General features: G+C 42.4%; 3 protein-coding genes and 3 pseudogenes across 4 annotated transcripts; 4 read left to right on the top strand and 2 right to left on the bottom strand.

The window, feature by feature from the left end:
- The first annotated feature begins 14,041 nt into the window (after positions 1 to 14,041).
- Positions 14,042 to 15,217, top strand: LOC119520039 (annotated as a pseudogene).
- Positions 15,218 to 18,833: 3,616 nt separating this feature from the next.
- LOC119520032 (T-cell-specific guanine nucleotide triphosphate-binding protein 2-like) lies at positions 18,834 to 37,580 on the top strand. The gene is made up of 2 exons (XM_037817786.1): positions 18,834 to 18,882; positions 36,237 to 37,580. The coding sequence occupies exons 1-2, from the start codon at positions 18,849 to 18,851 to the stop codon at positions 37,511 to 37,513; spliced, it is 1,311 nt and encodes a 436-aa protein (XP_037673714.1). The 5' UTR covers positions 18,834 to 18,848; the 3' UTR covers positions 37,514 to 37,580.
- LOC119519692 lies at positions 27,554 to 28,332 on the bottom strand (annotated as a pseudogene).
- Positions 37,581 to 53,836: 16,256 nt separating the features above from the next.
- Positions 53,837 to 77,000, bottom strand: LOC119520098 (T-cell-specific guanine nucleotide triphosphate-binding protein 2-like). The gene is made up of 2 exons (XM_037817854.1): positions 76,722 to 77,000; positions 53,837 to 56,977 (listed from the first exon to the last, which is right to left on the bottom strand). The coding sequence occupies exon 2, from the start codon at positions 56,954 to 56,956 to the stop codon at positions 55,634 to 55,636; it is 1,323 nt and encodes a 440-aa protein (XP_037673782.1). The 5' UTR covers positions 56,957 to 56,977; positions 76,722 to 77,000; the 3' UTR covers positions 53,837 to 55,633.
- A 14,974-nt stretch (positions 77,001 to 91,974) lies between these two features.
- On the top strand, positions 91,975 to 105,502 carry LOC119520012 (immunity-related GTPase family M protein 1-like). Of its 2 annotated transcripts, none has more exons than XM_037817755.1 (2): positions 91,975 to 97,428; positions 104,826 to 105,502. In XM_037817755.1, the coding sequence occupies exon 1, from the start codon at positions 95,995 to 95,997 to the stop codon at positions 96,616 to 96,618; it is 624 nt and encodes a 207-aa protein (XP_037673683.1). In that variant the 5' UTR covers positions 91,975 to 95,994; the 3' UTR covers positions 96,619 to 97,428; positions 104,826 to 105,502. The 2 variants fall into 2 exon arrangements, with proteins under 2 accessions (XP_037673683.1, XP_037673684.1); XM_037817756.1 differs by lacking the exon at positions 104,826 to 105,502 and adding an exon at positions 104,726 to 104,742.
- Positions 102,696 to 103,971, top strand: LOC119520011 (annotated as a pseudogene).
- Positions 105,503 to 120,947: the final 15,445 nt, after the last annotated feature.

The raw sequence follows: 120,947 nt of genomic DNA, 5'->3' as shown, positions 1-120,947 counted from the left end.
TAAATTGCAAGCACTGGAGGCGGGGCAAGATGGCAGACTGGTGAGCTGTATGTTTTAGTTACTCCTCCAGGAAAGTAGGTAGAAAGCCAGGAACTGCGTGGACTGGACACCACAGAGCAATCTGTCTTTGGGCATACTTCATACAACACTCATGAAAACGTGGAACTGCTGAGATCAGCGAAATCTGTAAGTTTTTGTGGCCAGGGGACCCGCACCCCTCCCTGCCAGGCTCAGTCCCGTGGGAGGAGGGGCTGTCAGCTCCGGGAAGGGGAAGGGAGAACTGCAGTGGCAGCCCTTATCAGAAACTCATTCTACTGATCCAAACTTCAACCATAGATAGACTGAGACCAGACACCAGAGAATCTGAGAGCGGCCAGCCCAGCAGAGAGGAGACAGCCATAGAAAAAAAACAACACGAAAAACTCCAAAATAAAAGCGGAGGATTTTTGGAGTTCTGGTGAACATAGAAAGGGGAAGGGAAGAGCTCAGACCCTGAGGCTCATATGCAAATCCCTAAGAAAAGCTGATCTCTCTGCCCTGTGGACCTTTCCTTAATGGCCCTAATTGCTTTGTCTCTTAGCATTTCAATAACCCATTAGATCTCTGAGGAGGGCCCTTTTTTTAATCCTTTTTTCTTTTCTAAAACAATTACTCTAAGAAGCCCAATACAGAAAGCTTCAAAGACTTTCAATTTGGGCATGTCAAGTCAAGAGCAGAACTAAGAGAGCTCTGAGACAAAAGGCAATAATCCAGTGGCTGAGAAAATTCACTAAACACCACAACTTCCCAAGAAAAGGGGGGTGTCCGCTCACAGCCACCATCCTGGTGGACAGGAAACACTCCTGCCCATCGCCAGCCCCATAGCCCAGAGCTGCCCCAGACAACCCAGTGTGACGGAAGTGCTTCAAATAACAGGCACACACCACAAAACTGGTCGTGGACATTAGCCTTCCCTGCAACCTCAGCTGATTGTCCCAGAGTTGGGAAGGTGGAGCAGTGTGAATTACCAAAGCCCCACTCAGCCATCATTTGAGCAGACTGGGAGCCTCCCTACACAGCCCAGGAGCCCAGAACTGCCCTGGAGGGACAGCACTCACCTGTGACATAGCACAGTCATCCCTCAACAGAGGACCCGGGGTGCACAGCCTGGAAGAGGGGCCCACTTGCAAGTCTCAGGAGCCATACGCCAATAACAAGGACTTGTGGGTCAGTGGCAGAGACAAACTGTGGCAGGACTGAACTGAAGGATTAGACTATTGCAGCAGCTTTAAAACTCTAGGATCACCAGGGAGATTTGATTGTTAGGGCCACCTGCCCTCCCCGACTGCCCAGAAACACGCCCCATATACAGGGCAGGCAACACCAACTACACACGGAAGCTTGGTACACCAATTGGACCCCACAAGACTCACTCACCCACTCACCAAAAAGGCTAAGCAGGGGAGAACTGGCTTGTGGAGAACAGGTGGCTCGTGGATGCCACCTGCTGGTTAGTTAGAGAAAGTGTACTCCACGAAGCTGTCGATCTGATAAATTAGAGATAAGGACTTCAATACGTCTACAAACCCTAAAAGAACCCTATCAAGTTCAGCAAATGCCACGAGGCCAAAAACAACAGAAAATTATAAAGCATATGAAAAAAGCAGACGATATGGATAACCCAAGCCCAAGCACCCAAATCAAAAGACCAGAAGAGACACAGCACCTAGAGCAGCTACTCAAAGAACTAAAGATGAACAATGAGACCATAGTACGGGATATAAAGGAAATCAAGAAGACTCTAGAAGAGCATAAAGAAGACATTGCAAGACTAAATAAAAAAATGGATGATCTTATGGAAATTAAAGAAACTGTTGACCAAATTAAAAAGACTCTGGACACTCATAGTACAAGACTAGAGGAAGTTGAACAATGAATCAGTGACCTGGAAGATGACAGAATGGAAAATGAAAGCATAAAAGAAAGAATGGGGAAAAAAATTGAAAATATCGAAATGGACCTCAGGGATATGATAGATAATATGAAACGTCCAAATGTAAGACTCATTGGTGTCCCAGCCGGGGAAGAAAAGGGTAAAGGTCTAGGAAGAGTATTCAAAGAAATTGTTGGGGAAAACTTCCCAAATCTTCTAAACAACATAAATACACAAATCATAAATGCTCAGCGAACTCCAAATAGAATAAATCCAAATAAACCCACTCCGAGACATATACTGATCACACTGTCAAACACACAAGAGAAGGAGCAAGTTCTGAAAGCAGTAAGAGAAAAGCAATTCACCACATACAAAGGAAACAGCATAAGACTAAGTAGTGACTACTCAACAGCCACCATGGAGGCAAGAAGGCAGTGGCACGATATATTTAAAATTCTGAGTGAGAAAAATTTTCCAACCAAGAATACTTTATCCAGCAAAGCTCTCCTTCAAATTTGAGGGAGAGCTTAAATTTTTCACAGACAAAGAAATGCTGAGAGAATTTGCTAACAAGAGACCTGCCCTACTGGAGATACTAAAGGGAGCCCTACAGACAGAGAAACAAAGACAGGACAGAGAGACTTGGAGAAAGGTTCAGTACTAAAGAGATTCGGTATGGGTACAATAAAGGATATTAATAGAGAGAGGGAAAAATATGGCAAACATAAACCAAAGGATAAGATGGCCGATTCAAGAAATGCCTTCACGGTTATAACGTTGAATGTAAATGGATTAAACGCCCCAATTAAAAGATATAGATTCGCAGAATGGATCAAAAAAAATGAACCATCAATATGTTGCATACAAGAGACTCATCTTAGACACAGGGACACAAAGAAACTGAAAGTGAAAGGATGGAAAAAAATATTTCATGCAAGCTACAGCCAAAAGAAAGCAGGTGTAGCAATATTAATCTCAGATAAAATAGACTTCAAATGCAGGGATGTTTTGAGAGACAAAGAAGGCCACTACATACTAATAAAAGGGGCAATTCGGCAAGAAGAAATAACAATCGTAAATGTCTATGCACCCAATCAAGGTGCCACAAAATACATGAGAGAAACACTGGCAAAACTAAAGGAAGCAATTGATGTTTCGACAATAATTGTGGGAGACTTCAACACATCACTCTCTCCTATAGATAGACCAACCAGACAGAAGACCAATAAGGAAATTGAAAACCTAAACAATCTGATAAATGAATTAGATTTAACAGACATATACAGGACATTACATCCCAAATCACCACGATACACATACTTTTCTAGTGCTCACAGAACTTTCTCCAGAATAGATCATATGCTGGGACATAAAACAAGCCTCAATAAATTTAAAAAGATTGAAATGATTCAAAGCACATTCTCTGACTGCGGTCGCATTTGACTCGTCTGGGGGGGGGTGGCGGCCGGTTGCTAAATCCTAGGCTCTTAGGATTGCTCGGAGGGTACCGGCGGCGGGGGCTCTTTCCCGGAGGCGAGGGCGAGGCGGGGGACTGGGCCCGGTCCCCGGCGGAGGCGTGCAAAGTTTGGAGGGCGGCGAAAAAGGAACAGGCGGGACACGGTTCTTTTTGGGTGAAGAAAACAAGAGAGAGAGCGCTTTATTGGGGGAGAGTACAAGCTTATATCGGGCAGTTTAGAGGGCGGGGTAGCTGTAAGGGTTAAAGGCTTGGATTGGTTCTGAGAGGGCGCGGAGGTTGATTGAAAAGGGGCAAGAGTTGCTCCGGTAACGGTGTCTGGCAACAATGTATGCACACTGGTGGTGATGGGAGTTGCACTGGCAACGGGGAGTGTCCGGGCAAGATAAGGGGGTGGGGAAAAGGCGGTTCCCTTCGGCAAGCCTCCCCTAACAGTGGTATTTTGGGTGAGGAAATGGGGCCTGCCTCCGGCCTCACTTTCCCAGGCCCGGGGGGCTGTAGAGGGCGCTGTCGCCCGTGCCCACCACCCTCCCCAGGGGCTGATCAGGTCCCCCAGCCCAGGCCCGCCAAGTTGAAGCACGTAATCAGTGTCCCGCATTTCCCCCTTCTTTTCTAATTAAAGGAAGAAGCTTACCGGAGAGGTCCGCTAAGGGATGAGGGAAAGGGGAGGTCGGGGAGGGGAAAAAGGGGTTGACGGTGGCTCAGCGAGGCTGGAGCTCGGCGTTGGTGTGGCGCCCGGGCGCTCGACAGGGGCCTTGCTGCTTGCGGGATGGACGAGGGTGGGGGGTTTAAAGTTGGAGGTTCAGAGAAGCTGGAGCTCGAGGTCGGTGCAATGTTCAGGCGATCGAGAAGGGCCTCGCGGTCGGCGGGTTGACCGGTGGCGGTGAGGTCGCGGAGGGTTGGTTGTCATCTCGGAGTAGGGAGCGTCAGAGGTGGCGAGTCGCTGGTACTGGACTTGCACGAACGAGGAAAAAATAGCATCCGTTTGTTTCCTTACAAGCTGGACAATTCTGCGGATAATGCAGGGTCCTAAGGTGAGAGCTAGAATAATCATTAGTAGGGGGCCGAGGAGAGGGAGGAGGTAAGGGAGGAGGGGGGTAAAGATGTGGGACCAATAGCTGGTGGCTTCACTGTCTTTTTTGCATTGTTCCAGTCCCTCTCGGACCTTCTTTAGGCTGTCCTCGGCGAGACCTGTGGAATTGGCATATACACAGCATTCTTCTTCTAGGGCAGCGCAAAGGCCTCCTTCTTTGAGGAGGAGAAGGTCGAGACCTCGGCGGTTTTGAAGTACTACCTCAGAGAGGGAATTGACAGAATTTTTAAGATGGGAAATAGCGTCTTGTAGGTGACGAATGTCCTCGTCAACAGCCGCCCGGAGGTGAGTTAGGGCGGAGCCTTGACTGGCTAATGCAGCGATTCCGGTGCCAGCGCCTGCAAGACCTAGGAGGGAGGCAATCGTGAGGACGGTGATGGGCTCTCGCTTTTGCAGTGGGGCAGAAGCTGCAGTTGTTTCCAGGCGGAGGAAGAAGTCTTCTTCGCTGTGGTATAGGACCCTAGGGATGAGGACAATTAGGAGGCAAGTTTCATTAGTTGTATTGAGGGTTTGTACGTTAAGGCAGGGGGTAAGTCCTGTAGAGGAGCAGAGCCATTGGGAGGAGTTATGAGGAATGAGAAATTTTGCAGAGCTGCTGGGAGATGAGTAGCTGGCACAGGCAGTGAGGCTGGGAGAGTTACTTGAGCGAGGGCGGATGCACTTTCCTGTAAAGGAGACTGAATGAAAGGTTAGGGGGACGGCAGAGGTATTCCAATTGCATTCCGAGGGGCTGTCCTCTGTATTTTCTGAAAAGGAGAGGTTGGAGGCTACTGGCTCATACAGGGGGGAGGAAGTGGAGAGGCAAAGCCAACAAGAGGAGGTAAGATTGGGGTTGGAAGAATTCACTGAGGTGAAGGCCGCTTGGATAAGGCTGAGGAGGGGAGAGGAGTAACGGGCGGGGGGCGGACGAGGTTGGGGTGGTGGTGTTGGCAACGTGCCGTTTGCAGCTGAGGTGCGGCTGGTTGGAGCTGAGGTGCGGCTGGAGAGCTGTGGAAAAAGGGGGTTAATGACTTGGTTGGGACCTATGGCAGAGGGGTTTTTTTATGAATAACAAACACTGGCGAATTATAGGGACTAGTAGAAGGCTCTATGTGGCCAGCGTCCAATTGTTCTTGGACAAGGGCTTGGAGTGCTACTAATTTATGCGTGGGAAGGGGCCACTGCTCCACCCATATAGGTTCCTCAGTATCCCACTGCAGAGGAACGGGCGCTGGAGGTGTTAAACGAGCAGTGGCGCACATTATTGGGGGGGCTGCGTGGTAAGCACTGCCCCAGAGGCGGCGAGGATGTCACGGCCCCATAAAATTTGGTCTATGGTGTGTAGAAATAACGGGCGGAAGGTGCCTGAGTGGCCCTCTTCATCCTCCCACTTAATGAGCCCTATGGCCTGAAGAGAGGTGGAGGTACCAGTGGCTCCCACTACCGAGGGACCATCGAGAACCATGCACATGGTGGCATACTGAGCGGGCATGCAAGAGACCTCTGCCCCTGAATCGAGCATGCCCGTGTACCATTGCCCCTCTATTCTTAACTTACGAGTAGGCTTTTCTGGAGTGATAGGGACTGTCCAGAGAAGCGTTTTACTGCCGGTGAAGTGATTAGTTTTATTAGAACCGGCCGGCACACTGCCTCTTAGGGGCGGGGCTGAGGCTTGCCCCGCTTGGAGTTTAAAGCTTGCTCAGTGCCTTGGCGCTGACTGCCGTCAGGGCACCAGGGATAGCAGAGGTTTTTTAAGCTATCCTTGCTAAGATCTCTGGGGCTGCTCTTGCAATCGCGCGCCCAGTGATAGCCACGCTGGCAGCGTGGGCAAGGAGTGGGAGGGGGGCGCCCATTACGCTGCATGAAAGGCGGGCGGTTGACTTCTGCATTGGGGCACTCCCGGGCAAAATGACCGCTCTGCCCGCACTTAAAACAACCGGTGGTGGCGGCTAAGGCGGCAGTGACAGCGCCAGAGACAGCCTGGGCTAGGGACGCGGCAGCTGGGTCAAAGGCGCTGCAGGCGAGTACCCAATCTTTTAGGCTTTTCTCCCACAAGGGAAGAATAGCCTGCTTGCAAGGGGGATTGGCTCCCTCGAGAATGAGTTCTCGAGCGAGAGCCAGTTGGGCCTGGGGATCATTAACCTTTCGAGCGCAGGTTTCTTCAACCCTAGAGACAAAGGTGGCAAAAGGCTCATTTGGCTCCTGGAGGAGCTTGGTGAATTTAGTAGGCCGACAGGCGGAACAGTTGGCAAAAGCTCGCAAGGCGATTCCCCGAAGGATAGGCCAAAAGGTGGCAGGCGCATTAATATAGGCGGATGCATTTATAAACGCTCCCGTGCCCAAGTAGGCTTCGGGGTGATGATAGACTCCAGTGGCTGCGTCTTGCTCGCTTTGCTTAGCTGCTTCCGCCTGGAAGTGAGCACGCCAATCAACAAACTGGCCGGGGTTAAGAATGGTACGGGCAAGCGAGGCCCAGTCTTGGGGGAGGCAAAAGTTCATGGCGATATCCTGTAGTAATTGGGAAGCATATGGGCTACCTAACCCGTCTTCCTTGACGGCCCTGCGAAGCTGCTTGATAGTATCAGAGTCAATGGGATACCAGTCATACGGTTTCTGTGGTGTGGGGGTAAGGTTAAGAGGAAAGCAGCGAAAAGCACGAGAGAAAGGAGGACGCGCTTGCAGAGGGCTTGGCGCGGGAGTGGGGGTAGGGGGAGCGTTGCCCCAAGGGTTGCCTTGAGGTGTAGAAGGCAGCCAGGGGTTGTTAGTCGGCAGGGTGGGAGGAGCGGCGGCAGCTGCCGGTAGCGGCTCCGAGGGGGAGCTCGCCGGAGGGGGAGGCGGAAGTGGGAGGCCCCAAGCGTCGCAAGACGGCGGTGCGGTGGGAGTGGCTAAGGCATAAGATGGTGGACTAGCTCCGTCCTGTGAAAGGGCGGGGTCTAAGGCATAAGATGGCGGACTAACTCTGCCCTGTGAAAGGGCGGGGTAAAGCGCATGCGGTTTCCGGCCCAGCTTAGGGCTGACGTCATCGCCGGAGCACTTCCTCCCCTCGATGGAAGAAGAAGGAGGAAGTTCGCCATCTTGTCGAGGCTTAGTATTGCTTTGTTTTTGGGGGGCGACTTCGAGCTCGTTGTTAATTTGCTCGACTAAGGATTCTGTGTCCGAATCGTGGTCTACATTAGTATCGCTGTCTGAATCTGTTGACTGGGTTGATAGGGCCTCCTTGGATTTAATGGGGCCTCGATCAGGGGGGAGGGAGCCTTGAAGGCAGGAGCGGACGGTTATTAAGGTGGGGAGCAAGCCGGGAGGGAAGCGCTTGCTCTCATGTTCCATGGCGTTGGTGACCCGATCAATAAGGCGATCATAAGTAACAGGGTCCCAAAGATGGCAAGTGGTGAGCCATGGGTTAAAGGGCAGCAGGAGGTCCCAGTATACTTGCAGCTGCCGGACAGACACCTTGCAGCAATGTGTGTCTAGGAGACCCGCTAGAGCGCGAACTTGGGGTGCTTGGCGTGCAGATAGACGATTACCCATAGCGGAGGGAGAAAAGAAAAAGGGGGGTTGATTATTGAGTAAAGAAAATGAGGTAAATCGTGTCCGCGAGGCTGAAAGAGATGGTGAGAATAGAAGGCAGGACCCTCTAGTAGCGAGAGCAGTTTGGGGTTGCAAAGAGGCACACCGCGCTAAACAAAGAAACAAAGACACAGAGGACCACAGCAAAGTAATGGAGGGGAAGAGGGAAAGCTACTGGAGGAAGAGTGTTAGGAGGAATGGGGGGGATATAGGAAGAGAAGACGAAAGGTAGTCGGGGGCAAGAGTTAGGTTAATGCGGGAAAGGAAGAGCGGCCTGGGCGCGGAGCAGCGTGGAGCGGCGAGGGAGAGGCGGCCCTTACTTTGCAGGCGAGGAGAAGGGGAGCTGGAGAGGCGTCCGGGCGAGCGGGTGGTTTTACTGGACCGCTGCGTGGAGAGGACTTTTAATTCCAGGTGCCCCACGTTGGGCGCCAGTTGCGGTCGCATTTGACTCGTCTAGGGGGGGGGGTGGCGGCCGGTTGCTAAATCCTAGGCTCTTAGGATTGCTCGGAGGGTACCGGCGGCGGGGGCTCTTTCCCGGAGGCGAGGGCAAGGCGGGGGACTGGGCCCGGTCCCCGGTGGAGGCGTGCAAAGTTTGGAGGGCGGTGAAAAAGGAACAGGCGGGACACGGTTCTTTTTGGGTGAAGAAAACAAGAGAGAGAGCGCTTTATTGGGGGAGAGTACAAGCTTATATCGGGCGGTTTAGAGGGCGGGGTAGCTGTAAGGGTTAAAGGCTTGGATTGGTTCTGAGAGGGCGCGGAGGTTGATTGAAAAGGGGCTAGAGTTGCTCCGGTAACGGTGTCTGGCAACAATGTATGCGCACTGGTGGTGATGGGAGTTGCACTGGCAACGGGGAGTGTCCGGGCAAGATAAGGGGGTGGGGAAAAGGCGGTTCCCTCCGGCAAGCCTCCCCTAACAGTGGTATTTTGGGTGAGGAAATGGGGCCTGCCTCCGGCCTCACTTTCCCAGGCCCGGGGGGCTGTAGAGGGCACTGTCGCCCGTGCCCACCACCCTCCCCAGGGGCTGATCAGGTCCCCCAGCCCAGGCCCGCCAAGTTGAAGCACGTAATCAGTGTCCCGCACTCTGACCACAATGGAATACAATTAGAAGTCAATAACCATCAGAGACTTAGAAAATTCACAAATACCTGGAGGTTAAACAACACACTCCTAAAAAATCAGTGGGTTAAAGAAGAAATAGCAAGAGAAATTGCTAAATATATAGAGATGAATGAAAATGAGAACACAACATACCAAAACCTATTGGATGGAGCAAAAGCAGTGCTAAGGGGGAAATTTATAGCACTAAACGCATATATTAAAAAGGAAGAAAGAGCCAAAATTAAAGAATTAATGGATCAACTGAAGAAGGTAGAAAATGAACAGCAAACCAATCCTAAACCAAGTACAAGAAAAGAAATAACAAGGATTAAAGCAGAAATAAATGACATAGAGAACAAAAAAACAATAGAGAGGATAAATATCACCAAAAGTTGGTTCTTTGAGAAGATCAACAAGATTGACAAGCCCCTAGCTAGACTGACAAAATCAAAAAGAGAGAAGACCCATATAAACAAAATAATGAATGAAAAAGGTGACATAACTGCAGATCCTGAAGAAATTAAAAAAATTATAAGAGGATATTATGAACAACTGTATGGCAACAAACTGGACAATGTAGAAGAAATGGACAATTTCCTGGAAACATATGAACAACCTAGACTGACCAGAGAAGACATAGAAGACCTCAACCAACCCATCACAAGCAAAGAGATCCAATCAGTCATCAAAAATCTTCCCACAAATAAATGCCCAGGGCCAGATGGCTTCACAGGGGAATTCTACCAAACTTTCCAGAAAGAACTGACACCAATCTTACTCAAACTCTTTCAAAACATTGAAGAAAAGGGAACACTACCTAACTCATTTTATGAAGCTAACATCAATCTAATACCAAAACCAGGCAAAGATGCTACAAAAAAGGAAAACTACCGGCCAATCTCCCTAATGAATATAGATGCAAAAATCCTCAACAAAATACTTGCAAATCGAATCCAAAGACACATTAAAAAAATCATACACCATGACCAAGTGGGGTTCATTCCAGGCATGCAAGGATGGTTCAACATAAGAAAAACAATCAATGTATTACAACACATTAAAAACTCGAAAGGGAAAAATCAATTGATCATCTCAATAGATGCTGAAAAAGCATTTGACAAAATCCAACATCCCTTTTTGATAAAAACACTTCAAAAGGTAGAAATTGAAGGAAACTTCCTCAACATGATAAAGAGCATATATGAAAAACCCACAGCCAGCATAGTACTCAATGGTGAGAGACTGAAAGCCTTCCCTCTAAGATCAGGAACAAGACAAGGATGCCCGCTGTCACCACTGTTATTCAACATTGTGCTGGAAGTGCTAGCCAGGGCAATCCGGCAAGACAAAGAAATAAAAGGCCTCCAAATTGGAAAAGAAGAAGTAAAACTGTCATTGTTTGCAGATGATATGATCTTATATCTAGAAAACCCTGAGAAATCGACAATACAGCTACTAGAGCTAATAAACAAATTTAGCAAAGTAGCGGGATACAAGATTAATGCACATAAGTCAGTAATGTTTCTATATGCTAGAAATGAACAAACTGAAGAGACACTCAAGAAAAAGATACCATTTTCAATAGCAACTAAAAAAATCAAGTACCTAGGAATAAACTTAACCAAAGATGTAAAAGACCTATACAAAGAAAACTACATAACTCTACTAAAAGAAATAGAAGGGGACCTTAAAAGATGGAAAAATATTCCATGTTCATGGATAGGAAGGCTAAATGTCATTAAGATGTCAATTCTACCCAAACTCATCTACAGATTCAATGCAATCCCAATCAAAATTCCAACAACCTACTTTGCAGACTTGGAAAAGCTAGTTATCAAATTTATTTGGAAACGGAAGATGCCTCGAATTGCCAAAGACACTCTAAAAAAGAAAAACGAAGTGGGAGGACTTACACTCCCTGACTTTGAAGCTTATTATAAAGCCACAGTTGCCAAAACAGCATGGTACTGGCACCAAGAGAGACATATAGATCAATGGAATCGAATTGAGAATTCAGAGTTAGACCCTCAGATCTATGGCCGACTGATCTTTGATAAGGCCCCCAAAGTCACTGAACTGAGCCATAATGGTCTTTTCAACAAATGGGGCTGGGAGAGTTGGATATCCATATCCAAAAGAATGAAAGAGGACCCCTACCTCACCCCCTACACAAAAATTAACTCAAAATGGACCAAAGATCTCAATATAAAAGAAAGTACCATAAAACTCCTAGAAGATAATGTAGGAAAACATCTTCAAGACCTTGTATTAGGCGGACACTTCCTAGACTTTACACCCAAAGCACAAGCAACAAAAGAGAAAATAGATAAATGGGAACTCCTCAAGCTTAGAAGTTTCTGCACCTCAAAGGAATTTCTCAAAAGGTAAAGAGGCAGCCAACTCAATGGGAAAAAATTTTTGGAAACCATGTATCTGACAAAAGACTGATATCTTGCATATACAAAGAAATCCTACAACTCAATGACAATAGTACAGACAGCCCAATTGTAAAATGGGCAAAAGATATGAAAAGACAGTTCTCTGAAGAGGAAATACAAATGGCCAAGAAACACATGAAAAAATGTTCAGCTTCACTAGCTATTAGAGAGATGCAAATTAAGACCACAATGAGATACCATCTAACACCGGTTAGAATGGCTGCCATTAAACAAACAGGAAACTACAAATGCTGGAGGGGATGTGGAGAAATTGGAACTCTTATTCACTGTTGGTGGGACTGTATAATGGTTCAGCCACTCTGGAAGTCAGTCTGGCAGTTCCTTAGAAAACTAGGTATAGAGCTACCATTCGATCCAGCGATTGCACTTCTCGGTATATACCCGGAAGATCGGAAAGCAGTGACACGAACAGATATCTGCACGCCAATGTTCATAGCAGCATTATTCACAATTGCCAAGAGATGGAAACAACCCAAATGTCCTTCAACAGATGAGTGGATAAATAAAATGTGGTATATACACATGATGGAATACTACGCGGCAGTAAGAAGGAACGATCTCGTGAAACATATGACAACATGGATGAACCTTGAAGACATAATGCTGAGCGAAATAAGCCAAGCACAAAAAGAGAAATATTATATGCTACCACTAATGTGAACTTTGAAAAATGTAAAACAAATGGTTTATAATGTAGAATGTAGGGGAACTAGCAGTTGAGAGCAATTAAGGAAGGTGGAACAATAATCCAAGAAGAACAGATAAGCTATTTAACATTCTGGGGATGCCCAGAAATGACTATGGTCTGTTAAATTCTGATGGACATAGTAGGAACAAGTTCACAGAAATGTTGCTATATTAGGTAACTTTCTTGGGGTAAAGTAGGAACATGTTGGAAGTAAAGCAGTTATCTTAGGTTAGTTGTCTTTTTCTTACTCCCTTGTTATGGTCTCTTTGAAATGTTCTTTTATTGTATGTTTGTTTTCTTTTTAACTTTTTTTTTCATACAGTTGATTTAAAAAAGAAGGGAAAGTTAAAAAAAAAAAAAAAGAAAGAAAGAAAAACAAGGAAAAAAAAAAGATGTAGTCCCCCCTTGAGGAGCCTGTGGAGAGTGCAGGGGTATTTGCCTACCCCACCTCCATGATTGCTAACATGACCACAGACATAGGGGACTGGTGGTTTGATGGGTTGAGCCCTCTACCATAAGTTTTACCCTTGGGAAGACGGTTGCTGCAAAGGAGAGGCTAGGCCTCCCTATAATTGTGCCTAAGAGCCTCCTCCTGAATGCCTCTTTGTTGCTCAGATGTGGCCCTCTCTCTCTGGCTAAGCCAACTTGAAAGGTGAAATCACTGCCCTCCCCCCTATGTGGGATCAGACACCCAGGGGAGTGAATCTCCCTGGCAACGTGGAATATGACTCCTGGGGAGGAATGTAGACCCGGCATCGTGGGACGGAGAACATCTTCTTGACCAAAAGGGGGATGTGAAAGGAAATGAAATAAGCTTCAGTGGCAGAGAGATTCCAAAAGGAGCCGAGAGGTCACTCTGGTGGGCACTCTTACGCACACTTTAGACAACCCTTTTTAGGTTCTAAAGAATTGGGGTAGCTGGTGGTGGATACCTGAAACTATCAAACTACAACCCAGAACCCATGAATCTCGAAGACAGTTGTATAAAAATGTAGCTTATGAGGGGTGACAATGGGATTGGGAAAGCCATAAGGACCACACTCCACTTTGTCTAGTTTATGGATGGATGAGTAGAAAAATAGGGGAAGGAAACAAACAGACAAAGGTACCCAGTGTTCTTTTTTACTTCAATTGCTCTTTTTCACTCTAATTATTATTCTTGTTATTTTTGTGTGTGTGCTAATGAAGGTGTCAGGGATTGATTTAGGTGATGAATGTACAACTATGTAATGGTACTGTAAACAATCGAAAGTACGATTTGTTTTGTATGACTGCGTGGTATGTGAATATATCTCAATAAAATGATTAAAAAAAAAATAAGTAGGAGATTATATGAAAAGCTTGTTAAGCGGAAATAGAAAGCCCTTCACCTGCTGAAGGAGATGAGGGTCAGGCACATATAAGGTATGGCAAACACTGGTGAAATTTATCTAAAATTTTCATGGGAATGTATTGAGGAATGAGAAAAAAACACTTTACAGTGATAAAAAATAAAAAATTCGTGACTGAGAAAGTAAAATGCAGTGAGAAATTTTAGTGCTTAGAAATGAATCATTCCATATGAAAAGCCCCCCATAAGCACCCGCTCCCTCTGCCCATTGGGGCATTTCAAATGGTCATCCCCTCACCCAGTGAGGTTAGACAGGGGACGGGTGCTCACCCATCGTGGATGACTTGCTGCTCCAGTCCACTTGCACCCACTGTCCCACCTTGGGGCTGACCCTTGGCCCAGCAGCTGCAGAATATTCCTCATGGGTCCTCCCCACAAGCCGGAGGGCTGTGCACATCACCAAATAGCACGTTTGCTTGCTTTGTTTGTAATCTTTGCTGCCAGCTTGGTTTTGGATCTAAAACCCTGGGCTTAAGCTGTCAGATTTCCTTGCTTTCCTGTGTGCTCGGCCATCTTTACCCTGCACTTCCTACTTCTGCAGAACACTCTGCTGCTCACAGACATGGAAGAGTCCCCAGTGCCCCCTCACACTCCATTGTCTGCATCCTTCCCCTGTGTTGTGAAACACCATTTGGGCAGCTGCATTCCAGCTGAGGCAGAGGCCTCGAGAATTGAGAAAACCTGTACAGATGGGAAGTTACCACAGATAGTTTCTCTGGTCAGGCAGACTGTGAGGACAGTGTCCTGCACACCTGTGGACATCGCAGCGACAGGGGACTCTGGCAATGGCATGTCCTCCTTCATCAATGCACTGCGGGGCATCGGGCATGAGGAGGAGGCCTGAGCTCCCACTGGGGTGGTGAGAACCACCCTCACTCGTGCCTCATACTCATCCTTGCATTTTCCAAATGTGCTGCTGTGGGACCTGCCCGGCACAGGGTCTACCACCCAAAGCCTGGAGAACTATCAGCAGGAAATGCAGTTCAGCCTGTATGATCTCTTCATCATCATCACATCTGAGCAGTTCAGCATGAATCACATGAGGCTTGCCAGGACCATCGAGCACATGGGAAAGTTCTATGTGGTGTGGACCAAGCCAGACACGGACCTCAGCATGAGTGCCTTCAGGGAGGGAGAGCTCCAGCAGAATATCCGAGGAAATATCCTAGAAAATCTCCAGTAGGAATGGGTGTGTGAACCCCCATATTCCTGGTCTTCAGTCTTGACCGTTCTTTGCATGACTTCCCAAAGCTTAGGGACACATTGCAGAAGGATGTCACCAACCTCAGGTGCCACGGTCCGTTCTTAAATGCATCCCCTTCTTAGGTAAATTTGTCATTCATTATTTTAGATAGCTGAAACAAAAACACTTCCTCATGATAGTTGTCGAGGACAGCAAGACCATCCTGAGTAAAGTCCTGAAGGTCTCCTTTATTGCAGGTGAAGGCCAACTTGGGAAGAGTCCAACAGGCTCATTCACTGGGATTCTTTTCTCAGCAGGATACTTTTTTCTCCACTGGAAGAGATAGACATTTGACTTAACATTCTCTGCTTATTTCTAATGCTTGTAGATTGCTTGAAAGCAGTTATGAATACTTTTTATCATTCAGCTGCCAAATACAGTATGCAAGTGTTTGTTGAAATCATTAAATATGTTTCCTTGGATTGCAATATAGAAATTTTCTTTCAGTTAAAAATATCAAGTTATGTCCTGCTCAGTCTCTCTTTTTTTTCCTAATACATTAATGTTAACATCATTTCTCCTCATTAATGTCTTTTCATTCACTCTTTTCTGTTCCTTTTCTCTTTCCTTTCCCTGAACCTGCTGAGAAATAGTCAGTGATACAGTGGGTTACTTTACAACTTTAAGGACAGCTGGACAGTGTGGTTGAAACTGTTCTTTAGAATCTGTGGGGTGATGGGGCTGGGATTCCCAGGCAGTCAGCAAAGCTGCCTCAGAGATGCTTATCCTTCCCTCCATTCTCTTTCAGGTGCCTAAAATCCATCAATATATTCAAAGGTAAAGCAGGCTTTGCATTAGGGTCGTGACAAGCAATACATGGCATCAACCAATTGAGGAATAAGAGGGGAATTTAATAAGGAGGGTATTTGCAAAGACGTGGGCAGGTGTAGGAGACCACCAAGAGAAAGTGTTTACCCCAGAGTGAACAACAGTGGGGAGTGACCTCTGCAGGCCTGAAAGGTCAGGGAGAGGAGCAGGTTGTTGGAAACTGGAGATGGCAGCGGTAGACAGGAGCTGTCACCTCAGTAGACTGAGGTCCCCTAAACCTGCCCCTTAGCAAGGGAAATGGGGATAATCAAATGCCTGACCTTGAGGTCTCCAGCCAGTGCTGCCCCTGGGCCAAATCCAAACATAATCCAGAGAGAGAGAGACCGCATTTATATAGCCTATGTGTGCCAGCCTTTTTGGATACTAAAAGGGTGGAGAAGGTGGATTTGGAGTATAAAGTAAATTAAGCACGAGAAAATATTGAAAATAATTGCAAAGCGATTGCAATGACACTAGTACCAAAAGGACAATGACCAATTAAAAGAACAAACATGGACAATTGTCACACAAAGTGGAAAGCATAGCTGATCTCTTAGGCTCTTTGAGAGCATTTTTCCATTCAGTAATACACCTTTACAGTCATAGCCCTGAATGAAATGTCGGCAACCCCTTGCCGCTCCTGCCTTAAGTCTATAGCAAAACTACTCATCCCCGTTCACACGCAGCCCCTGCAACGGCTCCTTCTTCACAGGTGTGTGTCCCAGGTCATTCATTGATCAAGGGAGCAAGACAAAGAGCTAGTTTTCTTCACCTCTGTCATCCTGACCTCACCCCAAAATACATGATCCCATCAATGTCACAGATATATCCCCCCCTGCTCACCACTTCTCAGCTTGGCAGTTGCAATAGTTTGCCCCTTTGTATCCCTCCAAATGTTCCCCACAACACCCTGGATGTGTTTATCTAAACTTTATGTATGAACAGTGACCAGACATCCAGAGAGGCCTTGGAAAGTCCCAGGTTTCAATTATTTTCAATGTTTCCTAATTTGGGAGATATATTTTATGGACCCCTTATAAGTTTCACTACCCTGTTTAGTGCCCTGACATGGCAGTGTCCTATATGCTTAATGAATTAATAAAGAACCTCCTTGTGTGATTGCAGTTGTAAGAGGAAGGCAAGGGACATGCATGACACCAGAAGGAAAGATAGAGGGTAAAGTCTGGGATTGTATAACACAGCAAACCCTAGAGTGGCCAATGATGGTGATCAGGTGTACAGATACAAGAATGTTTGCACATGAGGGAAAACAAGTGAATGTCAACATACCAAGGGCTTGAAAATGGGACGGTTTAGGGGGGGAAAATATATTCAGTGCAAACTAGACTCCACAATAAACAGCAACATTGTAATATGCTTCCATTAATTTTAATGAAGGCAATATACAAAAACTAAATGTCAATAAGTGGAGGACGTAAGGGAAGGTATGGGATTCTTGGTGGTGGTGTTTTTGTCTGACATTTTCACTATTTTATTTTACATTTTTCTCATTTCTTTTTAAATTTTTTTTATCTTCCATTTACTTTTTCTTGTCTTCTTTCTTTGTGGAAGAAATGGCGGTGTCCTCATATAGATTGTGGTGGTGAATGCATGACTATGGGATTATACCTAGAACCATTGATTGTTTAATTAGGATGGATTGTCTGGTGTGTGACTTAAACTGTTTAAAATATCAGAGGGATACAAGTGGGGGGAAATGTGGAGAGAGGTGTGTTCCTACTCACTGTTGGTGGGAAGTAGGATGGTGTAGCCCATCTGGAGGGCAGTGTGGTGGTTCCAGAGGAAGCTAAGATGGGGATGCCAAATGATCCTGCAACACAATTATTAGGTATATACAGCCACATGATTTTGCATCCCCATTGGTGTGAATATACTTGGTCGTAATGAGAACAGGGACATGAATGGACATTTGCACACTGGTGTTTATGGTGGCAGTATCCACAATTTGCAATGGATGGGAGTGACATAAGGGTACACTGACTGATAAATAGAATTGTGAACTATGGTGTATAAATAAAATGGGATATTGAGTGACTGCAAGAAGGAATGACATTATGAGGCATGCAACTAGGTGAATGGACTTTGAAGACAATATGTTGAGTGAAATAAGCCAGAAATGGAAAATACAAAGATTATAATGCCACATTAATATGGATTAATTATAACATGCAAGCCCTGACATTTGAATTTGAAAGCATAGTTGATCAGGGGAAGGCTTGTTGTAAAGGTTCTTAGATTGTAAGCTCTTACAGCAGTTAGATCTATTCCTGAGTTGCAATGGTTATTTCTAAATTCTGAGATGATGAGCTGTTTGTGTATAACCTGGTTGGACACTGGAACTTTGGGAATCTGTGTGACACCTGAGACTTAGAGACAGACTTTGGCAGCTATGAATGTCAGTAGTACCCCATAGAGCAACTGTTAAAGAAACTCTAAAAGACATCAGACTTCAGTTAGTGACATGAATGAAATGAAGTTGGTTAGGACTAAGGTAAATCAGACTAATGGGTAAAGGATGATGTTGATTTTGTCTTAAAACTTCAACTTCTATGTGAGACCAAAGGAGGAGAGGTTTCCTTCATATAGAATCTCTATTTTCTGTAGCACACTAGACAATTTAACTTGTATGGTTAGTTTATTCAAAAACCATAGTTACATGGAATCTTGAATAGGGAATGAGAACTGTTTGGTTTCTACAGCATAGTGTGAAGTCCTGATACAACCCAGAGTAATCTGTCCAGAGAATAAAAAAGTATCTGCAAACACCCCTTGTGGGACTGGGGAAAATGTGGATGTATTAAACTTACCCATCTGAGGAATTCCTGATATTCTCACAAGCATTGGGGACTACCAATTTAGATGGAGGAATGCTTGATCTTGGGGCTGCCCTTATGAAGCTTGTTTCTGCAAAGGAGAGGCTTAGTCAACTTACAATTGTCCCTAAGCATCTATGCCTCAGAACCCCTTTTGTTGCTCAGATGTGGCCTCTCTCTCTAAGCCAACTCTGCAGGAGGACTTGCTGCCCTCCCCCTTATGTGGGGCATGACTCCCAGTCATGTAAATCTCCCTGGCATTGTGGGACATGACTCCTGGGGATGAGCCTGGACCCAGAATCATGGAATTGAGAAAGCCTTCTTGGACCAAAAGGGGGAGGAGAAATGAAACAAAATTAAGTTTCAGTCACTGAGAGTTTCAAATGGGGTTAAAAGGTCATGCTGAAGGTTATTCTTATGCATTACATAGATGTCCCTTTTTAGTATTTACTGTATTAGAATAGGTAGAAGGAAATACCTGAAATTGTTGAACTGTAACCCAGTAGCCTTGATTCCTGAAGAGAATTGGATAACTATATAACTTATATGGTGTGAGCATGTGACTGTGAAAAATTTGTGTCTCACACTCCCTTTATCCAGTGTATTGACAGATGGGTAGAAAAATGGGAACAAAATGTACATGAATAATAGGGTGTGTGGGGGGTATGGGATATTTTTGGTGTTCTTTATTACCTTTATTTTAATTTTTATTCTTATTTTTTTGTGTAATGAAAATATTCAAAAGTTAATTGTGGTGATGAATGCAAACTATATTTATGATATTGTGAACAATTCATTGTACAATTCAGATGATTGTAAGGTATGTAAATATATCTCAATAAAAATGCATTTAAAACTAAAAGGAAAGCAAGAACCTCCCTGCCTGTCTCTCCCCTCATTTCCCACCACTTTTCAGCTTGTGCTCTTTGTTCCAACAGCAGCAGTCTACCTGTGGCTCCCCAGAGGTACCAAGCATTTTGTCACTCTGTGTCTTTTTCTTCTCCTTACATGTAAGTCTCTTCCCTCTGCCATTTGCCCAGTTCACGCTAACCCATCCTTCAAAATGTAGGTTAGCTATCATTTCATCCATGGAAGCCTTCTCTGATAACTCAGACTGGGTCAAAACCTTTGACTATTTCTCCAGCTCTCAGCACAACAGTCTGTAGAACATGATAGTAACTAAGTGGGCAATCTGCGCATTTGAGGCTCTGAAGCATCTCTGAGACCATATACACTGGTGTCCCTGATCCAAGTCCAGGTTGAGTTGGAGAATAAGATCCCCACCTGGGTTTGGTAATTGGAAAGTATGCAATTATGTGACAATAAGAAGCAGAACAATACGGCTGAATGTTGAAGATGGTCCCAGTTTCCAAGTTCCTTGAGTAACTTGGGATTTCAGACCAATTGCCCATGTGCCTTCCATGAGAGTGTAGAAGTAGCTGAGGTAGGGGCTTGGTTCTGGGGTGAGGAATGAGGGGCTCTAATCAATACAGTCCAAGCCTGAGATAGTGACACAACCATGCACATCCCAGCAGATACAGGCATGGTTAGAAAACCACACCTGTGGGTCAGACATGCCAACAACACGGCACCACACAATCACTCAACTTAGGTGCAACCCAGGGGAAAGGGAAATGGGAAACCCTGAGTGTGGTAAATTTTCCCAGAATTCCTTCATGGGATGTGGATTCAAAATAGAAATTAAATTCCAGAATAGGAAGAAAATTGAGAAGCAGGCTCAGATTTCTTACTTCTGTTATTCATATCTACATCCCCATCACCCAATCACCATGTGTAACCACATGTTTCTTGAACTGCACTCCTCATATTCTACAAAAGGGCACCTCCACCCTGAAAGCAAGCATGGTTCAGGGGGAGAAAAGAAGGGTGGGGAAAACATTCTACTGCCATCCACTAGAATGGGGGAAGGAGATGGAATTTCAAGTGAAGGGGGTAAGGAAAACTGCACGTGTGTTGTCCGGGGATGTGTAGGATGCAGAGCCGATGGACTTCTGGAGTCATGTTGGAAAGACTGTATAAGTCTTATGTGATATTAGGTGGGAAAAAATGTTTAAACACAGACAGGGTTTCTGTAATCAAAAGAAATAAGTGCTAACATTTAATGGAATTAACAATTCATAACCTTAAAAACACTTTAGTCCAATCATAGATTTTTGGTTTGCTCAAACTTCCAGAATGGAATATACCAGAAATGTGTTGACTTTTCAATGAGGATTTATTAGTTAATAAATTTAAAGTTACAAGGCTGTGTAAATGCCCAAATTGAGGCATAAACAGGAAGATGCCTTCTCTGAAGAAATGCTGCTGGCATTCAGGACACCTCTGCCACGTGAGAGCACGTGTGGCCGACATCTGCTGCTCCTTCTCTCCAGGTTTCATGGTTTCCAGCTTCTAGACTCAGTGGTTTCCTCTCTCGGCTTCTATGCCTGTGTTCTTCTCTCTCTGCTTCTCCAGGGCTTTTCTCTGTGCTCCATGTGTTTCATCTCTCTACATCGTTGTGTGTTTTATCCTCTCATAAAGGACTCCAGTAACAGGGTGAAGACCCACCTTGACTGGGCTGGGTCACATCTCAATTGAAATAACCTAACATAAAATCTCACCTCCAATAGGCCTGGACCCAAAGGAATGGATTAAAAGAAACTGGCCTTCTCTGGAGTGCATAACAGCTCCAAACCACCATGCATAGCTGAACACAGAATGAAAGAACAGAGCTAAACTGTACTTTAGAGACACAAGGTCTTTGATTATTCAAAGAGCAGTCCTAAATTATCATTTCATGATGTAAGATAAATTGAGTTGAAGAGTGCTTACATTCAATTGTCATATAGGCACTGTAACAAAGTCATTTATCCAAATGGGACCAAGTTCCTAATTGAAAAGTTTGCATCTTCCAATTTCTTCAATAAAGTAAATGGAGTTTCTCTGTTTTTTGTGGTTATGCATCACTTATGGTATGAAGATTCTAATGTCAAAATTTTTCACAATATAGTGATGACTTTAGTTAACTCCAAAAGTTGAAACTGGGTTAATAGTAAAGATTTGATCTTAAAATAAAGTATTTTTGTGTTTCTTCTGCCAAAAAATTCTCAAATCAAAAAAGAAATCTCATATGTCAAAAAATTCTCAAATCCTCCCTTGAAATAGTAGAATAACATTTTAAGCTAATATTTTATTAGAGATGTTGTAGGTTTACAGAAATATACAGAAAATAATGAGTTTTCATATACCCCACTTATATACCCAGTTTTCTTTATCATCAACATGTTGGATTAGTGTTGACTTTGCTACAATTGGTGAAAGGATATTATAATTGTATTAAAACCTTTAGTGAATATTTTGCATTATGGTACACTTTTTGTGTTGCAGAATCATACAAAGAAGCTCTGTACCAATTAAGCATTAATTCCCCATTCCCAACCCCACTCTACACCTGCTAACCTATATTCCAGTTTTTGATTCTATGAACTAGCCTATCCTCATCATTTCATATCACTGAGATGATAAAACATGCATATTTTTGTGCCTGGTTTACTTCATCCAGCATAATGGCTTCAGGGTTCCTCCATGTTGCATGACTCAGAACTTTATTCTTTCTGTGGCTGAATAATATTCCTTTGTATTTATATCCCACTAATTGTTTAGTCATTCATCTCTTGATGGACACGTGGGTTGCTCCCATCTTTTGGTAATTGTGAAACACTGCTGCTAAGAACATCAGTTTACATATGTCTGTTTGAACCTCAGCTTTCAATTATTTAGGGTATGTACCTAAAAGTGGGATTGTCAGGTTATGTGACTATTCTCTACTGAGGAATCACCATATTGTTTCCATAGCAGCTACAGAATTTATATTCCCATCAACAATGAATGGTTGGTTTTAATTCTCCACATACTCTGCAACACTTATTTTCTATTTACTTCAAGTAGCCATTCCAAAGGGTAAGGAATGGAATCTCATTGTGGTTTTGATTTGCAGTTCCCTAATAGCTAATTATTTTGAGTCTCTTCTGTTGTTCTTTTTAAGAAAGTTATGGGATTACAGAACAATCATGCATAAATTAAAGGGTTCCCATTACCGCCCCAAAATCAACACCTTGCATTCGTGTGGATCACTTGTTACAAGTGAAAATGACAGATTTTTTAAGTATATTATTAATTAAAGTCCATGGTTTAAATTTGGGTTCACTGTGTAGTGGAGTTTCATGGATATATTTCAAAATTTTTATTCTGTTACCGTATATACAACCTAACATTTCCCCCTTTAATCGTATTTAGATAGATATATTTCAGTGCTGTTCACTGTATTCAAAATGTTGTGCTCCTGCAGAGTAATATCTCTTACGTATATAGCTGCAAAAATGTTCAAAAAATACAAGCAAACCGAATCCAACAGCATATTAAAAGAATAATACACCATGATCAAGTGGTATTTATTCCTGCTATCCAAGGTTGGTTCAACATAAGAAAATCAATTAATGTAATGCAACACATTGACAGAATGAAGGAAAAAATACTTGTGATCTCAATTGATCGCAAAAGTGCATTTGTCAGAATACAGCATCTTTTCTTGATAAAACTACATAGAGCACTAGAACAGAAGGAAATTTGCACAACATGACAAAGGGTATATATGAAAAGCCCGCATCTAATATCCTTCTTAACGGTGAAGACTGAAAATTTCCCCACCAAGATCAGAAACAAAACAAGGATGTCCACTCCCACCACTGTTATTCAATGTTTTACTGGAAGTTCTTGCCAGGGAAATTAGGCAAGAAAAAGATAAAAATCTTCCAAAAAGGCAGGGAAGAAGTAATACTTTCTCTATTTGCAGATGATATGATTGTATGTAGAGAAAATCCTGAAAAATTCACAACAAAGCTCACAGAGCTAAACCATAAATCAGAACATTTGAGAAACTTTTCATGTGATTTTTAGCCATTTGTATATATTCTTTGTAGAAATGTCTATCCATGTCTTTTGCCCATTTGTTCTTGGACTGTTTGTCTTTTTCTTGTTGAATTGTATGAATTATTATATTTTCTAGACATTAAACTCTTATTGGATATGTGGTTTCAAATATTTTCTCCAATTATATAGGTCATGTTTCACTTTCATAATGAATTTCTCTAGTGCACAAAATTTTAAATTTTGATAAAGTCAATTTATCCATTTTCCCTTTTGTTTTCATTCTTTTCATGTAAATTCTAAGAAACCATTGCCTATCACAAAATCTTCAATATACTTCCCTATGATTTCTCTGAGAAGTGTATGGTTTTTGTTGTTTACTTTGGTTCTTGAACCATTTTGAGTTTTTTTTTTTTTTTAATATGGTGAGAGGTAGGGTTCCACTTTCTTTCTTTTGCATATGGAGGTCCAGTTTTCCCAGAACCATTAGGTAAAACTGTTAGTTTTTCCTAACTGAGTGCACAAGGCATCTTAGTTGAAAATCAGTTTGCCAGAAGTTTAAAATGAACTTTGTCACAGATTTTATTTTTATTCATTAATGCAGGGTCGTGGTAATGCTAGAGTCATTTGAGGGAAAAAATCCTGGAGACAAGACAGTAAGGTTGAGTACAAAACTGCTTTCTGTCCTATCAGCAATGAACCATGATCTTTGTCCTTATCTTTTCTATTGCATGGAAGGTAAATCATAGTTCCTTATCAGTTTACAAATAAACTGCCTGGTCCCTAATTTACTCTGTAAACAGGGTTATGTTATCTGCCCCCACATCCAGAGGTCAGATGGACTTAGGCAGGCACATTAGACAGTGATCTAGCATGGCATAAGAGCATGTAATCATCACATTTGCATTTTTTCATGTTTTGGATAAATGCTTAGTAGTTTATTTAAAATAAAAAACAATAAATGGTGGAAAATTTAATTTTCTCATCAACTTTGTGATAACCCCACTAAGTGACCTCATGAGCTTACCATAATCAGTATCACAACAGTATATAAACTGTGCAAATTATCTTGCACATCAGGAAAATTCCTGAAATCTGTCTTCTTTTTCCTCATTTCTAGCTGTATAACTAAAAGCAACAGCTGTATTTATAGCATGCTTGCTTTAAAACGAACAATGTACAACCCCGTTTATCTGTAATTGGATCATCTTGCTATATGAATTTCAAGATTGTGGGATCTAATTTAATTTAACATAAGCCTTAATCTGCATCAGATCTCATCTCCTCTGATGGGCTCTCTGAGGAGAAGTAAAATCACCACCACAAATTGTGATCCACTAGCAAATAAATCAATTGAGAACCAAAATTTCACCTTTATTACTTCTAAGAATTAAATATAGCAGCAGTTTCTTTCCTTCTTCTGCTCTTGACTCTGATTTTACCTGATTGAATTGTGGTGTAGATGATATTCTGGGAAATCTGAGGTTGGATTGTTAGATGACTTGCAGCCTCCTACTGGGTCTCTTACATCAGTGTCTCTAGGAGCCCTGAAGTGTAGGTAAGTGTTTGGGAAAGGCCAGAGGTAGGTGCTCCGGTGGACAGTAGAAGCTGGGTCTAGTCTTTCCACTGTTCCCACCAAAGCCTGTGAGTGAAGATACCTATGCCCTCTAGATTAGACCTTTGCCAGCTGGATCTCTGGGAAACCCATATGATGCTGCCTTGAACAGAATTCCTGACCCAAGAAATGATGAGAAACAGTGAAATGGTTGTTGTTTTAAGCCATCAAGCTTTGTGGTAGTTTGTTTTGCAGAAGTAGACAAATTGAAATGGTTGTCAACATGTGCTGGGTTATAGGATGTAAGCTCATGTGAGAACCAAAAACAATTTGCTAACCTGATGACGCTTTCCCTAATTGGAGGATTCCGCTTAAGGTAAGCTGTGTCCTGACAGGCAGGCATGTTCACCCAGATCACTGCCTTTCATTGGTCTGAGTGAAGTAGGAATAAGAAAGAAAAAGAATGAGTCCTCCAAATGCAAGTTCTTTGATTGATCAGCTTCTCCCAGTAGAAAAATATGAACTGGTGGCCATCACCTACCATATACCTCCGTGGAGGGAGAAAGGAGTGGGGTGGGAGCCTTGGGGCAGGTGCATGATGGAAAGTAGCACTTCATGGAGCTAGAAGCTTCGGAGAAAGTCCTCACACTCTCAGATGACCCGTCACTGCTACCCTGTTTATTCAGGACGCGTCTGGCATTGATGGTCCAACCCAAACCTGGTGGCCTGGGGAGTGCCATGTTTTTACTACCTTCTGAAAGTTTCCTTTTAGTCCAAGCCCTTTACTCTTTTATTTTAATAATCACACTTTACATTTCCAATAGCTTTATCTTTCCCTCCTAATGAGCCTTTATTTACAGCCTCCAGCTCTTTGATGTGTGCAGTAGTCAATCAAGTAATATTTACTGAGTGGCTGCTGTCTGTCAGGCATTTATATAGGTCTCAGGATGTAGTAGGAATTTCGTTTCTCTCTGAAGATGCAAAACATAATGGGATATTTTCTACTCTCCCATTTCCTTCTATTTTCTCTGTTATCTCTGAGTAGTACTGTAGAAGTCTGTGTCACTGCCACAGTAAATATTAGGTTTGTAATCACTGTGATCCTTGACTGTGTTTTCATATATGAGTGCATGTGTTGTGTCTGTACATATACATCTGTTTATGTATATATGTGTATTTGTATACATATACATGCACAGATATATGTGTGTTCTTATATATACATAAATAGCTGTTTTAAAGTCTAAAAAAATACAAATTAGTAGCAGTAGTCCTAGTATGACTTTAGAGTTTAAATAGTAAATGGTGTGGGAGTGTCAGAGGAGCCCAGTACCCACCCGTGAAGTCCATTCAGACAAAGGTATAAATCCAAGGGCCTTAGACAGCAGCTCACAGAGAACTTAAAAGACATGACTGAAGAGGCTTCTTTGAATGCAAATGTGTTCAAATATCATATTATCCACCTCAGAAAGGGCAGTCACAGGTACCAAACACATTGTACTCCACATATGAAGTACTCGTGACAGGCAGGTCCTGTCCAGTTCTTAAATAATAACAGAAATATTAAGAGCAAGGATCCAAAATATCTGAACAATAAGAGATTTTAAGCTTGTTTGGAGAACAATGCATTCCCTTCCTTTGCTGCAATATCTAAAATAGAACAAATCAAAACAAAAATGTGCTCAGCTCAACAAATCCACTCCTAGTTCTGAACCCTTGAGGAAGTTGTATACAGATGCAGCAGAAGATATTTTCAAGGATGTTTATAACAGCAATTCTTGGAAGAGAGAGAGATAAAAGAAAGCACTATAAAGAACTCAAATCCAGATATCCATTGGTAACAAATGGACAAATAAAATGTATTATATTCACAAAATAGAAGGAACCGTAGCTCTATGTAAAACACACTTGAAATTTAGAAACAATTTGCACACTAAAAGCAACTTACCAGATGATGGCACTGAAAATAATTCCATTTTTCTAAAATACTGAAGTAAGCAAAATTAAAGGAAACTAAATAAGAAAGGAAGGGAAATGAGAAAAAATTATCTAGCTGTACTTTTAGAGGAAGTTGTTGAGGGATGGGACATGGAGCACAGCATATGGGTTGATTCAGTGACACAGAAAACACTTGAATTCCTAATTTGGGAGGTGAGTTCACAGATATTTATTTTAGTGTTCTGTTTTAGTGCACACATGCACACACACACATATACACACACACCACACATCCTATTGTAGGTGTTGAATATATGTTACACTTAGAAAAAATAACAGAGGAAAATCTCCAAAACTGAACAAAGATGTAAGTGGTTATTTTAAAGAGCCTTGTGCGTGCTGAGTAGGTAAATGGAAGTGAGTCTGGGGGATGAGAGATGAGAAGAAAAAAATTAGGAGAAAACCCAAAAGACTCAAATACAGAGGAAAGATGTTAGCTTTAAATAATAAAGGAATGGGAGAACTAGGAAAATAACTTTTATCCCATACTCCAGTCCAAGCTAATTTGGTCAATGAAATTGAGCAAAGCTAGGGAATGGAATGTATTATGGTGCTGGCACGCAGAGAAGGGTCAAGGCTGGAGAAATATGGGGGATCACAAACCTGCTCCTTCTGGAGATTGTCCAGCATATTTTCTTTGGTTTCGTATTGGAGCTGACCCACCCTGAGGGCACTCATGCTGAGGTCCTGGAAAGTCTTGGTCCAAACGACAGAGAACTTCTTTCCCCTGCTCTCCATGGTGTTGGCAAGCCTCACAGTGTTCACGCTGGAGTGTTCAGATGAACAGATCATACTGACTGAACTGCATTTCCAGCAGGTAGTTCTCCAGGCTTTGGGTGGTAGACCCTGTGCCGGGCAGGTCCCACAACCATATTTGGAAAATGGGAGGATGAGTAGGAGGCACGAGTGAGGGTGGTTCTCACCACCCCAGTGGGAGCCGCGGCCTCCTCCTCGTGCCCGATGCCCCGCAGTACGTTGATGAAGGAGGACATGCCATTGCCAGAGTCCCCCGTCACTGCGATGTTCACAGGTGTGCAGGACGCTGTCCTCAGTGTCTCCCTGACCACAGAGATCACCTCTGGCCACTTCCCAGCTGCCCAGGCCTTCTCAATGCTCAATGCCTCTGCCTCAGCTGGAATGTTCAAGCCCAAATTGTGTGGGCCACAGAGGGGAAGGACGCAGATAATGCAGTGTGAGGGGACACTGGGGACTCTGCCATAACTGTGGGCAGTTGGGTGACCGGCAGAGAACAGCAGGGGGTGAGGATGGCCAAGCACACAGGGGGCCAAGAGAATCTTACTGGGCATCCCAAGCCCAGGGTTTTAGATCCATGACCAAGCTGACAGCAAAGACATTTGCTTGAGAAACAAAGTGAGCCTTTTGAAAACAATGTGAAAGCTCTTTAAGCATTTAAATAGAGTCCTATATGATCCAGCAATTCCATTTCTATATATTTTCCCAGGAAAAGTGCAAACAAATATCCACAAAAAAACTTGTACTTTAAGGTTCATGGCAACATTATTCATAATAGCCCAAACTGGAAAAAAACCCATGTCCGTCAACTGATGAATGGATAAATGAAATGAAGTATAATCAAATGGTGGTATGTTACTTGGTAGTAGGAACAAAGGAAGTACTGAAACACATTAAAACATGGATGAACCTTGAAAACATGAGGCTAAGTGAAATAAGTGAGTCATGAAGGACCACAAGTTGTAATGTCCCATTTATATGAACAATCAAGAACAGGCAAATCCATAGAGACAGAAAGAGGATTGGTGGTTGCTTTGGGCAGTGGGTGGGAGGGTGTTAGGGGAATGGTAGGTGACAGCAGGTTATTAAAGATTTCTCTTGAGGTAACAAAAATGTTCTAGTTTTGATTGTGGTGCTGGTAGAACAACTTTCCACATATACTAAATGATATTGAATTATACACTTCAGACAGGTGAATTGTAGAGTGTGTAGATTACATCTCAGTAAAGCAGTTTTAAAAACGTAGCTAAAGCAGTCTATCAGGCCAGGTTCACATTCTTGTAGGATGAGGTCAGGGACCCTAAGCATGCTCCGCAGTTCTTGTGCCAACAGTCAGCCCCACAGAGGAGAGTGGACTCCAGTGGACTCGAGCAGCAGAATGTCACGTCTGCTCAGCCCCAATCCAACTGGACTGGATAAGCAGGAGACTCTCTGAAATGCTCTGCAGGGCAGAGGGACACTGGTGTTAGCTTTCCACAGGAATAATTCATTTCTGACTCCATGAAAGACCTCATTGTTTGTTTTTTTTGCCAAGTCACATAAATTTGTATTGCTTGAGGATTTTAATTTCCTCAATAAAATTTTTTCATGAAAATTTTAAATAATTATCACCAATTACTACCATACCTAATAAATTCTGTCCCTCATCTCCTTCAACATCTGTATCACAACAAGCTTTACAAAGAATCACCTATGGATTTTTAGTTTCATATTTATATTGGTACGTTACTGTTTATTATTATTAACTACTACTAATATTAATCTCAAATCACGTTTTTAAAAGTAGGTTTCTCTTGTTGGATAAATCCTTTCCATTAGGGTTAAATCCCTTTGGGGGTTGAGACTGGAAATGCAGATTGGTTGGGATCACCTAGTGGATTCTAATCCAGTTGCTACCTGCCTGACAGGCCTTCACAAACATAAACTACAAATGACTGCTGTGATATATTTTCATAAAAATTTCTGACTGTCTCCCCTGTGGATGAATGCAATTAAAATTTATTTTTAAATTCAGGACCACCTCTGAGTGAGGAGTTACCCTGTGAGCCCTCACTCAGCAATATGTGTTCTGGGAAGGGTTAAGAGACAGACCCACTGTTGTCTTCTCAGGAAGCTGCTCAAGACACTGGCTGTACACCAAATTTTCCCAGGTTTCTGCCCCAGAAGATGCCATGTCCCATCCATGGAACAATTTTCTTGGCCACCTTTGGTCCTGCAGAGCAGCTCTTTTGCCCCCAACCACCTCCCTTTCACTCTCCAATGTGTGGGTCCTGCTTGCACCCCTTTCACCATGCCCCAGACTCCTCAGGATGCTGCTTCTCCAAGCAGGGAATGGGCCTTGGAGCCCCACGGAGCTTGAAGACCAGCTTGGCCCTGTGAACCATGAGCAATTGCTGAGGACGCTGTTTCATGCTCCTTGCGGAGGGGAGAGGAACGTTACCCACCTCACAGGGCTCTGGCGAGGATTTCATGACATAATCCATGCAAATCTCTCTGCTGGGTTCACTGCAATCTCTCCATGAATGCTCTCTGGTTTTATTAAGACCTCTGAAGAAGACTTTCTTCTTTCTCTTCCTCTACCCTCTGACCTCTTACCACAGTGTGTCAAGGTCTCACTTCTGTGAGTCTGTCTGTGCTGGGTCCCTTGCGTGCATTATCTCATTTAACCTTCCCCCAAAACCAAATGAACAAGTAAATTATTATTTCTGGTTAATGATGATGAAAAGAGTCTTACAGATAATTTAGCCCCAAATTACCTAACTGATGTTGAGGGATCCAATTTGAACCCATCAGAGTGGTTCTGTGTTTTTGTCTAGGCGGAAGAAACAGACAAGTCTATTTAATACAGATTCTCCAACTCCTTGTACTGATTCTCACTGTATATGAAGGTGTTCCCTTTGGAGACATCTCTGTTCTGTTATTGACACAATCTTCCATATCTCCTGCTTGGATGATGATTCTATAATTTTGGGAGAGAATGGAAACCCCTGGCTTCTTTCTCTCACCACCCTCACACTAACACATTAAAAAAAAATACACTGAATTGCAATTATAAAGCACAAATTGCCCCCCCGCCACTATCCAAAACCTGTTTATGGGATTTAACAGTCATTAAGAGATGGAAATGCCTTAGAAAATTATCAGATTATCAGAAAAAATATGTCAAGGGTCCAGAATGAGAGATCAGGGAAACACCGCCATCATTCATCCCCTCTGCATTGAGAACATAAGTCTTTCAGCCTGTGCCCACAGGAAGCCTTCAGGTTCCTGTGAAAAATTGTGGTGCCACAGGACAGCAAGGACAGTGCCTTACATCTGAAGGGAAGTGCAGGTTGCACTGAGCGAGGTGAGGGGCCAGCATGGTAGGGGGTGAGGCATGTAGGGCCAATGAGGGTTGGATGTGAGAGAATGAGTCCTGGGCTATTTCCAGGCTGGGGAACATTCTGGAATGGGCAGTGACCAACTGAAAGGGAGCTCTGTTGTGCCAGGGTCACCTTCTGGTCCTTCAGCCCAACTTTGTTTATCTTGGCCTCTTATCACTCAAGTTCAAATTCTGTGTTTGCAGCATTTGTGTCTCCACGCAGGATGGTTTCCCTTTCCTCCCAGGCAGAAATCTTGATTCTTGGACCCATTTGCTCAGGAAGGGGGACTCGGTTGTGGAGGAGGACTTGTCAAAGGAAGACCAGAGAGAGAGCAAGAGTTAGTAAAGGACAGTCCAATTACCTGGATTTCTGTCTCACTCCTGCCCACCTCTCACCCTCTCTAGATAAAAGTCCTTTTCTAGAGCGGATGTCACACTTGGTGTGACTTAAAAAAAATCAGGGTTCAGTTTCTCTTCCTGGAAATGACTGTGTTGTTGAGAAAGGAGGAAATGTGAGCTGCCTTCACTTATCTATTCTCGTTAATACTTGGAGCTTTTCAGCAGGAGCCAGAGTCCCTCATTCCTCCTTGGCCTCTCACCCTGAGTGGTCAGCCCATCTGTAAAAGTCTGGATGGAGCTAGGATAGTGTTAACATCTGGCAGATTTTAGTCACAGCCCGAGTGAGACAGACTTCAGCAGTTTCTGCTTCCTGCTCTCCCTGTTGTGACTATGTGAGCAAAGACAGCACTGGTAAAAGGGCAGGGACAAAACAACCAGGAGGGAGAGTTGCAGAACTCTGGACCTGAGTGAACACAGCATTTAGTCTTAGTGTTTGAGCAGATTCTTAATTGACCTAAGACTCCAGCACTCCTCTTCCTTGCAGAAATAGGTGAGAGACAAGGACGTTGGAGGAGATCCACCTTTGGGGACTCCTCTGGGGACAGTGGGGCTGGATGTGGGGTAGTGTGGGTGGGCAGGTGACACAGCCTTTAGAGCATGAGGGGATTGTTGACTGGATGTCTTAAGCAGAGGCAGGAGGTTTTCAGACCACACAGAGCCTGTGTTTGAAGGTGCCATTTGTGAGGAAGCTTCACTGGGGCAGCCTAGCATTAGACAGCCCTCCTTGGAGTCAGGTCTGTGTGTTACCTGCTGATGTTTACCTGTTCCAAAGTTGTATGGAGTCATTTCTTCATGTGGGAATCACTTGCCCCAAAGTTCAATGTGCTCCCCCTTTTTAATAGCAACTCAGCACTTCCTGCTCCCCACACACAGCCTGGTGAGAGCAGGTCAGGTGTGAATCTCAGGCTTCTACCTACTGAGAGATTTGGGGCCCATGAGCCCCAGCTTGGGTCCCAGGATCTTTGGAAATAAAGCAGCAATGACTCTTCTGACAACTGTGGTAGCCACACTGAGAAAACCTCCTAGGTGCCCTGTCTCCTAGAGCCCCATGCAGGTCTTGCTTGCAAGGATCCCCACATCTCACCATCACTTCCAGCACCTCTTGGGGCCCAGAAGACAGTTTCCAATGCTGTGGGCAGCCTCTCTGCTCTCCTTGATGTAGTGGCAACAAGGAACATTTGTCAAAATAGAAGAAAGCATATGTTTATTAGATTTGAATTTTTGGAAACTGTGGTAGGGCAGAGTGGTGAGATAAGAGCCAGATGCAGTGAATTGGAGAGGGGTGGGAAAGAAGAGACTTTGATGAGGATCTGGGGATGGAGAAGTGACAGGAGGGGCTTCCCCGGTGGGGAGGGTATGGCAGGGGAAGAACACAGAAAGTGGAGGGTGCAGTGGGCATCTGGTAGGTGAGAAAGGGCCCTGGACCTGGGCTGAGGTCCTGGATCCCCCTGATGCCATCTGGTGTCCAGAGCTGTTCTTTGATTTGTTTCTAATCCCCACTATCGTAAAACATCATACTGATGATTGATGGTGCATTACATGAAGGAACCTTAGAAATTCTGAAGAATTTATTTATGCAAACTCCTAACATTATTCTGTTCCTCTAATGGGCTTATTTAAAGACACAAGGTAAAGGAGTCTCATCTAGGTCAAAGAGAAGATGAGGAGTGGTGGGAGGTCCAGGGCAGTGTGCTGTGCATCTGGGCCTCCCCCAGAAGGGAAATGCAGGAAAGAGTGACCACAAAGGATCCAAATTTATCTCTTAGTTGGATCTCTTCCAACCTAGCTTCTATCAGTTAGGGCCTCCTTTCTACTCCTTATATGCACATGTTGTTTACTTTGCCTTGTATCCGTGGGTGGTTTACAAAATAATTTTTAACTTGAGTGGTCTGAACATAGACCCACAGAACCACATTCCCACCAGAGAAATCAGATGCTTGTTGATCTTCTGTACAGTACAGGGGATACTCAGTGAAGATGCACTGCAATCAGTGGGCGCTGGAGCAGCACAGATGCCCAGACCTGCCCCTATAGAAATTTTGATTCAGCCTCCCAAATTCTTGAGAGATTGAGAAAGAGAGAGACAGAGAAAGTAATGTTGATTCCTGGCCATCCAATTCTACTGCCTTGAGTTGAGTGTTCTCCAGAATTTCCATCTGCTTTATTAAAGAAGACAAAGGTTAGGAGAAAGGGGCTATTCCCTAACAGAGACTTTAGGACAGGAGCAATGAAAGTCCTGTCAACTGCATGGCTTCCTTTATTGCATGAACCAAAGCACAGGCTTATGCTTTCTCCTCAGTTTCTTGAAAAAATATAAGAACGGTCCTCTATGTTTCAAGCACTAATCTAGTCCCTGGGGAAATGGCTATTAAAAAACAAACGTGGAAATATGGTCTTGCGCCTTAGGAAGCTTATGCTATAAATATGTAGTGTTTCTTTAATGAGTTTTAAAAAATAATTGATAAAACTCCAGGATTTATCAACCTCAGTGGATTCAGGTTTTCCCAGGGCTAATTATGATATATTTGAATTATTTTTCATATATGGAGGCAAAATAGGATAATATTTTTCCCCAAACAGATGACAAAAACTAGATTGGAACCACCTAATGCTAAAAAGGGTATGGGAGACAGACAATTCCATGTCATGCTGGGAAGTGCAAACTATTAAAAATTTTGGAAAGCAACTCTATGTTTACTTTAAAAATTAAGTTGACAGGATTTATTAAATTTGATTCCACTAAATTCCACACATCTTTCTTTAAGATATCCATCTCTGAGTCTCCAAATTTCTTAATTATCATTTGTTGTTTACATGCAAATTTCAGAAGCACATTTCAGCTTTCCTAAGTGTGTGATACCGATTGCTTTCAACAGAAAGATCAAGAGTTGGGATGGCTACAAAGTGAAGGTTGTGTCCATGTGTGTGTGTGTGTGTGTGTGTGTGTGTGTCACACAGAGGATCCTTTCATTTCTGAGCTCAGTGATGGGTAGAGTTATGTAAACTTCAATAGAAGCTTTTCCGAGTGTACAATAAGTGGGGTGATGGTCATACTCTGCGTGCCTGTGTCTGGTGGGAAGTCTTGGGGAGACATCGAGTCTTACTTCCTGCCTGCAAAAAGGACAGAGAGGAACTCCTCATGGGAGAGGGGAATGCTGGGCTTTGGAGAACAGTGAACCCTTATGACTGAAGATGACTTTTGCTATTATGAGAAAGTTGTGAGAAAACTTGAAGTGAGCTAAAAGATGACTGGGTGTCCTGAAGGGAAAATTATGCCTTGCTTGACACATACTCTTCCGAGTTTTCTGAATCTAATCTTCCATTCCTTTGGAGCTGTTTTACAGCTATATGCATTTTTGATAACCGATAGCCATGCAAAATAATTCATCACCATAAGCATGGAAATAAATATGCCTCTGGAGGTTCCATTGACATTCCTCCTTCCCCATATAAGAATACAATTTTGCCTCTGTTAGCACATTCATGTAAATACTACTAAGCTATAATTATGCCTGATCTTTGGGATTCTCCTTTCAACCAATTGTAGCATCTGCCTGATGTCTTCATTAGTAACGAGTTATATCCATTCCTTAGTAGGAGTTCATTTTGTATTTATATATTTGTCATTTTTTTCTTCATTTAAAAATTTTCCTTAAAGTCAGTGGAGGATGTGGGGGATTACTGAACAGTCACCTGACTAGAAAAAATCTTCTGGTGGACCCTGAGACACAATTCCCGGCATATAAATATATTTTGAGTCTACAGTTTCCTAATATAACCTTTCTTACCAATACTGAATGGATTTGAGTCTTCATCAATATAATCATTTCCTGGAATTGATTCAGTTTCATAATACACCCATATTTGAAAGTGTCCTGTATTTAATAAATAAAATTTTCTATTGACTTCCTGGAACACTAAATATCATATATTTTAAATTCCACCCAAAACACATTCTTGAAATGAGGATAACAGATATTAAGCTACCACGTCACAATTGTATGTCACATCATTTCTATATTTGTTTATCTCTATTTTAAACCCATATCTTAGAGTACAAGACATTGGTGATCTTGTCTTTGCGTCCCAGCCCTCCATCAGGGTGTCTGAAGGGCATGGAAAATGAGCTGTCTGGAAGTCACTTTTGTTCACTAACATTCTGGCCGATCCATTCTTCCTGCAGACTGGAAAGGTCCTGGCTCTGTGCTGAGCTGTCAAGAAAACACAGCGACAGTCTCTAGCAGTTTCCTGTTGCTACTATAGCATATTACCAAATGATTAATAGTTTAACACAATTATTTTTCTTATTCTTGCTTCCTTGTACATTTTTTTGAGGTTAGAGGTCCAAGACAGATCTTAAGGAGCTTAAATCAAACTGATATCAGGGCTGGTACTTTCTGGAGTCTCCAGCAGACAATCCATTTCCTTCAGATTTAGTGGGGTGTGCATTTTTCTGTTTACCATACTGCCTTAGGGCTAAGTCCTGGAATATAGAAATCATTAGCAGGGAGAATGGATAGTCTCTTCTAGAGCACTGGAATCTAAAGTACTTGGAGAAATGAACTCATCATAAAAACAATGATAAGTCTGATATAATAGGGTGGCACTTTGGGACCTGTGCATTTCCCCAGTCAACCCTGTGTTTCCATTGTGCTGTGCCATTCACCTTACCTTCTTCTTCTCTTTCCTATTCCCCAGACCTGCTACAGTCAACGTCCATGGATCCGTTCATATCAAACTTGTCAGGAAAGAATATTCAGCAGATGGCTTCCAATTTTCTTCCTTACTATTCCACATTAATCAGTAAAGCAGGAAGCATCCTTTCTGAGGAAACTCTCACCAGCATTCAAAAAGCCCTTCAGGGGGGAAAGATGGAAGATTTAGTTGGCATAATTCAGAAATCACTCGAATTAGCAGAGAATGCTTCCCTGGATGTGGCTGTGATTGGGGAGTCTGGGACTGGGAAGTCCAGTTTCATCAATGCCCTGCGAGGACTTAGTCCTGAAGAGGAGGGTTCCGCTAGTGTGGGTGCTGTGGAGACCACTCTGAAGAAAACTCCCTATAAGCATCCAAAATATTCAAACGTGACCTTCTGGGACCTTCCTGGAACTGGGACCCCTAATTTTTTTCCAGAAACATATTTAGAAAAGGTAGAATTTGCTAACTATGACTTCTTCATCATCATTTCTTCCTCACGGTTCAAGTTAAATGAAGCTGTGCTGGCCCAGAAAATCAAGGAGAAAGGGAAGAATTTCTACCTTGTTAGGAGCAAAGTAGACAGTGATTTATACAATGAAGAGAAAAGCAGACCGAGGTCCTTCAAAAAGGACAGAGTCCTCCACCATATTCGAGACAACTGCCTGGAAAACCTCAGTGACATCGGAGTGTCTGAGCCCCACATCTTCTTGATCTCCAACTTTGACCGAACTGACTTTGATTTTCCAAGCCTGGAGGAGACTCTGCTAAAGGAGCTCCCTGCACACAAGCGTCACACCTTTGCCCTCCTGCTGCCCGGTCTGTCTGAAGCTGCCATTGAGCTGAAGAGAGATTTCATTAAGGAGAAGATCTGGCTGGAAGCCCTGAAGTCTGCAGCTTTGGCCTTATTCTCCTTCATGCCCATGATCAGTGGCTTTGATTTACCAGAGCAGGAGAAGTGCTTGCGCCTTTACCAAAGCTATTTTGGTCTGGATGATAAATCACTCAATGAGATTGCTGAGAACCTGGGCATATCTGTGCAGGACATCAAGAGCTCCATGAAGTCCTTGAATTTTTGGTTACTTGTGAAGGATGACAGCATAGCAGCAAATGCCCTGCAATGTGTTGAATCCTACTGCTCCAAGAGTGGAGGCATCCCATCTACTGTCTTCCAGTTGTTTAAAACCTACTTTATACAATTGAAATTCCTCAATGCAGTGGCTGATGATGCTAAACTTCTCTTGCAGAAAACTTTGGAGTGCTGCAGTGGGAGAGAATGAGGTGAATGTGGTGTCACATCCAAGTGAAGAACAAATAGATCTCCAGGTCCTGTGTTTTCTGTGGGTGGGTGGGTGCGTGGGTGCGTTTCTTCTTCCTCCCAAGTCCCAGATCAGATCTTCCCTAAGGCAAAAAGGTTCTGTCTAGTGGAGAAAATCCATTGTTCTTCACTGATTACCTCACTCTTGTTGCACAGGGAATTTTACTGCGCCTGTATTCTGCAATCCCTGTCCCATTTTCTTTGAATGATGACTGTAATGCACAACACAGTTTTCATTTATCTTCACATGCTATGCAGTAGTCTGAATTTGCATTATTTACTCATATAATAAACATTTTGGTACTAATCAAGATGGCTGCTATCTATTGACTGTTTAGCAGTTATTGTTTGTGTTTACCAAAGCTGCTGGAATACAATATACCATAAATGGAATATTTATTTTAAAATGAGGATATAGTAAGTTACAAATTATAGTTCTTAGGCCATGAGAATGTCCAAATTAAGGCAACAAGAGGAGGATACCTTCTCCGAAGAAAGTCAGCCGGCATCTGGGACACCTTCAAATGGGAAAGCATATGGCCTGCATCTACTGATCCTTCTCTCTGGGTTCTGCTGCCTTTAGCTTTTGGTTTCATTTGCTCTCTTGGCTCCTCCAGTTTTTGTGGGCCCTTGCTTCTTTCACTGGGACTTTTCCCCCTGAGCTCTTTCCAAATGTCTATGCATTTTTCCCTCTCATACAGGACTCCTGAAAAGGATTAAGACCCACCTTGAGGGGCCTGGGTCACATCTCAATTGAAATAACCTAATCAAAAGTTCCCACCCACAATAGGTCTGCACCCAGAAGAAGGGATTAAAAGAACATGGCCTTTTTGGAGTACAAAACAGCACCAAACCAGCAGTTAGTTTTCCATTTTATCATCTCAATAGCATCCTCACCAAAATAAAGAGAAAATCCACATTGGGAACATGGCTTAGTGAAAAATAAAAAATGTATTGTGTAGAAATGCAGCAGGTCCAGGAGAGAGAAAGTTGACAAGAAGGAGAGAACTGATATTTTGTGACATATTTCCAAATTCATTTGAAGAAACAGAGGGATATAAACTAAGTCACAGTTTATATTTCTGGGAATTTCTCAACACTGGTTTGGATGAAGGAACTGGGTTCCACAAGGGTCAGAAGATATGAGAGAGGGAAAGAGAATTAGGAAAGAAGTTTGAAAGCAAAGATGGAATGAAACTGGTAAATGAGGAAAATTAGAATGTTTTTTTGCTCCCACTCAACTTCTTTAGTTCAAATCCCTGAAAGAGGACCCAGATGACTCTTTGAGTCTGATGTGGGTAAATGAGGATAGATAATGACACAGTGTCACAATAGCAAGAACATACCTTCACTGATGGAAGGTACATGGCAACAGAAACACCTCTGTCAGCTAGGAAGGCACATGGCTGGCATATGCTGGTCCTTTGCTCCTGGTTTGTGTTTCAAAATGGCTTTCTCCAAAATGTCTCTGGGATTCTCTCTCTCTTAGCTTCTCTAAGCTCTCTGCTTGGTTCTCCTGGGTCTTTCTCTCTTAGCATCTGGGAGTCTTGTCTTAGCTTCTCTAGGGCAAACTCTGGGCTTCATCTGTTGGCTTAGCATCTCCAAACATCCTTCTGTCTGCATCTCCAAGCATCTCCAAGCATCTGGGTCTATGTTGGCTCTTCTCCCAAGGGCATACTCTGGATTACATATCTTAGCTTCTCTCCAAAATGTCTCTCTCAGCTTCTCTGAGCTCCTCCTTTCTGTGAGCTCTCTTAAAGGATTCCAGAGATCTAATTAAGACCCACCCAGAATGGGTGGTGTCACATGTCCATGGAAATAATTTAATCCCATGTCTCAACCACTGTGGGTTAAGTCACATCTCCCTGGAAACAATCAAAATTTCTACCAAACAATATTGGATTAGTAGGGCATGGTTCCTCGGGGGTCCATACCAGTTTCAAACTGGCACACCTGGTGTGGGAGAACAAACTCCAATTAGCAAAGATGCCCCTAAAAGTGTGAAGAGAAATGGAGGGTCTGGAGGGAGGGGACAGAGCTGTGGGGTAGCCATTAACCAAGACTTGTGAATTCAGCTCACCCATGTGCATAAGCAACCTCAGGCCCCAGAACCAGGAAAGTCAGTACCCCAGAACCTCTGTCCTCTCTGAAGGGACTTTTGAAGCTCCTCCAGGAGGTGCAGGAAGAGTCATCCACCACTTCAGACTTCAGGGGTCGTCTCTTCTCCTTTAGCAATCCTCACCCCATTGTCTGAGGCCCTTCTAATGGTAATATCATCTCATCGTGCCTTAAACTTTCTTTTCACCAAGTAACATCTCCTGTGAACACACCTCCTTCAGGACATTAGTTTTGGGGCCAGCGTTGTAAGACCACCAGAGAGTTGATGTTGATAAGAAAGGAAAGGATGCCTCACACTTACCCTTTGATGCTTCATTCTAAAGGCATATTGCAATTTTCCTCCACCTGTGACAGTGGTCAAAACAGGCTCTGTTCTGTCTTCTGGCCAATTTTGGGGCCATAAAATGACAACTTGTGACCTCTGCACTAGGACATTGCTATAGCAGATGATGTGACAGTAAATGTCCAGCCCACAGTTCACCTGGGCATCTCCATCTCCTTCCCATTTCTTCAGTCTTCCATCAACATGGCAACAGACAAATGATATCACATAATAGGAGCCATTCTCAAGAAAGGGGGCATTGGTTTTCTTGGGGGTGTAGCTCATCCTGGATAATTGCAATGACAGGTAAATTTTACTGAATGCTAATTGTATGCCAAGCTAATGTTACCTCATTTGACTCTCATAATTTGCCAAGCAGTGGGCACTTTTATGGTCCCTTATACACAAATTGAGCCCAAATTGTGAAGTCATGTGCCCAAAGCCACAGAGCTGGGAAATGGGCAAAATGGGATTGGACTCTAAACCTACTCTCCTTAATCTCTTGCACTTTCTGGCTTCTTCTCTTGGGGCCCCTCCCAAACATTATCCAGAAGGCACTAGAAGGCCCTAGTCTGGAACATCTTGACCTCAAAGGCATGCACAACTCAGATGCTTCCCTAGAGCAATGAGAATTCCTAAGTCAAATACGAAAGACTTCAAAGATGTACTAAAATGAGAATGAAATAATATGATGAATTGCTACTCTACCAAATGATGAATAAAATGCTTACCAAGGAATTTTATTTTGAGGGTCTTATGACCACGATCTTTGGTCTTTGGCCCAGAATTTTCATTCATTCATTCATTCATTCACCAATAGTCATTCAACATTAATCCACAACATGTTAAAATCTTGGGGTCCTTCAGCCACATTCAGCCCATCACCTTAGCATCTTCCGATCGAGTACAATGAATATAGCAGGGAAGAAAGAAACCCAGTGTCTGTCTGCAATGAGCTCTCATAAATGGGGGGTGGGGGGTTTAAAAGGTGGTATAGTGTCATTTAGTGCTCAGCATTATGAAGAAAAATATTGTAGTGGAAATTAGGGTATGTCAGATTGGTGAAGAGGGAACATTCCCTGAAGAATGGCCAGTTACAGATGTTGTGAGTGTGGGACCCTGTGCATAAATGTGGGAAAATCATCCAAGGTAGAGAGAACAGCACAAGACCCTAAAATGGAAAGGAGCTGGTGTGTCCAGTGACCAGCTCCTGGGACCCAGGGCATGAGTAGAGCAAGCAATGGGAGAGGAATAAAAAGTCCTTGAACCTGAAGGCATTCCTAGGAAGAGTATAGCCTGAGCAAGGGTGAACTTTACAATCAGGCTCTTAGTCCCAGCCAATGCCTGTGAACAGAAAGTGAAAACTCTCCAGGCTATAACGTGAGATGGGGGCTGAGGTTCTACCCTCCTATAACAGCAAACTCTGATGCACTATCCTCTTTGACCTCTTTGACCTTTCCTCTTCTCTATCCTTAGTGCCCTAAACACTCACATCCATGGGTCAGTTATCTTCGCCCACACCCTCTCTCATGGTTTGGCCTCCAGCATTTTTTACATTATTTTTTAACTTTATTATTATTTTTAGTACAAAAGTAATGCATGGATAGATTCTTTTTGTTGTTTAAAGGATTCTTATTTGTCAAAAGCAAAATGTGACCACCTACCTCATAATGACCTCCAATTCCATTCCTCTAGAGGTAACTACTGTTGACATTTATGTAAGAACTCTTTTTAAAAAGTTTTTCCTTCTTTTGTTCTTTTTCTTTACAATCACTCCCACTCATCCCCCAGCACTGAGTGGAGCTGCACATTGCCCTGTGCGGTGGCTCTGACAACCCAGGATAGGGTGCACCAGTTATAATGGTTATTATTTGCTCTGCCCTGCAGTACATTCTCAAAATTAATGACTGAATACATAACTGCAGAGTCATCATTTGGCATTCCTGATATTTCCTTGGGAATGCCACATTTTGTTCTTTTTACACTAGTATTGCTTGATGGACATCTTTCTTAATCTGTATCTGTCAAGTCTCTGAAACGTTTAGATACAAGAGCAGTTCACTGAGTCCAAGAAGAAAAAGAGAAATAGAGATCTGAGGGAAATTTTTGGTTCTCCTACTTTGCAATATAGTTGAGTTCCATGGCAGGAATGTATTGCAAGAGTCACCATCACCCAATACTTCAGAATATCTGGAGCTTAAATGTGAAAGGGTGGGAAACATGAGAAAGGGATATAAGAACAAAAGAAGAAGAAACCATAGACAAAGATCAAGGGGGAGAATACAATAATAGGTAAAAGTTAAAAAAAGGAAGTGATAATTAAGGACTAGTAGAAGAGGACAACAAGGGGCAGCTGGGCCTTCAGGTGAAGGGCGTTCCGCTTGCATGGTGCGACTTCTTGTTCTGTAATGCTTAGTTGTGTTGGGTCTTGGACACATTATTACTCTGTCGTCTGATGGTTAGCTGTTAAGTAGTGATGATAATTCATCATAGATCTCATGGGATGTTTAAAGTATATAACTAATAAGCACATTTTAAAAGATCACTAAATATTTTCCATTATTATTCCTCATCTTGGTTTTTTTATTCCATTCTATGGTGAGCAATAGTTTCCAAGAAGATGGAGTCCAAGTGGAAAATGCATGCAATGGAGAAAGAGTGAATGCCTTTTTATGACTGAATTCATATTTAAGGGTTTTGTGAATTCTGATGAACACCCTGATGGTCAATTAAAGTAATTAATATATGGGGCAGTTTCTGGGGCTACTTTGAGAGAAGCTATGGGCAGGATGAGTTTACCAGTTCTAGATCCACTCTTCCTGCTGCTTTGAGTTGCCATTCCTAGGAACACAGGAAGACTGATGTAGATCACAAAACTTTAGATTTTATTGTTGTCATGTTCCTAATGGGCACCACGGGAGCCTGAGAATGAGTATGTGATTCGGGACAATATGAAGACACTGTGAACAGTCTTACATGGGGATGAGAATAAAAATATATTCTCCCCTTACAAAGATCACAATCATTCCCTGGTCAAATTTCCCTATTATCATCAGAAACAGAGATGTTATTGTGGAGGCACAGTCTGCATCATTCATTTAACCATTGTTTGCTGAGTGTTCTTTTAAAAAAATATTTACTATCTGATACACACACACACACACACACACACACACACACACACACACACACACACACACACACACACAGAGAGAGGCTTCTCCAGGTCTTCAGAAAAGAGTGGAGAACAAGACAGACAAAGCCCCAGCCCTCCTCATGGTGGACATTGAAATCTGATTTAATAAAAATCAGGCCTGTAGACTGCATTGACTGACCTTGGCCTTCCTCTGATGAATGAATCAAAGTAGCCAAATTGAGAGATGCTACTTCTCCATAGATGCCAGTTGAACTAAGAAATAAAATCTTAATGCCAACCAATCAAAAAAAAAAAAAAAAAAAAAAGACAACTTTAAAAGGGGTTTCCTACAGGAAAACAGACCAAATAAGACAATGCAGCCTTGACAGTCAATAAGAACAGTTCCTTGTTTGTTTCTGCATTTGCCCAATGTAAGCTTCCCCTTTCCACTCCCTCAGTGGAGATCCTTACCATTTTGATTTGGCTCTGCCTGATTTGAGAATCCTTTGTTACCCAAATAAACTGATAAAAGTTTTAATTGCCTCAGTTTGCCTTCTACAGAATAAACCAGAGGATAATGGTGATAAATTAGTAGTTACATCATAATATGTCTTGATGTGGTATGACCTCATAAAGTCTCTCTCCTTCTTGGAGAAGCACTAGTGTCTGGGGGTCTGGAGTCTGCTTGGGAAACACTTTCTGACTTAAGTCTGGCCCTGCTACATATGAGGGGGGATGTGAAAATTAGACAAGTTACTCATCTGCTTAAGTTGCAATTTTATCAAACCTCATAAATTCTTGGTATATGAGGTTTAAATTAAAATGGAATATTAAGTAGAAAGCATGTTAGTTGTTATTACTTAAAAAATACTGTTGCTTAAATGACAGGAGTTTGAAATAATCATTTTTGTTTTCAGCTACCCCATTTATGGGAGAGATCAACCCACATGATCTGGGAATGAAATCTGAAAGGAGTTAGGGGAGGTGGGGGAACCTGTTCTTTACATGCAGACCCATCTTTGTGCCTTGAATTGATACACCTGTGTCCACTCTGAGGTGGGGAAATGTCCTCTGCTAACATCTGACTGATTGGAGAGAGACAGAATCAGTGACAGACTAAAATAAGAGGTAGAATTGAAGCTGTAATCTTTCTTGGTCCTCAGCTTGGACCTCTTCATTTCATAATTCACCCAAGAATGACTGGTTTCTCTGGAAAAAAATGAGAAAACACTATACAAATTACAAGGAATTTTCTGTGATGTTGCATGAGAACATCATACATTAAATTCATCTTAAGGTAAAGAGCTAGTCATCTTATTATCCTTATTGCCCAGAACCATGCCTTCCCCACTCCCCTGAATTGTATGTTCACATTCTTGTATCAACTCTTTAACATTATTAGCTTTGCTCTTGAAGTTTTCTTTTCTATGATGAACTATTTAACTGTCTTTAGGCTTTATAGTTTTGAAAATACAGCAGGCACTTGACAAAGGACAAACCTCATGAAGAGATGTTAAAAATAATTGGTAACAGGGAAACACTAATCAAGACAACAATGAGATAACGGTTCACACCCAATAAATTGGCAAAAATTTTCAAAGTTTAATAGGAGCAAGTATTGGAGGAAATGTGAACTGACTGAAACACTCATATATTGCTGTTGGAAGTACAAATTTGTGCAACCACTTTGGAAAACAGTTGGGGCTCATCTCATAAAGTGACCATTCACACTCCCTATGATGTCACTTTTCCTCCTGTTTTGCAAATGTACAGGTAAAAGAATGTTCCAAGCAGCACTGCTCGCAAAAGAAGAAATATCTGGAAACAAAGCAAATGTCCATCAACAGGAATATAGATGAAATGCTGCAGTACGTGGAGGCAGTGGGATATAAAAAGTAGTTACATGAATAAAAAGCAGTGTTATGCTGACATATGGAGGGGAATCTTCAAAATATTAGATGAAAAAATACCCAAACATTACATAACACATTTTGTAAAACAGGAAAAACTGCAATTGGAAGAATAATACAGAGTGCCCTCTGATTATTTCATTTTTAAAATAACTAATTAAATATATATTTGAATAAATAAAGCCATGCATGGAGTAATGATGAGACTCAGTCGTGCATCAAGGATTGCAATTGACTAATACTATCATGTTGTTTTCACTTAATTTCCAATCACAGGGGAATAAATAAAAGAAAATGTCTGATACGAACTACTGCCTGGGACGAGAAAAATATGTAGAACCACATACAGCATCCTAATTAGGAAGCGGAACTCAGGCATGGTAACTTGAAGATCTGTGTTTCAATATCCAGCACTGTGAAGTAAGACTTTTGAACTGACAATAGGGTCCCTGACTCTCAGGATGTGGAGGCTAAATGGAGACAATCTCAGCACCTCTAGACAGGCGTGTGTGTGTCTACACGTTTGAGGGCATGGATTTGCAGGATTGCAGGGAGAGATCACCTGCTTTCTCACAAAATAAGCCTGCAACTCTATTCCTAAACACATGAATAAACCCTACCCTTAGATGATGGACTTATTCCAGATGAAATGAAATTCATTATAGTCTTAAATGACCTTAAGATATGCATACTCAAGGCCCTCAGAGGTAAACAAAGTAAAAAAATGCAAAAAGACTAATACAGAGGGAGACAAAATAAAGGACACATAAATATTAAAGTAAAACTAATTGGAAATTTTGGAATTCATATATATAATTGCTTAAAATGAAGACCAATAAATCTATATAGGATACATTGTAGTCTGGAAATAGTAGAAAACCTTTTAGTAAACTAGAAGATTATTCTGAGGTATTAATTCTGAATGTAGCACAGAAGGACAAGGAGATAGCATATAGTTGAGTCACAGAGAACAGATTTGGAGACTCCAAACTATGTTTAACAAAAATTCCAGAAGGATGGAATCAACATTTCAATCTGTGATGGCTGAGAATCTTTCAGAAGAGAAAAATACTCAGATGAAAAGTGCACTATAAATACTGAAAAGGATAAGTAAAATAAGCCCATATCTGGGGACTTCGTAGTGAAAATAGAGAGTGTCAATGATTTGTTCTATATCTTCAAAACCATTAGAGCGAAGAGACAGATTACGTGTAGTACATGGTTAGACTGGAAGCAGTTTCCTTCATCATGATAAAGCCAGCAAAGGATAGCCTCAGAGCTGTCAGTGAACATAACTGTAAATCTAGGGTTTTACACCCACCCATCAATTTTGTAAAAGTGATAGCACGGTGACTAAATTTTCAGGCATTCAAAGTATTGGCAAGTTTACAACCTCTAGACCCTGATTGCTGAAATATTATTAAATAATTTAATTCAGCAAAAGAAAAATTATTCCAGTGTGAAGATGTGGGATTTGAAGAGCACAAATGTGAGCAGAAATTGAAAAGCATGGTCAGAAATTAAACTATTGTCTGAAAAAAATAGCTTTATCACATAAAAGTGAATCCAAATCTCCAGTCATCAATACATTCCTGGTCCACCAGATGACTGAGACAGGAGGAGCTAAGCTGTGGGAGAGCCATGCTCCTGTGGGAGCCTTGAGGGAATGTGGGACCATAAGGAGAGGATCTGGGTCTGGATCAGGGAACAGAACTGGTGACAGATCTGGGCAGCGAGAGCAGCGATGGTCTGGTGATTTTGAAGAGGAGCCTCAACTGTAAAGATAAAAATATCTGCATTCCTTTATGTGAGGTGTGACAATAATGGAGTTCCCTTATGCATGAAGTCTTGAACCCCTCAAAGTCATCCAGGAGGTTTTAAGTCAACTTCATCTAAATTTCTGTTCATATGGATATTTTCACCTCCCATGAATCCTGAGTGTTCTTAATGACATCTAGAATTGTGAATACTTTCCAGAAAGTTTCAGTTGACTTCTCCCATATCCTTCAGGGAATCACTATCTATGCAGCTATAGTCTTACAAAATGTGTTTCTTAAATAATAAGACTTGAAATTAGAAATAAGTCTTTGATCCATGGATTTAGACTGGATGTTGCACAAGCACTGATGAAAAGAACATTCATTTTATTGTGTACCTCCATCAGAAATCTTGGGTGACAAGGTGCATTGTTGATAAGCCATAGTATTTTAAAATGAATTTTTTATTCTGAGCAGTATTCACAACAGTGGGCTTAAAATATTTAATATGCTGCTGTCAACAGATTTGCTGTCAGGCAGGCTTTGTTGTTATACTTATAGGCAAATGAGATCTAGCATATTTGTTAAGGAATCTAGGATTTTCAGAATGGTAAATGAGCATTAGCTTCAAATTAATGCCATGACCTGAATTAGCTCTGAACAAGATTGTCAACCTCTCTTTTAAGCTTTAAGCCAGGTATTGACTTCTCCTCTCTATACATGAAAATCCTAGATGGAATCTTTTTCCAGTAGAAGGCTCTTTCATCTACATTGAAAATCTGTTGTTTAGTGTAGCCACCTATATCAATTTTCTTAGGCTGATCATCTGGATATCTTCCTGCAGCCTGTACATCAGCACTTGCTGCTTCAACTTGAACTTTTAAGTTATGGAGACATTTTTTCCTTAAACCTCACGAGCCAAGCTTTCCTAACTTCAAATTTTTCTTCTGCAGCTTCTGGAATTCTGTTATCCTTCACAAAATTGAAGATGGTTAAAACATTTCTCTAGATTAAACTATGGTTTGAATAAATGTGGCTCATTTGATCTATCCAGACCACTAAAAGTTTCTCCATATCAGTAACAAAACTGTTTCAATTTAAGAGTCATGTGCAACTCTTCATTTTACTTGAACACTTACTTAAAGCCTGTTTATATCTAGGAAAATAATTAAACAAGAATGTAAAGACTTGAACATGAAAAAAATTTTTGTTTTAAAAAATTGAAGAAAAACTAAGTAAAGGGAAGGATATTCTATGTTCATGGATTGGAAGGCTAAATATTGTTACAATGTCAATTCTGCTCAAAGTGATTTATAGATTCAATGCAATGCCAATCAAAATACCAACAGCTTTCTTTGCAGAGATTAAAAAGCCAATTATGAAATTCATATGGATGGGTAAGGGGCCTTGAATTGTCAAAATCATCTTAAAAAAGAACCAGTTGGTGAGTTCAATCTTACTGATTTTCAAACTTATTACAAACATACAGTAATCAAAACAGCCTGGTACTGTCACAGGGAGAGACATATAGACCAGTGGAATTGGGTTTAGAGTTCAAACAGCAGCCTTTATGTGTACGCCAAAATGAATTTTGAAAGGATTGCCAAACCCAGTCAATGGGAAGCAACTGGTCTCTTCATCATGTAGTGCAGGGAAAACTGGATATACACAAGCACAGGAATAAATGTGTACCCAATGAATCAAAGAACTAAATATAAGAAACAAAATTATCTGGACCTGGAAGAAAATATGGAAAAAACATCTGTAGAACCTTCTCTTAGGCAATGGAATGTTTGACTTTATACAAAAAAGCAAGAGAAAGAAAAGAAAAAAAAAAAGGATAGATGCTCTTCATCACTATTAAAGCATTCATGCATGAACAATTCTATCAAGAAAGTAGAAAAGTAACCTATAGAATGGGTAAAAATATGTGAAAACCATATATCTCCTAAAGTTTTAATGCAGAATATATAAACAACTCTTACAAAACAACAAGGAAAAGGAAAACAGTCCATTCTTTTTCAGTGGACAACATACTTGAATAAACATTTCTCCAAAGAAGATATACAAATGTCAGGTAAGTTTGGATATATTATGTGCCCCAAAACACGACTATTTTTGATGCAGTCTTGTGTGGGCAGGAAACATATTGGTGTTGATTGGTTTGGAGACTTTTGATTGGATGTTTCTGTGGAGATGTGATCCCTCAACAGTGGGTGAGGTCTTTCATTGGATAGTTTCCATGGAGGTGTGGCTGTGCCCATTCAGAATGGGCCTTGATTAGTTTGCTGGAGCACTATCTAATCTCAGACAGAAGGAGCAAGCTTGCTACAGCCAAGGCGGACACTTTGAAGAATGCACAGGAGCTGAGAGAGGAGCTGCAGATGAGAGACATTTAGGAGATAGCTGTTGAAAGCAGACTCTTGCTCCTGAGAAGATAAGAGAGGACAAACACCCCAAGAGTAACTGAGAGTGACATTTTGGAGGAGCTGCAACCTAGAGAGGAACATCCTGGGAGAAAGCCATTTTGAAACCAGAACTTTGGAGCAGATGCCAGCCACATGCCTTCCCAGCTAACAGAGGTTTTCCAGACACCATTGGCCATCCTCCAGTGAAGGTACCCAATTGTTGATGACTTACCTTGGACACTTTATGGCCTTAAGACTGTAACTGTGTAACCAAATAAACCCCCTTTGTAAAAGCCAATCCATCTCTGGTGTTTTGCATAATGGCAGCATTAGCAAACTAGAACAGTAAGGATGGTGATAATGGTAGCCCCACATTGTGATTGTAATTGACACCATTATTTGCATATTTCAAAGTGGTTATAAAGGGATATTACAGGTCATATAAATGTTACCAAAATATTTTTTAAAGCTTAGAATATCCATCCAAAACATAAAGTAAACTATATAATTAATAGTATAATAATTATAATATTGTTTCATCAATTTAGCAAAGGTACAAAAATAATGTGAAGTGTTATATACAGGGAAAATTGTGCATGTGTATGGTGGCTTATAAGGGAACTATGTCCTTTTTGCTGTGATCTCAGCCACTCCACCCTTTCCACATTAGTGTATGATGTGTGGCTTGTCACAGAAAGCCCTGAAGTGGCTGTTCCACACTGTTCCTGACGATTTACCAGGTGCTCTAGGGGAGCAACTAGATTCGATACCTCACCACTCTGCCATCTTGCCCTGCCTCCCCACTCCCTCAATTTTGAAGGAGAGTTTTGATGGATAAAGAATTCTTGGCTGGCAACTTTTCTCTTTCAGAATTTAAAATATGTCATATCACTGCCTTCTGGCCTACTTGTGCCTGCTGCGTAGTCCCTACTTATTCTTATGTTGTTTCCTTCATATATGGTGAATCGCTTCTCTCTTGCTGCTTTCAAAGCTTTCCCCTTCTTGTCAGTATTTGACAATTGATCCATATGTCCCAGAGAGGATTTATTTGGATTCATTCTATTTGGAGTTTTTTGGGCATCTTCGATTTGCATATTTATGTCATTAAGAAGGGTTGGGAACTTTTCTCTAACAATGTCTTTGAATGCTCTTCTTAGTCCTTTACTATTCTCTTCACCTTCTGGAACACTAATGATTCTTATAATTCTGTGATTCATGTTATCCATCATTTCCCTGAGATCCATTTCAAATTTTTCAATATTTTTCATCACTTTTTCTTTTGTGCTTTCATATTTCATTGTCTGTCTTATAGTTCACTAATTCTTCCCTTTGCTTCTTCAAATCTCCTGTTGTATGTCTCAAGTATATTTTTAATTTGATCAACAGTAACGTTTATTTCCATAAGATCTGCTATTTTTATTTACCCTTGCAAATTTTTCTTTATGCTCTTCTAGGGTCTTATTGATGTCCTTTATGTCCTTAGCCATTAAATTGAATATGTTTTGGAGATTTGTGTATTCTTCTTTGATTAATTGCTCCAAGTTTTGTGTCTCCTCTGGCTTTTTAACTTGGTCTTTTGGATTGTCCATATCTTCTGGTTTCTTCATACATTTTAAAATTTTTTTGTTGTTTTTGGCCTGATGGTATTTGCTTATCTTGATAGGGTTATTTTAGGATATGCAGAGTTATTTGAACATTTATCTATAATTTGGCAGAGCTATGGCTTGGTGAAGTGCACTATCCCTGTCCTACCAGATGGCTCTCTTGAGGCACCTCTTACCTCAATCTAGTTCTCCCCCAACTTTGTTGATGCACTGAGCAGGGGTCCAAGCTTGGTGGAAATCCAATCAGTGCAGCAATTTTCCATGTGCACAGGGGACTATCTCCCCTTTGCGAGGGGAGCAGGTCCTGCACAGTTGGACAGGGATTCCACTCATGGCACAGCGGTCCCAGCATTCCCCAGGGCTGCACGTGGACTACTGTCATGCTGCAGATATGCACATGTCACCTTCCAGCTCAAATGCCCCACGGTCCCTGTCCACTGAGTGCCCATGTGTCCCTGGGGTTGGGGAGGAATTCTTGACACTTGTATGTGTTGCCCTTGCCTTTTGGCTGTTCACAACATGGGGTTTCATTAAAAAACAAGACTGCTGAATCTTGAGTTCCCTCATGGGAGCTTTCAGGTATGGGACTGTGAAGGTTATCTCCTCCGCCAGCAGCTGAGATGGGCACAAGGAACATGTAAAGCTGCCCCCTTCCGTGCTTGTCTGTCAGCTGCAACCATCAGTCCCTGGCATGGGGGCTCTTGGCCATGGGGCTATAAAGGGTTATCATCGCAGCCAATCGCTGAGAATGGTGGGTGCATGGATCATGGAATGCTCATCATCTGGCTCCAGCCACCCATCCCCAGTGGCTTTCTGGGCTGAACACTCAGCCATCATAAATTCAGTCTCTAGGTCTCTCCAGCAACTTCCTCACTATGTGGGGTAGAATTCCCTGCCTGGCCAGTGGCACCAGTGTTTTTCATGTTGAAGAATTTTTCTCTATTTCTCTTAATCTACCACCTTCCTGGAAGACTCAGGATTTCATTTTATATGCTGGAGATCAGTCTCTTAAAAGATATATGGCTTCCAAATATTTTCTCCATTTGTGTTGGCTGGCTCTTCACCTTTTTGACATGCTATATTGCACTTCAGAAGCTTTAGCAAACCAAAACGGGCTCTGTGTCCCTTAGCCGGTAGGCCAGCTGTGACTCGAGAGGCCTGGCGTGAGCGTTCTCAGAGAGACTGAGAAGTAGAGGAACCCAGGGTTGAAACAGCATTCACTGCCACGACACCAATGCAAGAACACACATAGCTATCAACCTAGAAGATGTGGGTAAGGGAAACATAATAATAGTGAGGATAAACCCACAGGTGAGTCCAGAAGTAAACACTCCAGCAGAATAATTGAAGAGGAATGGTCCACATTGGGCATGCCAGAATGACTATCACATTCCCAGCTTCATGTATCCAGGTCCAGTCCCTTGTTTAAAGGTGCACACTCTAGAATTTGTTGTGTCTTTGTCAGTACATAGAAAGAAAACAAAACAAACAAACAAAAAATGAGAAGAATTTAAGATACTATAGTTATAAAATGACACATCTGTAAACTGCATTATATTTTATAATACATCCTGGCAGGTTTAGTTTTCTTGACAAATGTAAGATTATTACTAATTTGATTTTATAATGCAAAATCAAAAAAATCCTCTGAGATCTTAGAAACTTCACAAGCAGTAAACAGCAGAATGGGGCTGCAGATTTTTCTTTGCAATCCAGGTGCAGTGTTCTCTAGAACGTAAGGAATGACAAATGCTAAACTGAGTGGGGACAGATAAACTATATGTCCTTGAAATCAACTAGGATGGAGAATCAACAAACCTCATATATCCTGTGGCGATATTTCATAACACATTCTCTGATGCACACATTTTCAACTATTCCAGTGGAGGCACTAGAGGAGGGTGAAAAAATTGGATGAATTTAAACATGTAAATGATGTTCATCAATTGCTTTATTTCTTCCTAAATTTGAGTAATGAACTATAAGAATCATTCACTGATCCAGCCACAGCCTAGCCTCCAAAAGGAGGGACCCTGATCCCCAGCCCATCCTCCTAAATGTTTCATTACCACAGTCCCTTACAGAAATGAGGTCCTGTGGGGCAGAGTTCAGCTCTAAATGTTCACACTGAGTTACCAGAACGTTCAGGTCAGTTTGACCTGCTCAGTCTAGATCATGGCATAGGATTCTTCCTCTGCTTTTGTCCTGTCCTGAAATATATTTCCAGTTACCCCAGGTGGGCATCACAGGGAGAAAGAGACTGAAAGAGAACTTTCATATTGGTTCCATGAAAGAACATATTTTAGGACAGGACTCAAGATCACCTGACTCCCAGATGACTTGTTGATGTGAAAGTGACCAAACATAGAGCAGTGAGGAAATACTTTCCCTAGAAAAGGTAAAGCGAAACTATCGTCTGCTGTTCTTGCCAACAACTAAGTCAATGCCAAGAAGAGAAATTTGAAGGTACCGTAATATAACAGGTCAGCTCTTTGAAAGCTAAGGCTTGGTAAGTGAAGGGAGCAAAGAGAAACAATTTAGCAACAAGTTTGGAGCATCCTCTATGACCCCAGAAAGGTCATATTCTCCTGAATCCTGGTTCCAAAAGCAACCCGTCTGAATATTAACACAACAGGATAGCTGTGCAAATGCCAATTACAGTCTCATTTGGACACTGCATATTTCCAGCTCCTGTGGCTATAACTCAATTTTCTCACAACTGTTTGCTTATTTCCTTCAGTCATTGCTGCTATATTTAAGGACATGGATGGAGAATTCGACGATGGGCATGGAATTTTGGGGTGGGATACAGAGAAGACACTGAGAAAGGATCGGTTGGTCAATATCATGAAACCTCATGGCTGGGCAGCACTGTGTTCCTGCTGGTCAGCCTCACAGGCATCAAAGAGCTTAAGGTTTTCAGTATGTGCAAGAAGTGGTTATTTTTATCCCTATTTTAGAAAACATGCTTGTGACTTTGTAAGACTTAATTCACTCACCCACACTCACACAGAAAGGAGGTAGAACACCTAGGATTCAAAACTAAAATTTTTATTTTTGTCATTTATTCAACAAATGTTTATTGAAGATATCTATATGTTAGATAACTTTTGCAGATGAGATGCAGAGGAAATAAAGCAAACACCCCAACTGACGTCATTTACTTGAAAGTCTAGTGAGGAAGAAAATACTTACTAGATCATTTCTAACAGGTGCTGGACATATATCAAGTAAGATAGGGACATAGGAAAAGGGAAAAAATTTATGCATATATATATGCATATATATGATATATATATCTAATAACGCTAACATAATTACTTCATTTGCTTGATCCTAATATAAATAATATAGTCAAAGAAAAGCAATGTCATTATCATTATTTTTTCAATACTGCTGCTGAAAAAGGTGTAAGGTTCCTTAAGAATAGTTTTTATCCTTGGTATATATTCTAACAGAAATTTACCTTCAAATTATATCAGTCTAAAACCTTGAAATGGTGTTTTGTTATGCCAATATTTTGCTTTCTATTGCTTGAACACTTATACAGCTACATAAAACATTTGCATATTTCCAAGGCAAATCCTACAAAATAAGTTGTACTAAGCAAAACCTAGTTTTCACCCCTGCCCCTTCACCCCATTCTATCCCATCCCCTATAGATGATTTCATTTTATTCTTCTGGTTTTGTCATTCTTTAAACATATGTGCAAATATTTACTCATAATCTTAACTTTATTAGCTGAGCAGTATTGTACTATATATATATCTCTATGCGTCTTGTGTTCAACACATAATAATTCCTGGTCACTCCATGATTAAATAGAAGATATTCCTCATTCTTTTCTACAGTTCACTAGCCAGCTATTGTGATATACCTCCTTCTATTGAAGAAAATTTTAATTGTTTACCGTCAGTTTCCATCTCAAGCAGGGCTGCAATGAACAGTTTAAGGGATATACATTTTTGTAATTTTTCTAGTGTTCTTTGGCATAGATTCTTCATAGTGGGATCATTTGGTAAAAGCATAAGTATATATATAATTTTCTTAGATATTGCCGTGTTTTCCACATTACGGGGTGTATCATTTCATATTTCCACCAGCATTATATACCTGTAACTATATTTATTAGATGTGTGATTGAGTATCTTACCATATGTTTAAGAAATTCTTGTATTTCTTTTTATTTCCACTCACTGTTATTACTTTATTTTATTTTATTCCCTAGCCTCTCAACTTAGGGAACAAATTATTCCAGTATGGAAATCCCTGGCATATGTTTGTTTCTTCTGCACTTGCCCTTCTCACAAAGTATCTCACATAAAAGGATTTCCTCAAAATTTCTCTTTCATTTCTTATGATACTATGCCAGTTCATTATCTTACATACTTATCAAATGAAATGTTAAGCCTACAAAGGAATGAGGACGATTAGGTTCAACGTTTACTGTCTTATTAATGATCACAGTGCACATATTCACAAAAACACCACGAATGCCAAAAACACACTATGTACACATTCACTCAGTAATATTGATGAGGATCTACTGAGTGCACAATAACATTTCACTGGTATGTCTGTAATAAGTCCTAGGTATGAAAGAGCCATAACATAGACATTCTCTCCTCTTTGCATAAAATTTTGGATTCCTTTCCTTTATTGTCCCAAGAGGGTCCCCAAAGATGGATGCTTTAGAGCTGATTGCTCTTTTTCTCAAATAACAGTCATGGAGGAGGTGGTCCACTCTTGGCTGTGAGCTGGGACTGCGTCAAGGAAAGCTGACTCCACCTTTGCAGAACCAGTGTCATGAAAACACGGAGGATAAGTCAGGGGAGAGCTGCTTCACTTTTCCCATTTTCACACTCAGCATCCAGAAGTGGTTTGGTTTTCTCAGAGGTAGCATCGATCCTAAAAATCTCTTCTTTTTTAAGGAGAACTTTAGCATCATCCACCACTGTGTCAAGGAAATAAGTTTGCCAATAGAACATTTTACCAAAGTAGAGGCCTGTGGCAATGAGGCCACCACTGACGGAGAAGATTTTCTCCACACATTTCAACAGTGTTTTCCCTAAGGTCTCCTCATCCTTCTGACCTGACAGCAAATTGGGAGACTTAATGTTTTCTGTGAGCTCTTCCAGTGACACATTCAGACTTTCAGCCATGTTTTTGAGGGATTCATCATCCAGCCCAAAGTGAGACCTATAGAGGTTTAAGGTCGCCTTCAGTGTCTGCATTTCATCACCCCCTACACTCATGAAAGGGATGGTGGCCCATGCTCCAGCTTTCAGTGCCTCCAGCCAGATCTTCTGCTTCAAGGAATCCCTCTTCCTGTCAATGGCAGCCTCGGTAACACAGGGCAGGCACTGCACAAAGATATGGCGCTTCTGAGCTGGGAGATCCTTCAGAAGAGTGGTCTGCAACTTTGGGAAATCATAGTCAGACACATCAAAGCTGGAGATTAAGAAGACACAAGTATCAGTCACTTCAGCTTTCTCAAGATGTTCCAGACAGTACTTTCTGATGTCTTGAAAGAGAGTATCCTTATTGAAAGTCTTGGGTTTACTCTTTTTTTCATTGTATATATCACTGTCTACCTTGGATCGAACAAAGTAGAAATTCTTCTTCATTTTTTTAATTGCTTTGGCAAGTTGCGCATCATTCTTTTTGAAGCGTGTAGTAGAAATAATAATAAAGAAGTCATAGTCACCAAATTTCATTTCCTTCAGATACTTCTCTGGTGGGAATCTGGTGGTTCCGATGCCAGGCAAGTCCCATATTGTCACATTGGAAATCTTCGGGTGTTTGTAGTCTTTTCTCTCCATGGTTGTCTCTACATACCCTACCTGGGCTGCATCTTTCCCTTCATGGTCCACACCCCTCAGGGCATTGATAAAACTGGATTTCCCTGACCCAGACTCTCCTGTCACAGCAATGTTTATTGGGGCATTCTCAATCTCTTTCAATGCATCACAGATCACAGAAATTGTCTTTTGAACATCTCCTTTCTCCAGAAGTGATTGGATTGAAGTGATGGTTTCTGAAGAGAGGATTTTGCTTTCTATCTTGTAATTCTTAAAAAAGTCTTGAAAGCTAGAGGCCAAGTCATGAGCATAGGATTGTTCAGGGGTGGAGGAAGGTGACTGACCCATGTCCTTGAGCACCAGAAGGACCTAGAGGGGGGAGGAAAGAGCAATGGTCAAAGAGGTGAGAATGCAAAGATGCTATGAGGTTTGAACCCTCCCACATTATAGATAGCAGCATCTTCTCTTTATAACGATGTGCATTTCCTGGACTTCTGAACTGTATATAGTTTACCCTTGGCCAGACTTTTCCCTTATCTTCGAATGCCCTCCTCTCTGAAGACCTTCTGCACCATTCAGGACTAATTTGGAGGCCTGATTATCCTATCAAAACTCGTAACCATGCTATTTTTTATTTTATCATGTTTTAGTTTTCTTTATCTTTTTTTTAAATTCCGTTTTATTGAGATATATTCACATACCGTAAATCATCCATGGTGTACAATCAACTGTTCAAAATAATACTTGTTGCAAAATAATATTTGTGAAATTCTAAAAAGGGAACACAACTTATTAAAAAAATTAATGAAAGCACCACTTGCCACCACACTCCTTCCCACCTGTTACGTAAATCTTCCCACAAAAATCGTCTTAACATTTGACTGCCTCTAATTTTCCCAGTAGTAGGCCCTGTTTCTTATTCAAAGCAGTGAAATAGAGATGTGTAGGCATTTTACTTCACACATGAAATTCTATATATTGTGTCTTTGTTACAGAATAAAATTTTACAATGTTTTTCTTTTCCTAGAAAGTGTGGTGGCTCAAGTAACAGGGTGTTCCTCTTGCAGAATATTAATAGGTTCCATGTAACCATGTTATAAAAATTAATGCTGCACTGTACACATGGACTTGCTAGGAGTCAGCAACTCTCCTGAGGTCCTACACATCACCTATCACCAGCCTGTATAGACAAGTGGACAGGATCGGGTGGATATGTAGGCAGGTAATTAATGCAGTAACGTGTCAGAGAGCCTTGGGTTTCTGCAGCTGAGACAGGAAGCCTTGGGTGAGGGCAAAGAGGCCCATTAAAAGGACGGAGAAAGCACATGCAACAGCAGAAGCAATAGCACCCAGTCCTTATATTGAGCCTGTTATATGTAGACCAATGTGCTAAGCACTGCGTGAGAACAAAGGGGTAGAAACCATAATTCCTAACGTTGAATGGCTAGCAGGCTGTTTGCACGGTGCCTTGCTACTCAAAGTGTGAAACAGCAGCATCAGTATCAGTGGGGAGCTTGTTAGAAATGCTGAATCTCAGGCCCCCAGCTCAGACCCACTGAACCAGAATCTGCATTTTAACAAGATCCCCAGGGGATGCTGTTGCACATTAAAGTTTGAGAAGCAATGGACCATGAGGTTCCAGATCCGATCATGTCAGAATTCCATGCTGGGCGCATCCTAACTTCCCATCCTGAAATCTCACCACTCCTTACCAGCCTTGGAACCCTACACTCTAGCCTCTTGAGGACAGATATCTTGTCCTTCAGTCCATCTTCGAGGCACAGTACTAAAAATATTTCATTTAAAAAATCAAGATTCCTTTTTATGTTATATGTTGATTAAAAACTCTTTCAGGAGAGGATCTAAGATGGCGGCATAGAGATGAGTGGAAGTTAAGTCACCCCTCTGGAACAAGCAAAAAACCCAGAAACAACTAGTAAATAATTCGGAATAACTACGGGGGGACAAACCTGACCATCCACTCATCGTACACCAACCTGAACTGGGAGGAATGCCCAAGATTGCAGCATAAAATCTGTAAGTAAAAACTGTGGATCCAAGCTGGGAGACCCCTCCCCCCACAGCCCAAGCTGCAAAGGCTCTTGGTGCCAGAGAGAAGCTTTCTCCCAGCAAGTGAATACAGCTCAGCTGAGCTCCAACTGGGGTTTTAATTAGCGAGTGTGAACTGCTCACTATGAGATATGAATCCCCAACAAGCAGAGGCTTTGGGTGATGACTGACCTTGGAGAGCTGGAGGGTGGCCTTGGACGAGCTCTGAAGGGGACTCTCTGTTCCTTTTTTGGCTCAGTGGAGAAAGCCTCAGCCATTTTCAGTTCCCAGTGCTGTGACCCAGACAAGGGTATAGCACAGGCAGAGAGAGACCAGTGAAATGCTAATGACCTCCCCCTAGGGGGTCTTATCTTCTCTAAGAGGAAAGGGGTGGGGCCCAGCTCTACTACCTGCCTTCCATTCAGAACTTGGGGAAAAAGAGCCACAACCTCCTTACACCAGTCAAGAATTATAGGCTAACAGTCGCCACCTGCTGGGCAGAAAAGCACAGTGTCCGGAGGCATCACAGGGTGTACCGAATTTCTAAGACACACCCTCAGGGAAACCAGATACAGAATATTTCTTCCTTCTGGGACCTGAGCCTGTTCTGATCTGGGGAGGCCTGATTGGGGTAACCAAGGAAACCACGCCTAGAGAACAGAAAACTGCAACCTACACTAAGAAAAATGAGGTTATGGCCCAGTCAGGGAAACAAACTTGCACTTCATCTGTGATGCAGGAATTGAAACAACTAATATAAGTCAATTCAAAACGTCTAGGGAAGATATGTTGAAAGAGATGAACCATATAATGAAAACACAGGACATACAAAAGGTAGAAGTTGAAAGTTCAAAACACCAACTGGCAGAATCTATGGAAATGAAAGGCACAACACAAGAGATGAAAGACACACTGGAAACATACAACAGCAGATCTCAAGAGGCAGAAGAAAACACTCAGGAACTGGAGAACAAGACAGCTGAAAGTCTACACACAAAAGAACAGATAGAGAAAAGAATGGAAAAATACGAGCATCATTTCTGGGAACTTAAAACGAAAAGCAAGAATTTACGTGTCATTGATGTCCCAGAAGGATAAGAGGAGGGAAAAGGGGCAAAAGCAATAATAGAGGAAATAATCAATGAAAATTTCCCATCTCTTATGAAAGACATAAAATTAGAGATCCAAGAAGCACAGCATATCCCAAACACAACATATCTGAATAGGCCTACACCAAGACACTTAATAATTAGATTATCAGACATCAAACATAAAGAGAGAATCCTGAAAGCAGCAAGAGAGAAACAATCTATCACATACAAAGGAAGCTTCATAAGACTATGTGTGGATTTCTCAATAGAAACCATGGAGGCAAGAAGGAAGTGGGATGATATATTTAAGATCCTGAAAGAGAAAAAACAACCAACCAAGAATCCTATATCCAGCAAAACTATCCTTCAGATATGAGGGAAAGCTTAAAATATTCTCTGACAAACAGACAATGACAGAGTTTATGAACAAGATACATGTTCTACAGGAAACACTAAAGGAAGCACTGCAGACAGGAAAAGACAGGAGTGAGAGGTTTGGAAAACAATTTTGGGAGATAGTAGCACAGCAATGTAAGTACACTGAACAAAGATGACTGTGAATATGGTTGAAAGAGGAAGGCTGGAACCATGTAGGACACCAGAATAAGAGACAAATGATAAAGACTGGGACTGTGTAACTCAGGGAAACCTAGGGTGCTCAACAATTGTAATAAAAGGTACAAATATGTTTTAACATGAGGTAGAACAAATGAATGTCAACATTGCCAAGTGTTAAAAATAGGGTGGGATTGGGGGGGAAATACCGTCAATGCAAACTAGAGGCTAGAATTAACAGAAACATTGTATTATGCCTCCTTTAATGTAACAAAGGCAATATACCAAAGCAAATGCATATGGGGGGGTGGGGAATAGGGAAAGAGTAAGGGACTCCTGGCATTGGTGATGTTGTCTGACTCTTTACTCTACTTCAGGTTAATGCTATCTTTCCTTTTGTCACTTTCTAGTTATCAAGTTTTTGTTTCCTTTCTCTCTCTTTTCTTTTTCTTTTGCCTCTCTGCCTTCTTTGACTCTTCCTCCATCTTTGTGGAAGAAATAGAAATGTCCTTATATAGAGTGGCAATGGTGCTCAATACATAAATACATGACTATAAGGGAGCCAATGATTGTTTACTTAGGACGGAATGTATAGTGTGTATGACTGAAATATCTTAAAAGAAATGAGTTGATGAAGAAACGTTGAGGGCACTATATTGAGTGAAATAAGACGGACACATAAAGGCAAATATCAGGGACTCACTGATATGAACTAATTATAATATGTAAACTCATAGATATGAAATATAAGTTACTAGGACATAGAAATGAGGCTAAAGAATGGGGAGCAGTTGCTTATTATGAGCAGAATGTTCAACTAGGGTGAACTTAAACATTTGGAAATGGACAGAGGTGATGGTAGCACGTTGTGAGAATAACAGTGTTGAATGGTGTGTGAAGGTGGTGGAAAGGGTAAGCTCAGAGTCACACATGTCACCAGAAAGAAAGCTGGAGGTTAAAAGATGGGAATGTGTAAAACAGTGAATCTTGTGATGAACAATGTCTGTGATTAACTATGCAAATATTAGAAATCTCTCTCATGAACTAGAACAAATGTATGTCACTATACCTGGAAGTTAACAATAGAGAAGCATATAGGGAAAAATATTCCTATTGCAAACTATATACTACAGTTAGTAGTATTTTAACATTCTTTCATCAACATAAAAAATATACTATACCAAGACTATGAATCAATAATGGAGAGGAGCATGGTTAGGGGTATGGGAGGATCTGAGTTTCCTTTTTTTTGTTCTTATTTCTTTTCTGGAGGAGTGAAAATAGTCTAAAAATTGAAAAAAAATTAATTGTGTTGTTAGATGCACAGCTGTATGGCAGTGCCGTGGGCAATTGATTGTATACTTTCGATCTTTGGATAGTTGTGTGGTATCTGAACAATCTCAATAAAAAAACTAAAAAAAAAAAAAAACTCTTTCAAAGCTTTCTAAAATGTACCACTTAGAAAGGACTTAAATTTCTTATGATGGACATAAGTATATAAGTGTGGGTGAAAGGCATATCACTTGTTTGAGATGAGACATGATTCTCATGGTAAAATATCAGTGTGTATGTATATACTTGTATATAGCATGTGCTGTTAAACAGAGCAGGCTTGTGGAAGTAAATGCATGGTAATCTATTATAAACCTAAGAGGAAAAATCCAGATTTTGTATTTTTTATAATTGTGCAATGATTTCTTTTACATAAATATATTTTATTGCAGACATAAAACTTGAGAAATTTCATTTCAGTCATCTCCTTCATAAGGTGAATTCACTGTACTCTGTTCCATGTTTACAAAGACCTGACTGAATTCTAAATGGTTCTTGACTTCCTCTTTCCACTAATTTTTGTTTGTATTTTAAGACAAAGACAAATGAGTGTTTTTCAAATCTACACTTCTCATTTTTGAGTTGGATAACAGTTTTCTCCTCTTGAAGAGTATATATTCCTATTCTTCAACATTTTACTGGATTGTTTCTTTTTTCCTTTAAATGATTACCAGTGCTGAATTTTTAGTGTTTTTTTCATCTAGATTAACTTACAACAGTACACTTAAAAGAGACTGAACATATCTTTACCATTCAATCCTTTCACTATATGAACAGTGATGGACATGTATATCTGCATTTCACTTAAAAAAAATTCTTTAGATTTCAAGATCTAATTGAACATACAGCAGTTCATTTATATATACCAGTTTCTTAAAGAACACAAAATTCTTGGGGTTCCCCTCCCCTGAAAATCTGTAAGTGTCAATTTAGCTAGGAAAGAGCTTGAAAATTATTTATTTTTCATGCAATTATGCCTGAGAAAATCTAAACTCTGTAGTTGTACATGTTCAATGCCAATCTAAAGAGTGCTTATAGCTTGGGGTAAAAGCATAAATAATAAGGTTCTAGTTAAATAAAAATATTCATATACAGAAGACTTTGGGGGAGATGGCTGAAAAGGAGAGGCAGAGCATACTTCTTCTTCATGAAAAAACTAAAGAATATGCAGAAAATACCCAGGACAGTGGTTTAAGGGTATGAGCAGCCTGGAAGGACTCTACAATATATAGTGAGGACTTGGTTGAAAAAGCAGATGAATTAGGAATGAAAGGGTGGGCTTAGTTTATCCAACTGGGGCCACTGGGGCTGGAAGCTGTGAGCTGGATGCTGAGCAGTGGAAGTAAGAGCTCTCCACTCCCACACATCCATCTCAGAAATGAGCTGGGGAGATAATCCTTCTCAGCCCTGTAGTTGGGAGCTCCCATGAAGGAGCTCGGGAAACAGTGGGCCTGTGATGACCACAAGCAGATGGCCCAGTGCATTTACTTTTCCTCCATGGAAGCCCATGGTGTGCAAAAATGAGAGGCAGAGATAACAGATGGTGTCACATGAAAGCACCACGAGCCCTTCCCCTGCTCTAGAGGCCCTAGGCACACAGTGGGCAAGTGACAAAGGCACATGGAGGCCTGGGAAACACCAGACCCACTGTGCCCTTAAGAGGACTCCCTGCCAAAATGCACAGGGTCCAATCCCCAACCCAAGGGCTGGCAGTCCCCAGTGCACACAAACAACAGCTGCACTGATTGGATTTCCACCTGGTTTGGACCCCACCCAGTGCCCAGCTGCCCTTGGGTAAAGCTGGCTAGAAGGTAAGTGGTGGTTCAAGAGCACCATCTGATGGGAAGACAGGGAAAGTGCACTCCAGCAGGCTGTGGTTATGGCAAAATTTTATATAAATGTCCAAAAAATCCTGCATTTCCAAGATAACCTTATCAAGATAAGAAAATGCCCCAAAGCCAACAGAAAATCCCAAAGCACATGAATACCCAAGAAGACATGGACAAGTCAAATGACCAAATTAAAAGGCTGGGGGAGACACAGAACTTGGAGGAATTCATCAAAGAAGTATACACAAATCTATAAAAAAACTTCAATGGGTTGGCTAAAAAGATGACATCAAGAAGACAGTAAAAGAGCATAAAGAAGAATTTGAAGGAGTACATAGAAAATAAATCTTATGGAAACAAAAGATACTGCAGAAAAAATTTAAAATATACTAAGGACGAAAACAGCACATTTGAAGTGGCCAAAGAAATAATAAGTGAACTGCAGGACAAGGCAATTGAATGTGAATGCACAAAAGAACAAATGGGGGAACATGGACAACATGAAGTGCACAAATATAGGAGTCCTTGGGGTCCCAAAAGGAGAAGAGCAAAGTTCTAGGAACAGTATTTGTGGAAATAGTTGACAAAAACCTCCAACCCTTATAAAATATATAAATATGCAAATCAAGAAAGCTCAAAGAACTCCAAATAGAATAAATACAAATACACCCACTATGAAAAATGCACTGATCAGATTCTCAAATGCTGAGGAAGAGAAAGTCCTGAAAACAGCAAGAGAGAAGTGATTCACCACATACAAGGGAAATGACAAAAAACTAAGTATTGACTACTCATTGGGCACCATGGAGGTGAGAAGGCAGTGGTATGATATATTTACGATTCTGACAGAGAGAAATTGCCAGGCAAGAATTCTTTTCCATGCAAAGCTCTCCTTAAAAATTCAGGGAGAGGAGTGATGTCATCAACATGGTGACATAAGCAGCTAATGAAAACTTCTCCCCAGATACCCAGTGAAAAAGGGAGATGACCCCAACTTGTACAAAACTCTGGAGGAGGGTATAGATCGGAGCAGCATATAAATGCTGAGTTGAAGAAAAAGAAAAATCTCAAATGGAAATCTCCTTATGTAGATTGTGGTGGTAAATGCATAACTATGTGATTATACCATGAAACATTGAATGTTTAATTAGGAAGGACTGTATAGGGAGTGAATAAGACTGTCTAAAAAGTAAACATAGGGATATAAGTGTTGGAGAAAATGTGGAGAGAGGGATGTAACTATTCAGTGTTGGTGGGGAAGTAGAATGATGCATCCTATCCTGAGGGCAGTGGTGCTTCCACTGGAAGATGAATATGGGGTTGCCATATGGTCCTGCAACCCAATTATGGGATGTACACTTGGAATAACTGAGAGCAAGGGCGTGAATGGACATTTGCACACTGCTGTATGTGGCAGTAGTATTCACAGTTTGCAATGGATGTTGGTGGCCTAAGTTTAGAGCCCAGATGAATGGAATGATGAGCTGAGGTTTATGCACACAATGAAATATTGAGTGGCTACAAGGAGTGAAATAGTGAGGCATGCAACTATGTGAATGGACATTGAGGACAGTATGTTGAGTGAAATATGCCAGAAACAAAAAGAATCATTTAAATGCCTCACTACTATGGACGAACTATAAATTGCAAGCACTGGAGGTGGGGCAAGATGGCAGACTGGTGAGCTGTATGTTTTAGTTACTCCTCCAGGAAAGTAGATAGAAAGCCAGGAACTGCGTGGGCTGGACACCACAGAGCAATCTCTTTGGGCATACTTCATACAACACTCATGAAAATGTGGAACTGCTGAGATCAGCGAAATCTGTAAGTTTTTGTGGCCAGGGGACCCGCACCCCTCCCTGCCAGGCTCAGTCCCGTGGGAGGAGGGGCTGTCAGCTCCGGGAAGGGGAAGGGAGAACTGCAGTGGCAGCCCTTATCAGAAACTCATTCTACTGATCCAAACTCCAACCATAGATAGACTGAGACCAGACACCAGAGAATCTGAGAGCAGCCAGCCCAGCAGAGAGGAGACAGCCATAGAAAAAAAACAACACGAAAAACTCCAAAATAAAAGCGGAGGATTTTTGGAGTTCTGGTGAACATAGAAAGGGGAAGGGAAGAGCTCAGACTCTGAGGCTCATATGCAAATCCCTAAGAAAAGCTGATCTCTCTGCCCTGTGGACCTTTCCTTAATGGCCCTAATTGCTTTGTCTCTTAGCATTTCAATAACCCATTAGATCTCTGAGGAGGGCCCTTTTTTTTAATCCTTTTTTCTTTTTCTAAAACAATTACTCTAAGAAGCCCAATACAGAAAGCTTCAAAGACTTTCAATTCGGGCACGTCAAGTCAAGAGCAGAACTAAGAGAGCTCTGAGACAAAAGGCAATAATCCAGTGGCTGAGAAAATTCACTAAACACCACAACTTCCCAAGAAAAGGGGGGTGTCCGCTCACAGCCACCATCCTGGTGGACAGGAAACACTCCTGCCCATCGCCAGCCCCATAGCCCAGAGCTGCCCGAGACAACCCAGTGTGACGGAAGTGCTTCAAATAACAGGCAGACACCACAAAACTGGGCGTGGAAATTAGCCTTCCCTGCAACCTCAGCTGATTGTCCCAGAGTTGGGAAGGTGGAGCAGTGTGAATTACCAAAGCCCCACTCAGCCATCATTTGAGCAGACTGGGAGCCTCCCTACACAGCCCAGCAGCCCAGAACTGCCCTGGAGGGACAGCACTCACCTGTGACATAGCACAGTCATCCCTCAACAGAGGACCCGGGGTGCACAGCCTGGAAGAGGGGCCCACTTGCAAGTCTCAGGAGCCATACGCCAATAACAAGGACTTGTGGGTCAGTGGCAGAGACAAACTGTGGCAGGACTGAACTGAAGGATTAGACTATTGCAGCAGCTTTAAAACACTAGGATCACCAGGGAGATTTGATTGTTAGGGCCACCTGCCCTCCCCGACTGCCCAGAAACACACCCCATATACAGGGCAGGCAACACCAACTACACACACAAGCTTGGTACACCAATTGGGCCCCACAAGACTCACTCCCCCACTCACCAAAAAGGCTAAGCAGGGGAGAACTGGCTTGTGGAGAACAGGTGGCTCGTGGATGCCACCTGCTGGTTAGTTAGAGAAAGTGTACTCCACAAAGCTGTAGATCTGATAAATTAGAGATAAGGATTTCAATTGGTCTACAAACCCTAAAAGAACGCTATCAAGTTCAGCAAATGCCACGAGGCCAAAAACAACAGAAAATTATAAAGCATATGAAAAAACCAGACGATATGGATAACCCAAGCCCAAGCACCCAAATCAAAAGACCAGAAGAGACACAGCACCTAGAGCAGCTACTCAAAGAACTAAAGATGAACAATGAGACCGTAGTACGGGATATAAAGGATATCAAGAAGACCCTAGAAGAGCATAAAGAAGACATTGCAAGACTAAATAAAAAAATGGATGATCTTATGGAAATTAAAGAAACTGCTGACCAAATTAAAAAGACTCTGGACACTCATAGAACAAGACTAGAGGAAGTTGAACAACGAATCAGTGACCTGGAAGATGACAGAATGGAAAATGAAAGCATAAAAGAAAGAATGGGGAAAAAAATTGAAAATATCGAAATGGACCTCAGGGATATGATAGATAATATGAAACGTCCAAATATAAGACTCATTGGTGTCCCAGAAGGGGAAGAAAAGGGTAAAGGTCTAGGAAGAGTATTCAAAGAAATTGTTGGGGAAAACTTCCCAAATCTTCTAAACAACATAAATACACAAATCATAAATGCTCAGCGAACTCCAAATAGAATAAATCCAAATAAACCCACTCTGAGACATATACTGATCACACCGTCAAACACAGAAGAGAAGGAGCAAGTTCTGAAAGCAGCAAGAGAAAAGCAATTCACCACATACAAAGGAAACAGCATAAGACTAAGTAGTGACTACTCAGCAGCCACCATGGAGGCAAGAAGGCAGTGGCACGATATATTTAAAATTCTGAGTGAGAAAAAATTCCAACCAAGAATAGTTTATCCAGCAAAGCTCTCCTTCAAATTTGAGGGAGAGCTTAAATTTTTCACAGACAAACAAATGCTGAGAGAATTTGCTAACAAGAGACCTGCCCTACTGGAGATACTAAAAGAAGCCCTACACACAGAGAAACAAAGACAGGACAGAGAGACTTGGAGAAAGGTTCAGTACTAAAGAGATTCGGTATGGGTACAATAAAGGATATTAATAGAGAGAGGGAAAAAATATGGCAAACATAAACCAAAGGATAAGATGGCCGATTCAAGAAATGCCTTCACGGTTATAACGTTGAATGTAAATGGATTAAACTCCCCAATTAAAAGATATAGATTCGCAGAATGGATAAAAAAAAATGAACCATCAATATGTTGCATACAAGAGACTCATCTTAGACACAGGGACACAAAGAAACTGAAAGTGAAAGGATGGAAAAAAATATTTCATGCAAGCTACAGCCAAAAGAAAGCAGGTGTAGCAATATTAATCTCAGATAAAATAGACTTCAAATGCAGGGATGTTTTGAGAGACAAAGAAGGCCACTACATACTAATAAAAGGGGCAATTCGGCAAGAAGAAATAACAATCGTAAATGTCTATGCACCCAATCAAGGTGCCACAAAATACATGAGAGAAACACTGGCAAAACTAAAGGAAGCAATTGATGTTTCGACAATAATTGTGGGAGACTTCAACACATCACTCTCTCCTATAGATAGATCAACCAGACAGAAGACCAATAAGGAAATTGAAAACCTAAACAATCTGATAAATGAATTAGATTTAACAGACATATACAGGACATTACATCCCAAATCACCAGGATACACATACTTTTCTAGTGCTCACGGAACTTTCTCCAGAATAGATCATATGCTGGGACATAAAACAAGCCTCAATAAATTTAAAAAGATTGAAATTATTCAAAGCACATTCTCTGACCACAAAGGAATACAATTAGAAGTCAATAACCATCAGAGACTTAGAAAATTCACAAATACCTGGAGGTTAAACAACACACTCCTAAACAATCAGTGGGTTAAAGAAGAAATAGCAAGAGAAATTGCTAAATATATAGAGACGAATGAAAATGAGAACACAACATACCAAAATCTATGGGATGCAGCAAAAGCAGTGCTTAGGGGGAAATTTATAGCACTAAACGCATATATTAAAAAGGAAGAAAGAGCCAAAATTAAAGAACTAATGGATCAACTGAAGAAGGTAGAAAATGAACAGCAAACCAATCCTAAACCAAGTACAAGAAAAGAAATAACAAGGATTAAAGCAGAAATAAATGACATAGAGAACAAAAAAACAATAGAGAGGATAAATATCACCAAAAGTTGGTTCTTTGAGAAGATCAACAAGATTGACAAGCCCCTAGCTAGACTGCCAAAATCAAAAAGAGAGAAGACCCATATAAACAAAATAATGAATGAAAAAGGTGACATAACTGCAGATCCTGAAGAAATTAAAACAATTATAAGAGGATATTATGAACAACTGTATGGCAACAAACTGGACAATGTAGAAGAAATGGACAATTTCCTGGAAACATATGAACAACCTAGACTGACCAGAGAAGACATAGAAGACCTCAACCAACCCATCACAAGCAAAGAGATCCAATCAGTCATCAAAAATCTTCCCACAAATAAATGCCCAGGGCCAGATGGCTTCACAGGGGAATTCTACCAAACTTTCCAGAAAGAACTGACACCAATCTTACTCAAACTCTTTCAAAACATTGAAAAAAATGGAACACTACCTAACTCATTTTATGAAGCTAACATCAATCTAATACCAAAACCAGGCAAAGATGCTACAAAAAAGGAAAACTACCGGCCAATCTCCCTAATGAATATAGATGCAAAAATCCTCAACAAAATACTTGCAAATTGAATCCAAAGACACATTAAAAAAATCATACACCATGACCAAGTGGGGTTCATTCCAGGCATGCAAGGATGGTTCAACATAAGAAAAACAATCAATGTATTACAACACATTAAAAACTCGAAAGGGAAAAATCAATTGATCATCTCAATAGATGCTGAAAAAGCATCTGACAAAATCCATCATCCCTTTTTGATAAAAACACTTCAAAAGGTAGGAATTGAAGGAAACTTCCTCAACATGATAAAGAGCATATATGAAAAACCCACAGCCAGCATAGTACTCAATGGTGAGAGACTGAAAGCCTTCCCTCTAAGATCAGGAACAAGACAAGGATGCCCGCTGTCACCACTGTTATTCAACATTGTGCTGGAAGTGCTAGCCAGGGCAATCCGGCAAGACAAAGAAATAAAAGGCATCCAAATTGAAAAGGAAGAAGTAAAACTGTCATTGTTTGCAGATGATATGATCTTATATCTAGAAAACCCTGAGAAATCGACAATACAGCTACTAGAGCTAATAAACAAATTTAGCAAAGTAGTGGGATACAAGATTAATGCACATAAGTCAGTAATGTTTCTATATGCTAGAAATGAACAAACTGAAGAGACACTCAAGAAAAAGATACCATTTTCAATAGCAACTAAAAAAATCAAGTACCTAGGAATAAACTTAACCAAAGATGTAAAAGACCTATACAAAGATAACTACATAACTCTACTAAAAGAAATAGAAGGAGACCTTAAAAGATGGAAAAATATTCCATGTTCATGGATAGGAAGGCTAAATGTCATTAAGATGTCAATTCTACCCAAACTCATCTACAGATTCAATGCAATCCCAATCAAAATTCCAACAACCTACTTTGCAGACTTGGAAAAGCTAGTTATCAAATTTATTTGGAAAGGGAAGATGCCTCGAATTGCTAAAGACACTCTAAAAAGAAAAACGAAGTGGGAGGACTTACACTCCCTGACTTTGAAGCTTATTATAAAGCCACAGTTGCCAAAACAGCATGGTACTGGCACAAAGATAGACATATAGATCAATGGAATTGAATTGAGAATTCAGAGTTAGACCCTCAGATCTATGGCCGACTGATCTTTGATAAGGCCCCCAAAGACACTGAACTGAGCCATAATGGTCTTTTCAACAAATGGGGCTGGGAGAGTTGGATATCCATATCCAAAAGAATGAAAGAAGACCCCTACCTCACCCCCTACACAAAAATTAACTCAAAATGGACCAAAGATCTTAATATAAAAGAAAGTACCATAAAACTCCTAGAAGATAATGTAGGAAAACATCTTCAAGACCTTGTATTAGGCGGCCACTTCCTAGACTTTACACCCAAAGCACAAGCAACAAAAGAGAAAATAGATAAATGGGAACTCCTCAAGCTTAGAAGTTTCTGCACCTCAAAGGAATTTCTCAAAAAGGTAAAGAGGCAGCCAACTCAATGGGAAAAAATTTTTGGAAACCATGTATCTGACAAAAGAGTGATATCTTGCATATACAAAGAAATCCTACAACTCAATGACAATAGTACAGACAGCCCAATTATAAAATGGGCAAAGGATATGAAAAGACAGTTCTCTGAAGAGGAAATACAAATGGCCAAGAAACACATGAAAAAATGTTCAGCTTCACTAGCTATTAGAGAGATGCAAATTAAAACCACAATGAGATACCATCTAACACCGGTTAGAATGGCTGCCATTAAATAAACAGGAAACTACAAATGCTGGAGGGGATGTGGAGAAATTGGAACTCTTATTCATTGTTGGTGGGACTGTATAATGGTTCAGCCACTCTGGAAGTCAGTCTGGCAGTTCCTTAGAAAACTAGATACAGAGCTACCATTCGATCCAGCAATTGCACTTCTCGGTATATACCCGGAAGATCGGAAAGCAGTGACACGAACAGATATCTGCACGCCAATGTTCATAGCAGCATTATTCACAATTGCCAAGAGATGGAAACAACCCAAATGTCCTTCAACAGATGAGTGGATAAATAAAATGTGGTATATACACACGATGGAATACTACGCGGCAGTAAGAAGGAACGATCTCGTGAAACATATGACAACATGGATGAACCTTGAAGACATAATGCTGAGTGAAATAAGCGAGGCACAAAAAGAGAAATATTATATGCTACCACTAATGTGAACTTTGAAAAATGTAAAACAAATGGTTTATAATGTAGAATGTAGGGGAACTAGCAGTTGAGAGCAATTAAGGAAGGTGGAACAATAATCCAAGAAGAACAGATAAGCTATTTAACATTCTGGGGATGCCCAGAAATGACTATGGTCTGTTAAATTCTGATGGATATAGTAGGAACAAGTTCACAGAAATGTTGCTATATTAGGTAACTTTCTTGGGGTAAAGTAGGAACATGTTGGAAGTAAAGCAGTTATCTTAGGTTAGTTGTCTTTTTCTTACTCCCTTGTTATGGTCTCTTTGAAATGTTCTTTTATTGTATGTTTGTTTTCTTTTTAACTTTTTTTTTCATACAGTTGATTTAAAAAAGAAGGGAAAGTTAAAAAAAAAAAAAAAGAAAGAAAGAAAAACAAGGAAAAAAAGAAAGATGTAGTCCCCCCTTGAGGAGCCTGTGGAGAGTGCAGGGGTATTTGCCTACCCCACCTCCATGGTTGCTAACATGACCACAGACATAGGGGACTGGTGGTTTGATGGGTTGAGCCCTCTACCATAAGTTTTACCCTTGGGAAGACGGTTGCTGCAAAGAAGAGGCTAGGCCTCCCTATAATTGTGCCTAAGAGCCTCCTCCCGAATGCCTCTTTGTTGCTCACATGTGGCCCTCTCTCTCTGGCTAAGCCAACTTGAAAGGTGAAATCACTGCCCTCCCCCCTACGTGGGATCAGACACCCAGGGGAGTGAATCTCCCTGGCAACGTGGAATATGACTCCCGGGGAGGAATGTAGACCTGGCATCGTGGGACGGAGAACATCTTCTTGACCAAAAGGGGGATGTGAAAGGAAATGAAATAAGCTTCAGTGGCAGAGAGATTCCAAAAGGAGCCGAGAGGTCACTCTGGTGGGCACTCTTACGCACACTTTAGACAACCCTTTTTAGGTTCCAAAGAATTGGGGTAGCTGGTGGTGGATACCTGAATCTATCAAACTACAACCCAGAACCCATGAATCTCGAAGACAGTTGTATTAAAATGTAGCTTATGAGGGGTGACAATGGGATTGGGAAAGCCATAAGGACCACACTCCACTTTGTCTAGTTTATGGATGGATGAGTAGAAAAATAGGGGAAGGAAACAAACAGACAAAGGTACCCAGTGTTCTTTTTTACTTCAATTGCTCTTTTTCACTCTAATTATTATTCTTGTTATTTTTGTGTGTGTGCTAATGAAGGTGTCAGGGATTGATTTAGGTGATGAATGTACAACTATGTAATGGTACTGTAAACAATCGAAAGTACGATTTGTTTTGTATGACTGCGTGGTATGTGAATATATCTCAATAAAATGATGATTAAAAAAAAAAATTGCAAGCACTGAGAATTGAACCTGAGAGCATAGGTTATCAGGGGGAGACTTACTGCAAAGGTAACTAGATTGTAAGCTCGTACAGCAGTCACATCTATTTCTGAGATGTAATGGTTACTTCTTTATTCTCAGATAATGAGCAATTTGTGTATAACCTGGTGGGTCACTGGAACTTCAGGCATCTGTGTAACACCTGAGACTCAGAGCTAGAGTTTAGTAGCTATGAATGTCAGCATTACCCCATACAGCAACTGTTAAAGAAGCTGGAAAAGATGTTAGTCTTCAATTACAGATATGAATGAAATGGACTTGGTTAGGGCTAAGGTAAATCAGCCTAAAGGGTAAAGGATGATATTGATGGCATTTTAAAACTTCAACTTCTGTGTGAGACCAAAAGAAGAGATGTTTATTTAGTTCCAAATCTTTATTCTCTATGGCACAGTATATAATTTGAATTGTATGATCAGTTTATTCATGATGAGTTAATTGTATTATTACATGGAACCTTGAATAAGGGGCGTGAACTGAATGCTTTTAGAGGTTGGTGTGAAGCCTCTATACATCCTATAGGAATTTGGGCAGAGGATAAAAATGTATTTGCAAATCCCCCTTAAGGGACTGGAGAAAAATGTGGAAATATAAACCTCCTCACCTGGGGAATCCCTGGTATTCTCACAAGCATTGGACACTACCAATTTAGAAGGCCAAGCCCTTGATCTTGGGTCTTGCCCTTATGAAGCTTGTTACTGCAAAGAGACGCTAAGGCTACTTCATTTGTGCCTGAGTCATCCTTGGAGAACACCTATTATTTCTCCAGATGTGGCCACTCCCTAAGCCAACTTGTCAGGTGGACTCGCTGCCCTCACCACTATGTGGGACATGACTCCAAGCAGTGTAAGTACCCTTGGAAATGTGGAACATGACTCCCAGGGAGAAATCCTTCTTGATCAAACGGGGGAAGGGAAATGAAACAAAATAAAGTTTCAGTGGGTGAGGGATTTCAAATGGAGTCAAGAGATCATTCAGAGGGTTATTCTTATGCATTATATAGATATCCCTTTTCACTGTTGTATTAGAATAGCTAGAAGGTAATACCTGAAACCTTTGGACTTCAATCCAGTAGCATTTATTCTCAAAGATGATTGTGTAACTATATAGCTTATACAGTTAAGGATTGTGAAAACCTTGTGGCTCACACTGTTTATCCAGTTTGTGGACAGATGAGTACAGAAATGAGGACAAAAAGTAAATGAATAAAAGGGGGGTGAGGGGGTATGGGATGATTTGAGTGTTATTTTTTACTTTTATTTTTATATTTATTATTATTTTTATTTTTGTGGATTAATGAAAACATTCAAAAATTGATTGTGTTCATAAATACACAAGTGTATAATGATTCTATGATGAATTTATTGTACACTTTGGGTGATTTATGGTATGCAAATATGTCTCAATAAAATCACATATTAAAAAGAAAAAAGGGAGTGCTTAAAATTTTCAGAGACAAAAAGTGCTGAAAAAAATGAGGAAATTTGTTAACAGGAGACATGACCTGCAAGGAATACTAAAGGAATTTCTAACTATTGAGGAAAAAGAAAGGAGAGAGAGGTCTGGAGTAGGGAATATAACTGAAGAGTATTTGTAAGGGTAACCTAAAGGGAAAAAAGGAGAGAATAGGGCAGAAAATAGATTGGACAAATAAAAAACAAGGGATAAAATGGTTAGTTCAGGAACTGTCCTCACAATAATTATTTTGAATGTGAATAGATTAAACTCCCCAATTAAAAGATACAGACTGGTAGAATGCGTTAGAAAGTATGACCCATTCTACCACTCTACAAGAGACTCATCTTAGCTGCAGCAACACAGGGATTGAAAGTGAAAGAATGGAAAAAAAAATTTCATGAAACTTGAAGCCAAAAAAAGCAGGGGTAGCTATACTAATATCAGACAAGATAGACTTTAAATGGAAATATATAATAAGAGACAAAGATGGACACTATATATTAATAAAAGAGACACTTCACCAAGAAAAACTAACAATCATAAATGTTTATGCATCCAATCAAGTAGCTCCAAAGTACATGAGAGAAACATTGGCAAAACTGAAGGGAGCAATAGACATTTCTACAATAATACTGGGAGACTTCAATACACCGTTCTCTCCTATAATTAGATCATCTAGGCAGAGGACAAATAAGGAAATTGAGAACTTAAAACAATGTGATAAATGAATTATACATAACAGACATATACTGGTTGTTACATCCCAAATTACCAGTTATGTATTCTTTCTTAGCACTCATGGAATTTTCCCCAAGATAGATCATACACTAGGGCACAAAACAAGTTTCAATGTATTTAAAAAGGTTGAAATTATTCAAAATTCTAATACCCTTGAGTTTCTAGGGTATTAGAATAGCTAGAAGGAAATAAATGAAATGGAGGAACTGTAATCCATAACAATCTTTGAAATTTGCTCTATATCTACTTGTTAAATTGTACTTTGAAAGTTTTCACCTTTCCGTATACATGTTATATTTCAAAATAAGGAAATAACTGAAATGTTGGAACAGTAACCCATAACATTCCTTACAATTTTCTCTATAAGTACTTGTTAAATCATACTTGGAATGCCGTAACTTTCTGTATACATGTTATATTTCACAATGAAAATATAAAAAAATCATATCCAAGAATTTTAATAGCACCAGCATTTGTCCTAGATAAAAGTTGGAAGGAAGCCAAAATTCATCAACATTATAATGGAGAAGTAATTTGTGGCATATTCATACATGGAACAATCTGGGGCAATCAGAAAATTAAGTCTCCATTACCCACAACATTGATGAAACACATGATATAATATTGAGCACATCGCCCTAGAAATGAAAGAATGCAGCTAGCTACATGATGTCGTTTATGTACAACTCAAAGCCAGCAAAAACAATTCTGGGCATGCGGTTGGATTGTGGTCCCTATTGGAGAGTTAGAGAAGGAATAAGCATGAGGGGATGTTTGGTTCTGGTCACCAAACAGCTTCCATCTTCTGGGCCCTTGTGCCAAGGCTGCAAATGCACAGTGATATGTGTGTGCTGTATACAGTGGGTAGTGGGATTTTTGTATGTAGGCTACACTTCAATACATTTTAAAGGATGGAGGGAGGGAGAAAGGGAGGGAGGGAGAGAAAGAAAGAGAGAGAGAGAGAATACTAAATAGAATAAGCGATTAACTAAGTAAACCAGAAAAAATACAGCAGTCTCAACCTAAAGAAAAAATAAGAATAAAATGTAAAATCAATGAATATAGATACCTAAATAAACAAAAAATACAAATAAAAAGAACAAACATTTTTTAATGATGAATAAAAAATCAAAGCATGGTTATTTTTTAATGATTCAAAGCATGAACAAAGTTCATATAATATTAAGGAGGGAAGAAGGAAGTTGGCATAAAAAATAGAGTTGGAGAATGAGAGAGGAAAGTATGGTGAAATGGAGTTTCAAATTTTATCTACTTTAAAATCCATAAAATAATACTATTTAAAATGGTTGCAAAAACATTTTTATACCTAGATGGATTTCATAATTTGCTAGAAAACTTTGAGAGGTGACAAATGGTACAGGAAAAAGAAATCTCTAAACAGTTTACAGCCTTCCTCCAGCTGTCCTGTCCCTCAGCCTTTCAAGTTCTCAGACCCAAAATTGAGCCTCCAGGCTCACCCACCCTCTGCCCTTCTGCTCGTCTTCCATTTTTTTACGTATATTCAATGCAAAGTGTTTTCACACTCACCAGATCCTGAGAGAAAAGAGATTTCTGTGTCAGAGATGAACTTTGAATATTCTCAAAGGAGCAGAAAATCCTCAGTCTGCTGTAGTGCTCTCTGCAGCCCACAGCGCAGAAAACTTTTTGCCTTAGCTGTGGTGTCCAGTGAAATCCAGGTCCCCTGTGGTCGCCAGAGAGAGAGGAGCTGACTGTCACTCTGAATGGCTGAATGGCCTGTGAGGAGCTGGCAGGACTCAAATCCTCCAGCCAAGCACCACCCTCACAGGAAAGTAATCAGCAGGGGAGAAGAAAGCAGTCAGCACATTCAGATTCTTGTTTTCAAAGAACAGAAAGTGAAACCCCAGTTCACTTCTTCCTCTTCCCAGCAATTCAGCTGTTTCCAGGAATCAAAAGTGAAAGGCAAAATGAACTTAGCTGTGAGCTTTAGCATAATAAGTGAAGGGAGAGAGAGAGGCCCAGGAGTGATCCCAGCCCAGGCTCCAGCTCCAGGCCAGGAGCAGCTTAGCCAGGGGACAAAGACACAGGCCTGAGCCCTGGGCAGGTGCCTCTCAGGGCTTCCTCCCATAAAAATGCCCCTCAGACCAGCCTCTGTGGAAGTGAATCCTTGTCCCTAAAGCCTTTAAAAAATCTCCATTGATTATTCATTAAATAGAACCTCCACTACATGTTTCACAATTCAAGAGCTATGAAAGGATATGCAATAATATGTCTCCCCCACAACACATCTGTACACACAGTTCCCCTCTTGAAGGGGACCATGTTATCCTGCCAAGAATATTTTATGAACATATGACCAAGATTGCACAAACACAATCTGTTTCCCTGCTTTACACATAGAAGCTTTCCATGCAGGTCCTACACCTTGATTTCTCACTTAACAAATGAATGGTTCTAGATCAGTCATTCAGAGCTCTTTCTGTAAAAAAGAAAAATAAATTTCTTTCTTATTAGGAAATGGAACATAAAAAATGTGCATAAAATCTATAAGTACATTTTACCTCATTTACAAACATCTATTTTACTACTATGCATGTCAAGAAATAGGCCCTATATGAATCACATCTCAATAAAGCTGTTTTTAAACCCAAAAAGAAAAAGTTATAGGACTTTCCAGCTCTCAGAAATCTCTCATGAGTCTCTGCAAACATCATCTCCCTCTTACCCATTGGAGTTGAACACAACTACGATTGGTTTGGATTCAGAAACAAGGTTATTACATCTCACATATAATGTTTGTATTGCCCTCTCTTAGTAAAACTTTCTTTTGCAAACATCTCTTTCAGTCTAAAAATGACTTTACAAAGTTGGCCTTATTATCCCCATTTCATAAGTTTCATGAAATCTCAAGTCCAGACAGCTCAAACTAATTGTTCCAGTTCATACAACTCATAATCAGTATGTCTTTAGAGAGTTGGAGTCCAGATGGTGATATAAAGTCATGACATACAGATTCCTCCCCAAGTGATTCTTAGTAAATACACAGAGAAAAGGGTTTCCCTCACTCATCATCTGAAATATGCATCCTAGTAATTCAAAAGATAAGGAAGGGCAGGTTTGTGTGTTTGGGAATTTTATATACTTCCAATCAGGTTACAATATCCAATAATTTTGTCATTCTACATATAGGATTTTTTTTTAATTCAGTTTTATTGAGATATATTCACATATCATACAATCATCCATGGTGTACAGTCAACTGCTCACAGCACCATCATATAGTTGTACATTCATCACCCCAATCTTTTGTTTTTTGAACATTTTCCTTATACTAGAAAAAGTAAAAATAAGAATAAAAAATAAAAGTAAAAAAGAATACCCAAATCATCCCCCCCATCCTATTTTTCATTTGGATTTTGTCCCCACTTTTCTACTCATACAGGATTAATTTTTGCAATCTGGTAAACTCATATAAACTGCCATTGAATGCCATATTAGCCCCATATTTACCATAATTTTGTAGGGAATATTGGACATGAACCTGTTTTGCATGTGCAATTTCAAAAATATATCAGCTTTACAATATTTTTTCTACTTAAAAAAAATCTTTTACAGGAGTGATGCCCTGTAATGACAATTAGCTGTCATTGCCTGTGGGAACTTACAGAGCTCACATTCCTATACAGACAGTGTGGGTGTGACACATCCAATGGAATCACCAACTCGGCCTGTCTTCACTAGCTGTGATGGGGGAGAGTCTGTGTCTCTGCCGGGAGCTCTCGGTGGCTTTTCTCTCACTGTGGTAGACACCGTAGATGTGGAGAACCAGAAAAATATTTAGCAAAAGATAAAGGTCTTTGATTTCATCCTCAGCAAATTCTAGATTTGTGACCTGCTGATTGTAATAATGAATGCAAATCAATATATTATGAGATTCAAAGGGAAAACACACCATTTCAATAGAAGAAAAAAGCACTTTGATTAAAGTCAACATCATATTAAGATCTCAAAATTATATTTTTGGCCAAATAGAAATCTTAACTGCATCATATATATTGATCAAAAAATACTACTGATATTCTACTTAGTGCCAAATAATAAAAATTTTTATTTTGGAGGTGTTGAATAAGACAAGGATTGCTGCTATCTCCACTTATATTCAATATTTTACAGGAGATATATGCCCATTAAGTAAGATAGGGAAATGAATGAAAAAGAAGAATTTTCAATGAAGAATGAAACCTGTAATATTCTAGATGCTATGCCTGAATACGTAGAAAAAAATTCCAAGATAAATCAAAAATAAGAGAGTTAAGCAATGTTGCCAGGTAAAAATTCAATCCTTAAAATAAACCAAGTGAATTTATATATAAGAGTAAAAATAAGAGACCTGGAGAATGAAACTTTTAAAAGTAAATAGCATTTAAAATATCAAAGTATTAATTACATTAATTCACCTTTCGATGGTCTCGGCCATTGGGTCCGAGTCAGTGGGGAAGCGTTCTGGGCCACTGCAGCAAGCAGCGGGGGCTAGTGTCCTCTACCCCTTTTAACTCTTGTTGGGTGATAGGGAGCTGAACCTGCTGCACCTGCTTCCACGGGGTCTGGTACCCTCAGTGCTGGGTTTTCCAATGCAGCCATTCAATCGCCTCATGCATCCCTGCTGTTAGGTTGCTGAATTTCGCTAGGGCATCTGCTCCTGCAGTACCTGGCAATGAGTTAACATTATGGGCAGAAATATGGAAAGCAGTTACCTTACATTTCTGGCAGGCCATCCAGATGTCTTCCCACAGTTCCTTCCCCCATAGGGACGGTCGACCACCGTCCATTGCTCCTGCTTCCACATGACCATCCATACTGTTAGGCCTCTCTATATGGCCCAGTTATCTGAGCAGACAGTCAAGGTGTCTCCTGGTTCATGGACAATCACCAGCTGTACATTCTGCAGCTCAGCCCACTGGCTGCTTTGTAAAGTTCCAGTCTCCCACCAGATGATGTCAGTACTCGGCCGGACAGTCACGGCTGTCCAGGTAGCATGTTGCCCAAGTGCCAATCTGTCAGTATAACGTGCAGAGTCAGGTATACTCCCTTGTCCATCAATGGTGGGCATGGGGGGAGCCACCTCAGGAGGATCAGCAGGAGGCAGGGCATGCTGCTCTTCCACCTGGGAGACCAGTTCTAAAATTTCATGCATTTCTGTACTCACAGGGCTATTGCTAAAAATTTGGCATTGTAGGATGTAGGCTTTTCATTTTGTCATTGTGCTTAGCTGAGCACTCCCTGAATGGGGCTTATTTATAGTCTCCTGTGTCCACCCCTGTATGAGTGGGGCCACTGGACACCTTTGAGTTAAACCTTCCATTCGTAACAGAGCATTTTACACTGCACACAGTTGCTTTTCCAACGGGCTATATCGGAGTTCTGTGCCCTTCCAAAGTTGGGACAAGAATCTGATAGTTACACATTTAGCCTGTTGTCTTTGCCACAAACCTCACCCAAAGCCAATATTCGCACTGGCCACATCCAATTCTCAGGTTATATTGGGGTCCACCCCCACTTACAACCTGTGCTTGTACCTTTATAAACACAGCCTGCCATGGAAAATCCCATTCCCATGCTTTTCCTTTTCTAATTAGGGTGTACAAAGGTTTTTAAATTTTTAAATAGAGTATAAACAGCTTCCCATAACCTAATAAACCAGGAAAAGCTATTAATGGTCTAGGAGTTAGCAGTATAGGCTAACTTTGTATTTTAACAACAACAGCTAAAGGAATAGCTTTAGTTTTATCCAACCAGACAATGTTCAAGAACTTGATAGAACGTCCAGGCTCTTGTAATTCACTTTGATTTATCACCCATCCTCGCCTTTCAAGGTAAGTCACCACTGTGCTAGTGACAATTTCTAGTTCTGGAAAAGAACTGCTGGTTAGCATGATATCATCATTATAGTGAAACATAGGGGGTGTCCTTTTCTTTAAATCTTGTGCTACCAGCCCACGGCAGATGGTGGGACGGTGGAGGGGTCCTTGAGGAAGCACAGAAAATGTCCATTTTTGGTTTTCCCACATGAAATTGGATGCAGTCTGGCTGGAGGGATATAAAATACTAAAATAAACTTTGACAAAGTTTAACACAAAGAGAAAATGGCTTAATTGAGTACTCATCTCCTGCAACAAGTTAGCTATATTCAACACAGCTGCAAACAGAAAAGTTATTAAATTAAGTTCAATATAATTAATAGTCATTTGCCAGGTACCATTAGTTTTTTCCACTGGCCAGACAGGGCTATTAAATGATCCTGGTAATTTATACTGATATAGTGCCACAAGACCATCTGGGGGAAGGCACCTTTTGTTGGGCCAGAGGATGCACATGCTTATTTTCCTCAGTTTTAATTCTGCAGTCAGACAGGGCTCATCATCTTTTGATGAAGAATCAACAGTGTCCCACACTTTAGGGTTCCAGCTGGGGGAACTAGAGCATGTCTAACTTGCCCCTTGGGCAGCTCATGCCCTCTTACTCCAGCAGACTGGTATGCCATTATTTCTAAACTTTTATCCAGAGCATCTATCCATTTGGCTCAGATCAATTGCATATTCCTTTCTAACTTCAATTCTTCCTCTAAGCGGCAGACTGCCACATAAGCCATTAAGGCCTTTTATGTAGCTGCATACACAGCCTCCAAGAATGGCCAGGCTACTGCTGCAGCAGCTGGCAGCTTTCCTTTTTCTCATGAAATTCTACTAGCCCTGCAGCCTGTAGCAGGAGAGCTATTAGTCCAGCCATGGAGTCATAGGCATCTCCAGACTCCCTCAGCAGACCCCATTCATCTAGGAGGGTAGCCAACTGTGACGGTTAGGTTCATGTGTCAACTTGGATAGGTGATGGTACCCAGCTGTCTGGGCAAGCAAGCACTGGCCTAACAATTGCTGCAAGGACGTTTGTGGCTGGTTAATAAACCAACAGGCTGGTCTATCAAATCATCAGTCAATTGGCTGCAGCTGTGACTGATGACTCACTGAAGGGCGTGACTTCCTCAATGAGAGAATGCAGTTGGCTGGATTTAAGCCAATTAATCAGTTGAAGACTTTTAAGCAAGACAGACAGAGGACCTTCCCTTCTTCTTCAGCTGACCAGAGAAGCATTTCCTGAGGAGCTGGTTGAAGTTGTCGGTTTGTTTCCTGAGGAGTTCATCAGACATCTTCATTGGAGTTGACAGTTTGCTTCCTGCCCTACAGAATCTGGACTCGTGCATACCCACAGTTGCGTGAATCTCTTTTATAAATCTTACATTCATACATACCTCTCACTGATTCTGTTTCCCTAGAGAACACGAACTAATACACCACCCCTCCCCACATAAGTGTCTCAGGCCACCCCAGTATCCCGCCCGGGGACTTCCCCCTTCCCTTCCCAAGTTTATGTCATCAGTGGCTGGGATTTCTTTAGTATCCAGGCTGGCACACCAGTTGTCACATCCCAAGAGGGCTTTTGTAGCCAAAAGACTAAAGAAAGCACCAGACATGTTCTGAGACATGAGCTTTTATTATAGGGCTTACTTACAGGGTGGGGGAAGTTGAGTCACATTGCCCTGAAATCAGGAGCTTCTCTGAATGGATTCAGGAGCTGCTCTGAATGGCAGCCAGTTTAGAGCACACCATGGAAATAGTCTGCACTTTGGGGGGCTGAATAAGCTGGTTATAAGGGCTCAACATTCCAATGGGTATAACAGCATAAGGTGGGGAGTGGGGGTAGTACAATGTAGGGAGGGGTTGATTGTAATGAACAGGGAGGAGGGGAGGATTATAGAGACAACAGCATCTCAGTGACTCTCAGGGAGGAGGTAGTTTTGGGTATAGATTACAGTTAGCATCTGATATGATGAGGAGAACAGGTCCCAGGTCAAGCAAACTGCTGTGTGCAGTTTTCAAGACACCTGAGGGCCAGGGGCTCCCACACACAGTGAAAACTTGAAAGCTCCAAAACTCCACGAAGATTGAACCAGTTCCTCTTTGACCTTGTGAAGACTCATTTTTTTTTTTTAATTCAAAGGTGTTTCGTTTTGTTATCCAATGTTCATTTTGATTAAATATGAACATAATTCTAAATCATGTCTATACCTTACTGTTGCTATTTCACATTATGATTCATTTTTACCCAGTCTTTGCGTTTTCCTTTCTGTCAGACCCCAGAAAAAAGAGTCTAACATATAGAAGGAATGTCTGATCCAGGCGCCCTGCTGCTTATCTCATAGATACCAGGTGCACCATAATCTAAGGTTTGAAGGCTGTTTTAGGAATCCCAGTCACAGTGGTGCCTAGACTCTAGGGAGCAGACGAGGCAAGATCAGATATGCCCATAAGATGAACGACAACAAACGAGGCAAGAGGCCAGCTTCCTCCGCATAGATAACACAGTGCGCATCAAAGAAGAGTAGTGCATTAGAACCCTAGTAACCAGTCAGCAGAAACTGATGAGCCCTCACCCAGTCGAGGCCCAGAACACAGTCAGCAGGACCCTCCCCAACACCCAACGTGGGTTTTTCCTTTAAAAAATGCTGCTATCAGAAACAGGACTGGCACCATTTTCTTCCTTTTTCTTTTCTGATGGCTCCCACCTGCTTTCTTCCTCTAATATACCTTAAACTCTCTACTTAAACCATGACTTGCTGCGTTGTGTGGATTCCTGAATGACCTAACACTTTCTACATTTCAGTAAATCTCATTGCTACAATAGGAACATTACAGGTGCAGACTTTATTAATTTATTTCTGTCTCTTAGGTCTGGAATCCTCCCACTGAGTTTTGCTGTCACTGACTGTGGAAAGTGGCACGTTCACTCTGCAGTTATGTGCACGGGTGGAAGAGCCAGCGGCTCTCCTGCCTCACAGCCCCTGCATCCCAGAAATGGCACAGTCTTGGAAATTCACCTGCTCTCAGAAAAGTGAAGAGAATTATACGTAGATGATCTCTCAACGTGAACACACAAACGGGCTGAAAGACCCGAGGCCTGCATCCAACAGTGTCTCTGTGGAAAGAGCTTCTGAGAGTTAGGGGTCCCCACTCAGGCACCTGCTCCTATTGGCAGCTTCCCGGTGGGGAGGCTGTGTCTCTGGATGTGCCCCCGAGTCCTGTGTGATCTGAAAATCTATAGCTGTTTTCATCCTTTCAATAAACCCCAAACTGTCCTGGAGGCTGCCCAGGATGATGACAAGGGTTTACGTGTAGAAGAAAAGAGTGAGCTGGGTACTGTAAGCATGGAAATCCGAATAATCAGGTGGTCAGAGGGAGACTATTACGGGCAGGGTTCCTGGAAGGAGCAGGGTCTTTACAGGGAGGCAGAGGGACCTGAGTTGGGGGAGGGGCTGAGGGGCTCTCTGCAGGATGGGGCCTCTGTGCTCCCAAGACCAGTGGGAGAGAGAGAGTCAACACTGGAGCTGGGCAGGGGCCAGGCAACCTCAGTCAGCAACTTCCCATAAGTGTCTGCACTTGCCTGGGGTCAGGACTCACTTAGGGTGAGTGAGGGCACGGGCTCCGGGAGGGAGTCTGCAGGGTCAGCGCACAGGACACTCTGACCCTGAGCTCCAGGGCCCGGCTCTGAACCCGCCTCTCTGCAGGGGGAGGCTCTGCACAAGCTTCCCTGTGTCGGGCAGAGGCGGAGCTGCAGCCCCTCCCTCTCTTGCGGCCCCTCCCCCTCCTGCGGCCCCTCCCCCTGCAGCCCCTCCCCTCCTGCAGCCCCTCCCCCTCCTGCAGCCCTTCCCCCTCCTGCAGCCCCTCCTCCTGCAGCCCCTCCTCCTGCAGCCCCGCCCCCTCCTGCAGCCCCTCCCCCTCCTGCAGCCCCTCCCCCTGGTAGGAGAAAGTGAAACCTGCCTGCTGGGGCTGTAGGGGAACTCGCCTGATTTCCAGGAATTGACAAGGAAAACAGCAGTTGAGGCCGTCCCCATAGGGGTGGGGTAGAGAGAAGGATTTAGATCTAAAAACAACAGAGCAGTGAGGAGGTCCAGACTCCAGAAGAAATTCCCAAAGCATCTGAAGGTCCTTTTCCAGCAACTCTTCTCTCCGTCTCTCTCTGTTCTTCCTACTATAACCCTTCCATAACTCCTGTCCATCCTTCCTAGGCAGACAAGCCTGGATTCGGGTTTTGGAACATCCCAGAGGGATCTGCTTCTGCCTGGGAGGACAGAGAACCTTCCCCAGGGAGGGGGTGACGTTCCAGGAGTGCCCCTGACCCCTGCAAGGATCACCCTCTGCTTCCAGGAGCTGGTAAGTGAGATGCTTCTAGGGTGGAAACTTGGCTAATAACTTTGCTAATGAGCCTGGGGGTCTGGGTTATTTAGTTTTGATGATGAATTCAGAGCAGGGCCCCTCTCTGACATTCTTCAGGGAGCCAGGAGAGGACTCGATTACCTTTGCTCTTTCAAACCCACCCTGGATGGGAGTGTGCCCCTCACCTATATAATCCCGGCATTTGGGGTTTCTTCTGGGGCCCTCTGGAGTCGCTCTGATTGAAGCGCTGGGATACTGGAGCACGGCATGCCCTACACAGAGCCCTGCATGGGAATCCACAGTCCACGGCATTCAGCCTGCATGCCTGCCGTAGGGCAAGACGTCTATTTAGTGGGTCTGACCTGCATTTTTTTAAAGTTGGCAGAACAGAATAGGTCAGAATAGACCAGAGCAGAAAGGCTAGGAGATTAGAAGGTACGAAAGTGCAGATTGGAGAGAAAGCAAATTGTTTCCTGATACTTTTGTTGCAGGTGTCTACATGTACTTCTGTGCTTGTGGGAGAGAGTGTGCAGAATGAGCGAGTACATGCCAGTGTGCTAAGGTGTGTAACTTGCATGCGTGTCTGTGACTGCACACTGATGGGGAGTGGGAGTGCTCTGAACCAGTGTGACTATGAGTGTGTGGACATGTGACAGCATCAGTGTGAGAATGTGTGTACTTCAAGCGTGCAGAAGTGTGTGTGCCTGAAGGACTAGATTTCAGTGTGATTAACTGTGTGCACAGTGATACTGTGTGTGTGCGCACAGAGCACGTGTGAGTGTGTAGGTTGTAAACATGCATCAGAATAAGTATGAGAGTGTGTTTGCATACCATGTGTGTGTGAAAGGCCTGCCGGAGCACACTAGAAGCAGAAAATCATCCTTGAATCAATCTTTAACACCTGGTGGCTTGGAGCCTCTGGAGCAACCTGATATTGTTTCCTGATGCTTTTACCTCAGGTGTCTGCATGTACTTCTGTGCTTGTGTGAGGGTGTGTGCAAAATGAGTATATGTGGGTGTGTTAAGGGGTGTAACCTTTATAAATGAGTGTGACTGCAAACTGATGGGGTGTGAGAGTGCTCTGAACATCAAGTGTGAGTGAGTGGACATTTTTCAGCATGAGTGTGAGAATGTGTGTACTTCAAGCATGCAGAAATGTGTGTGCCTGAAGGAATATATTTCAGTGTGATTAGCTGTCTTCACAGTGGTACTAAGTGTGTGCACACAGAGCATGTGTGAGTGTGTGGGTGTGTAAACATGCATCAGAATAAGTGTGAGAGTGTGTAAGCACACTGCATTTGTGAAACTGGCCTGCCAGAACACAGTAGAAGCAGAAAATCATCCTTGATTCAATCTCTAACTCCTGGTGTCTTGAAGCCTCTGGAACAACCTGATTTTGTTGATGAAATAATGATCAGTGGTTAAGCCATAGCCTCGAAGGGTAGCAAATACTTTGAGGAGACATCTTCCCTGCATCCTCAAAATGGGGCCAATTCCATAACCTTAATTTCACAATTTCAAAAGAAAGATACTTACTTTGTATATGACCTTGTGCTCTCTGGCCTGATGAGGTCAGTTAAGTCTCAAACACAGACAGACATCAACAGGGGAAGCTTACTGATACCTGCCTAGTCTCTTCCTGGTCATGAAGAATTTACTGAAAGCCATGAAGGATGAGAATATTATTCCCATTTGTAGAATGGAAGAGGGGGAGGCCTGGTGAGGTCTGTAAGCTGTTCCATAGTGTATCCTTGCTTTTCAAATGCCCTGACAGAGAAAAATTCAAGGTGATACGAGTGCATGTGGTGGGTTGTGGGCAGATGTAGATGATCAGGGAGAATGATCTAGGAGCTGCTGCCCAATTAGTCTCCTTTCTGGCTGACATGGACCCAAGTGAAGCCCTGATTAGAACATTAACATTTTTGTAGATGCAGATAAGGACAATGTTCGATGCAAGCAGAATACATAAGCTATTCCAAATCTAGAAGAACACCATTGGTGAGTGTAAGACAGTGAAGTCAACAGACAGGCAACAAAGCCAAGTGGGCAGGTATCGAAGGAAAGTTTTATTTGAGAGAAACCTGAAGCTGGCCCCTGCTGGCAGAAACGCTGCTCGGAGGGGACAGCGTGCAGTTGGGTGGTGGGATTCTCTTTATTTGGCCTTTCATCTGCTAGGAGGTTACGTGGTGTTTTGTACATATAAGATCTGTGATGTTTGGCCAGTAGGGAATTGTAGTAACTTATCTTGTAACTTTTGGCAATGCCTGGTTTGCAGATTCCAACAGGAGAGGCGAGACAGGGAGGGAGCAACTGGTGTGAAGTGGGGGAGAGAAAGGAAGGGTGATGGACTTCTAATAAAGACAGTAAAGTTGTGGCCCGAAATGGGAAAGGAAGTGGAAGAAGCAGGAATAAGCTCTAGCAAGGACACTAAAGCAGGGAGGGAAGGACGGAGACAAGGAGAGGAGTGGCAGCCACAGATCGTCTGGCTTCACATTAAAAGAAATGCGGGAAGGGCTCAGGACTCAGATCTGACATTCCAGACTCCTTTCATTGTATTTTGCTGGGGGGCTGGGATGGTGATCCTTTTTCCATAACTGCTTCCAGCTGACTGAAGGCGTAGAGATGTCTCTAGCAGTAATTTTGTGGCAGAGTCTGGTAGTGATGAGCTTGCTGCATGAGTAGTGTTGCTGGCAGTTTGCTTGGTTGTTGTCTGGATGGTTCTGCAAATAAAATTTACTAGGAGCCCTGAGGCAAGGCCCCACAAGCAAATAAAAAACAAGATTAGTATTAAGGGGTTGCAAGGGGTATAAGGATAGCGTGGAGCAGCAGAGAGAAGTAAGCAAAGAAACTTTCAAGCTAAGATGGATTATTTGCTGCATTTTTTTTTTTTTTTTTGCTCATTTTATGATGTTTATGTTTTATTTTACAGTTTTTAGACTTTTATGTTCCTGGCCACTTGTATTTATGTAAAAACAGCAAGTTTTATTAAGCATAGCACAGGTTTTCCTGTTTTAGCAGCAAGAATATGTAAGTCTCATTTGTTTTGTAGCACCATGGACTTTTGTTAAGTTTTATGGCTTTTTGTAGCTATACTTAATGCTGCTATAATTTTATTGGGACTTTTATGCTTTAGCTTTGGCAGACAGTTTATTACTTGGATTTGAGCACCTAATGCTTGAGTATGAGATGTTTTATTTACTCCCACTATGGGACAGATTTTAGAGGAGAAAGGGCTGGAGTGAGAGGTTAAGACAGAATAAGTGGCTTCCATATTAATTAAAAAATTAACAGGGCTTGACCATCTTGATGATATTTGGTGAGATCTGTCAGAAATAAAGCGGTACCTGTAAGGGAATAAATGCTCTCTCGGTTCTGGAGGAGAAAAGAATTTATTTACGATCTTGCAAGATGGGACGTCCAGCCAAACACGAGGAAGGCTGGCGCCCCAGAGGAAGAGAATGGCCATCTTTAAATCTCCTACTCCTAATTCGCAAGTCCCTCCCCTGTTTCCCCATTGACTGGGTACTACAGAGGTTACAGCCTATCCGAGAACACTAACTAATTCATCTTTTGAGATTTTAATTTGTACAGCCAATCCCAGAGAGCCAACTAGCTCATTATTGAGATTTTGAACTGATTAGACAAGCCCCCCCCAAATTTTTATTTTATTTTATTTTATGCTGTGAGTTCCCACCTCTGATACTACCTCATGTCTCTTTACATCAGGCAGATTCTCTCTTCTCTTTGTCTGGGGCTTGTTTAAACTGGTTTTGCCTCCATTTCCCTTATTCCATGCTGTCTCTATGTGAAAACGAAACTTATTCCTTTCTTACAGATTCAGGGAGTTATTTGTTCTGGGCCCCGTTAGTCCTGGTTAGGGGCAGCCAACAAGGGCTTCTGGGGAGGCCTCACCCCCCCTTTGGGGCTCAGTGCACTCTCAGGCCCAGGGTTCTGGCTCCTGTCCCGGGACAGGGCCCTGAAGGTTTTAGGTTTTCAGAGTTTTTTTTTTTTTTTATCCTTGGGGACACTTTCATCTTCAGTGCCCTGTTCTTTGTATCCATGATAGGTTCTGCCCCCGAGTGCCCTTGAGGCAGCTGATTATTATTTACAGTTAAACCTATGAGACTTGCCTCATTCTGGTCCCTCTTGCTCTCTTACTTTTTTTTTTTTTTGGTAAAAAAAAATTAATTGATATATGTTATTAAAGCTAAGAGTGCCATTTTGTGGTTATTTTTGTTGTAATTTGTACTGGGGTTAAGCATTGTTATAATAAAGGATGCAGCCCACAGCCTGCTGTGGAAAATTTTATCTTGATGCTTTACCTTTTTTTTTATTAGGGTGTATTAAGGTTTTAAAATTTGTACTAGAGTATGAACAGTTTTTAATAACTTAATAAATTAAGAAAAGCTGATAATTGAGTACTTATATTCTGCTGTGATTATATTTGGTACAATTGCAAATGAAGGAGGAGTTACTATATTAAGTTTGCTATAATTAATAGCTATTTGTTAAGTACCAGTAGGTTTCTTTATTGGCTAGACTGGGCTAATAAATGGTTCCAGCAGCTCATATTGATGAGGCACTTTTTGATTAGGAGGCACCACTACTGCAGCAGCAGCTCTTTTGCCCTCTTTTTTTTTTTTTTTTCTGGAGGATCAGGGTGTTCAAGTTCCTGTTTTAACCCTTTGTTAGACTAGAGGTTGAACATGCTTATTTTTTTCAGTTTTAATTTTCCAGTTAGACAGGGGTTTACATTTTAGGGTTCCAGTTAGGGAAAGTTAGGCATTTAACTCGCTGTTTGGGCAGCTACTGCCCTTTTGTTTTAGTGTATTGGCATGCTAGTATTTGTAAATTTTTATTTACAGTGTTTTTAATTCTGCTTGGGTTAATTGCATATTTTTTTCTTGTTGTTGTCAAGGCTTTTTGTAGCTGAACGCCCAGCTTTTAAGAATAGCCAGGCATTATTAAGCAGTGATATCACTAGTTTTTTTTTTTTTAAACCATTTTTTTAACTTTGTCCACAGAAATAAATTTTCCTTTCTGTCCCTCATTTTTTTTTATTCTGATAAAACCAGTCTTTTTTTTTTGTAAACTTTTTGCAAATGTTTGTATCTATTTAGGTTTTGTTTCTTATTTTTTTTTCTATTCTGAAACTACCAGTTATTTACAACAAAATTACCTTTTTTATTTCTTCTAACAAACATTCTTTATACTTTTTATAGTTAAGTTACTAAAACAATTTTGGAAGCAGTTGTCAAGCAAGCATTTTACAACATACTATTATACATTTTTTTAAACAATCGGTTATTTCAGACAGAACTAGTTTCCTTTTTCCTTCAATAAAAGCATTCCTTATACCTTTTACACTTAAGTTACCAAAAAAATTTGAGAAATTGTTGTTAAGCAGGCACTTTATAGCATACTATTAACATTAAAATTAAACTTGTCAGAATAATGTTAAATTTTTAAAACACTCCCGTTTACACATTATTGAAACAGTAATACACAATCTTAACAAGAATTGACAGCACTTGACAAGAGAGGGAGAGAGAGGGAAAGAAGGGAGATTGGTAAGGTTTGTTGAAGAGGTTGTAATAACTAAAGACAGAAGGAAGATGCTTGATACAGTTTTGGGAGAAGGAATGAGTATTTGGGCTTTTAATTCAGTATGTTTTTTATTTAGGATTGGCTTGGGGCAGCGTGGAAGGATAAGGAATGACTGGGTAAATACGTGGTTGTTAACTGAGCAGGGCAGAAGTGGGAGAGCACAGCAAGCGGTCCTTGTTTGTGTAAGAAATGAAATCGGCTTACCTGCTACCGAGACACTTACCCGCGGTTTCCTGTGTGAGATTGTTGCAGGACTTTTTGCAGTTTTCAGGCACCTTCAGTTTTCTGCTGCTAGTTCCAGAACCTCCAGGAGATTAAAGTTGAGGGTTTGGACATTGAGTAGCTCAGTACTTGGGCCATTTGCATTTAAACAGACTCCCGGGGGTGTTTGTCTTAAGGGCCTTTTTACATTTTAATTGTTAAGAGACCTTAAGCCTAGATCAATTAGCTCTCTGATTAGTGGGGTTTCCTGCTGGGCTGTCTGCATTCTCTCAGGCACTGCAGTGGCTTTCTCTGGCTTATCATTTGTGTCCTGTTTATTTAAGGTGTCTGCATGACTGTGAGTTGCTAGCTATGCTTGATCCTCCTCTTTGGGGGTGAGGCAGGTAGAGAGAATGACATAAAGATTTTGCCCGGTGAGGTTATAGAACACAGTAATGTATTGAAATTCTTTAAGAAATTGGGTAGGGTTAGTAGAGTATGAGCCTAGGTGCTTTTTATTTTGGGAAAGGTCAGAGAGAGAGAAGGGGACATAGATGGGGATGGACCCCTCCTGTCCAGACACTGCTCATGAAGGGAGGATGGGCTGAGGAGTTTTTAAGGAGGCTGGAAACAAGTGAGGGGGATAGAGAAGAGGCTTTTGGGGAAGGGGAGATCAGAGAAGTAGAATTTGGAAGGTGGAGCAAGAAGAGTGGGAGTTGGTCTGAGGCTTTTTTCAAAGAAAACTTGGACATATGCAACTTTACTTTGCCGTTCGTTGACAGAGTCTATCAATGTTAGTGAGAATTTGGGGAGCGAAGGTCCCATTTTCAGGCCACTTAGAGCTATTGTTTAATTTGTGTTGGGGTCAGACAATATTGCACTAATAAATGAGCCATTTGGGCTTAAAGCGTATGCTTAATTGACCCCGTGCTTTCCTAAGGCAACCTTTGGGGTGTCCCGCGGTGGGACAGAGGACATGTTGCCCATAAGGAGACCTGAAGGTCGCCTGAGGGAAATAATGAGCTTTAAAGCCCCGAGGACATGAGGTGAACAACACAGGCATCTCCCCACATGTGTCCCTCTGGAGTCCCGGAGAAGGAAATCAGCCCCGGATGGAACCCAGAGGAGGGACGCCCCCACTGCCTCCTGGTACCCTGGCATTTCTCTACCTAACGTTAGGATTTTCGGTACTGCAGTGGAGGAGAAATTCAGGGCATATGAGGATTACTTACCCCCAGGCTGCATACTTAGCCAATGTTGATGTTTAAATGGCAAAGGAAAGGTGTGTTACTTCATCTTCCCGGGTTTTTGGCACCATATGTAAGGTAGTTTAGTTCAAAAGATGGGCAACAAAGCCAAATGGGAAGATGTCAAAGAAAAGTTTTATTTGAGAGAAGCCTCAGGGGGGCCCCGGCCAGCAGAAAGGCTGCTCAGAGGGGAAAGTGTGCGGTCAGGTGGTGGGATTCTCTTTCTATGGCCTTTCGTCCACTAGAGTTTTATATGGTGTTTTGGACATGTACGATATGTGACTTTTGGCCAATGGGGAATTACAATAACTTGTCTTGTAACTTTTGGCAGTGTCTAGTTTGCAGATTCCAACAGGGGAGGCGAGACGGGAAGGGAGCAACTGTGTGGCCGGAAGTGGGGCAACTGAAGGGGGTGGTAAGAATTTCTAATTTCAGTAAATCAGTGGTGTGAAATGGGAAAGGAAGTGGGGGGAGCAGTGATAAGCTCTAGCAAAGACACCAATGCTGTGAAGGGAAGGGAGGAGACAAGGAGAGGAGAGGTAGCAACAGGTGGTCTAGCTTTACATTAAAAGAAATGCAGGAAGGGCTCAGGACTCAGACCTTCAGTGAGGTCTGGATCTGCCACCCTGGAATTCACACAGCAACTGTCCACCTTGCACAGGGCAGATGTGGACACCTCCCGGGGGATCTCCATGCCCCCTGGGCCACTGTTATCCAGGGAACCTGCTGCTTGTTGTGAATGGTCAAGATAGGACACGAAAAGGCTGGGAGGTACCCAGAAACGGGAGGGTACTCTTCAGAAATTAGAAAACAGTAAACAGATTTCCAACCATCCCCATTTCCTTCTGCCTCCACTGAACACACCTGTGTCTCCCTCCAAGACAAGACTGGTGAACCAAACACACCTACTCACAAGTGCTGCAAACACAGTATGTGAAGCTGACTGATAAGAGGCAGAAACAAAGGTGGGGTTAAGGGCCAGATGGTTACCCTGGCACCACAGAGCTCCCTTCCAGCTGGTCACTGCCCATTCTAGAAAGTTCCCAGCCTGGGCCAAGCCCAGAGCTCATTCTCCTCACCTCCAACCAACATTGCTCCTTCATGCAACCACCCCCCACCCCACCATGCTATCCCCTCACGTAGCTCAGGGCAGTGGGCACTTGCCTTCAGGTGGAGGCACTGTCCTTGCCATCCTGTGGCACCAGCGTCCTTTCACAGGGACCCCAGGTGGAGGAGCTTGACAGGGTACTGTGGGCACAGGCCTCAGGGGCTGACGGTCTCATGCAGACGGGATCATCAGTGATGGTTGCATTTCCATGATCTCTTACTTTGAATTCTTGGCATTTTTATCTGATAATTTATTAGGTATTTCCATCTGTTAATGTGTGCAAAGTGCTTACCAAGGGTTTTGAAAAGTGAAGACGCTTTGTTCTGTTTCCTTTACAATTGCAAATCAGTGTTATTGTTCTTGTTTTTAATGTGGTGTGGATTGGGAGAATGAGAGAAAGAAGGCAGTGGTTTCTATTCTTTCCAAAAATTAAGAGAAGGGACTTTCAGGGAGAAGGTCTTGGCAAATGGTGCCAATAAAAGAACAGAGATGAAACAAAAGGAAACACCTCAGTATCCAGCAAAAACGAGGACACAGAGCATAGTAATCTGTATTAAGCAATCTTGTCTGCCTCTTCCACCAAGTCAGAAATGCGGAACTACTCCATGGGGTTCAAATCGGATCCCTTACTCATTTGTTGTGTAATTTGGGGATAAATTATTACCTGTAAGACTCTTTCTTCATCATTAACCAGTAATAATATTATTACTTACCCATTAGCGTTTAGGGCAGATTAAATGAGATAATGCGTGTTCAGGACACAGCACAGACAGACTCACAGACACAAGACCTTAATATCCCGTGGTAAGAGGTGAGAGGCCAGAGGGAGAAGAAGAGGAAAGCCTCCCTCAGAGGTCCTACTGAGAGATTTCAGCCAGCCCTGCAGAGAGATTTGAATGGACTCTGTGATGTGATAGTAACACTCTCCCCTCTGCAAGGAGCACAAACGGTGTCCTCGGGAGCTTGTCCCTGGTGCACGCGGCCAAGCAGGTCCTCCGATCCTGGGTGTTCTGAGGTCCTTTCCCTCCCAGGAGAAGCAGCATCCTGAGGACTCTGGGAGGTGAAAGGGGGTGTGGGATTTGTCCCAGAGGGGCTGGGGGACAAGGAGGTACTGAATAAGACCTGTGGGTGGCTGTGAAACTTTAACCATGGATGGGACATGGCGTCTTCTGAGGCAGTAACCTGGGCAGTTAGATGTGGGGGTGGTGTCCCCAGAAACTTTATAGGAAGAACCAGGTGGGTCTGGCCGTAGCCCCTCAGAGGACAGAGCGTGCTGTGGAGGAGCCACAAGGCAACTACTACTCAGCCAAGGAAGTGATCCTGAACCTAAAGATTTTAAAAAGTGTTGATCACACAAGAGAAGACAGTAGTAGATTCTTAAGAGAGAATATCAGCAGTCTCTCCCAGCTCGTGTGATTATGAAAGCCCATCAGTCAGGCTGCAACCTGGAGTAGAATCCACCAGGTAACCCAACCACTTCTCTCTTCTAATCCTGCCCACACAGTGCTTCAAATCACATTACAGTGGTTCAGCCAACCAGGAAATGTGACCTTTACAAAGAGCTTTAATACTTACGTAAATAAATAGTAATGTACAAATGTAAGTGCTGACTTAAAAATAAGTAGGAGATTATATGAAAAGCTTGTTAAGCGGAAATAGAAAGCCCTTCACGTGCTGAAGGAGATGAGGGTCAGGCACGTACGAGGTATGGCAAGCACTGGTGAAAGTTATCTAAAATTTTCATGGAAATATATTGAGAAATGAGAGAAAACACTTTAGAGTGATAATAAAAAAAAAGTAAATAATTCATGACTGAGAAAGTAAAATGCAGTGAGAAATTTTAGTGCTTAGAGATGAATCATTCCATATGAAAAGCCCCCGTACACACCTGCTCCCTCTGCCCTTTGGGGCGTTTCAGATGGGCATCCCCTCACCCAGTGAGGTTAGACGGGGGACGGGTGCTCACCCACCGTGGATGAGTGACAGACCCGAACTACTGCTCCAGTCCACTTGCACCCACTGTCCCACCTTGGGGCTGACTCTTGGCCCAGCAGCTGCAGAATATTCCTCATGGGTCCTCCCCACAAGCCAGAGGGCTGTGCACATCACCAAATAGCACGTTTGCTTGCTTTGTTTGTAATCTTTTCTGCCAGCTTGGTTATGGATCTAAAACCCTGGGCTTAAGCTGTCAGATTTCCTTGCTTTCCTGTGTGCTTGGCCATCTTTACCCTGCACTTCCTACTTCTGCAGAACACTCCACTGCTCACAGACATGGAAGAGTCCCCAGTGCCCCCTCACACTCCGTTATCTGCATCCTTCCCCTCTGTTGTGAAACACCATTTGGGCAGCTGCATTCCAGCTGAGGCAGAGGCCTGGAGAATTGAGAAAACCTGGACAGATGGGAGTTGCCAGAGATGGTTTCTCTGGTCAGAGAGACTGTGAGGACAGCATCCTGCACACCTGTGGACATCGCAGTGACGGGGGACTCTGGCAATGGCATGTCCTCCTTCATCAACACACTGCGGGGCATCGGGCACGAGGAGGAGGCCGCGGCTCCCACTGGGGTGGTGAGAACCACCCTCACTCGTGCCTCCTACTCATCCTCCCATTTCCCAAATGTGCTGCTGTGGGACCTGCCCGGCACAGGGGCTACGACCCAAAGCTTGGAGAATTATCAGCAGGAAATGCAGTTCAGCCTGTGTGATCTCTTCATCATTATCACATCTGAAGAGTTCAGCATGAATCACGTGAGGCTTGCCAAGGCCGTCGAGCACATGGGAAAGAAGTTCTATGTGGTGTGGACCAAGCTGGACAGGGACCTCCACACGAGTGCCCTCAGGGAGGGAGAGCTCCAGCAGAATATACAAGGAAATATCCTGGAAAATCTTCAGAAGGAGCGGGTGTGTGAACCCCGCATATTCCTGGTCTCCAGTCTTGACCCTTCTTTGTACGACTTCCCAAAGCTTCAGAACACATTGCAAAAGGATTTCACCAACCTCAGGTGCCATGGTCCCTTACAGAACCTGTTCCACACCTGAGAGAAGATCATTAATGACACCTGAGACTTAGAGCCAGCATTTAGCAGCTATAAATGTCAGCATTACCCCATACAGCAATTGTTAAAGAAGCTGTAAAAGACATCAGACTTCAGTTAGTGACATGAATGAAATGTAGTTGGTTAGGACTAAGGTAAATCAGACTAATGGGTAAAGGATGATGTTGATTTTGTTTTAAAACTTCAGTTTCTGTGTGAGAGCAAAGGAAGAGATGTTTCCTTGGTGTAGAATCTCTATTTTCTATAGCATACTAGACAATTTAGCCTGTATGGTCAGTTTAACCAACACCATAATTGCATGGAATCTTGAATAGGGAATGAGAACTGTTTGGTTTCCACAGCATAGTGTGAAGTCCTGATACAACCCAGAGTAATCTGTCCAGAGAATAAAAAAGTATCTGCAAAGACTGCTTGAGGGACTGGGGGAAATGTGGACGTATTAAACTTACCCACCTGGGGAATTCCTGATATTCTCACAAGCATTGGGGACTACCAACTTAGAGGGAGGAATGCTTGATCTCGGGGCTGCCCTTATGAACCGTGTTTCTGCAAAGGAGAGGGTTAGTCAACTTATAATTGTCCCTAAGTGTCTACCCCATGCGAACCCCTTTCTGTTGCTCATATGTAGCCTCTCTCTCTAAGCCAACTCTGCAGGGGGACTTGCTGCCCTCCCGCTTATGTGGGGCATCACTCCCAGTCATGTAAATCTCCCTGGCATTGTGGGACATGACTCCCAGGGATGAGCCTGGACAGAAGATCATGGAATTGAGAAAGTCTTCTTGGACCAAAAGGGGTAAGCGAAATGAAACAATATAAAATTCCAGTCACTGAGAGATGTCAAATGGAATTGAAAGGTCATATTGGAAGTTATTCTTATGCATTACATAGATGTCCCTTTTTAGTATTTACTGTATTAGAATAGCTAGAAGGAAATACCTGAAACTGTTGAACTGCAACCCAGTAGCTTTGATTCTTGAAGAGGATTGTATAATTATATAGATTATATGTTGTGACCATATGATTGTGAAAACTTTGTGGCTCACAGTCCCTTTATCCAGTGTATAGACAGATGAGTAGAAAAATGGGGGCAAAATGTACATTAATAATAGGGGGGTGGCAGGTATGGGATATTTTGGGTGTGCTTTATTACCTTTTTATTTTTATTCTTATTTTTTTGTGTAATGGAAATATTCAAAAATTAATTGTGGTGATGAATGCACAACTATATTTATGATATTGTGAACAATTGATTGCACACTTCAGATGATTGTGTGGTATGTAAATATAGCTCAGTAAAAATGCATTAAAAATAAAAGCAAAGCAAGAACCTCCCTGCCTGTCTCTCCCCTCATTTCCCACCACTTTTCAGCTTGTACTCTTTGTTCCAACAGCAGCAGTCTACCTGTGGCTCCCCAGAGGTACCAAGCATTTTGTCACTCTGTGTCTTTTTCTTCTTCTTACGTGTAAGTCTCTTCCCTCTGCCATTTGCCCAGCTCACACTAACCCATCCTTCAAAATGTAGGTTAGATATCATTTTGTCCATGGAAGCCTCCTCTAATAACTCAGAGTGTCAAATCTTTTGACTATTTCCTCAGCTCTCAGTGTAACAATCTGTATAACATGATAGCAACTAGTGGGAAATCTGAGCCTTTGAGCATTTGAAGCATCTCTGAGACCATGAACACTGGTGTACCTGATCAAAGTTTGGGAATTGGGAAGTATGCCATTACACGCCATTACATGAAAATAAGGTGCCAACCCATGAGGCTGAACATTTAAGGTGGTCCCAATTTCCAAGTTCCTTGAGTGTCCTGGGATATTAGACCAATTGCCCATTTGCCTTCCATGGGACTGTAGAAGTAGCTGAGGTAGGGGCTTTGGTTCCAGGGTGAGGAATGAGGGGCTGTAACCGATATGGTCCAAGCCTGAGGATCTGACACAACCATGCACTTGCCAGCAGATACAGGCATTGTTAGAAAACCACACCTGTGGGTCAGACATGCCGGCATCATGGCACCACACAATCACTCAACTTAGGTACAGCCCAGGGGAAAGGGAAATGGGAAACCCTGAGTGTGGTAAATTTTCCCAGAATTCCTTCATGGGATGTGGATTCAAAATAGAAATTAAATTCCATAATAGGAAGAAAATAAGCCTACCTGCTTCTGTGAGCCTGCTTCACTTGAGAAGCAGGCTCAGATTTCTTACTTCTGTTATTCATATCTACATCCCCATCACCCAATCACCATGTGTAAGCACATGTTTCTTGAACTGCACTCCTCATATTCTACAAAAGGACACCTCCACCCTGAAAGCAAGTGTGGTTCAGGGGGAGAAAAGGAGGGTGAGAAAACATTCTACTACCATCCTCTAGAATGAAGGAAGGAGATGGAATTTCAAGTGGAGGAGGCAAGGAGAACTGCACGTGTGTTGTCTGGGGATGTGTAGGACACGGAGCAGATGGACTTCTGGAGTCATGTCGGAAAGACGATGTAAGTCTTATGTGATATTAGGTGGGAAAAAATGTTTAAACACAGACAGGGTTTCTGTAATCAGAAGAAATCAGTGTTAACATTTAATGGAATTAACAATTCAGAACCTTAGAAACACTTTAGTCCAATCATAGATTTTTGGTTTGCTCAAACTTCCAGAATGCAATATAGCAGAAATGAGTTGACTTTTCAATGAGGATTTATTAGTTAACAAATTTAAAGTTACAAGGCTGTGTAAATGCCCAAATTGAGGCATAAACAGGAAGATGTCTTCTCTGAAGAAATGCTGCTGGCATTCAGGACACCTCTGCCACGTGAGAGCACGTGTGGCCGACATCTGCTGCTCCTTCTCTCCAGGTTTCATGGTTTCCAGCTTCTGGACTCAGTTGTTTCCTCTCTCGGCTTCTATGCCTGTGTTCTTCTCTTTCTGCTTCTCCAGGGCTTTTCTCTATGCTCCATGTGTTTCATCTCTCTACATCGTTGTGTGTTTTATCCTCTCATAAAGGACTCCAGTAACAGGGTGAAGACCCACCTTGACTGGGCTGGGTCACATCTCAATTGAAATAACCTAACATAAAATCCCACCTCCAATAGGCCTGGACCCACGGTAATGGATTAAAAGAACCTGGCCTTCTCTGGGGTGCATAACAGCTCCAAACAACCATGCATAGCTGAACAAAGAATGAAAACACAGAGCTGAACTATACAGACACAAGGTCTTTGATTATTCAAGAGCAGTCCTAAATTATCACTTCATGATGTAAGATAAATTGAGTTGAAGAGTGCTTACATTCATTTGTCCTATGGGCACTATGACAAAGGTCATTTATCCAAATGGGACCAAGTTCCTAACTGAATAGTTTGCATCCTCCAGTTTTTCAGAAAAGTAAATGGAATTTCACTATTTTTTATGGGTATGCATCACTTACATTATGAAGACCCTAATGTCAAAAGTTTTCACAATATACTGATGATTTTAATTCACTCCAAAAGTTGAAGCTGGGTTAATATTAAAGATTTGATATGAAAAGAAAGTATTTTTGGTTTCTTCTGTCAAATAATGCTCAAATCAAAAAAGAAGTCTCATATGTCAAAAAATTCTAAAATCCTTCCTTGAAATAGTAGAATAACATTTTAACCTAATACTTTATTAAAGAAGTTGTAGGTTTACAGAAACATACAGAAAATAATGAGTTTCCATATACCCCACTTATACACCCAGTTTTCTTTATCATCAACCCTTTGGATTAGTGAGGACTTCACTACAATTAGTTAAAGGATATTATAATTGTATTAAAAACTTTAGTGAATATTATGCATTATGGTACACTTTTTGCAGAGTCATATGGATTTTTTTTTAAATTTTTATTCTAATAACGTATATACACCTAAACATTCCACTTTTAACCACATTCAAATATATACTTCAGTGGCATTTATTATTCAAAATGTTGTACTGTCTTAGCACAATTCATTCACCCACAAAAGAAACCCTGTATCAATTATGCGTTATTTCCCCATTCGCAACCCCACTCTACACCTGCTAACCTATATTCCAGTTTTTGATTCTATGAACTAGCCTATCCTCAACTTTTCATATCACTGAGATGATAAAACATGTATGCTTTTGTCCCTGGTTTACTTCATCCAGCATAATGGCTTCAGGGTTCCTCCATGTTGCATGACTCAGAACTTTATTCTTTCTACGGCTGATTAATATTCCTTTGTGTTTATATACCACTAATTGTTTAGTCATTCATCTCTTGATGGACACGTGGGTTGCTCCCATCTTTTGGTAATTGTGAAATACTGCTGCTAAGAACATCAGTTTACATATGTCTGTTTGAACCGCAGCTTTCAATTATTTAGGACATGTACCTAAAAGTGGGATTGTTGGGTTATGTGACTATTCTATACTTAACCTACTGAGGAATCACCACACTGTTTCCACAGCAGCTATAGCATTTATATTCTCACCATCAATGAATGGTTATTCTTAATTCTCCACATACTCTGCAACACTTATTTTCTATTTTCTTAAAGTAGCCATTCCAAAGGGTAAGAAATGGTATCTCATTGAGGTCTTGACTTGCAGTTCCCTAATAGCTAATTATTTTGAATATCTTCTGTTGTTCTTTTAAAGGAAATTATGGGATTGCAGAACAATCATGCATAAAATAAAGAGTTCCCATTACCACCCCAAAATCAACACCTTGTATTGGTGTGGATCATTTGTTACAATTGACAATAGCACATTTTTATAATTATATTATTAATTAAAGTCCACAGTTTAAATTTGGGTTCACGGCGTAGTGTATTTTCATGGATATTTTTCAAAATTTTTATTCTGTTACAATCATACAAACTAACATTTCCCTGTTTTAATCATATTTAGATATATATATTTCAGTGTTTTCATTGTATTCAAAATGCTGTGCTCCTACAGAGTAATATGTCTTCTGTATATAGATGCAAAAATCTTCAAAAAATACAAGCAAACTGAATCCAACAGCATTTTAAAAGAATAATACACCATGATCAAGTGGTATTTATTCCTGCTGTCCAAGGGTGGTTCAACATAAGAAAATCAATTAATGTCATTAACACATTGACAGAATGAAGGAAAAAATACCTGTGATCTTCTCAATTGATGGTAAAAAGGCATTTGTCAGAATACAGTGCTGTTTCTTGATTAAACTATGTAGAACACTACAAATAGAAGGAAACTTGCCTAACATGGTAAAGGGAATGTATCAAAAGCCCATATCTAATATCCTACTTAATGGAGAAGACTGAAAGTTTCCCCACTAAGATCAGGAACAAGACACGGATGCCCACTCTCACCACTGCTAGTCAACATTGTACTGGAAGTTCCTACCCAGGGAATGAGGCAAGAAAAAGAAATAAAAAATCATCCAAAAAGGAAAGGAAGAAGTATTACTTTTCCTATTTGCAGATGATATGATCCTGTATAAAGAAAATCCTGAAAAATTCACAACAAATCTCACAGAGCTAAAACATAAATCAGAACATTTGAGAAACTTTTTATGTAATTTTTAGCCATTTGTATATGTTCTTTGTAGAAATGTCTATCCATGTCTTTTGTCCATTTGTTCTTGGACTGTTTGTCTTTTTGTTGTTGAGTTGTAGGAATCATTATATTTTCTAGATATTAAACTCTTATTGGATATGTGGTTTCAAATATGTTCTCCAATTATATAGGCTCATATTTTACTTTCATGATGAATTTCTCTGGTACACGAGGTTTTAAAAATCAATTTATCAATTTTCCCTTTTGTTTTCATTCTTTTCATGTAAATTCTATGAAACCATTGCCTGTCACAAAGTCCTGAATATACATCCCTATGATTTCTCTGAGAAGTTCATAGTTTTGGTTCTTTACTTTGGTTCTTGAACCATTTTGATTTTTTTTTTAATATGGTGAGAGGTAGCATTCCACTTTCTTTCCTTTGCATGTGGAGATCCAGTTTTCCCAGCACCATTAGTTGAAGAGCTTATTTTTTCATAATTGAATGCACTTGGCATCCTAGTTAAAATCAGTTTGCCAGAAGTTCATAATGAAGTTTCTTCTATTGATTCTTGTCCTGCAAGTTACTCCTCCTGGATGTCTTCCACTGATCAGAGATAGCAATTCAGAAGAAAATGATGTGCTCACCAAAGGTATTTGGGAGCCTTTTATGAATTCCACATGGAAAGACTTCCAATGACAATAAAAGTCAATGGAACCTCATGGAGATTAAAATCCAGAAAATGCAGCAGTTCTTGAGGTTAAATTGACTGGGCAGCTGGACACATCTACTCTGGCAATGATGTGTGAACCATGATATGGGGTGCCAGATGTTCATCAGTTCAAGACAATGTAAGAGGAGCCAGTAAGGGATAAACGTTATATCACCTGAAGAATCAACAATTACACTCCTGAACTGGTGCATGTGGATGTCGACTATGATATCTAGAAGGCTTTTCAAATATGGAGTGATATGAAACTCTGAAATTCAGAAAGATTAATGCAGCTGATGCTGACATTATATCTTTTTCATCTGGATCTCATGGAGACTTCAACTGTTTTGACAGAAAAAAAATGGAGTTTTAGCACGTGCTGTTGAATGAGGAGCTGGTATTGGAGGGGATGCATATTTTGATGGGGATGAAATCAGGACTAAAACCTCCAGAGGCATAAACTTGTCTCTTGTTGCAGTTTATGAGAATAGCCTTTCCTTGGGTCTTGATCATTCCAATGACCAAGAGCCATAAAGTTTCCTACCTACAATCATGTTGACTGTAACACATTTATCCTCTCTACTGATGATACATATGGTATTCATTTCCTCTGTGGAGCCCCAGAACTGCACTAACCCTTGCTGGATCCTGATGGTAGAGAATTGTCTATCTGTGACCCCAACTTGAGGTTCAATGCTGTCACTACAATTGGAAATAAAATATTTTCCTTTAAAGGCAGATTCTTCTGGTGGAAGCATGCTGAGACACCTAAGATCAGTGTTAGTTTAATTTCTATCTTATGACCAATGTTGCCATCTGGTATTCAAGCTGCTTATGAAATTGCAGAGAGAAATGAAGTTTTTCTTTTCAAAAGCAAGATGGACTGGTTGATCAGCAATTTAAGAACACATCCAAACTGTTCCAATAGCATACATTCTTTCTGTTTCCATGACTCTGTGAAACAAATTGATGCAGCCATTTATTCCTATGCATTTTGTTGAGGTACATTCACATACCATACAGTTGTCCAAAGTTTGCAGTTGTTCACAGTATAATCATACAGTTGTGCGTTTGTCACCCCAACCAGCCCTTGAACACATTAATTACTCAAAAAAATAAAAATAATAAAAATAAGAGTAAAAAAGAATGCACAAAACATCCCATACCCCCATCCTCTCCTATTGTTAATTTATATTGTCCCCATTTTTCCAGTCATCTGTCCATAAGTTGGATAAAGGGAGTGTAAGCCACAAGGTTTTCACAATCACATGGTCACACAGCATAAGCTATAGAGTTATACACTCATCTTCAAGAATCAAAGCAACTGTATTGGAGTTCAACAGTTTCAGGTATTTCCTTCTAGCTATTCTAATACACTAAAGAGTAAAAAGGGATATCTATGTAATGCATAAAAATAGCCTCCAGAATGACTGTTCAACTCCACTGGTAATCTACCAGTCACTGAAACAAGAATCTGACAGCAACAAAATCTGTAAGATAAGCAAAAGACCAGAAGATGCTGTCATGTGCCTTGCCATGTGACAGAAGAATTGAGAATGACCTTCAGCTGTATTCTAGGAGAAACAATCACCAGATAATGCCTTGAGCTGGATATTTTTCTTAGCTTCGAAACTATATGCTTGTAGGCTAATGAATTCCCATTATTAAAAGCCAATCAATTTAACAGTATCTGCATTTCAGCAGTCTAGCAAGCTAGAACACTAAATCAGTCTTGTCATTTTTTATTGGTAAAGTAGATATTACATTTCCTCTGGAAACCATTTAGGAAATTTGTGTTGCTAGGAAATTGTCATTTTAAATAGGTTATCTAATTTGTTTTCATACATTTATTCATAGTATTTGTGCCAGATTGGATGTATTATGTCCCCCACAAAAGCCATGATCTTTTAACCCAATCTTGTTGGATGGAACAATTTGATTGAGTGTTTCCATGCAGATGTGACTCCCCCAACTGTGGGTGATAACTCTGAATTATTTCATGGAGGTTTGGACACTGCCCATTCAGGGTGCATCTTGATTAGTTCCCTGGACTACTTATGATGGGTCAAGAGCAGATAGAGACAGAAGGACATTTGGAGATGCTAAGCTAAGAGATGAAGCCCAAAGTTTGCCCCTGAGAAACAAAGAGAGGACCCCCAGATGCTTAGACAGAAAAGCCCTGGGAGAACAAGTAAGGATGCACAGGAGCTGAGAGGAGCAACGACAGAAGCCCAGAGACATTTTGTAGAAAGCCAGTTTGAAACAACCCAGGAGCAAAGGACCAGCAGACACCAGCCACGTGCTTCCTCAGCTGACAGAGTGTGCCGGACATCATCGGCCTTTCTTCTTGTTGATGCCTTAGTTTGGACATTTTTATGGCCTTAGGACTGTAAATATGTAACCAAATAAACTGCCTTTATAAAAGCCAGTCCCTTTTTGGTATTATGCATAAAGGCAGCGTTAGCAAACCAGAACAGTATCCTCCTGTAATCCTTTGTGTTCTCTTCTATCATTCCCCCTTTCATTTCAGATTTTAGTCCTCTATTTTTCTTTCAAGGTCTACTGTTTGACTTTTTTACTGATCTTTTCAAGGAACCAAATTTTGGTTTCAATGATTACTTCTATTTTTTTTTTATTCTGTATTCCATATATCTCATTCTTTGTTATTTCCTTTCTTCCACTCACTTGGGGTATAGTTTGCTCTTCTTTTTCTACATTGCCCAGCTGTGGGGTAAGGTCCCTGTGTTAAGATCTCTCTTACTTTTTAATGTAAGCATATAGAGTTATACTTTTCCCTTTCAGAATAGCCTTTGCTGCATCCCATGAGTATTGATATATTATATTTCTTATTTTCATTTGCCTTAAGATATTTTGTAATTTCTTGTTTGATTTTTCTTTGAACAACAAATTGTTCAAAGGGGCATTGCATATTACCACATAATTATGAATTTTACAGTTCTTCCTCCATCATTGATTTCTAGCTTGATTCCAGGGTAGATACATTGTATTATTTCATAATTTTTGAATTTCTTGAGGCTTGTTTTGTGACCTAACATATCATTTCTCCAGAAACACGATACATGTGCACTAGCGAGGAAAGTGTATTCTGCTGCTCTTACTATAGGTCTGTTTGGTCCAGTTGGTTTAAAGATTCATTTGACCTTTCATTTCCTTAGTGGTCTATCGAAATGTTCTACTGCTTGTTAGCAGTGCTGTATTGAAGTCTTCTAATATTAATGTAGATTGTCTATTTCTCATTTAAATTTGTCAGTATTTTTTGATGTGTATTTTGACAGGCTTCTTGGACTCTTATAAATATATTTTAATTGTTAAATCTTCTTTTTGAATTGACACTTTTATCAGTATACAGTGACCTTTGTCTCTCAAAATATATTTGATATGAAGTCTACTTTATCTATATGTAGCGTAGCTACCCGAGGTCTCGTCTGGATAATATCGCGTGGTATGGTTTTTTCAATCTTTTAATTTCAACCTACTTGGGTCTTTGAACTTAAAGTTATTCTCTTGTGAAAGAATATAGTGAGTTCATGCTTTTTTATCCATTCTGTCAATCTCTGATTTTGCTTGGAGAGTTTAATTCATTTACATTCAAGTTAAGTACTGAGAATGCTGGACCCATCCCTGTCTTATTGCTTGGAGTAAGGGCCAGCAAGGCACCACAAGCTTTTCAAAGATAGGTTTTCTTGATTTGACATTCACCCAGTCACTGCATCCCTTTATGTATTTTCTGGATTTTTGAAGAAGGTAGCTCTGCCAGTTTCTGCAAGTTGTTCAAAGATTCTGTGGGGAAACAGCAACCCTTGAGCATCTTATACAACCATCGTGATTGTGTGGAGTCCAATAACATTTAAAAGAAAGTACGGAAATACTCCATTTGTAAACAGTTCTCACACAGATAGACTCTGAACTTTGTCACAGATTCTATTTTTGTACATTAACGCAGGGTCCTGATAAAGCTCGAGTCAGTTGAGGGAAAAAATCCTGGAGACAAGACAGTAAGGTTGAGTACAAAACTGCTTTTTGTCCTGTAAGCAATGAACCATGGCCTTTGTCCTTATATTTTCTATTGCATGGAAAGTAAATCATGATCCCTTATCAGTTTACAAATAAACTGCCTGGTCCCTAATTTACTCTGTAAACAGGGTTCTGTTGTCGGGAGCCAAATCGCCACATCCTAAACCTGATGGCAAGGCCTCAGTTTCAACAGAAAACATTACTGTGGATGTGCTGCAGGGCAGTGGGCGTGGCCCCTCGACGGATCCTGGCAAAGCCTACCACCGATGGACTATTGCAATGCTAATTCTTTTAATCTTTGTGCTTCTGCTTTCTCTTTTTCTTTACTAATGTAATAATTTGGGATATACTCTGGATAATAATCAAAGATATGACAAAGTGTTGGGCACCTTCCGATGATTTTACCTTTCGATGAACCCCCTCCTCCACCTATGAGAAAGCAGCCACGCTGTTTAGCCGCCTGAAGCCCCCTTGCCCCTTTCCAGACATCCTCCTTTACACAAGTTCCCCCTTTGACATCCAAAAATATTTCACTGAGAAAGTGATTAGAAGGCCAAAGCAGAAGCAATGTAAACCACATAATTCATCACCCAGTTCCTTGACAGGCCCCGTTGTTTGCCGAGGTTAGAACTGAATCAGGGTCAACACGCTCCACTAGTGCCTAATGGCTGACCTCGGGCAGCCAGAACATACAAGAAATTCTTTGGGCACCCACCCCACGGGCTTATGGTACGAGAGTAGTTCCTTGTATGAGCCCACAGCTAATTTACTTTAGGTACAAAAACAAGCCCTCCTAAATAATTAAAAATAGCCAAAACAGAGATCATTGCTGAGAACAAGGAAGAATATCATGAGAAACTTGGAAGGTCTGCACCAGAATAGAGTTGTCTTAACATAGGGATGAAAACACACACTGCTCGGTCCCCCCGCCCTGTTCGGACCCCAATGTCCCCTGGAATTGAGTAACAATGGTTTTGTGATTTATAAGCTGTGCTTGCCAGCTCTCACCCGCGTGATCCAGGTGCAGAGCTTATGTAACTTTGAGCTATAAAAGAAAATCACTTTTTCATTAAAATTGTCGGAGCCCTGAGCTTCGTCCCAGACACTTTGTGTGTCTGTCTCCTTCCTTGCTGCGCCAATGCCGACCCCCACTTTAGGACCCTGACACGTTTGCTGAGGCTGGACTTCAGCATTCTGTTATCTGCCCCCACATCCAGAGGTCAGATGGACTTAGGCAGGTACTTTAGACAGTGATCTAGCATGGCATTAAAAGAGCATGTAATCATCACATTTGCATTATTTCATGTTTTGGATAAATGCTTAGTAGTTTATTTAAAATAATAAACAATAAATGGTCACTAAGTGACCTCATGAGCTTACTGTAATCAGTGTCACTACCGTAGAAACTGTGAAAATTGTCTAGCACATCAGGAAAATTCCTGAAATCTGTCTTCTTTTTCCTCATTTCTAGCTGTATAACTAAAAATAACAGCTGAATTTATAGCATGCTTGTTTTAAAACAAAGAATGCAAAACCCCATTCATCTGTAATGGGATCATCTTTGTATATCAATTTCAAGATTGTGGGATCTAAGTTAATTCAGCATAAAACTTAATTCATTCTCTGCATCAGATCTCATCTCCTCTGATGGGGTCTCTGAGGGGAACCAAAATCACCACCACAACCAAATTTTGACCCGCAAGCAAATAAGTCAATTGAAAACCAAAAGTTCACCTTTATTACTTCCCAGAATTAAATATAGCAGCAGTTTCTTTCCTTCTTCTGCCCTTGACTCTGATTTTACCTGATTGAATTGTGGTGTAGATGATATTCTGGGAAATCTGAGGTTGGATTGTTAGATGACTTACAGCCTCCTACTGGGTCTCTTACATCAGTGTCTCTAGGAGCCCTGAAGTGTAGGTAAGTGTTTGGGAAAGGCCAGAGGTAGGTGCTCTGGTGGACAGTAGAAGCTGGGTCTAGTCTTTCCACTGTTCCCACCAAAGCCTGTGAGTGAAGATACCTCTCCCCTCTAGATTAGACCTTTGCCAGCTGGATCTCTGGGAAACCCATATGATGCTGCCTTGAACAGAATTCCTGACCCAAGAAATGATGAGATATAGTGAAATGGTTGTTGTTTTAGGCCACCAAGCTTTGTGGTAGTTTGTTTTGCAGAAATAGATAAATTGAAATAATTGTCAACATGTGCTGGGTTATAGGATGTAAGTTCATGTAAGAACCAAAAAGTACTTGCTAACCTGATGACCCTTTCCCTAACTGGAGGATTCCACTTAAGACAAGCTGTGTCCTGACAGGCAGCATGTTCACCCAGATCACTGCCTTTCATTGGTCTGAGTGAAGTAGGAATAAGAAAGAAAAAGACTAAGTCCCCCAAACGCAAGTTCTTTTATTGACAACCTCCCCCAAATAGAGAAATTTGAACTGGTGGCCATCACCTACCATATACCTCCTTGGAAGGAGAAAGGAGTGGGGTGGGAGCCTTGGGGCAGGTGCATGATGGAAAGTAGCGCTTCATGGAGCTAGAAGCATCAGAGAACTAGAACTCTCAGATGACCCATCACTGCTACCCTGTTTATTCAGGGCGTGTCTGGCATTGGTGGTCCAACCCAAACCTGGTGGCCTGGGGAATGCCATGTTTTTACTACCTTCTGAAAGTTTCCTTTTAGTCCATGTCCTTTACTGTTTTATTCATTTATTTTTTCTTTTATTTATTTTTTTTAATCATCATTTTATTGAGATATATTCACATACCACGCAGTCATACAAAACAAATTGTACTTTCGATTGTTTACAGTACCATTACATAGTTGTACATTCATCACCTAAATCAATCCCTGACACCTTCATTAGCACACACACAAAAATAACAAGAATAATAATTAGAGTGAAACAGAGCAATTGAAGTAAAAAAGAACACTGGGTACCTTTGTCTGTTTGTTTCCTTCCCCTACTTTTCTACACATCCATCCATAAACTAGACAAAGTGGAGTTTGGTCCTTATGGCTTTCCCAATCCCATTGTCACCCCTCATAAGCTACATTTTTATACAACTGTCTTCGAGATTCATGGGTTCTGGGTTGTAGTTTGATAGTTTCACGTATCCACCACCAGCTACCCCAATTCTTTAGAACCTAAAAAGGGTTGTCTAAAGTGTGCGTAAGAGTGCCCACCAGAGTGATTTCTCGGCTCGTTTTGGAATCTCTCTGCCACTGAAGCTTATTTCATTTCCTTTCACATCCCCCTTTTGGTCAAGCAGATGTTCTCCGTCCCACGATGCCGGGTCTACATTCCTCCCCGGGAGTCATATTCCACGTTGCCAGGGAGATTCACTCCCCTGGGTGTCTGATCCCACGTAGGGGGGAGGGCAGTGATTTCACCTTTCAAGTTGGCTTAGCCAGAGAGAGAGGGCCACATCTGAGCAACAAAGAGGCACTCAGGAGGAGACTCTTAGGCACAAATATAGGGAGGCCTAGCCTCTCCTTTGCAGCAACCGTCTTCCCAAGGGTAAAACTTATGGTAGAGGGCTCAACCCATCAAACCACCAGTCCCCTATGTCTGTGGTCATGTTAGCAACCATGGAGGTGGGGTAGGCAAATACCCCTGCATTCTCCACGGGCTCCTCAAGGGGGCACTACATCTTTTTTTTTCCTTGTTTTTCTTTCTTTCTTTTTTTTTTTTTTTACTTTCCCTTCTTTTTTAAATCAACTGTATGAAAAAAAAAGTTAAAAAGAAAACAAACATACAATAAAAGAACATTTCAAAGAGACCATAACAAGGGAGTAAGAAAAAGACAACTAAGCTAAGATAACTGCTTAACTTCCAACATGTTCCTACTTTACCCCAAGAAAGTTACCTAATATAGCAACATTTCTGTGAACTTGTTCCTACTATATCCATCAGAAATTAACAGACCATAGTCATTTCTGGGCATCCCCAGAATGTTAAATAGCTTATCTGTTCTTCTTGGATTATTGTTCCCCCTTCCTTAATTGCTCTCTACTGCTAGTTCCCCTACATTCTACATTATAAACCATTTGTTTTACATTTTTCAAAGTTCACATTAGTGGTAGCATATAATATTTCTCTTTTTGTGCCTGGCTTATTTCGCTCAGCATTATGTCTTCAAGGTTCATCCATGTTGTCATATGTTTCACGAGATCGTTCCTTCTTACTGCCGCGTAGTATTCCATCGTGTGTATATACCACATTTTATTTATCCACTCATCTGTTGAAGGACATTTGGGTTGTTTCCATCTCTTGGCAATTGTGAATAATGCTGCTATGAACATTGGCGTGCAGATATCTGTTCGTGTCACTGCTTTCCGATCTTCCGGGTATATACCAAGAAGTGCAATCGCTGGATCGAATGGTAGCTCTATATCTAGTTTTCTAAGGAACTGCCAGACTGACTTCCAGAGTGGCTGAACCATTATACAGTCCCACCAACAGTGAATAAGTGTTCCAATTTCTCCACATCCCCTCCAGCATTTGTAGTTTCCTGTTTGTTTAATGGCAGCCATTCTAACCGGTGTTAGATGGTATCTCATTGTGGTCTTAATTTGCATCTCTCTAATAGCTAGTGAAGCTGAACATTTTTCATGTGTTTCTTGGCCATTTGTATTTCCTCTTCAGAGAACTGTCTTTTCATATCTTTTGCCCATTTTATAATTGGGCTGTCTGTACTATTGTCATTGAGTTGTAGGATTTCTTTATATATGCAAGATATCAGTCTTTTGTCAGATACATGGTTTCCAAAAATTTTTTCCCATTGAGTTGGCTGCCTCTTTACCTTTTTGATAAATTCCTTTGAGGTGCAGAAACTTCTAAGCTTGAGGAGTTCCCATTTATCTATTTTTTTGTTGTTGTTGCTTGTGCTTTGGGTGTAAAGTCTAGGAAGTGGCCACCTAATACAAGGTCTTGAAGATGTTTTCCTACATTATCTTCTAGGAGGTTTATGGTACTTTCTTTTATATTGAGATCTTTGGTCCATTTTGAGTTAATTTTTGTGTAGGGGGTGAGGTAGGGGTCCTCTTTCATTCTTTTGGATATGGATATCCAACTCTCCCAGCCCCATTTGTTGAAAAGAACATTATGACTCAGTTCAGTGACTTTGGGGGCCTTATCAAAGATCAGTCGGCCATAGATCTGAGGGTCTATCTCTGAATTCTCAATTCAATTCCATTGATCTATATGTCTATCTTTGTGACAGTACCATGATGTTTTGACAACTGTGGCTTTATAATAAGCTTCAAAGTCAGGGAGTGTAAGTCCTGCCACTTCATTTTTCTTTTTTTAGAGTGTCTTTAGCAATTCGAGGCATCTTCCGTTTCCAAATAAATTTGATAACTAGCTTTTCCAAGTCTGCAAAGTAGGTTGTTGGAATTTTGATTGGGATTGCATTGAATCTGTAGATGAGTTTGGGTAGAATTGACATCTTAATGACATTTAGCCTTCCTATCCATGAACATGGAATACTTTTCCATCTTTTAAGGTCCCCTTCTATTTCTTTTAGAAGAGTTATGTAGTTTTCTTTGTATAGGTCTTTTATATCTTTGGTTAAGTTTATTCCTAGGTACTTGATTTTTTTAGTTGCTATTGAAAATGGTATCTTTTTCTTGAGTGTCTCTTCAGTTGGTTCATTTCTAACATATAGAAACATTACTGACTTATGTGCATTAATCTTGTATCCCTCTACTTTGCTTAATTTGTTTATTAGCTCTAGTAGCTGTATCGTCGACTTCTCAGGGTTTTCCAGATATAAGATCATATCATCTGCAAACAATGACAGTTTTACTTCTTCTTTTCCAATTTGGATGCCTTTTATTTCTTTGTCTTGCCAGATTGCCCTGGCTAGCACTTCCAGCACAATGTTGAATAACAGTGGTGACAGCAGGCATCCTTGTCTTGTTCCTGATCTTAGAGGGAAGGCTTTCAGTCTCTCACCATTGAGTACTATGCTGGCTGTGGGTTCTTCATATATGCTCTTTATCATATTGAGGAAGTTTCCTTCAATTCCTACCTTTTGAAGTGTTTTTATCAAAAACAGATGTTGGATTTTGTCAAACGCTTTTTCAGGATCTATTGAGATGATCATTTGATTTTTCCCTTTCGAATTTTTAATGTGTTGTAATACATTGATTGATTTTCTTATGTTGAACCATCCTTGCATGCCTGGAATGAACCTCACTTGGTCATGGTGTATGATTTTTCAGATGTGTCTTTGGATTCAAATTGCAAGTATTTTGTTGAGGATTTTTGCATCTATATTCATTAGGTGCGGGATACTGATTACGTGCTTCGACTTGGCGGGCCTGGGCTGGGGGACCTGATCAGCCCCTGGGGAGGGTGGTGGGCACGGGCGACAGCGCCCTCCACAGTCCCCCAGGCCTGGGAAAGTGAGGCCGGAGGCAGGCCCCATTTACTCAACCAAAATACCACCGTTAGGGGAGGCTTGCCGGAGGGAACCGCCTTTTCCCCACCCCCTTATCTTGCCCGCACACCCCCCGTTGCCAGAGCAACTCCCGCCACCACCAGTGCGCATACACTGTTGCCAGACACCGTTGCCAGAGCAACTCCCGCCCCTTTTCAAACAACCTCCGCGCCCTCTTAGAACCAATCCTAACCTCCGCACCCTCTCAGAACCAATCCTAGCCTTTATCCCCTCAGCATTGACTTGTAACAACCCCCGCCCTCTATGCCAGCCTATATAACCTGTGCTCACCCCTGAATAAAGGTCCCTTTTGTTCTACCCCTACTGGAGGAAGAGTGTCTTGTCTTTCCCTTCTCGCCGCCCTCCACACCTTGCACGCCACCGCCGGGGACCTGGCCAAGTCCCCCACCTCGCCCTCGCCTCCGGGAAAGAGCCCCCGCCGCCGGTACCCTCTGAGCAACGCCGAGAGCCGAGGGTTCAGCAACCGGCTGCCCCCCCCCCCGAAGCAGTAAACGCGACTGCAACTGGTGCCCCATGTGAGGCAGGTCCTCTCCACACAGCGGTCCAGTAAACCACCCGCTCGCCCGGACGCCTCTCCAACTCCCCTTCTCCTCGCCTGCAAGGTAAGGGCCGCCTCTCCCTCGCCGCCCCGCGGAGCCGCCTCTCCCTCGCCGCTCCACGTCCGGAGCTGCCTCTCCCTCGCCGCTCCGCGCCCGGGCCACTCCTCCCTTCCCAAATTAACCCGGCTATTGCCCCCGACTACCTTTCGTCTTCTCTTCCTATGTCCCCCATTCCTCCTGACACTTTCCCTCTTCCCCTCCATTACTTTGCTGTAGTCCTTTGTGTCTTTGTTTCTTTGTTTGGCGCCGTGTGCCTCTTTGCAACCGCCCCCCAGACTGCTCCAAAATGACGAACTTCCTCCTTCTTCTTCTACTGAGGGGAGGAAGTGCTCTAGTGATGGCGTCAGCCCTAAGCCGGGCCGGAAACCGCATGCGCTTTACCCCGCCCTTTCACAGGGTGGAGCTAGTCTGCCATCTTATGCCTTAGGCCCCGCCCTTTCACAGGGCGGAGCTAGTCCGCCATTTTATGCCTTAGGCCCCGCCCTTTCACAGGGCGGAGCTAGTCCGCCATCTTATGCCTTAGGCCCCGCCCTTTCACAGGGCGGAGTTAGTCCGCCATCTTATGCCTTAGACCCCGCCCTTTCACAGGGCGGAGCTAGTCCACCATCTTGTGTCTTAGCCACGCCCACCGTGCCGCCATCTTGCCGCGCTTGGGGCCTCCCACTTCCGCCTCCCCCTTCGGCGAGCTCCCCCTTGGAGCCGCTGCCGGCAGCTGCCGCCGCCCCTCCCACCCTGCTGGCAAACAACCCCTGGCTGCCTTCTATACCTCAAGGCAACCCTTGGGGCAACGCTGCCCCTACCCCCACTCCCGTGCCAGGCCCTCTGCAAGCGCGTCCTCCTTTCTCTCGTGCTTTTCGCTGCTTTCCCCTTAACCTTACCCCCACACCACAGAAACCGTACGACTGGTATCCCATTGACTCAAATACTATCAAGCAGCTTCGCAGGGCCGTCAAGGAGGACGGGTTAGGTAGCCCATACGCTTCCCAAATACTGCAGGATATCGCCATGGACTTTTGCCTCCCCCAAGACTGGGCCTCGCTTGCCCGTACCATCCTTAACCCTGGCCAGTTCGTTGATTGGCGTGCCCACTTCCAGGCGGAAGCAGCTAGGCAGAGCGAGCAAGATGCAGCCACTGGAGTCTATCATCACCTCGAAGCTTACTTGGGCACGGGAGCGTTTATAAATGCATCCGCCTATATTAATGCACCTGCCACCTTTTGGCCTACCCTTCGGGGAATCGCCTTGCGAGCGTTTGCCAACTGTTCCGCCTGTCGGCCTACTAAATTCACCAAGCTCCTCCAGGAGCCAAATGAGCCTTTTGCCACTTTTGTCTCTAGGGTTGAAGAAACCTGCGCTCGAAAGGTTAGTGATCCCCAGGCCCAACTGGCTCTCGCTCGAGAACTCATTCTCGAGGGAGCCAATCCCCCTTGCAAGCAGGCTATCCTTCCCTTATGGGAGAAGAGCCTACACGATTGGGTACTTTCCTGCAGCGCCTTTGACCCAGCTGCCGCGTCCCTAGCCCAGGCTGTCTCTGGCGCTGTCACTGCCGCCTTAGCCACCACCACCGGTTGCTTTAAGTGCGGGCAAAGCGGCCATTTTGCCCGGGAGTGCCCCAATGCGGAGGTCAACCGCCCGCCTTTCATGCCGCGCAACGGGCGCCCCCCTTCCACTCCTTGCCCACGCTGTCAGCGTGGCTATCACTGGGCGCGCGATTGTAAAAATAACCCCAAAAACCTCTGCCGCTGCCCCGGTGTTAATCAGCGCCAAGGTGTTGAGCAAGCTTTAAACTCCAAGCGGGGCAAGCCTCAGCCCCGCCCCTAAGAGGCAGCGTGCCGGCCGGTTCTACTAAAACCCATCACCTCACCGGCAATAAAACGCTTCTCTGGACAGTCCCTATCACTCCGGAAAAGCCTACTCGTAAATTAAGAATAGGGGGACAATGGTACACGGGCACGCTCGATTCAGGGGCAGAAGTCTCTTGCATGCCCGCTCAGTATGCTACCATGTGCATGGTTCTTGATGGTCCCTCGGTAGTGGGAGCCACTGGTACCTCCACTTCTCTTCAGGCCATAGGGCCCATTAAGTGGGAGGATGAAGAAGGCCACTCAGGCACCTTCCGCCCATTGTTCCTACACACCATAGACCAAATTCTATGGGGTCGTGATATCCTCACCGCCTCTGGGGCAGTGCTTACCACGCAGCCCCCCCAATAATGTGCGCCACTGCTTGTTTAACACCTCCAGCGCCCGTTCCTCTGCAGTGGGATACTGAGGAACCTATATGGGTGGAGCAGTGGCCCCTTCCCACGCACAAATTAGTTGCACTCCAAGCCCTTGTCCAAGAACAATTGGATGCAAGCCACATAGAACCTTCTACTAGTCCCTATAATTCGCCAGTGTTTGTTATTCATAAAAAAGCCACAGGGAGATTTAGACTCCTTCATGATCTGCGGGAGATCAATAAGCATATTCTTCCCATGGGTTCTCCACAGCCTGGTCTCCCCCATCCGGTGGCCATCCCAGCCCACTATCATGTAGCCACCATTGACATCAAAGACTGTTTCTTTTCCATCCCACTACATAAGCGAGACCGCCCGTGCTTTGCCTTTACAGTTCCCGTTCCCAATCACGCGGGCGTGGCTGGCAGGTACCAATGGAAAGTCCTCCCTCAAGGGATGCGTAACAGTCCGGCCATCTGCCAAATGTATGTTAATCACGCAGTGGCCCCCCTGCGAAAGCGGGCCATGCTCATCCATTACATGGATGACATCTTGTTGGCCTCTGAGGACACCGAAGCACTTCCTCTAATCCTCAGAGACCTCACCACTAATTTAGCTGACCTCGGCCTTACGGTTCAGCCCGAAAAGGTTCAGATTGTGCTGCCATTAGCCTTCTTAGGGTTTAGTATTGATAAAACCATTGCCCCGTCTGCTCCCCAGCTGGACATACCGGATCGGGTCACTATCATTGAGCTCCAACAGCTCTGTGGCCAGATCAATTGGCTCCGCTCTGCATTGCCGATCACCACCGCGCAGCTCCAACCACTCTTTATGCTGCTGAGTGTCCCTGAAGCCCCGCCGCTAGCAATCTCCCGGCGCATTAAGCTCACCCAGGAGGCAATGGAAGCCATTGCCGCCATTAACAAGGCACTCGCTGCCTGCTGTCTCAACAGGTTCAGCACTAGAGAGGGCAATCTTATAGCACTCATCCTTCCTACGCCCGGCACACCCATGGGCTGCCTGTGGCAGGAAGGCCCTCTACTTTGGGTGCACCCTGCTAAAAGCCGGCTTAGGAAAATTTGCCCCGCAGTGCGGCTCTGGATCAGCCTAGCTTCAGATCTAGTCACCCTGGCTGTTCATGTATTTGGAGAGCCGCCGGAAAAAATTGTTTGGCCCCTGGACGCAGGCCAAACCTGCCTGCTTATACGTGATAACCCGGACATGCAAATCCTCTTAGAAGGATTTCAGGGGGAATTCAGCTGCCACTATCCTAGCCATCGACTGTTACAGGGGCTCGCCAAGCTTCCCTTCCGCAGCCCCTTCCATCCTTTCCCCTCCTCTGCACCCATCCCGGGTGCCACTACCGTCTTCACTGACGCCTCCAAAACCCGTTTCGCCTTCCTCTCTTATTCCCAGGACCACCCAGAACCCCGCCTATTCAGTTATGTCAACCTTCATTCAGTCCAAGTGGGGGAAATTCTGGTGGTGTCATACGCGCTAAACGCCCACTGCAACCACCCAGTAAACATTTTCACTGACAGACTCTACACGTATCAGGTCTGCCGAGTCCTCGCGTTTTCCACCTTTTTCCCGGGAGACTCAGCCATTGATAAAGCACTTTCTGACCTCAGAAGCATCCTGGAGCATCAACAGGATCCTTGGTTCATTAGCCACATTCGTAGTCACTCAGGCCTTCCGGGGCCCCTGACTAATGGCAATAGTATAGTAGACCAAGTGGTCTCAGCTCAGAATACCCAAGTTATGCTAACCCACACGGCAGCCCCTCCGGGGGATGCTGTTAACCAGGCCAAGTTATTGCATTCCAGGTTTCACTTTTCGGCTACGTCGTTGCATCATCTATGTGGCCTCCCCCTAGACACCTGTAAACATCTTGTCCACAATTGCGCAACTTGTGCACCCTTTACGCCGCTTGGCCCCCTGCAACCTCAGGGACTCAACCCACGAGGCCTAAAACCCAATTCTAGATGGCAAATGGATGTAACTCACGTTCCGTCCTTTGGGCGCCTCAAGTATGTACATGTAATGATTGACACCTTCTCGGCCATGTGTTATGCAGTCCCCCTCGCCGGGGAAATGGCCAAACACTGTATCAAGGCCCTGAGACAGGGAATTCTCTTCATGGGAGTCCCCTGGGACCTAAAAACGGACAATGGGCCTGCCTATCGCAGTGCCTCCTTTGCGGCCTTTCTTCAGTTATATAACATCACCCATCATTTCGGCATCCCCTATAATCCTCAGGGGCAAGCCGTTGTGGAAGCCGTCCATCGCCGCTTAAAAACACAAGTTGAAAAAGAGAGGGCAATGCTCCCCCAGGCAACTCCAGGGGACCTTATCATAGCAGCCCTTATTCACCTTAATCTACTCACATTCAATAAGGAAGGGCTTTCGCCCCTACATAAACATTGGGGGCCCTCGTATAGGCCCACCCAGGCCCCGATGGTCTACTGGAAGGACCCAGAGAATAATGTCTGGAAGGGTCCCTCCCCACTCCTCGCCCAGGGGCGTGGGTTTGCTTGTGTTTTCCCAGATGATGCAGCACAACCAATCTGGATCCCAGGAAGGGCAATCCGGCCCACCACCAGCAACCACGCGTCTAACGAGACGAGAACGCCGTCGTCTCCGCAACCTGGTGCACCAGATGACAACAGTACACCTGGGCCTGGACCCCAGTCCGAGTGAACCCCCTTTTTCCACAGCCCTCCAGCCGCACCTCAGCTCCAACCAGCTGCACCTCAGCTGCAAACAACGCATCGCCAACCCCACCACCCCAACCTTTCCTACCCCCCTCTCGTTACTCCTCTCCCCTCCTCGGCCTTATCCAAGCGGCCTTCGCCTCAGTGAATTCCTCCAACCCCAATCTTACCTCCTCTTGTTGGCTTTGCCTCTCCACTTCCTCCCCCCTGTATGAGCCAGTTGCCTCCAACCTCTCCTTTTCAGAAAACACAGAGGACAGCCCCTCAGAATGCAATTGGAATACCTCTGCCGTCCCCCTAACCTTTCATTCAGTCTCCTTTACAGGAAAGTGCATCCGCCCTCGCTCAAGTAACTCTCCCAACCTCACAGCTTGTGCCAACTACTCATCTCCCAGCAGCTCTGCCAAGTTTCTTATTCCCCACAACTCCTCCCAATGGCTCTGCTCCTCTACAGGACTTACCCCCTGCCTTAACGTGCAAACCATCAATATAACTAAAGAAACTTGCCTCCTAATTGTCCTTATCCCTAGGGTCCTGTACCACAGCGAGGAAGACTTCTTCCTCCGCCTGGAAAAAACTGCAGCTCCTGCCCCTCTGCAAAAGCGAGAGCCCATCACCGCCCTCACGATCACCTCCCTCCTAGGTCTTGTAGGCACTGGCACTGGAATTGCCGCGCTAGCCCGACAAAACTCCGCCCTAACTCACCTCAGGGCAGCCGTGGATGAAGATATTAGTCACCTACAAAACGCTATTTCCCATCTTAAAAATTCTGTTAACTCCCTCTCTGAGGTAGTGCTCCAAAACCGCCGAGGTCTCAACCTTCTTCTCCTCAAAGAAGGAGGCCTTTGCGCCGCCCTAGGAGAAGAATGCTGTGTTTATGCCAATTCCACAGGTCTCGTTGAAGACAGCCTAAAGAAAGTCCGAGAGGGACTAGAACAGCGCAAAAGGGACCGTGAAGCTGCCAACTATTGGTCCCACATCTTTACCTCCCTTCTCCCTTACCTCCTCCCCCTCATAGGCCCCCTACTAATAATTATTCTAGCTCTCACCCTAGGACCCTGGGTTATCCGCAGACTTCGCCAACTTGCTAAAAGCCAGGCCAATACCAATGCTGTCCTCTCATCATTTGTGCAAGTCCAGTATCAACAACTTGCCTCCACTGAAGAAGCTAACCCTCCGCAGCGTCGCCACCCTCGTCCATCCCGCAAGCAGCGAGGCCCCTGTCGAGCGCCCGGGCGCCACACCAACGTCAAGCTCCAGCCTCGCTGAGCCACCGTCAACCCCTTTTCCCCTCCCCGGCCTCCCCCTTCCCTCATCCCTTAGCGGACCTCTCCGGTAAGCTTCTTCCTTTAATTAGAACAGAAGGGGGTAATGCGGGATACTGATTACGTGCTTCGACTTGGCAGGCCTGGGCCAGGGGACTGGATCCGCCCCTGGGGAGGGTGGTGGGCACGGGTGACAGCACCCTCCACAGCCCCCCAGGCCTGGGAAAGTGAGGCCGGAGGCAGGCCCCATTTCCTCACCCAAAACACCACTTAGGGGAGGCTTGCCGGAGGGAACCGCCTTTTCCCCACCCCCTTATCTTGCCCGCACACCCCCTGTTGCCAGAGCAACTCCCGCCACCACCAGTGCGCATACACTGTTGCCAGACACCGTTGCCAGAGCAACTCCCGCCCCTTTTCAAACAACCTCCGCGCCCTCTTAGAACCAATTCTAACCTCCGCACCCTCTCAGAACCAATCCTAGCCTTTATCCCCTCAGCATTGACTTGTAACAACCCCCGCCCTCTATGCCAGCCTATATAACCTGTGCTCACCCCTAATGAACGCTCTTGGCTTTACCCTCCTGAAAAAAGCGTCCCGCCTGTTCCTTTCTCGCCGCCCTCCATACCTTGCACGCCACCGCCGGGGACCTGGCCAAGTCCCCCGCCTCGCCCTCACCTCCGGGAAAGAGCCCCCGCCGGTACCCTCTGAGCAACGCCGAGAGCCGAGGGTTCAGCAACCGGCAGCCCCCCCCCCCCGAAGCAGTAAACGCGACCGCAATT

This window comes from Choloepus didactylus, chromosome 24 (assembly GCF_015220235.1).
Source record: "Choloepus didactylus isolate mChoDid1 chromosome 24, mChoDid1.pri, whole genome shotgun sequence".
NCBI classification, from domain to species: domain Eukaryota; kingdom Metazoa; phylum Chordata; class Mammalia; order Pilosa; family Megalonychidae; genus Choloepus; species Choloepus didactylus.
This window is presented reverse-complemented; position numbering and strand designations above follow the sequence as displayed.

Excerpts from the sequence above, each read along its gene's own strand:
- LOC119520098 (XM_037817854.1), bottom strand. The coding sequence starts at position 56,956 with ATGGGTCAGTCACCTTCCTCCACCCCTGAACAATCCTATGCTCATGAC.
- LOC119520032 (XM_037817786.1), top strand. The coding sequence starts at position 18,849 with ATGGAATTGAGAAAGCCTTCTTGGACCAAAAGGG. Across the intron at positions 18,883-36,236 it reads GCCTTCTTGGACCAAAAGGG|ACCTGCTACAGTCAACGTCC; the intron begins GGAGGAGAAATG and ends CCTATTCCCCAG.
- LOC119520012 (XM_037817755.1), top strand. The coding sequence starts at position 95,995 with ATGGTTTCTCTGGTCAGAGAGACTGTGAGGACAGCATCCTGCACACCT.